We start from the raw sequence: 127,283 nt of genomic DNA on the forward strand, positions 1-127,283 counted from the left end.
ACCTAACCTAACCTAACCTAACCTAACCTAACCTAACCTAACCTAACCTAACCTAACCTAACCTAACCTAACCTAACCTAACCTAACCTAACCTAACCTAACCTAACCTAACCTAACCTAACCTAACCTAACCTAACCTAACCTAACCTAACCTAACCTAACCTAACCTAACCTAACCTAACCTAACCTAACCTAACCTAACCTAACCTAACCTAACCTAACCTAACCTAACCTAACCTAACCTAACCTAACCTAACCTAACCTAACCTAACCTAACCTAACCTAACCTAACCTAACCTAACCTAACCTAACCTAACCTAACCTAACCTAACCTAACCTAACCTAACCTAACCTAACCTAACCTAACCTAACCTAACCTAACCGTCATTTGCCCGAACGCGACCCGTTGACAGCGAAATCGCATCGCTCCTAACATTGATTTTTAGAAAAGTGGTATTTTTACAACTTACACATTAGTGTTATATACCAATGGATGCGCGCTAAAACGCAGAATACGGACGCGAAAACGGATCTTAAATCGGATCAGACAGTGGAAAGTTATAGCCAAAAGAAATTTTCGCGATATTAACAAAAATTACGACATCGCTGGAAAGTCCCGATTTATATCGGGGACTTCGAGAACTGGAACTGCAGTGTTGTGTGTGTTTGTGAGAAGAGTGTTTGTGCAAATTTTCGGATTTTTTGGACCCATAAATCAAGAAAAACAAACAATTTTTGGTAAGTCGGGCAGTGACAATCCCCCTTTACTCAGTGTATGGTGAAAGATAATGGTGTAAATAGACGCGTCTTATCAAAACAAAGCCCTCGGTTTTTGTTCCGGGGAAATCGGAGCTAAATTGGCGAAGTTAGACACAAAAGTGTTTTTAACCTATAAACAGAACTTTCTCCGCCAAAACTGCACTTTCCCCCTTTCGCTTACACCTTGTTTTGTGTTGAACTGTGTGCCCAAATACTTTATACACCCTCCTACACAAAGCTTATAACTTTTTATAACGTATTTTAAGAGAAAAAGCTAAGTAGGTCACGGGTGTTATGAACAAAAACAACAAACACGTGGCGGTGGATGAATGTTTTTAAACCTAAATTATTATCTTTTTAATTTAATTTATATTTTGGATTTTTGTTCTTTTACTAGTAAATTATAAATTGTAAGTGTAAGTAATAGACCAGCTATATCATTTTTGGTGTAGCTGTTAGATTTAGCTGTATATTGAGTGCTTAGGGACCATTAGATACACACAACACAATATTATAATTTTATCATATTATATTATTCATATGTATTATTTATTTGTTTATACATGTATTCATTTTCATTTTAACTATATATTATCTTAAATTATTGACAGGCTACTCCCCTATTGGGAGACCTGATAGTGTTAAGTATTGACTAGCTTACTAGCTAGCTTACTAGGTAGGTATAATAATTGTGTTGATAATTATTATATTAAGTTTCGCTTTGCCGTGGTAACATGAAACCACAGAACATTTTGTATTGACCTAGATATTATAATATATTAATACTATCTATATTAAACAAATTTTGTGATTCATTTTAAAACATTGACATTAATATTGACTTTTAAAGTGACGTACGATAATTATCGTACAAGAACGATAATTACATTTGTACGATAATTATCGTACAAATACGATAATTATTGTACGTATTGATTAATTTGATTTTTCATTCATACTATTTTATCTAGTGTTAAGTATAATAATTATTATTGACTTGACTTCTTACTATTGACTACATTTATTGACCTAGATATTAATATTTTACTGTGATTCATTTTTATTCTCAATTATTGACAGGTGTATCCCCTATTGGGAGGCCTGATAGTTTTAAGTAAAATAATTATTGACTTGAGTTTTTAGTATTGACTATTGACTAGCTTACTAGCTAGCTTACTAGGTCGAGCCGTACGATAATAATTATCGTACAGATAGATTATTTTGTATAATAATTATTGACTTGAGTTCTCAGTATTGACCGGCTTTAGCTTTATCTATTGACCTAGATATTATTAATATCTTACTGTGATATTGTAATTATTGACTGACTATATAAATACAACTTAATAGATATATATAAGTATTGACTTGACTTACTGTTGATTAGTTTTAATTATTATTGACCTAGATATTATTAATATTTTATATCTGTATATTAATATTTTATATTTTATATCTGTATATTAATATTTTATATTTAATATCTTTTATTCATTTTTATTTGACTAGTCTTAAAAATATAACTAGGTATTACTAATATCATATTAGTATTTACTGCAATTCATTTTTATTTTTATTTTATTTTATTCTAAATTATTGACAGGTGTCTCCCCTATTGGGAGGCCTGATAGAGTTAAGTACTATTGAAAGGTTTTTTTTTTTTTTTTTTTTTTTTTTTTTTTTTTTTTTTTTTTTTTTTTTTTTTTTTTTTTTTTTTCCCTAAGTCGTCGCAATGATCCACACTCCCCAGAGGCGTGCCAGTGACACGTTCACAATTTCTGAATCTAAAAAGCCTGCAACCACAGCAGCGCCTAAAACTATGACAAGTCGGACTGCAGAAGGGAAAGCCTGTCTGATGAAAGGAAAAGCCCATCTGCGAGAGTCTCGTAATTTAAAAACTGACATAAAAGATGGGGTTATACTGGCGCTGGAAAGAATGTATGACATAATAAAAGAGATGGAGATTGAACTCACCAATGCCAGGGCTGGTAGTGGAGGGCGTAGTGGGGACCCTATACATCCCCCCCCGCCATCCGATGCTGGCTCCAGTGTGGACCTAACTGAAGGAATGAAAGAAATGATGACTAGAATGAAAGAGATGACAGAAAGCATGAAGGAAAATGAAAGCAAAATGGAGAGACTGAGTTCGCTTCTGGAGGGCAACATGGCTGTCGCCAAAACGGCGACTTATGCGAGCGTTGTCTCGAGGGGAGTCATTGAGAAACTCCCCGAAGCAAGGGCGCTGCATTCAGTCATGGTGTCATCCAAAGACGAACAAGAGACAGGCGATGAGGTGCTAGAGAAGATAAGGAAGACTGTGGATGCAAGGGACGGATGGGTAAAGGTGGAGAGAGTAAGAAAGGTTAAGAATAGAAGGGTAGTCGTCGGCTGTGCGAATGAGGAAGAAAGAGTCAAGGTGAAGGAAAGACTGAGTAAGAATGAGGGACTAGTAGTGGAAGATGTTAGAAATAAGAGCCCCCTTCTGGTCTTCAGGGATGTGATGAAGTGTGACACTGCTGACTTCATCACTGCGCTGAAGAACCAAAACGCAGGCATACTTGAGGGCTTGAAGGGGGAAGAGCGAAATGTTGAGATAGCATATGTGATGAAAGCTAGGAACCCCCTCCAAAACCACGTAGTGGTAAGAGCGGACCCACAGGTATGGAGAAGATGGATGAATGAGGGATACGCCCACATAGGGTTGGGCAGAGTGAGAGTAATGGACCATAGTCCACTGGTGCAGTGCTCCCGTTGCCTTGGTTATGGGCACACTAAGAGGATGTGTAGGGAGGAAAAGGAAAGATGCAGCCACTGTGCCGGTCCTCATATGAGGACTGAATGCGACAAGTGGTTGCGGGGAGAAGCGCCTCAGTGCATTAACTGCACTAAGGCCAAGAAAGGTAGCGCTGAGCACAGCGCCTTTGATCGTGAATGTTTTGAACGAAAGAAGTGGGACGCTCTAGCCAGATCGGCGGTAGCGTATTGCTAGGGTTGCCCAAGGTGAGTCCTTCCAGTACCGAATATTGCAGGCCAATCTCCAGCGGAGCCAAATCGCCACAAGGGAGCTACTGCTCGAAGCCACCAAGCGTAAGGCATGCGTAGCGTTGCTGCAAGAGCCCTACGTTGGGGGGGCGAAAAGTATGAGGACATACAATGGAGTGAGGATCTTCCAGTGCGAAGGGGAAGGGGGTGGCGCAGTAAAGGCGTGTATTGTGGTACTCGAAGACACACTGGATGTCGAACTACATACACGCCTTAGCAGTAACAACATCGTTGTGGCCACCCTCAGAACCAAAGCCTGGGAGATGATTGTAGTGTCCTTCTACTTCGAGCCCGATAAGCCAGTGGGGCTCTACCTGGACCATCTTAGGCGGATAGGGAGAGAGCTGGGTATCCATAGGATCGTCCTGGGAGGCGATGCGAACGCAAAAAGCCCGTGGTGGGGTGGCGAAGTGGAAGACCCGCGAGGAAGAGACGTGTCTGCTGTACTGGAAGAAATGGAAATGCACATACTCAACACCGGGGACATCCCTACGTTCGATACCATCAGAGGTGGGAAAAGGTACTCCAGCTACGTGGATGTGACAGCGTGCTCCGACGATCTGCTGAACCGAGTGGACAACTGGAGGGTTGAGGAGAGTCTCACGAGCTCGGACCACAACGGCATATCCTTTGGCATCAGACAACATAAATCCACAGGCACGAACATAATACGAACTACACGCATATTTAACACACACAAGGCAAACTGGACTCAGTTTCATGAGAAACTGACCCAGCTGATGTCGGACAGACAATTAACTATACAAGACATAGACACAATACACAGCACACAACAAATAGATGACGCAATAGACAGATACACTGAAGCAATCACACAGACATGCAGAGACACAATGCCGACCAAAAAACACACACAGAAATTCACCTTGTCGTGGTGGAATGATGAGCTCGCGCAGATGAAGAAGCAGGTGGCCACGAGGAGACGCAGGATCCGAAACGCAGCACCTGATCGCAGAGACCGCGTGGTTGGATTGTACCTGGAAGAAAGAGAGATGTATGAAAAGGCGGTGAAAGAAGCGCAAGAGAAGAGTTGGAAGGAGTTTTGCCGGAAACAGGATAGGGAGGGGGTCTGGGAGGGCATCTACAGGGTGCTTAGTAGAGCCACAGGGAGAGAGGAGGATCTGCCCCTTTCGAGGGGTGGTGAGACCCTCGATGCCCGGAGCTCGGCAGAACTGTTGGCGGAGACCTTCTACCCCGAGGACCAGGAAAGTGGTGAAAGTGAGGGGCATCGTCGGGTGCGCCGGTGTGCGGAGTCCTTGGACACCGAACCACCGGCGGGCCCGGACGACCCTCCTTTCATCATGGAGGAGTTGAAGAGATCCGTAAGGTCCTTCAACCCCAAGAAGGCCCCCGGGGCGGATGGCCTCACGGCCGACATCTGTCAGCACGCTGTAGATTGTAACCCGGGATGGTTCCTTGCCTTGCTCAACAGATGCCTCTCTGCCGCCTACTTCCCCGCACAGTGGAAGTGGGCGACCGTGGTTATACTGCGAAAGCCGGGCAGGGAATCATACCGGGTACCGAAAGCCTATCGACCGATCGGCCTCTTACCTGTTCTCGGCAAAATCTTCGAAAAGATGCTGGTCGGCCGACTCAGGTTTTACCTGTTGCCCAAAATAAGCCCCCACCAGTATGGCTTTATGCCACAGAGGAGCACCGAGGACGCCCTCTATAGACTAGTGAACCACATCAGAAATATGAGGGAGGAGAAGAAGATTTCTGTTGTGGTATCGCTGGACATAGAGGGAGCCTTCGACAGCGCCTGGTGGCCAGCCATAAAGGTGCGGTTGGCTGAAGTTGGGTGCCCGGGGAACGTGAGGCGGGTGATCAGCAGCTACCTGAGTGAAAGGGGAGTGAAAGTTAGATATGCGGGTGTGCAAGTGAGTAGGGGGACCAGCAAGGGGTGCGTGCAGGGGTCCATAGGCGGACCAATCCTGTGGAACCTATTGCTGGACCCTCTGCTTTGGATGTTAGAGGAGATGAAAGTATTCTGTCAAGCGTTTGCCGACGACATTGTGTTGGTCTTCGAGGGGGACACGGCCCTTGAAATTGAAATAGAAGCGAACCGTGTCCTTAACGCAATAGATAAATGGGGAAAGGAAAACAAATTAAAATTTGCACCACATAAAACTTGTGCCCTCCTTTCCACGAGGAGGTTGAAATACGACGTGCCACGGCTCGCTATGGGGAATGTGGAAATAAAATACTTTTCTCAAATAAAGATATTAGGCCTAACGATTGACAGCGGCCTCACCTTTAACGCCCACGTCGGGACGGTATGCCAAAAGGCAATCGCCCGGTATAAACTCTTGGCTAGGGCAGCCAGAGTTGGTTGGGGACTTAGCCCAGATATTATAAGAACTATTTATGTAGCTGTTATCGAACCGACTATTATGTATGCATCAGCAGCGTGGGCACCCACCGTGGAAAAGATGGGGGTCCAAAAAAGGCTGAACACCGTACAACGGGGGTTCGCCCAAAAGATCTGCCGAGCATATCGGACCGTCTCCTTGAACTCAGCTATGCTGTTGGCTGGGATACTCCCCCTTGACCTCAGAATACTCGAAGTTTCGAGATTATATGGGATCAAGAAGGGGGTGTCGCACCCAGCGTTGGGAGACAGGGAGGTGGAAAGAATGGCTCCGGCGATTGAGGACCCACATCCGGCAGAGCAGGAAGGGCTGGGGTTCGGGCTGGTGGACGAGGACTCGTATTCCGACGTGGCTTATAGCCACGTACATAGGATCTACACGGACGGCAGCAAGATTGAGGGTCGAGTCGGAGCCGCCCTTTCCGTATGGGAGGGGGAGGCCGAGACGAAGGCCGTCAAGCTTGCTTTGCCGCCGTATTGCACCGTCTACCAGGCCGAACTCCTAGCGCTCCAAAGAGCAGTAATTAGAGCCTGCAAGAGTGGAGTGTCGAAGGTCGGCATCTTCAGCGACTCCAGATCGGCCCTCCAGGCCGTCACACTCGGTTCCCCTCACCCCCTTGCTGTGCAAACAAGGGCGGCCCTCCGAAAAGCTGCTTCGCAGAGGCGGGAGGTCGCTCTGTTTTGGATTAAGGCGCACGCAGGGCTAAGGGGGAACGAAAGAGTTGACCAATTAGCCAAGGAGGCCGCTCTGGGGTCGAAGAGGAAACCCGACTACGATCTGTGTCCTGTTTCATTCGTCAAGCGTATCTTGAGACAGGATACGATCGGGGAATGGGACAGGAGATACGATGTGGGGGAGACGGCTGGAGGCACGAAGCTCTTTTTCCCAAGCGCTGCTGCTGCATACAAAATAGTTCGGAAAATAAACATCACTCACCACACCACACAAGCACTGACTGGACACGGTGGATTCGCCTTCTACTTGAACAGATTCAAGCTGAAGGAGAATCCATCGTGTCTGTGTCAGCCCGGAGTCGACGAGACGGTTTCTCACCTGTTGCTCGAGTGTCCGATTTTTGCAAGAGATAGATATGTTATTGAGCAAAAATTGGGCATCGCGATGACGGGTGAGAGTCTGCCCGCGGCCCTGGGGGATAAAATGAGAACTGAATTTTTGGAATTTTGCGAAAGAATTGTGAGGGTGGTGAATAAACGAAATTGTGATAAGCTACTGTGATATTAGGGTTAAGTTTTATAAGTGTTGTGCCGTATTGTTTTATTGTTTTTATAAATTTCATTGTAATGTTTTTAATTTATGTAGGTTTTAAATGCAATATTTAATTTTAGTATTTTATTTGTAAATTTTAAACTGTATTAATTTATTATATTTTATTTTTCCCATTGCAATGTTTAATTAATGTAAGTTTTTAAAAGTAATATTTAATTATGTAATTTTTATGTTTTAGTATTAATTTGGAAAATTGTAAATTATTAACTTGTATTTTTTTACTTAAAATTGTATTATTTAGGCCTAATTGTTAATAAAAAATTCTTGATATTTATTTGATTGAAAGCAAAATAAACATCTCTGGACAATATTCCAGAGGAAAGCATACAACACCCTGAGATGGCGGGTGCTTTTAAAAAAAAAAAAAAAAAAAAAAAAAAAAACCTAACCTAACCTAACCTAACCTAACCTAACCTAACCTAACCTAACCTAACCTAACCTAACCTAACCTAACCTAACCTAACCTAACCTAACCTAACCTAACCTAACCTAACCTAACCTAACCTAACCTAACCTAACCTAACCTAACCTAACCTAACCTAACCTAACCTAACCTAACCTAACCTAACCTAACCTAACCTAACCTAACCTAACCTAACCTAACCTAACCTAACCTAACCTAACCTAACCTAACCTAACCTAACCTAACCTAACCTAACCTAACCTAACCTAACCTAACCTAACCTAACCTAACCTAACCTAACCTAACCTAACCTAACCTAACCTAACCTAACCTAACCTAACCTAACCTAACCTAACCTAACCTAACCTAACCTAACCTAACCTAACCTAACCTAACCTAACCTAACCTAACCTAACCTAACCTAACCTAACCTAACCTAACCTAACCTAACCTAACCTAACCTAACCTAACCTAACCTAACCTAACCTAACCTAACCTAACCTAACCTAACCTACCCCGGGGACCAGGAAAGTGGTGAAAGTGAGGGGCATCGTCGGGTGCGCCGGTGTGCGGAGTCCTTGGACACCGAACCACCGGCGGGCCCGGACGACCCTCCTTTCATCATGGAGGAGTTGAAGAGATCCGTAAGGTCCTTCAACCCCAAGAAGGCCCCCGGGGCGGATGGCCTCACGGCTGACATCTGTCAGCACGCTGTAGATTGTAACCCGGGATGGTTCCTTGCCTTGCTCAACAGATGCCTCTCTGCCGCCTACTTCCCCGCACAGTGGAAGTGGGCGACCGTGGTTATACTGCGAAAGCCGGGCAGGGAATCATACCGGGTACCGAAAGCCTATCGACCGATCGGCCTCTTACCTGTTCTCGGCAAAATCTTCGAAAAGATGCTGGTCGGCCGACTCAGGTTTTACCTGTTGCCCAAAATAAGCCCCCACCAGTATGGCTTTATGCCACAGAGGAGCACCGAGGACGCCCTCTATAGACTAGTGAACCACATCAGAAATATGAGGGAGGAGAAGAAGATTTCTGTTGTGGTATCGCTGGACATAGAGGGAGCCTTCGACAGCGCCTGGTGGCCAGCCATAAAGGTGCGGTTGGCTGAAGTTGGGTGCCCGGGGAACGTGAGGCGGGTGATCAGCAGCTACCTGAGTGAAAGGGGAGTGAAAGTTAGATATGCGGGTGTGCAAGTGAGTAGGGGGACCAGCAAGGGGTGCGTGCAGGGGTCCATAGGCGGACCAATCCTGTGGAACCTATTGCTGGACCCTCTGCTATGGATGTTAGAGGAGATGAAAGTATTCTGTCAAGCGTTTGCCGACGACATTGTGTTGGTCTTCGAGGGGGACACGGCCCTTGAAATTGAAATAGAAGCGAACCGTGTCCTTAACGCAATAGATAAATGGGGAAAGGAAAACAAATTAAAATTTGCACCACATAAAACTTGTGCCCTCCTTTCCACGAGGAGGTTGAAATACGACGTGCCACGGCTCGCTATGGGGAATGTGGAAATAAAATACTTTTCTCAAATAAAGATATTAGGCCTAACGATTGACAGCGGCCTCACCTTTAACGCCCACGTCGGGACGGTATGCCAAAAGGCAATCGCCCGGTATAAACTCTTGGCTAGGGCAGCCAGAGTTGGTTGGGGACTTAGCCCAGATATTATAAGAACTATTTATGTAGCTGTTATCGAACCGACTATTATGTATGCATCAGCAGCGTGGGCACCCACCGTGGAAAAGATGGGGGTCCAAAAAAGGCTGAACACCGTACAACGGGGGTTCGCCCAAAAGATCTGCCGAGCATATCGGACCGTCTCCTTGAACTCAGCTATGCTGTTGGCTGGGATACTCCCCCTTGACCTCAGAATACTCGAAGTTTCGAGATTATATGGGATCAAGAAGGGGGTGTCGCACCCAGCGTTGGGAGACAGGGAGGTGGAAAGAATGGCTCCGGCGATTGAGGACCCACATCCGGCAGAGCAGGAAGGGCTGGGGTTCGGGCTGGTGGACGAGGACTCGTATTCCGACGTGGCTTATAGCCACGTACATAGGATCTACACGGACGGCAGCAAGATTGAGGGTCGAGTCGGAGCCGCCCTTTCCGTATGGGAGGGGGAGGCCGAGACGAAGGCCGTCAAGCTTGCTTTGCCGCCGTATTGCACCGTCTACCAGGCCGAACTCCTAGCGCTCCAAAGAGCAGTAATTAGAGCCTGCAAGAGTGGAGTGTCGAAGGTCGGCATCTTCAGCGACTCCAGATCGGCCCTCCAGGCCGTCACACTCGGTTCCCCTCACCCCCTTGCTGTGCAAACAAGGGCGGCCCTCCGAAAAGCTGCTTCGCAGAGGCGGGAGGTCGCTCTGTTTTGGATTAAGGCGCACGCAGGGCTAAGGGGGAACGAAAGAGTTGACCAATTAGCCAAGGAGGCCGCTCTGGGGTCGAAGAGGAAACCCGACTACGATCTGTGTCCTGTTTCATTCGTCAAGCGTATCTTGAGACAGGATACGATCGGGGAATGGGACAGGAGATACGATGTGGGGGAGACGGCTGGAGGCACGAAGCTCTTTTTCCCAAGCGCTGCTGCTGCATACAAAATAGTTCGGAAAATAAACATCACTCACCACACCACACAAGCACTGACTGGACACGGTGGATTCGCCTTCTACTTGAACAGATTCAAGCTGAAGGAGAATCCATCGTGTCTGTGTCAGCCCGGAGTCGACGAGACGGTTTCTCACCTGTTGCTCGAGTGTCCGATTTTTGCAAGAGATAGATATGTTATTGAGCAAAAATTGGGCATCGCGATGACGGGTGAGAATCTGCCTGCGGCCCTGGGGGATAAAATGAGAACTGAATTTTTGGAATTTTGCGAAAGAATTGTGAGGGTGGTGAATAAACGAAATTGTGATAAGCTACTGTGATATTAGGGTTAAGTTTTATAAGTGTTGTGCCGTATTGTTTTATTGTTTTTATAAATTTCATTGTAATGTTTTTAATTTATGTAGGTTTTAAATGCAATATTTAATTTTAGTATTTTATTTGTAAATTTTAAACTGTATTAATTTATTATATTTTATTTTTCCCATTGCAATGTTTTAATTAATGTAAGTTTTTAAAAGTAATATTTAATTATGTAACTTTTATGTTTTAGTATTAATTTGGAAAATTGTAAATTATTAACTTGTATTTTTTTACTTAAAATTGTATTATTTAGGCCTAATTGTTAATAAAAAATTCTTGGTATTTATTTGATTGAAAGCAAAATAAACATCTCTGGACAATATTCCAGAGGAAAGCATACAACACCCTGAGATGGCGGGTGCTTTTTAAAAAAAAAAAAAAAAAAAAAAAAAAAAAAAAAAAAACCTAACCTAACCTAACCTAACCTAACCTAACCTAACCTAACCTAACCTAACCTAACCTAACCTAACCTAACCTAACCTAACCTAACCTAACCTAACCTAACCTAACCTAACCTAACCTAACCTAACCTAACCTAACCTAACCTAACCTAACCTAACCTAACCTAACCTAACCTAACCTAACCTAACCTAACCTAACCTAACCTAACCTAACCTAACCTAACCTAACCTAACCTAACCTAACCTAACCTAACCTAACCTAACCTAACCTAACCTAACCTAACCTAACCTAACCTAACCTAACCTAACCTAACCTAACCTAACCTAACCTAACCTAACCTAACCTAACCTAACCTAACCTAACCTAACCTAACCTAACCTAACCTAACCTAACCTAACCTAACCTAACCTAACCTAACCTAACCTAACCTAACCTAACCTAACCTAACCTAACCTAACCTAACCTAACCTAACCTAACCTAACCTAACCTAACCTAACCTAACCTAACCTAACCTAACCTAACCTAACCTAACCTAACCGAGCCTTCGACAGCGCCTGGTGGCCAGCCATAAAGGTGCGGTTGGCTGAAGTTGGGTGCCCGGCGAACGTGAGGCGGGCCCGGCGAACGTGAGGCGGGTGATCAGCAGCTACCTGAGTGAAAGGGGAGTGAAAGTTAGATATGCGGGTGTGGAAGTGAGTAGGGGGACCAGCAAGGGGTGCGTGCAGGGGTCGATAGGCGGACCAATCCTGTGGAACCTCTTGCTGGACCCTCTGCTATGGATGTTAGAGGAGATGGGAGTATTTTGTCAGGCGTTTGCCGACGACATTGTGTTGGTAGTTGAGGGGGACACGGCCCTTGAAATCGAAACGAAAGCGAACCGTGTCCTTAATGTAATAAGCGAATGGGGAAAAGAAAATAAATTGAAATTTGCACCTAATAAAACGTGTGCCCTCCTCTCCACGAGGAGGCTGAAATATGACGTGCCGCGGCTCGCTATGGGGAATGTGGAAATTAAATATTATTCTTGTATAAAAATACTGGGCCTTACAATCGACAGCGGCCTCACCTTTAACGCCCACGTCGGGACGGTATGCCAAAAGGCAATCGCCCGGTATAAACTCTTGGCAAGGGCAGCCAGAGTTGGTTGGGGACTTAGCCCGGATATTATTAGGACTATTTATGTAGCAGTTATCGAGCCGACTATTATGTATGCATCGGCAGCGTGGGCACCCACCGTGGAAAAGATGGGGGTCCAAAAAAGGCTGAACACCGTACAACGGGGGTTCGCCCAAAAGATCTGCCGAGCATATCGGACCGTCTCCCTGAACTCAGCTATGCTGTTGGCTGGGATACTCCCCCTTGACCTCAGAATACTCGAAGTTTCGAGATTATATGGGATCAAGAAGGGGGTGTCGCACCCAGCGTTGGGAGACAGGGAGGTGGAAAGAATGGCTCCGGCGATTGAGGACCCACATCCGGCAGAGCAGGAAGGGCTGGGGTTCGGGCTGGTGGACGAGGACTCGTATTCCGACGTGGCTAATTGCCACGTACATAGGATCTACACGGACGGCAGCAAGATTGAGGGTCGAGTCGGAGCCGCCCTTTCCGTATGGGAGGGGGAGGCCGAGACGAAGGCCGTCAAGCTTGCTTTGCCGCCGTATTGCACCGTCTACCAGGCCGAACTCCTAGCGCTCCAAAGAGCAGTAATTAGAGCCTGCAAGAGTGGAGTGTCGAAGGTCGGCATCTTCAGCGACTCCAGATCGGCCCTCCAGGCCGTCACACTCGGTTCCCCCCACCCCCTTGCTGTGCAAACAAGGGCGGCCCTCCGAAAAGCTGCTTCGCAGAGGCGGGAGGTCGCTCTGTTTTGGATTAAGGCGCACGCAGGGCTAAGGGGGAACGAAAGAGTGGACCAATTAGCCAAGGAGGCCGCTCTGGGGTCGAAGAGGAAACCCGACTACGATCTGTGTCCTGTTTCATTCGTCAAGCGTATCCTGAGACAGGATACGATCGGGGAATGGGACAGGAGATACGATGTGGGGGAGACGGCTGGAGGCACGAAGCTCTTTTTCCCAAGCGCTGCTGCTGCATACAAAATAGTTCGGAAAATAAACATCACTCACCACACCACACAAGCACTGACTGGACACGGTGGATTCGCCTTCTACTTGAACAGATTCAAGCTGAAGGAGAATCCATCGTGTCTGTGTCAGCCCGGAGTCGACGAGACGGTTTCTCACCTGTTGCTCGAGTGTCCGATTTTTGCAAGAGATAGATATGTTATTGAGCAAAAATTGGGCATCGCGATGACGGGTGAGAATCTGCCTGCGGCCCTGGGGGACGAGACGAGAAATGAGTTTTTAGAGTTTTGTCAACAAATTGTGAGGGTGGTGAACAAACGAAATTGTGATAAGCTACTGTGATATTAGGGTTAAGTAATTGTTGTGCCGTTTTAATTAATATTGTTTTATTTGATTGTAATGTTTAATTGTAATATTTTGTTTTAAATGTCATCTTTTATTATTGTATTTTAATATTAATTTTAAATAATTTTACCGGACATTGTTAATATTTTGTATTTCATATTTGTATTTATAATCATTGTATTTTTAATTTAGGCCTAATTGTTAATAAAAAATTTGTGGTATTTGATTAAATGAATAAAAAACACCTCTGGACTATATTCCAGAGCAAAGCACACAACACCCTGAGATGGCGGGTGCTTATTAAAAAAAAAAAAAAAAAAAAAAAAAAAAAAACCTAACCTAACCTAACCTAACCTAACCTAACCTAACCTAACCTAACCTAACCTAACCTAACCTAACCTAACCTAACCTAACCTAACCTAACCTAACCTAACCTAACCTAACCTAACCTAACCTAACCTAACCTAACCTAACCTAACCTAACCTAACCTAACCTGACCTAACCTAACCTAACCTAACCTAACCTAACCTAACCTAACCTAACCTAACCTAACCTAACCTAACCTAACCTAACCTAACCTAACCTAACCTAACCTAACCTAACCTAACCTAACCTAACCTAACCTAACCTAACCTAACCTAACCTAACCTAACCTAACCTAACCTAACCTAACCTAACCTAACCTAACCTAACCTAACCTAACCTATCCTAACCTAACCTAACCTAACCTAACCTAACCTAACCTAACCTAACCTAACCTAACCTAACCTAACCTAACCTAACCTAACCTAACCTAACCTAACCTAACCTAACCTAACCTAACCTAACCTAACCTAACCTAACCTAACCTAACCTAACCTAACCTAACCTAACCTAACCTAACCTAACCTAACCTAACCTAACCTAACCTAACCTAACCTAACCTAACCTAACCTAACCTAACCTAACCTAACCTAACCTAACCTAACCTAACCTAACCTAACCTAACCTAACCTAACCTAACCTAACCTAACCTAACCTAACCTAACCTAACCTAACCTAACCGCTGCATACAAAATAGTTCGGAAAATAAACATCACTCACCACACCACACAAGCACTGACTGGACACGGTGGATTCGCCTTCTACTTGAACAGATTCAAGCTGAAGGAGAATCCATCGTGTCTGTGTCAGCCCGGAGTCGACGAGACGGTTTCTCACCTGTTGCTCGAGTGTCCGATTTTTGCAAGAGATAGATATGTTATTGAGCAAAAATTGGGCATCGCGATGACGGGTGAGAATCTGCCTGCGGCCCTGGGGGACGAGACGAGAAATGAGTTTTTAGAGTTTTGTCAACAAATTGTGAGGGTGGTGAACAAACGAAATTGTGATAAGCTACTGTGATATTAGGGTTAAGTTTAATAAGTGTTGTGCCGTATTGTTTTATTATTTTCATTGTAATGTTTTAAATTGATGTAAGTTTTTTAAAATGTAATATTTAATTTTAGTATTTTATTATTATCTTGGAAATTTCATTGTGAATTATTAATTTGTATTTTAAACTTTATTTGTATTCATTTATTTTATCCCGTTTTTTATTATTATCATTGCAATGTATTAATAATGTAAGTTTTTAAATGTAATAATATTTAATTTTAGTATTTTATTATTAATTTGGAAATGTTATAGTAAATTGTTAACTTGTATTTTTTATTTTAAATTGTATTAATTTAGGCCTAATGTGAATAAAAAACTGTTTGGTACTTATTTGATTAAAAGAATAAAAAAACACCTCTGGACTATATTCCAGAGAAAAGCACACAACACCCTGAGATGGCGGGTGCTTTTATATAAAAAAAAAAAAAAAAAAAACCTAACCTAACCTAACCTAACCTAACCTAACCTAACCTAACCTAACCTAACCTAACCTAACCTAACCTAACCTAACCTAACCTAACCTAACCTAACCTAACCTAACCTAACCTAACCTAACCTAACCTAACCTAACCTAACCTAACCTAACCTAACCTAACCTAACCTAACCTAACCTAACCTAACCTAACCTAACCTAACCTAACCTAACCTAACCTAACCTAACCTAACCTAACCTAACCTAACCTAACCTAACCTAACCTAACCTAACCTAACCTAACCTAACCTAACCTAACCTAACCTAACCTAACCTAACCTAACCTAACCTAACCTAACCTAACCTAACCTAACCTAACCTAACCTAACCTAACCTAACCTAACCTGAGAAGGAGGTATTTGCCCGAACGCGACCCGTTGACAGCGAAATCGCATCGCTCCTAACATTGTTTTTTAGAAAAGTGGTATTTTTCCGACTTACACATTAGTGTTATATACCGATAGATGCGCGCAAAAACAACAAATACTGACGCGAAAACGGTTTTAAAATCGAGTCAGGCCAGGGCCGGATCTACCCATGGGCTTTATGGGCTGCAGCCCAGGGCCCCGAGGTAAAAAGGGCCCCCATACCCCGATAAAAACAATGGGCGATAATTTGAAAAAAAAATCTGTAGTCGGTTTTGGAAAAAAAAATTGATGAAAATCGCATACCTACTTCAATAACTTTTGCTAACATGTAAAAGGATGTTTGCATGTTGATTTTCAACTTGTAGAAAATAAATCTCATTTATTGAAACTATTTGGTTATTTTATATGTATAGGTAGATATACATAATAATAACTAGCTGCGCCCCGCGATTTCACCCACGTGCCTCAGATCCTGTTGGTCTTAGCCTGATGATATAATAGCCTTCCTCTATAATAATTTTTTAAATCGGACCAGTAGTTCCTGAGATTAACACGTTCAAACAAACATACAAACTCTTCAGCTTTATTATAATATTATGTATAGATACTAGTATAGATATATATTCATGACTTTATTTCATATATTACAAAAATATAACTTAAAAAGTAGCGGAGATATTAGCATTAGGCTAGGTTGTCATCCAGCTTAGCCTTAGAGCATTTAACCAACGACTACGACAACGACGAGCAGTTTCACTACAAAAATGCACTTTTTACTCTTTTTAGAGGGCTATACAGGGTGTAATCGTTAAGTGTGCACAGGCGATTTTTCCGTAAGTATTACAGATAACAAAAAACTTTAAACTGATATCGAAAGTACTTAACCTAATGAGTAAAATGGCCGTAATAAATTTTTAAAAAATAAATCGAGAAATATCAAAAAAAAATTATCTTTAAACCCTCATACATCCCTCATCATAAGTATGAATTATATGAATATCCCTTATACATTGAATATGAAAGATTTTAGCTTTCTTTTTTTTTTTGTTTTCTGCTTTAATTACTTCGCAAATTTGAAGTAGCTTTTTCCACGCCTTTTCCGGACATTTTCACGCATTTTCCGGATATTTTCCAGACATTTTCCGGGATTTTCACAGGCATTTTCCGGGGAGTTTCCAAGCATTTCCCAGGCATTTTCCGGATAATATCCAGGCATTTCCCAGACATTTTCCGGAAATTTCCCTGACATTTTCCGTGGATTTTCCACGCTGTTCCCGGGCATTTTCACGCATTTTCCGGATATTTTCCAGATATTTTCCAGGCATTTTCCAGGCATTTCCTAGGCATTTTCCGGACATTTCCCTGACATTTTCCACGCGCTCTCTGCCTTCTATGTCGAAAACGATTCACCGTATAAAAAAAAATTTTAAACAAAATTTGTAGAGAATTTTGTATTCTACAATATTGAATAAATACAAATAGCAAAAAACCCATAAGAAATGAGATATTTCCAAAGAAAGCGCATACAACCGATTTTTGTGACCTTTGACCTTGAAATTTAATAGTTGCTTACACCCTACCATATTATGTAGGTTTTGAGAGAACTTTTAGGGTGTCAATATATAAGTATTTACAGACTTACAGCTGGGTATCTCGAATTCCGAGGTGAAAATACTACAATGACTGGATTATTACGCTGTCTCTCTTCTACTGGGACGCAGCGGCCGATGAAGGTTAGTAAAAGACTATCAACTAGTTCTTACGCTAGTAATTATACGTTGATCAGTTTTTTTAAAGACTATGGAACGGAAAGGAGAAAACAAACGACAGGTTGTTTTTGGTCGGTGTATTTTAATTTAGGTACTTATCATAGAAGGGACTTTTCGCCGTGCTGCTTAACGTAACGTCGTCATTATCGAAATTTCAAACTGACTGAGATTACTTAAAAGTTAAACTATAGTTAGAGTAAAAATTTTATTTTATTGAAATTCATAATCAGTATAAGATTTCCTGCTTTATTTGGTAAGTAAAAACAATTATAAGTTCCTTAACCTTTCGATAAATTATCGAATTTGATTTAAAGTAGATACCTAAAAATTATGTATACTGATTACTTGGTACTTTATTTAGTCGTGTAGAATTGTAGAAATAAATTGCGTAAGTGAATACCCGAAAGCTACACGTAGGTATTCCGTTATTCGTATAAATAAAATGATTCTGTTACCTATAAGTTATCTAGTAATTAGTACCTACGATTAGGAGCGTTAACACAATTCGAGATTTTATTAAAATATTAGAGGTATAAAAATTAAAACGTGTATAAAAGTCAAACCAACCTGGGAAAAAGCAGTGAATATTATTGTAATATCTTATAACTTTATGGGTGTTGGACGTGTTCCCTAGCTGCTATACCATTTTAAAGATTTTTTAACTTTGCCAATCACTAGCTGTGAAGCAGAACGCTCCTTCTCCAAGATGTCATATGTAGAAAATAAATATAGGACAACAATGGCGAATGATCGGCTAAATAATTTATCACTTCTTTCCATAAATTGTGATCTAACAAAAGACTTGCAATTTGATGACCAAATAAAAGAATTTGCAGCACAAAAATGCAGAAAGGTTAATTTCTAAATTATTATTTAAATAACATAACTGTCAGATTCTTTTACTAATTTATAATAAACTAGTGGTCCGCCCCGGCTTCGCCCGTGGTACATATTTCGCAATAAAAGGTAGCCTATGTCCTTTCTCGGGTATCAAAATATCTCTATACCAAATTTCATGCAAATTGGTTCAGTAGTTTAGACGTGATTGAGTAACAGACAGACAGACAGAGTTACTTTCGCATTTATAATATTATATAGTATGGATGAATAGCATTATTTTATTATTTTTTTATTATCTTTTTATGTATAAAAAATTACGTGTCACTTTGTTTGTCTGCGATAGACTCCTGAACTAATGAAACGATTTAAAATCACATGTTAAAATAAAAAAATTGCGAAAGTAAGTATTAAGAAATAAATATGAACATTTCCAAAAAAAGGCCCCTGGGTAGTTTCAGCCCAGGGCCCCACAAGTTCACGGTCCGGCCCTGAGTCAGGCAGTAAAAAGTTATCACCAAAAGAAATTTTCACGAATTTAACAAAAAGTACGACGTCGCTGGGAAGTCCCGATTTATATCGGGGACTTCGCGAACCGGAACTGCAGTGTTGTGTGTGTTGGTGATACAAGTGTCTGTGCAAATTTTGGGATTTTTAGGACTCAAAAATCAAGTAAAACAAACAATTTTTGGTAAGCCGGGCGGTGGCAATCCCCCTTTACTCAATGTATAGTGAAAGATAAGAGTGTAATTAGACGCGTCTTTACAAAACAAAGCCCTCGGTTTTTGTTCCGGGGAAATCGGAGCTAAATTGGCGAAGTTAGACACAAAAGTGTTCTTAACCTAAAAACAGAAACTTTCTCCGCCAAATCTGCACTTTCCCCCTTTCGCTTACACCTTGTTTTGTGTTGAACTGTGTGCCCAAATACTTTATACACCCTCCTACACAAAGCTTATAACTTTCTATAAAGTATTTTAAGAGAAAAAGCTAAGTAGGTCACGGGTGTTATGAACAAAAACAACAAACACGTGGCGGTGGATGAATGTTTTTGAACCTAAATTATTATCTTTTTAATTTAATTTATATTTTGGATTTTTGTTCTTTTACTAGTAAATTATAAATTGTAAGTGTAAGTAATAGACCAGCTATATCATTTTTGGTGTAGCTGTTAGATTTAGCTGTATATTGAGTGCTTAGGGACCATTAGATACACACAACACAATATTATAATTTTATCATAATATATTATTCATATGTATTATTTATTTGTTTATACATGTATTCATTTTCATTTTAACTATATATTATCTTAAATTATTGACAGGCGACTCCCCTATTGGGAGACCTGATAGTGTTAAGTATTGACTAGCTTACTAGCTAGCTTACTAGGTATAATAATTGTGTTGATAATTATATTAAGTTTCGCTTTGCCGTGGTAACATGAAACCACAGAACATTTTGTATTGACTTAGATATTATAATATATTATTACTATCTATATTAAACAAATTTTGTGATTCATTTTAAAACACTGACATTAATATTGACTTTTAAAGTGACGTACGATAATTATCGTACAAGAACGATAATTACATTTGTACGATAATTATCGTAGTGTCGTAGTGTTAAGTATAATAATTATTTTTGACTTGACTTCTTACTATTGACTACATTTATTGACCTAGATATTAATATTTTACTGTGATTCATCTCTATTCTCAATTATTGACAGGTGTATCCCCTATTGGGAGGCCTGATAGTTTTAAGTAAAATAATTATTGACTTGAGTTTTTAGTATTGACTATTGACTAGCTTACTAGCTAGCTTACTAGGTCGAGCCGTACGATAATTATCGTACAGATAGATTATTTTGTATAATAATTATTGACTTGAGTTCTCAGTATTGACCGGCTTTGGCTTTACTTATTGACCTAGATATTATTAATATCTTACTGTGATATTGTAATTATTGACTGACTATATAAATACAACTTAATAGATATATATTATAAGTATTGACTTGACTTACTGTTGATTAGTTTTAATTATTATTGACCTAGATATTATTAATATTAATATTTTATAATTCATTTTTATTTTTTTTTTATTTTATTCTAAATTATTGACAGGTGTCTCCCCTATTGGGAGGCCTGATAGAGTTAAGTACTATTGACAGTCGTCACTATGATCCACACTCCCCAGAGGCGTGCCAGTGACACGTTCACAATTTCAGAACCAACAAAAAAGCCTGCAGCGCCTAAAGGTATGACCAGTAGGACTGCAGAAGGGCGAGCCTGTCTGCAAAAAGGTAAAGGCCATCTGCGGGAGTCTCGTAATTTAAAGACCGAGATAAAAGATGGGGTTATTACGGCGCTAGAAAGGATGTATGAAATAATAAAAGAGATGGAGTTGGAACTCACCAATGCCAGGGCTGGTAGTGGAGGGCGTAGTGGGGACCCTTTACATCCCCCCCCGCCATCCGATGCTGGTTCCAGCGTAGTTGACGACGCATTGGTGAGAAATCTGGACCTAAGTGAAGGAATGAAAGAGATGATGAATAGAATGAACGAGATGAGGGAAAGCATGAGGGAAAATGAAAGCAAAATGGAAAGATTGAGTTCGCTTCTGGAGGGCAGCATGACTGCCGCCAAAACGGCGAGCTATGCGAGCGTTGTCTCGAGGGGAGTCACTGAGAAACTCCCTGAGGCAAGGGCTCTGCATTCAGTCATGGTGTCGTCCAAAGATGAACAAGAGACAGGCGATGAGGTGCTAGAGAAGATTAGGAAGACTGTGGATGCAAGGGACGGATGGGTGAAGGTAGAGAGAGTAAGAAAGGTTAAGAATAGGAGGGTAGTCGTCGGTTGTGCGAATGAGGAAGAAAGAATCAAGGTGAAGGAAAGACTGAGAAAGAATGAGGGACTAGTAGTGGAAGATGTGAGAAATAAGAGCCCCCTTCTGGTCTTCAGGGATGTGATGAAATGTGACACTGCTGACTTCATCACTGCGCTGAAGAACCAAAACGCAGGCATACTTGAGGGCTTGAAGGGGGAAGAGCGAAATGTTGAGATAGCGTATGTGATGAAAGCTAGGAACCCCCTCCAAAACCACGTGGTGGTAAGAGCGGACCCACAGGTATGGAGAAGATGGATGAATGAGGGATACGCCCACATAGGGTTGGGCAGAGTGAGAGTAATGGACCATAGTCCACTGGTGCAGTGCTCCCGCTGCCTTGGTTATGGACATACAAAGAGGATGTGTAGGGAGGAAAAGGAAAGATGCAGCCACTGTGCCGGTCCTCATATGAGGACTGAATGCGACAAGTGGTTGCGGGGAGAAGCGCCTCAGTGCATTAACTGCACTAAGGCCAAGAAAGGTAGCGCTGAGCACAGCGCCTTTGATCGTGAATGTTTTGAACGAAAGAAGTGGGACGCTCTAGCCAGATCGGCGGTAGCGTATTGCTAGGGTTGCCCAAGGTGAGTCCTTCCAGTACCGAATATTGCAGGCTAATCTCCAGCGGAGCCAAATCGCCACAAGGGAGCTACTGCTCGAAGCCACCAAGCGTAAGGCATGCGTAGCGTTGCTGCAAGAGCCCTATGTTGGTGGGGCGAAAAGTATGAGGACATACAATGGAGTGAGGATCTTCCAGTGCGAAGGGGAAGGGGGTGGCGCAGTAAAGGCGTGTATTGTGGTACTCGACGACACACTGGATGTCGAACTACATACACGCCTTAGCAGTAACAACATTGTTGTGGCCACCCTCAGAACCAAAGCCTGGGAGATGATTGTAGTGTCCTTCTACTTCGAGCCCGAAAAGCCAGTGGAGCTCTACCTGGACCATCTTAGGCGGATAGGGAGAGAGCTGGGTATCCATAGGATGGTCCTGGGAGGCGATGCGAACGCAAAAAGCCCGTGGTGGGGTGGTGAAGTGGAAGACCCGCGAGGAAGAGACGTGTCTGCTGTACTGGAAGAAATGCGAATGCACATACTCAACACCGGGGACATCCCTACGTTCGATACCATCAGAGGTGGGAAAAGGTACTCCAGCTACGTGGATGTGACAGCGTGCTCCGACGATCTGCTGAACCGAGTGGACAACTGGAGGGTTGAGGAGTGTCTCACGAGCTCGGACCACAACGGCATATCCTTCGGCATCAGACAACATAAATCCACAGGCACGAACATAATACGAACTACACGCATATTTAACACACACAAGGCAAACTGGACTCAGTTTCATGAGAAACTGACCCAGCTGATGTCGAGCAGACAATTAACTGTACAAGACATAGACACAATACACAGCACACAACAAATAGATGACGCAATAGACAGATACACTGAAGCAATCACACAGACATGCAGAGACACAATGCCGACCAAAAAACACACGCAGAAATTCACCTTGTCGTGGTGGAATGATGAGCTCGCGCAGATGAAGAAGCAGGTGGCCACGAGGAGACGCAGGATCCGAAACGCAGCACCTGATCGCAGAGACCGCGTGGTTGGATTGTACCTGGAAGAAAGAGAGATGTATGAAAAGGCGGTGAAAGAAGCGCAAGAGAAGAGTTGGAAGGAGTTTTGCCGGAAACAGGATAGGGAGGGGGTCTGGGAGGGCATCTACAGGGTGCTTAGTAGAGCCACAGGGAGAGAGGAGGATCTGCCCCTTTCGAGGGGTGGTGAGACCCTCGATGCCCGGAGCTCGGCAGAACTGTTGGCGGAGACCTTCTACCCCGAGGACCAGGAAAGTGGTGAAAGTGAGGGGCATCGTCGGGTGCGCCGGTGTGCGGAGTCCTTGGACACCGAACCACCGGCGGGCCCGGACGACCCTCCTTTCATCATGGAGGAGTTGAAGAGATCCGTAAGGTCCTTCAACCCCAAGAAGGCCCCCGGGGCGGATGGCCTCACGGCTGACATCTGTCAGCACGCTGTAGATTGTAACCCGGGATGGTTCCTTGCCTTGCTCAACAGATGCCTCTCTGCCGCCTACTTCCCCGCACAGTGGAAGTGGGCGACCGTGGTTATACTGCGAAAGCCGGGCAGGGAATCATACCGGGTACCGAAAGCCTATCGACCGATCGGCCTCTTACCTGTTCTCGGCAAAATCTTCGAAAAGATGCTGGTCGGCCGACTCAGGTTTTACCTGTTGCCCAAAATAAGCCCCCACCAGTATGGCTTTATGCCACAGAGGAGCACCGAGGACGCCCTCTATAGACTAGTGAACCACATCAGAAATATGAGGGAGGAGAAGAAGATTTCTGTTGTGGTATCGCTGGACATAGAGGGAGCCTTCGACAGCGCCTGGTGGCCAGCCATAAAGGTGCGGTTGGCTGAAGTTGGGTGCCCGGGGAACGTGAGGCGGGTGATCAGCAGCTACCTGAGTGAAAGGGGAGTGAAAGTTAGATATGCGGGTGTGCAAGTGAGTAGGGGACCAGCAAGGGGTGCGTGCAGGGGTCCATAGGCGGACCAATCCTGTGGAACCTATTGCTGGACCCTCTGCTATGGATGTTAGAGGAGATGAAAGTATTCTGTCAAGCGTTTGCCGACGACATTGTGTTGGTCTTCGAGGGGGACACGGCCCTTGAAATTGAAATAGAAGCGAACCGTGTCCTTAACGCAATAGATAAATGGGGAAAGGAAAACAAATTAAAATTTGCACCACATAAAACTTGTGCCCTCCTTTCCACGAGGAGGTTGAAATACGACGTGCCACGGCTCGCTATGGGGAATGTGGAAATAAAATATTTTTCTCAGATTAAGATATTAGGCCTTACAATTGACAGCGGCCTCACCTTTAACGCCCACGTCGGGACGGTATGCCAAAAGGCAATCGCCCGGTATAAACTCTTGGCTAGGGCAGCCAGAGTTGGTTGGGGACTTAGCCCAGATATCATTAGAACTATTTATGTAGCTGTTATCGAACCGACTATTATGTATGCATCGGCAGCGTGGGCACCCACCGTGGAAAAGATGGGGGTCCAAAAAAGGCTGAACACCGTACAACGGGGGTTCGCCCAAAAGATCTGCCGAGCATATCGGACCGTCTCCCTGAACTCAGCTATGCTGTTGGCTGGGTTACTCCCCCTTGACCTCAGAATACTCGAAGTTTCGAGATTATATGGGATCAAGAAGGGGGTGTCGCACCCAGCGTTGGGAGACAGGGAGGTGGAAAGAATGGCTCCGGCGATTGAGGACCCACATCCGGCAGAGCAGGAAGGGCTGGGGTTCGGGCTGGTGGACGAGGACTCGTATTCCGACGTGGCTAATAGCCACGTACATAGGATCTACACGGACGGTAGCAAGATTGAGGGTCGAGTCGGAGCCGCCCTTTCCGTATGGGAGGGGGAGGCCGAGACGAAGGCCGTCAAGCTTGCTTTGCCGCCGTATTGCACCGTCTACCAGGCCGAACTCCTAGCGCTCCAAAGAGCAGTAATTAGAGCCTGCAAGAGTGGAGTGGCGAAGGTCGGCATCTTCAGCGACTCCAGATCGGCCCTCCAGGCCGTCACACTCGGTTCCCCCCACCCCCTTGCTGTGCAAACAAGGGCGGCCCTCCGAAAAGCTGCTTCGCAGAGGCGGGAGGTCGCTCTGTTTTGGATTAAGGCGCACGCAGGGCTAAGGGGGAACGAAAGAGTGGACCAATTAGCCAAGGAGGCCGCTCTGGGGTCGAAGAGGAAACCCGACTACGATCTGTGTCCTGTTTCATTCGTCAAGCGTATCTTGAGACAGGATACGATCGGGGAATGGGACAGGAGATACGATGTGGGGGAGACGGCTGGAGGCACGAAGCTCTTTTTCCCAAGCGCTGCTGCTGCATACAAAATAGTTCGGAAAATAAACATCACTCACCACACCACACAAGCACTGACTGGACACGGTGGATTCGCCTTCTACTTGAACAGATTCAAGCTGAAGGAGAATCCATCGTGTCTGTGTCAGCCCGGAGTCGACGAGACGGTTTCTCACCTGTTGCTCGAGTGTCCGATTTTTGCAAGAGATAGATATGTTATTGAGCAAAAATTGGGCATCGCGATGACGGGTGAGAATCTGCCTGCGGCCCTGGGGGACGAGACGAGAAACGAGTTCTTAGAATTTTGTCAACAAATTGTGAGGGTGGTGAACAAACGAAATTGTGATAAGCTACTGTGATATTAGGGTTAAGTTTTATAAGTGTTGTGCCGTATTGTTTTATTTCTTCTCATTGTAATGTTTTAAATTGATGTAAGTTTTTTTTTTTTAAAATGTAATATTTAATTTTAGTATTTTGTTGTTGTCTTGGAAATTTCATTGTGAATTATTAATTTGTGTTTTGAACTTTATTTGTATTCATTTATTTTATCCCGTTTTTTATTATTATCATTGCAATGTATTGGTAATGTAAGTTTTTAAATGTAATTTATTATTAATTTGGAAATGTTATAGTAAATTGTTGACTTGTATTTTTTATTTTAAATTGTATTAATTTAGGCCTAATGTGAATAAAAAACTGTTTGGTACTTATTTGATTAAAAGAATAAAAAACACCTCTGGACTATATTCCAGAGAAAAGCACACAACACCCTGAGATGGCGGGTGCTTTTATAAAAAAAAAAAAAAAAAAAAAAACCTAACCTAACCTAACCTAACCTAACCTAACCTAACCTAACCTAACCTAACCTAACCTAACCTAACCTAACCTAACCTAACCTAACCTAACCTAACCTAACCTAACCTAACCTAACCTAACCTAACCTAACCTAACCTAACCTAACCTAACCTAACCTAACCTAACCTAACCTAACCTAACCTAACCTAACCTAACCTAACCTAACCTAACCTAACCTAACCTAACCTAATAGTACTTTTGAGTGCTAGATAATGTTTTGGAACCGAAGCCGTACTTAGTCAAATGACCCCCTGGAGTGGGGAATGAGAGGGGATTACAACTCTCGATTTTTTCCCCTTGTCCCCATGATTTTTGTACGGCGTTGCGGAATAATGGATTAAAAGCAGTATAGGCATAGTATGACACAGATGCCGTACATGGTCAAATGACCAAATTTACCCCCGGTAACTCTCGGAAATTAAATAAAAATTCCGACTTTGTGGACCACCATTTTTGTACGGCACTGAGCGGTTTCTTATTATTTTTAATGGATCTATCGATGGTTAAGAATGCAGTACAAAAATATATGACCAAAATTCACCGAGTCTACCTGTACTTTTCAATTCTCATCTGCACTCAGTTGGACAGCTTACAAGTGACGGCATAGTGATGAATCTTATTATTTTATGCTCTTCTATCGTTCTAGATATGTCCCCTGGTGGTTCATTTGACCCATATTTTTTCCTATGCGGGCTTGTAGTCTATAACCTAACTTAGGTTAGGTTAGCCTAACCTAACCTAACCTAACCTAACCTAACCTAACCTAACCTAAAAATTATTTTAAAAAAAATCTAAAGGGGACCTAACGAAAAAATTGACTGAATTGATAACCTTAAAGGACCTAACCGAGACCTATCGATCAAGGTCATTTTCGACCCTAAATTCCAAGGATGGGGTGCTAAGTTTGCGTTGGTACTAAGTACACGCACACATTTTTTTAGTACCCAGTTATACAGTGCGACACAAAAGAGATGACAAAAAATGAGGACGCCACCGTCGCTCATATAGCAACACTGATACTGCGACGCAAGCAATCTTGATACTATAGAATAAAAATCAAAAAAATAAAAAGTAATAAATACCGCGATTTAAAGTTGTTTCATTCATCATCGTGTAAATTTAAGACAAAAATACGTTAGTATTTTAAATGACCTACCTAGGTCAAATTTTACTTAAATGTATTTGGAATTAGTTTATAGAAATCGGTCAAGCCATTTAGACTGCAGAGGCGCACATAGAATCAAACATACGAACAAACAAACATACATACATACAGCTCAAACCTAAGGCTCAAACACATTACGCTCCTTCTGGGTCCGTCAGGTAAAAAAAAAACAAGGTGATTTCAAAACTACATATTTTTATTTATTTTTTGTAGATATTCTCCTTCATTTTTACTCCCTTGCTCCACTATCCTGCGTACTGTGCTTTCAGAAACCCCTATAACAAACGAATTAAGATGAATAAAATCAAATAGTACATTTAACATATTTATTTATTTAGTAGCTTAAAACTATTTTTTTTTATGTCGGAGGCCAAGACTCACTTTGGGTCCCTGCGTCCACTCTAGTAAGTAGCAAGTAAGGATTCATAGATAGCTGTATGAAAATAGTTATCACTATACTATTTAAGGCTGGTTGGGTTGGATATAACTTCTTGACTCAAATTGTGCTGGTCGCACTATAAAAACTAGTTTTTGTTTACATACAAATAACCTCAAATTAAATTTCAAAAACGTAATAATCGCCATAGATACGTACATTAAACACTCGTCACCACAGAGTACCTTTTTATATCTCGTCACTAATGGAATATTTTATTTTACGTAGTACTGAGCAAAAATAAATGGAATCTCACTGGTATAATCTGCATTCTGCTGTAAGTTTGTAAACGTTTTCCAAATATTTTTTAACCGACTTCAAAAAAAAGGAGGAGGTTATCAATTCGGCCGGTATATTTTTTTTTTTTTTTTTTTTTTATGTATGTACACCGATTACTCCGAGGTTTCTGAACCGATTTACGTGATTCTTTTTTTGTTCGATGCGGGATGGTGTCGAATTGGTCCCATAAAAATTTTATTCGGATAGGCCCAGTAGTTTTTATTTTATGAGCATTTTTGTCTGTAGGTATTTGTAAATTTTGCAAGTGCAAGTTTGAAGTCGGTTGTTTTTAACGCAGTTATCTCGTTTTTCAGCTTGAAATTATGAGAAACACCGAATGAAAACTTTATATATGGCATCACGGACACCGCTACGTTTAACCTTTTTCATGATTTCTCCTTTTTTGAGTAAATTTCTTGTTCAAAATTACAATTTTATCTTATGAATAATTCTCAACTTCACCAAAAAAACAACAAATTTTTATTCAACTTGACAGCAGACAGCTGCATTGAAAATTCAGGGTTGCCAGATAATGAAAAAAAAATTAGTTCCAAATTAATTAATTTCATCTCTTAAAATCGCAATATATACCTACCTATACTCACTGCCAAAATTTGAAGTACCTATTTGACATAATATTTTATTGACATTTGACAGTGACAACAAATTTCAATTTTCATTAAAGCGAATCCCATCATCGCAATCCATCGCAATCCGAATTCCGAAAAACGAAACGAACCACGACCGAGTACCGACGTGTGTTTAAAACATTCTAAAATATTAAATAGGTATTAGGTAGTGAGACATCAGACACTTGTTATAATATTATGTTGATTTCACGATAGAGCCTAGCAGCTGTGTTCTGCGATTGTAGAATTCAGTACCTAGTAGTAGAAAAATTATCACAGTAGACTTCCATGCCAGCATAGGTATACATAAATGCTGGCGGCATTAATTGGAATACTTCGTAGCCTACCTGTTGTTTATAAGAAGGAAGATATGGACGATATTGATATGAAGTGTATGTGTTTTCTTATTCGCTCATAATAATTTACCGCAAAATATGTGTACAGTGATTACTTGAGACGTGGCGAAATGTTGTGATTTTACGGAATAACAAAGTATGGTGAAGAAACTCTAATTTGACAGCATTTGTGTGGGCTTTATCGATGTGGTGTCAAAATGTCGGTGATAGAGTCCGAGGTAGTGACCCAGTACCCAGTGCACTGGCTGGTGTGGCACAACAAGCATGAGGAGTTGAAGCAGGCTTTACAAAATAATGAGGTTTGTACCAATACCTACCTACTAAATTCACAAATCACATCACTTTTTCACAATAATATTAAGAAGCTGCAGAAAAGCAGTGGTGGCTCAGCTTTTATGAGGATTTCGGACTTATATTGAAGTTTCAGGGTTCGAGACCTGGAGAGTGTGCAAGAAGTGAATTTATTTTTTAACTGATCTGTGCATTATACCTTTTACCAGTGCTTGAATTTGTGAGGAAACTGGCATGTCATTTTTTAAGAATAATATATTATATACTATATAGTAGGGATGTAACGATACATATGATTTTACGATACGATACCGATGTTTGTAGTAATGTATCGGCGATACCGATACCGATATTGATGGGTTGGTAGAAAAATAAATAGTGAATTATGCATAAAAAGTTACCAACATTTAACAGAGACTCAACTGTTAATCGTATCCCAAATCAAAAAACAACAAAACCACTTATTTTAGTATTATTATTTAATAAGTCAGTTAAACTTTAAGTAATACACATACAATCCATACCTAATAAAAGTTTACTTTTTTAATTTGAATAATATAATTATTTTCACAAAGCAAACAACTAATGACCTATTGAACCCCATAATTTGATGAGGCTAGTTTTACATACTGTTTATATTTTGTGAGGTTCTAACAAATAACCCAGAAATTCATAGTAGCAAAAGAAACCATCAAAAATGGTAAAAGGACATTCAGACATTTAAAAGATAACTTTTTACGGTGATGTCGCACTTGCACAGAGCAACAGCGGGGTCATTTTATAAATTTCTGGTAATGAAACACCTTGTTATTGGTTTTAATTTGTTTTTATTAATCATCATGTAAATTTAATTTTTGCACTTACCACATTCAGATTTCAATTTTTCGATTGAAGTCTTCTGAATAATAAAATGAAATTTTCAGGGTAGCTACCTGATAGATAGAGCAAGTTTTTAAAAGACAAAAGGAAAACTCTTTTATGTGATTTTATTTTTTTACGGGACCTTGAAGTGGTGAACATACTGGGTAATTTTATCTTTCTTGGCATTTAATTATTTTTATTATTCCATTCAAAGATCTAACGATAGTAAATGTTGCTATACTGAATTGGCCTATCATTCAGCTTAGCACACAAAAAAAAATCAAGCATCTAGCGCAATAATTCACGTCACCATAAATAAAAATCTCATTGTACTCAGCGATACATGAAAAATTGCAAAAAACGTCATAACTCCGAAAATACGAAAAATCGCATAACATACATGGGGGTGATTCGGATAGCCCTCTAGGTCCTCTACCTCCCAGCTTCCGTTCATCACTACTTTTTGGGACACCCTGTATATCTATGTCAGTAAGTCTTAAAAATTGCGATTTTTGGATATTAATATCTACGCAACTGTTTAATCTGTATTTATGAAATTTAAAGTTCTTGTTTATTTTGAGGTCCTCTTGATATGTACCAAATTTGGTTTATTTAACTTAAATAGTTTTCGAGTTATAAGGGGGTGAAAAGTGGCTCGAAATGGTTCGTGTAAATATACACACGGCTGCTGCTCGCCAGTTCTCTTCGCTTGAACTCGGCTTGACACGCTGCCGCGTGTCTAGATTGTATTAACTTCCATTACATGAGATTATTTACTAGTTAACTTCCTACTGTCCTTAAAATATGTATAAAACATAACCAAGGAGCGCAACTCAGGGTCCCATGACACATGTATTTCACTTAGTTTGGGACCCACTGTCATACAATAATTATAAAACATAAATGGACAAATAAATTTATTTCATTTCATTTCAATATTTGGACATTTTGATTTCGAAGCTATATCACTATAATTTGCTTGATCAATCAAATATAAAAAATGCTAGATATTATAAGAATTAATTACTTAATCAGAAAACTTACAAAAATAAAATATAGCAATAACTTGACAATTTTAAAATTCTATGAGAAATAATAATTTTGAGTCCAAAACATTTAGCCATAATACATATTATAATAAATAATAAGTGAGTAGAAACTAATGCTGATTCAGTATTTGACAATTGGAGAAAATATAATCTCATTAAGATATTTGTGAGGAAGCCATAGAAGGGGGTTGTGGGTCAGGATTAGTGGGCTGCTTGGAGCTGCACGAGGAGTTGCAAATCTCATTACACTCTGTGGAATCAATCACAATTACTTATGTTATTGCTTATTCACATCTACGTGTGTATAATACAATATTTTGTCTTAGGTAGTGAAATAACTTACACAATAACACATAATGTTTGTTATTTATTTTTATTTTTATTTTAATATTGAAAATGATATTCCAACTTACAACGCCAAATAAACACAAATAATTACAAAGTACATCCACCATGATAAATATAGTTATCTTTGTAAACTCCATAAAAAACTTGACTTGGTATTCAGAAAAACTTAATAACTAACTTTCCCATAAAAAATAAATAAAAATGATAGTTAATTGACATTACCATAGTTTTATGCGATATTTGAAGCCTACGTAGCCTAATACATCTATACAATTTTTTTTTGTAATTTTTCTCCTGTAATCCACTATATCACTTATAAGATATTACAATAATATTCACTGCTTTTTCCCAGAACATATTCATACTAGAAAATAAAAATAGTATTATGATCATTGAGATATACATATGGAGACGACACCGCCTACATCACTTATGTTCCGCTCAACATACGCCATGGCGTAACTGCACGCTCATTTTTTATTTGTTTTAAAGTGAAACGCATCAAATAAGTCTTCGTGTGTGTTACGATATTGCACAAATAATACAAATAATACGGAAAAAATATGCAAAGGAATAACTTTCATCGGTAAGTACCTAACTCTAGAATCTAGATAATAATTTTTAAAACTCAGTTAGAGCAAAAAAATGGCGCACAGATTTTGTTCGTGGTGTCTCCTCCATACGTAGTATTATTATCTCAATGATTATGATAGTGAAAATGGTTCTTTACTCTGTATGTGATAATAACTATTACAATAATATTCTCAGAAAAACGAATCGGCAAAAGAATGACGAACACCTATTATCATTTTATTCTCGTAAAAATATGTTTCGGCGCCATTCCTATGACATTATGATCACGATGATAATCAGGAAGACTGATTTTCATTACTTTTTATTGTGTTTATTTTTAAAATAATAATAGTTGATTAGTGACTCTAATATTGTCTTATTAAAAACCCGAGAATAAAAGTTCATTGGATATTAATATATTATCCATTAATGCATATGTCCAATATGAACCAGAATAAAATGATCTCTTCATAAACACGCTTTCGTGCATAAAGAAATGTTAGTTCAGCATAATATAGCGGGACAACGTTGCGCCATCGCAGGTGTCGGGCGAGGAGATGGAGCGCAAGGACCCGCGCGGGCGCACGCCGCTGCTGCTCGCCATCACGCTCGGGCACACGGAGTGCGTGCGCGCGCTGCTCGACGCCGACGCGGACGTCAACTGCGAGAAGGACGGCTGGACCGGTGAGCGCCGCGCTCGCGTATGACAGAGAAATGTTCCGGGTGATGTAGACTAAGCCGAGTGTGTGTGCGCAGCGGTGCAGGAGGCGACGGCGCGCGGCGACGCGGCGCTGCTGGCGCTGGTGCTGGCGCGGCGCGACCACCGCCGGCACGAGGCGCGCGCCGCCGGCGTGCCCGCGCTGCTCGACCGCCTCAGCCTCGCGCCCGACTTCTACGTCGAGATGAAGTGGGAGTTCACCTCCTGGGGTGCGTGTAGTGGAAAATTAATACTTATATTTTTATAGATGTTTATATAACTAATGTATTAGTTCAGAGAGCCTATTATAGCATTAACGAATAGGTACTTGAAAGATGAAAATCTCCATAGATACTGCTTTCCGAATCGGTGGTAAAAGACTGTGTCGATTCAAAAGTGCTTCTAGAAGAAGTATAAGAAGTATAGAAGTATAATTGTATAAAAATTTCAAGGCAAATCCAAAAAGTGCACGCCTCACACGTTTTATACTACAAACCGTTTATCTCACGGAGATAAAAAAAGGGTAGAAGAAATGTAAATTCAATTATTAAGCGGGAAATTAAAAATATCGTAAGAAAAAATTGAAAAATGAAAATAGAATGGGGAACGATTAAAAGTTGAAATTCTGTCATAAAATGTTAATTAATATGTATTTTAAACCATTCAGAGTTTTATAACACCAATCAATAGGTCTCATCCTTAGGATAAATTAAAAGATTCAACTCATTAGATTGCCTAATTTTATTTTTATCGTTGGAACAAACAGACGTACAGATCAACGGACAGAACGTATTTCGAATATGTGAACAATTTTATGTCATGAACGACACAACGTCGTCTTTTGAGAATAGACAACACTCACACGCTTCTCGTTGTGTGGCGTACGATAAATGTTTGACTTTGAGTTTGAAAAAATTTAATATAATTTTTCGTGTCACACGTCGTCCACGTCGACCACCTATCTACAATGACATTCGTCGGTATCGTTCCAGTGCCGCTGGTGTCCCGGCTGTGCCCGTCGGACACGTACCGCGTGTACAAGCGCGGCGCCAACGTGCGCGTCGACACCACGCTGCTCGGTTTCAGCGACAACCGCTGGCAGCGCGGCGACCGCTCCTACATCTTCACTGGGCACGGTGAGTGCGCGGGCGCGGGGGGCGGGGCGGGGCGGGTGCACTAGCGGGGACCGCGCTACAGCACGCGTGTGTGTCGCAGGCAAGTCGGCGAAGCTGGTGGAGCTGGACCACGGCGCGGGCACGGTGTGGACGGAGTGGCTGGAGGGGCCGGCGGAGGGCGGTGCGGGGGGCGCGGGGGCGGGGCGCGCCTGGCCCGAGCCGCCCGCCGCGCACGTGGCGCAACGCCTGCGCACGCCGCTGCACCTCAACTACCTCGACACCGACAAGATCTGCTTCGAGAGGTGAGCCAAACCGATACATATTGTTAGATTGCGTTTTCGCCCGCGTAGTCAAAGAAAAACACGCATAGTCCCCGTTTCCGTGGGATTTCCGGGATAAAACCTATCGTATGTCCTCTCTCAGGTCTCGAGCTATAATATCTGTACTAAATTTTAATCAAATTCATGTAGTACTTTTTGATTTTAGCCCGCACGTACAGATTATACTTTCCTACGATTTTATTATATAGATTCCTTAGAATACATAATACATATAAACTGAGGCAGAAGCGGCATACGCGTAAAAACACATTCCGTTTGAAATCGGCTAATTAACTGGGTTGCGTTTATCGGTTACGTTGCTAAGTGTTTTCGGCTAATGGTTTAAACATAATATTATATTATATCTTTGTCTCACTACATACTCCGTGTATGTGAATGTGTTAGTTACTATGTTTTTGTGTATGTGTAGAATGTTTATGTAGATAACGCGAAACGGCTTTAACCCCCCCAGCGGCCCGATCGGTCCACGACACAATAGATTTTCTATTGTGTCTGTGATTCCGGGGGGGGGGGGGGAATTATTACCTACTAGTTGGTTCGCATAGACCGCTTCTACGTCAATTTATAAACATGTTATGTATTCTAAGGCCAAAAGGGTAAAATAAAACAAGTCCGTGCTTCGTATTAAATAATTGATGTTCTTCACGAACGTCGACACGAGCGCGAGATTACAAACGGCACTGCCGTCGCTCGCGGTCACACGTGTAATATCGCAACGAGGAACGCAGGAACAAGAGCGGCATCTGGGGCTGGCGGCAGGACAAGTGCGAGGCGGTGAACGGGTTCGAGTGCAAGGTGTTCAGCGCCAACAACGTGGAGCTCGTGTCCAAGACGCGCTGGGAGCACGTGCCGCGCGGCGAGCGGCGGGCCCCGCGCGCGCCGCTGGCGGGCCTGCTAGCGGCGGCGGACGAGGAGCCGGAGCCCGCCGGCCCGCCGGACGCCGGCCCGCCGGACGCCGCGCCCGTGCCGTGGCAGGAGTACTTCGACGGCGCGTTGCCGGAGCGCGCGGTGGGCCGGCCGCGCGAGCTCACGGCCAAGGTGCAGAAGTTCCGCGCCACGCTCTGGCTCTGCGAGGACTACCCGCTTGAGGTGAGTCCATTGGAACATTGGAACAGAAATTAAGAATCTACTTTATTATTACCAAGGGAAACGAGCGCCGAGTATCTTAAAGTTTCGAGTGTATTACACCAATAACCCTGTATAAGGATGCTTTTCCACTAATAGTGTGCGCACCCCTCGCTACACATCCTCGCACATTATCTGTGGAAAAGCACCTTAAGACTCGAAAGCCAAACCACCGATGACACCGTAGGAGCTGGATGTAATGTGCATGCACTCTAAAAATATGAAATACAGCATAGCTACATAAAGGTGTCGATCGGTTCCAGCTGCAAGAGCAGATAATGCCGATCCTGGACCTGATGGCGTCGATCTCTTCGCCGCACTTCGCCAAGCTCAAGGACTTCATCCAGATGCAGCTGCCGTCCGGCTTCCCCGTCAAAATCGGTAACTACCGCCCATTTACATATTCATAAAACATTGTCATTTATTTAAATAACCTGTCATTAATTTACTTCAAAAGCCTTCTCGGTAAACAGTTTCAGTTATAATAAATTCAGGGGTTTTTAATTTTAAATTACTCTATAATGACGGAAACTTAAATAAAAAAAATGTGTGCATGTACTAGTATAACGTGAAAAACTTGAAACCCACGTAAGGCATCTGGAGGAACAAGTAAAACTTCTTCAACAAAAATTGAACTCTTTGACTCCAGTGGAAACGGAAATTCCAGAGAAAAAAGAAATTGAAAAGAAGTCCTCTTCCCATGTAGAATACAGCACTGATGAAGAAGAACTTCCCAAGGAAACGGAGTGGATTAGAACCAAGAGCAGGAAAAAACGCAAACTGAACACTTCACCCACTCATATCTCCGATAAAGAAGAGCGAAATGAGGAAAGTAAGGAGAAAGTAAAACCCAAAAAGGTGCCACTTCCTCCACCTATAATAGTAGATGACATCAGGAACTACCAATCGTTCTTTGATCTCCTCTTAGAAAAGTCGCCTGGGGGCGGCTTTACAATTAAAATTATGCACGGAGAAACCGTAAAAATTAATACTGAAAATGAAACAGTATATCGGACCATCACAGAGTTTTTGACTGCCGATGGCTTTCATTGGCACTCCTATGAAAACAAACAATTAAGACCAATACGAGTTATAGCTAAGAAATTGCACCATACATGCAACCCAGATAGAATTGTAGAAGACCTGAAAAGAAAAGGCTTCAAAGTCGAGGAGGCAGTAAACAAGCTGAGGTGGAAAGACAAGACACCTCTCAATATGTTCATGCTTACCTTTAATAACGGAGAGGAAATAAACAAAATCTATGAGATAACGTCTATATTAGGATGCAGGGTGGAAATCCATCCCTTGAAAACCTCTAAATTAGTTCCTCAGTGTAAAAGATGTCAAGCCTACGGGCACACCCAAAAATATTGCTCCAAGGATCCAAGATGTGTAAAATGCACTGGTAGACATCTAACTAAAGATTGTAAAAAGCCAGCAGAAGAAAAGCCAAAGTGTGTGCATTGTGGCGCTCCACATCCTGCAAACTATAGAGGATGCATGGTAGCAAAAGAAATGCAGACGCTTAAAAATAAAGCGACGAAAAAACTAAATATCCCAAATCAGCGGAAAACAGCAGATACAAAAGTGGTTCCAGCTGTGAAAGAAAGCAGGCAAGTAAGTAAGCACATCACCTTTGCACAAATCGCGAGTGGTAACCAGACGAAAGAAAGCAACCCAATGAAAGACAGCGTTGAAGGAAAACTCAACCAAATTTTAAACCTCATGTCCACATTTGACGATAGACTAAGGAAACTGGAAAGTAGCAATAGAAATGCTACATCTACTGCTAGAAAATGACTCAAATACTTAGCATAATGGAATGGAATGCCAATGGGCTTCTTAAACACCACAATGAATTACAAATTGTCCTTGAAATAGAAAATATTGACGTGTGCTTAGTATCGGAAACACACTTCACCAAACAATCATACATTAAATTTAAAGGTTACAAAGTATATCTTGCACTTCACCCAAATAACACAGCTAGAGGTGGAAGTGCAGTGATAATAAAAGAAAAGTTGAAGCACTATGAAATAAGTAAAATCGAAGAACAAGAAGTACAGGCCGTAACAGTATGCGTTGAAACCAAACGTGGTCCTGTATCTATATCAGCCTTGTATTTCCCACCGAGAGAATCTTTTAATAAAGAGAAATACGTTACCCTTCTCAAGAGTTTTGGCGACAGATTTATTGTTGGTGGTGACTTTAACGCCAAACATACCCATTGGGGCTCCAGGTTGATTACACCTAAAGGCAAAGAACTTCTAAGCGCCATGAAATATATGAACTGTAACTTTGCATCTACGGGCAAACCAACCTATTGGCCTACAGATCCAAACAAAATACCCGACCTATTGGATTTCTTTATATATAAAAATATATCATCTAACTATTTAGATATAAAGAGTATGAACGATATGAGTTCAGACCACTCGCCCATAATTCTTAAATTATGTATAAATATTATAAATAAGAATAATATCCTAAGATTAGTAAATAAGAAAACAGACTGGAACAGTTTTAGAAGCGACTTGGACACACATATAAAACTTAATATACCATTAAAAAATTCAGAACAACTTGATATAGAAGTTGAAAAATTTATGGTAGACATACAACAAGCAGCATGGAGAAACACACCAGATAGTCACTCTTGTCACAGGGGAGCAGTCTACCCAAAGAATATTATCGAACTTTTACGTGAAAAGAGAAAACAGAGAAACCGGTGGCACCAAACTCGTTTTCCTGGTGATAAAAAGCTACTAAATAATCTCACAAAACAGCTACAAAGAGAGATAAAAAAACTAAATGACGCTAATATGACGTCATATCTCAAAAAACTGACTAACGATCGCAGCACAGACTACTCTCTCTGGAAAGCTACGAAACATATGAATAGACCCGTTCTGCATATTCCACCAATTAAGGAAGAAAATGGAAAATGGGCAATCCACAATGAACAAAAAGCTAAAAGATTTGCGCAACATCTGGAAAATATCTTTAAGCCATATGATGATGACGCAAATGAACTACCTGAAGATCAAAACCTTAATGAAGAATTACAAATAAAGTCTGTAACACCCAAAGAGATTTCCAACGAAATTAAGTTAAGTATTAGCCCAAAAAAATCTCCGGGGTTTGACTTAATCACAGGCGAAATAATGCATAATTTGCCACGCAAAGCTATAATTAAATTAACAACACTCTTCAACGCTGCATTTAGGTTAAAATATGTGCCTAATTTGTGGAAAGTTGCTGAAGTTATTATGATATTAAAGCCAGGAAAACCACCAAATGATGTAACATCATATCGACCGATCTCGTTGCTACCAATAGTATCAAAACTTTTTGAAAAACTGTTACTTAAACGGATCATGCCAATACTTGATGAGAAGAAAATAATTCCAGAACACCAATTTGGATTTAGAAAGAAACACTCCACAATAGATCAAGTTCACAGATTAACAAATGTCATCGAAAAAGCGTTTGAAGAAAAGAAAGTCTGTTCAGCAGTGTTTTTAGATGTCGCTCAGGCTTTTGATAAGGTTTGGCACAAAGGTCTCATTCATAAAATAAGAACAATGCTACCAAAACAAATTTCAGATATCTTAGAATCGTATATAACCAATCGAGTATTTAGAGTTCGACAAGACGATGCCTACTCGGACCTCAAGGAAATACGAGCTGGTGTACCACAAGGAAGTGTTTTGGGTCCCATCTTTTGTATACGTGTGACATCCCAGTATTAGAAAAAAACATTACTGCAACATTTGCCGACGACACTGCTATCATGGCCACAGGCATCACTTACCAGGAAGCAGGAGATAAAGTTCAAGAAGCTGTGAACCAGGTCTACGAATGGACTCGGAAATGGCGGATAAGATTGAACGAATCCAAATCCGTTCACATAAATTTTACAAACAAAAGAACACAGATTGTCCCGATACTCCTTAATGGCCAACAAATACCTTATGCTAACACGGCGAAATACCTCGGTATGACGCTTGACGCTAAGCTACGCTGGAAGGCTCACGTCAAGAAGAAGCGAGAAGAATTAGGCTTGCGCTATAAGAAATTGTATTGGCTTCTTGGAAGATACTCCCAGTTGTCGATACATAATAAGCTACTCATATACAAACAAGTCCTAATGCCAGTATGGACGTATAGTATTCAGCTGTGGGGCTGTACCAAAAAAAGCAACATTGACATTATACAACGTTTCCAAAATAAAGTACTGAGAGACATTGTAAATGCTCCATGGTACATCCGTAATGGTGACCTCCACCGTGACCTAAAAGTGGACACCGTGGACAAAATTGTTCAAAAACATGCAGAAGCTCATCAACATCGACTTCATCATCACGTGAATGTTGAGGCTATCCAGCTCCTTGACACCACGGACCTAGTGCGAAGACTAAAAAGGACTAAACCTTTTGAGTTAGTGTAGTGATAAGTGAAAAGTGAACAGTGACAATTATCTGTATACCAAAGCACACGAGCAAAGTGACTTACTTCCCCTTAACAGACACTAAGCAAGTGACAATGGACACTCTCTTAGAATAAGTTATTTAGAAATTTAGGTTAACATAAAATTACTTATTAGTCTTGTAGGCTAGATTGTAATTTGTATAAGGTGCTATTTTAATTAGCAACCTTATTTAATTAAAAAAAAAAATGTACTAGTATACACACGTAAGAAGTGAAACTTCTTTATGACCTTATTTTTCAAAAAAATAATTTACTATATGCAACTTTACAAAAATACGTTGAATCACGCGTGGTAGGGATAAGAAAAAGATGGCGCGTAACGGAAAAATGTCACGCGTAACGAAAAAATGTTACACTAAATTTTTTTCCAACCCCGATAAAGAAGTTTCACTTTAAAAAACCATGTCTTTAAATTGTAATACAATGAATAAAAAAAGTAATTTTAATTCATAAAGTAGAGAAAAAAAATGTAACGCGTAATGCGGATACAACTTCGGGACACAGCTAGTATAACGGTTACTTATCTTAATCTCGAATTTTAATATTCCGAATATCATAATCCCGAAAACGTTTGGACATTTTTTCATAACCACGTTTTCTAAAATTCCGAAGTTTTGTTTGCCATATTATCGCAATTCTGAATTTTATTTGCCCATTTCTTAATTTGTACGACATTTTATATTCCTGATGAATGAGTTCCAGACACACGAAATCTAAATGCAGAAAATCCAGATGACTCAACAACTTTATGAACACATTTAAAGATCTCAGAACCTCATACCGCAATAAGACATTCGTATTCAATTTTTAGTAAGAACAACTGACATTGTTACTGTGACATTGTTGTAAAATAATGCTGATAACACTGATTATTTAAAATTAGATTTTTGGAAAAAATGGCCAATTTTGGTCAAAATTTATAGTTTTCTGACAATAAATGAAGATGCTGTTTATCCAAATTTCCACCTTGGAGAGAAAAACTAACATTTTTAATGATAATTAAAAAAAAGACGTGTGGCACTCGGGGACTGCCGCGGTAAAGCTATTTATTTATTTATTTAAACAATTAGATTACAGAGATCCATTTATGTTGGTAAGTGACTTATTAACTAATGTTAGTAAATATTAAAATATACTAATTATTGTCAGTTGATGAGGGACCCTATGCGTAGACCTGTCGCTTTGAATGGACAAGTTCACGCACAAAGTGTCTATTGCATAGCACGCCTTCAAGCCACACCTCCGTGCCCGTCGGAGTGGGAAGCGTGAGGTTTTTTTCGTTACGGAATTTCTCGATTCGGTCCCCGCGCTCAAGGCCCGCGATAGAAGTTATGCAATAGCTTAAAAATCATGAAATGTTTTTATTTTTTATTAAAGACCTTAAAATGAGCTATAATTCTGCCATTTACAATATCTCAAAATTCTCCATAGATTTTGAGATATTTGATGGAAATATCCCTAGACTTTTTTAATGTGTGTATATCTGGGTTATGAGAATACGGGAAACAAAATCGGCATCTCCCTATCCGCTACCCAACTGACTTACTTTATAAGGAGACTGGATTGTTGAGCGTCAGAAAATTATTTATTCTTAATGCAGCATTACTAACCCATAAAAATATTCTCTCTTCAAGTGATCACGCTAAATTACTCAACAATAGAATTTATAAAATTCCTTTACCTCATGTTACTACCTCCTTTGCCAAACGGTTTAGTCAATTCCTACACCCGCTTATATATAACCGCGTCAACCAGGCATTGCATTCTATTAGGCAGAGTGGTGTCGCAAAGGCCAAGAAAATCATTAAAAAATGGTTACTCTCTTTGTCTTTTCAACAAACGGAAAATTTGATTAGGTCTTTAATCTAACGCTCTTACATTGCATTTCTTATTCAGCACACACATACCTATATTAAAAGTACCTATCTATTTATTTATGTAATGAAAAATATATTTTTCATTAATTTGAATTCCCGCGCAATCTGACCGAAACATCAAAACAGTTTATAATTCTATGTTTGAGAATTGTTGACGAAGTGAACAGTGCTCTTTTACACATATCTGAATGGTTTACTGCCAATAATTTATTATTAAATGCCAAAAAAACCACTTGTGTTGAATTTTTACTTCCTAATGTAAAAAAGTTGAACAGAGATATTACCTTGAACGGGGAGGTATTGCATCCTACTGAGTCTACTGTATTTCTAGGGTTAACATTGGATGAGAAACTACAGTGGGGAGCCCATGTCAACACCGCTGCAGGTAAGCTCAGTTCAGCTGCATATGCAGTCCGAAAAATAAGGCATCTCACCGATGAAGATACGGCTAGATTGGTTTATTTCAGCTACTTTCATAGCATTATGTCCTATGGAATTCTACTGTGGGGCAAGGCTGCAGATATAGAAACTATATTTATCTTACAGAAAAGAGCCATTCGCTCTATATATAATTTACGTGCTCGGGACTCACTAAGAGATCATTTTAAGAATACTGGTATCCTTACTGTACCATCACAGTATATATTTAATAATATTTTGCATGTTCACAAAAACGCCGACTTACACACAAGAGTAGGAGATAGACACGATTATGGCACATGGAACAGGAATAGAATTGAAATGCCATTTTTCCGATTAGCTAAAGTTAAAAATTCATTTATGGGTCAAGGTATACGCTTATACAATAGAATTCCTCTCAATATTAAAGAGTTTAGTAGTTCTAAATTTAAAACTTATATAAAAAATGTACTAGTTCAGAGAGCGTACTATTACGTATTCAGGAATATATGGACGATAAAGACCCATGGAGGGTTGTCGCGTAAAAACCACAGGACAGTTCTTTGGCATATTATGATATATTATGTATAAGTTAGATATAAGTTACATATTATGTACCTAATATTGACATGATTTTAAAAGAGCAACTATGGAGTTTCTTGCCGATTCTTCTCCATAGATACTGCTTTCCGAATCGGTGGTAAATGTTAAAAATACTTATGTAATGACGATTCGAAAGTGCTACTAAATAGTAGTCTAATTGAATAAATAAATGTTTGAGTTTGAGTTTGAGTTTGAGTTTGAGTTTGAGTCTAATCTGTGGTAAAGAAAACTTGAAGGTAATCTATGGATCTCACAAAAAGCGCTCGTCATTGTGGATAAAATTACTATTGATCCTTTATTGTGATTTAATTAAGAAACGACACAATTATAAACATTAAATGTTGTTTCTTTATTTACAGGTACGATCTTGTGTTAATACTAAATGTGAAATTGAACTAATGAATACTAAATGTGAACTATGTAAACTAATTACAATAAAAAACTTTATTTACAGAGAAACTCAATTGTGTTTTGTGTCGCCCAAAACTTGGGAAAATACCTTATAAAACAACATTTATTGTAAGAAGATGGAAAAATTAAAATTTATGTTCCAAGTAAAACCAACAACAGATGGAAAGTCAAACTTTATTGCCATAACCTCAATTGCCACGCAAGATGACAGAGTCTACTTAATCCCTGAAGAATATCAAACAATATCGTTTCATAAACATATCTTAGCCTCGAAAAGCTTCACCACTGTGAAAAATACATTAAAAAAACGATATCAAACCAGAAATGTTTGGATAAAAACTACAGAGGATATTTTGAAAACATATGTTGATGAGGACGGCAACATGATTTTCCAGGACCAATTTCTAGAGGAAAGTACCCAAGAACAATTATCTTTTGAGAGTAAAAAGTATTCTGAAGATCCTGTAATAAAAATTTTAGAAAAATTAGTTGAAGATCAACAAAACAAAGAAAAACAAAGTGCAAAAAAGTTAGCCGAGAGATTTGTTATTGAAAAGTTTGACGGAAGAAACTCAAGTGCATATGAGTGGATGAATGTATTTGAAAAAGAATGTACAAGGTTTGATATAATAAAAGATGAAGAAAAAATTGAAATCTTCCGACTATTTTTAGAAAAATCATGCATTGATTGGTATTCTTCCATGATGATAAAGTTAAGTATACACTCCGAATGGTCAAAATGGAAATCAAGTTTCTTGCAAACCTATGCCAATAAAGGTTGGACATCTAGCAAGTATGCTTTATCGTTCAAGTATCAATCAGGATCTTTACTAGACTATGCAGTGAAAAAGGAAAAACTTTTACTCGAGATAAGGAAAACAATGGATTCAGGTACCCTAATAGACCTTATTGCGGCTGGTTTGCCAGAACATGTACTTAACAGGATTGATAGGGAAACATTGAAAGATACAATAGATCTTTTCAATGAACTGAGAAAGTTTGAACATTTGGAAAACAAAAAGAATTATTCTAACTATTCTAACTATAGAAAATATGGAAACTTAAAAGGCAACTATAAAAACGAAGATAAAACCCCATGTAAAATTTGTGAAATGTTAAAAAAGGGAATTCGCTATCACCCCGAATCTGCCTGTTGGTTTAAAACAAGAGAAGATGATAAAACAAAAGAGAAAAACATAAAACATATAAATAACTCAGTGATAGAAGCAGAATTACATGAAACGGAACAAAAAAACTAATAGTGACACCGTTAATAAATGTCAAACTGTTAATAAATGATACATTAGCAATTGATGGAATATATGATTCGGGTTCAAATGTTTCTCTAATTAATTCAAAATTATTAAAACTAAAAGGCAAAGGAAACAGTTTGAACAAAGCAAATTTAGTAACAATTAATGGTGTCAAAAAGGCAAGTGGTTTGACAAACTTAAAAATTAAAATATTTAGAAAAGAAGAAAATAAAAAATCAAGGCTATGTATAGACTTCAGAGATTTAAACAAGATTGTAGTACAAGAAGCCCAACCATTTCCGCTAATAGAAGATTTAATAACTAAGACAAGAAATTGCAATTTTTATTCAACACTTGACATAAACTCTGCATTCTGGTCTATCCCTTTGAGAATAGAAGACAGGAAGAAGACAGGATTTGTAACACAAGAAGGACACTTCCAGTGGACTTGTCTCCCGTTTGGTCTAAAAACTGCACCAGCAATTTTCCAAAGGATATTAAGTAACATACTAAGAAAATACAGACTCACAGATTTTGCTGTAAATTACATAGATGACATTTTGATATTTTCAAAATCTTTTGACGAACATATCCATCACCTAACACAGCTGTTTGAAGCCATAAAAACAGAAGGATTCAGATTAAAATTTAAAAAGTGTACATTTGCATCAAACTCTGTAAAATACCTAGGTCATATAATTCAAAATAATTCTATTAAACCAGTGAAAGATAATCTGATTTCGATAAGGAATTTCCCTACTCCTAAAACTCAGAAAAATGTAAGACAGTTTCTAGGAAAAATCAATTTTTATAATGAATATATACCAGGAAGTGCGATAATATTAGATCCGTTGCATAATTTACTTAGAAAAAATCAACCATTTATTTGGTCTGATGAATGTCAGAAAGCATTTGAGAAAATAAAAAGTCTCCTATGCTCTCAACCAGTGCTAGAAATTTTTGATAAAGATTTACCGATTAATATTTACACAGATGCTTCTATTCAGGGTGTTGGAGCTATTTTGAAACAGACGCAGTTAGATGGAAAAGAAAAACCAGTAGCTTATTTTTCTAAGAAACTTAATGGAGCCCAAAAGAAAAAAAAAGCGATATATTTAGAGTGCTTGGCTATCAAAGAAGCAGTGCGATACTGGCAGTACTGGCTGATAGGAAAATCATTTACAGTTTATTCAGACCATAAACCACTAGAACATATGAATTTGAAAGCGAGAACAGATGAAGAATTAGGCGACTTGACATACTACCTATCACAGTATGATTTTAATATAAAATATGCTCCAGGAAAAGATAATTTGGAAGCGGACTGCCTCAGTAGGAATCCTGTGTTGGAAGCAAATGAAAACCAAGATGAACAGTTAAAAATAGTTAACACAATAACACTAGAAGACATCTTAAAAGATCAAATAAAAAATAAATATATACAGTGCAGAAAAGATAAGTTACAAATAAGGAACAATGTTTACTACAAGAAAGTAAACAAAAAAGAGAAAATAATTATATCGGAGAAATTCAGCTTAGAATTTATGAAAAATGTCCATACAGATCTTGGTCACATAGGAATTAAACAGATGCAAAGAATGATTAGCTCAGTGTATACAGCAGAAAACATGTCAAAAAATATAAAAAGTATCTGTGAAAATTGTATAGTATGTTTAAAAAATAAATCAAGAGGACAAAATAAATATGGATTGATGTCCCACTTGGGTCCTGCTACAAAACCTTTTCAGATATGCTCTATTGATACCATTGGGGGTTTTGGAGGTTCTAGATCAACAAAGAGATACTTACACCTGCTATCAGACCACTTTACTAGGTATGCATATATTTTAACATCAAGCACTCAAAATGCAAATGATTTCATCAAACTGATAAGCAACTGTGCAGAAACAGATGAGATTGAATTGATACTCTCAGACCAGTACCCAGGTATCAATTCAAAGGAGTTCAAAAATTTTTTGGATGAAAAGAATATTTCATTAATTTTTACTGCAGTGAACTCTCCTTTCTCAAATGGCATAAATGAAAGACTAAACCAAACGCTAGTCAATAGAATCAGGTGCCGGATAAATGAATGTGAAACAAAAATAGCTTGGTCAACTATAGCCCACAACTGTGTAAAAAATTACAACGAAACAGAACACACTGTTACAGGGTATGCTCCAAAATACCTACTCTATGGCACAGATGTGACAATTTTACCAAATGAGCTGAAGCAAAAGAAGACAGAATACAATTTGTTCCAGGCTAGGGAAAAAGCTCTTGAAAATACAATCAGATCACATGATTACAACAAGACAATTTATGATAAAAATCGCAGACATATAGACTTCAAAATTGGTGATACCGTTTTTGTGGAGAATGGAAACAGACTTAATAGGAAGAAGCTTGATGTATTAAAACTTGGGCCCTACAAAATTTTAGAAAAAATATCAAAGTCAATTTACAGGATAAACACGGATCATAGGAAGTCAGAGTCAAATTTTTTCCACATCTCGAAACTAACGCCAGCCCCTGACTGCACTTGAAGAGTGTTGAGCTCATTATTTTCTCTTTGGGAGGGAGATGTAATGAAAAATATATTTTTCATTAATTTGAATTCCCGCGCAATCTGACCGAAACATCAAAACAGTTTATAATTCTATGTTTGAGTCTAATCTGTGGTAAAGAAAACTTGAAGGTAATCTATGGATCTCACAAAAAGCGCTCGTCATTGTGGATAAAATTACTATTGATCCTTTATTGTGATTTAATTAAGAAACGACACAATTATAAACATTAAATGTTGTTTCTTTATTTACAGGTACGATCTTGTGTTAATACTAAATGTGAAATTGAACTAATGAATACTAAATGTGAACTATGTAAACTAATTACAATAAAAAACTTTATTTACAGAGAAACTCAATTGTGTTTTGTGTCGCCCAAAACTTGGGAAAATACCTTATATTTATAATATTTTTATTTTGATATTTATTTATTTTTTGTTCATTTTAGCTTTATCTAATAAAATAAAGCATGAAGAATAATATAGGAATTGCAATTTATTCCTAAAACATTAATAAATCGACATTTCATTTACATCCATGTCTAGTTTTGTTTGTTTCTTTATATTTTGTATTGATGCTCACAATACAGGCTACGAGCCTAGTGTGGGCATCTTAGTTCAAATGATTTATAGAGTATACTACATATTTACTGTTTTAACAGCCTTATTGTAATTAAGTTCATCGAGATTGTATGCTTGGTTTTGAATAAATATTTTTTACTTTACTTAAAAAGGATTCGTTTTATTGCATCTGGAAATGATTCATGTGGGAAATTAAAAAAGGAATTTTAAAAAGTTGTCATTCACTACAGTCTTTTAAAAGTTCTACCAACTGTTTTCGGGGTTTTAAGATTCGGGTACAGGAAATTCGAGAAATTTCAATAGTTTACCATTTCTCTCATCTAAACAAAGATGGTTTTATCAAACATTTAATTTATTTCTCGAAAAAATTAAATGACTAAATGTACAACAAGCAGAGCATTTTGTTTAAGAAAGGTTAAAAATACTTTATAAACTTAAAAACAACACATCAGTACGAGTGCGAATCGGAATCGTGCACCGAGGGATCCGAACTTAGGCCCGTATTAATAAACCGATCTCATACTCGCGTTTAAGTACCAAATCAGTTAATACACTCCCAAGTTCAGTTCAGCGCTTTGAGGTCGTTGCTGATTAATAAACACATATCAACAGCGTCTCAAATGAGACGGCTCAAGTTTTGTTTAAGGTATACCTTAGCAGCTAAAATTTTTACGTAAGAGCATACTCAATTCTGAGATCGGTTTATTAATACGGGCCTTAGACTTTAGTATTCAATATAAATTTGAACTCCATTGAGAAAAAGGGTCTAAACCAGCAAGTAATATACTAATGGCCTTACTAATAAAAAGTTAAACAATGGATAAATTTCAACCATTTTCTACCATAGCTATGTCCTGCTCTTGCTCACATGAAACGTCAATCATAAAAACAAGACAGGTTATTGCAATAACTAATCCATTGAATAGCGAATGGGTAACATTTTATTAGTAAGACCATTAGAGACGGCACTCGGTCTGTAGTCAGTACTTCGATTCCGAAGTCCGAACTCACTCACACATGTATATGTGGCCATTATTAAAAATGCCCAAGAACGAAGGGCAATGTGATTAATTTATCACTTCGACCGGCCATTAACAATAATTCCCGGCAGCCCGTGGTCCGTGTAATAAGTAAGTCTTTGAGATAGCTTGAGTTTATCCTTTGGACCGGGCAGTATGAATAATTCTCTATTTGTAGCCGGACAATGTGATAAATTAGATCGCGGCCATGTTTTGCAACATGCGATGGGCACGTACGTGTCCTTCAGTGTTTAAGATGTCGCCATCCTCTAGTTGAATCTACTATTTGATTAAATGACTAGCGCGTTCATTGAATGACGACAGAATTTACTTTTTCTAAATTTTAGACTTTATTGCTTAGTGATATTTCATCCTTATAATTGACGCTAAAGATTGATGAAATAGAAGTACAGGGTACAGTCAGTTCGATTGCCGGGTGCGGCAAGTAAACTAACCACCACGGGGTCTCGGAATCCATTATCCCACACTACTTTAAATACAAGGAGAATGACCACGGGTGGTATCGGTAAAATTATATTTGTGTCACGTGTTCGTGATATTGTTAATTCCTATCTGTATTTATATGATCATATTTATCACAAGTAAAGTGTTATAAATATGATCATATTGATACAGATAGTAAGTTTAAGTCTGAATTATACCGAATAAATAGAAATAAAAGTAAAAGTTTTTGTAAATTGAAACATATATCTATCTCTCTTGCAATATTTCTTGCAGTGTTGCTGCACTCGTTTATCTATATCTATACTAATATTATAAAGAGGAAATGTTTGTAATTATGGTTTTCACGCATAAACTACTGGACCGATTTTGATGAAATTTGGCACAGACAATCTTTAGACCCTGAGAAAGAACATAGGCTACCTTTTATTGCGAAATATGTACCACGGGTGAAGCCGGGGCGGACCGCTAGTTGTAAATACAATAATAATTACGACGCAAGTATTTTCAATTTAATTCGGTAAAATTATGCGGGTTTAAAAAAATGTTTAATGCAAAAAGTAACAGTATCTCAAGATAACAAATCGACATAATCTAGTAACACTGACACTGAAGCGTCCATAAAGGTCATAGAGTTTCTATTTAAAAAAATGTATTCAACGTTATTTATTTTGTAATAAGGTTTTTTAGGGTTTACTTTTCACATTTGTCTTGTTAATTAAAATATTACCTATGTAATAAACGTAAAACTTAACGTTACTTAGTTTATACTCGATTGTGTATTTTTTAAGTGTAAAATAATATTATTGTTTTATTTTTTAGTCGTGAACTGCGCCTTATTTACATGAAAAACTTTAATCATATGTAAAAGTACTAACATCAACCTTTAAATTGAGCTATATTTTATCTCGACACAATAATTTCGATCGCGATACCGAGTGCCATAGTCACTCGGGCGATCTCCTTTAAGAGGGAAAAGAAAAGATAAAGCGCGATATCGCGATATCGTATCGTCTGTTAAAGTTTGCGTGTGCGGGTGTGTCGCAGAGATCCCGCTGTTCCACGTGGTGAGCGCGCGCATCACGTTCGGCAACCTGTTCGGCGGCGACGCTGTGGTGCGGCACGTGGCGCGGCTGGCGGCGGGCGGCGCGCGCGGGCCCGCCTGCGTGCTGGACGACGCGGCCTTCGCGCTCGGCCGCGGCTACCGCGCCGCCGGCTCGCCCGACGAGCGCGTGGACGACGACGAGCTGCTGCACTTCGCCATCCAGCAGAGCCTCATGGAGGCGGGCACGCAGCGCGACCGCGTCGACGTGTGGGAGGCGCTGCGCGGCGCGCGCCCGGCCCGCGCCGAGCCCGAGCCCGAGCCCGCGCCCGACGACCTGCTCGCGCACGAGCAGACCATGCTGCAGAGGTACGTTCCGTCCGTTCGCGTCCCCCTGTGACAGCTCGCGATTCGATCGCACTAACAAATGACAAATCTCCCCGTGTCACGTACGCTAGGCGCCCCGTCCGCTCTCGCTCGGCCACGAAGCGGGCGGGCGGCCCGCAGTAGCGCTAGTGTGTGTGTGTGTAGAGCCATAGAGGAGTCGCTGGCGAGCGCGCGGTCGGCGGGGCTGGAGCCGGCGGCGCTGGTGCTGCCGGCGGAGGGCGAGGGGGCGGGCGAGGCGGGGGGCGAGCTGCGCGCGGCGCTGGCGCTGTCGGCGGCCGAGCAGGCGGAGCGGGACCGCGCGGCGCGGGACGAGCAGCGCGCGCTGGACGAGGTGCTGCGCCTGTCGCTGCTCGACAAGTAGCAGGTACGCGCCGCTAGTGTAGAGTCCTGCGAAATAGGCGTCTCACGATTTACTTTTATTCCCGCGTTTATTATAAAAAAAAATTCATAAAAATATGATTCTGAAAGAAAAAAAAATTAAACACGTGTGTTTCTTTGACGACGTATGATTGATTAGTTATGAACGCCGTAATCGAAAAAGAATCATCCCTGATGTCTTCGAAATGTACCCCAAAATTTAAGAGTAATCTAAAACCTCAATTTAGTTATAAAATATCCACCTAACGATGTCCCATACGTAAAAATACCGCAAAAATAATGTGACATCGTTCGTAAGTTTTTAGCGCTCTCCTATATGGGTAACTCACCAACAATGATGCTTAAAAATACATGAACAGACTGGTAAACTTACGCTAACGCTCACTGTTAAGTTATAGCATCATTTAACATTTATATGATATAAAATCTTGTTGAAAGATTTACTAGTGTCGACAAACAAGTAAAATCTTGATAGGATTAATTTTATCTACCTAAATACGAGCATGGACTGGATTAAATACATGATGTTTTATTATTGTGATAGCTGACCTCTATGAACCTGAAAATTAATTCACCATCATCCGAAAATAGATGTCACTATTATCAATTCCAAGTAAAAACTTTCACGTTTTTATATTTGATTTATTTTCATGTTAATATTTTTTCTTGCTTTTTAGTAAAAATTCTAAAGATTCCGTGAATATTTCAAGTGTGTACGTGTTGCCGTTATAAATATCGAGCATAAATAAAGTTTTCGTTTCGATTTTTTGTTGCGAGCCTGTTTATATGTTAATTTTATTCTTATTTTAGTATTTGTTTGATATAGTGGCAACATAACTACATATACAGGGTGTCCCAAAAAGTAGTGATGAACGGAAGCTGGGAGGTAGAGGACCTAGAGGGCTATCCGAATCACCCCCATGTATGTTATGCGATGCACTTGCACTTACCACATTTAGATTTCAATTTTTCGATTGAAGCCTTCTGAATAATAAAATGAAATTTTCAGGGTAGCTACCTGATAGATAGAGCAAGTTTTTAAAAGACAAAAGGAAAACTCTTTTATGTGATTTTATTTTTTACGGGCCCTTGAAGTGGTGAACGTACCTACTGGGTAATTTTATCTTTCTTGGCATTTAATTCTTTTTTTATTCCATTCAAAGATCTAACGATAGTAAATGTTGCTATACTGAATTGGCCTATCATTCAGCTTAGCACACAAAAAAAATCAAGCATCTAGCGCAATAATTCACGTCACCATAAATAAAAATCTCATCGTACTCAGCGATACATGAAAAATTGCAAAAAACGTCATAACTCCGAAAATACGAAAAATCGCATAACATACATGGGAGTGATTCGGATAGCCCTCTAGGTCCTCTACCTCCCAGCTTCCGTTCATCACTACCTTTTGGAACACCCTGTATATATTTTAATCTTAAATTTTCAAAAGTCTAACTATCACGTTTCATGAGATAAGAATCTGGTGACAGACGGACAGACAGACTAAGAAATGTCAGTAATAGGATCCCGTTTTGCCATATCGGTTAAATTTAATGTCGACCCGTATTAATAATTATAACGTGACAGTCTGTTCCAAATCATTTTGAGAAGAAAATAAGAAAACATCTTTATCTCAATCCTGCATAATTACTGAACAAAACCTCTGAAGTTATGTTTGTTTGTTTATCTGATGTTGTGTGTCGAGTAATGCGAGTGTCGCTTCTCAGAGCGGTCGGGGACAGACTGTTGTTTGCAGATGTCGCACGCCGCTCCACCCCGCTGCGCGCCGCTGCACGCCGCTCCACCCCGCTGCGCGCCGCTCGGCCGCTCGGCTCGCGGCAGCTGCAGCGCCGCGGTATGTGGCAGTTGCGGTGTTCCAGTTATTTATTCGTCACTCGTTTCTCGTGCGTAACGTTTGCCCTCCGTTGGAATTGTTTGTTGGGATGATCACGGAAGATGCTAGGTAATACGATACGCAGTCGACGAGCTGAGTGTACGATTTGTGAGGTACTTATAACTGTTAACGTTAAATGCCGCTCGATCGATGGATCGTTCGGACGATTTTCCTTTTTCAATGTGCTATTTTATTTTATTTTTTGAACCTAGCACATTGTACGTGTCTACTCTAGCGTGAGTTTGGATAGATCTACTTTCATCGAGTGCTTTTTCCAGGGCGCGATATTGTCTTTCTTTCGGTCGAGCTTCATTTGTATCTGTGTGACCAAATTGTTGATATACTACTAGAAAAATGTTAATTTGAAAGGAGGATTTAAAACTAACATTTTTCTAATAATTTTAGCCGTATAATCAGTTTAATTATGGCTCTAGAGCTAACACTGCAGCAACGATGTATTTATGTTCTGCGACACTTGACTCGAATACATTTTGTGTGCTTTTGTCCAACAACATTATATTTAACGCTGATTAGAATAAAATAATAATGAGGGTGTATATTGATATAATATCTTAGTATTTCAACCGGCCAAAGTATATAAAATATGTATTAATTAATTTATTCTGTTGGTCTTTTTAAACAAAATTTGATCTCTTTTTATAAACCATTACAATATTGATCGGTACCTAGTTTATTTTAAGACAGAAAATTACAGAAGAGTGAATTTATTTAACAAAGTATTTAAGTGGGTGAAATGGATCACATTATATCGTTAGATAATAAATTACTATAATTAATCAAGTTGAAATATAATGTATTGTAATATGTTTGCATATGATTGGTATATACGTCCAAATATTGATAACCGATTTGTGAATTTAAACTCCTATCTACTTTGCTACTTTGTTTCTACTGCTTCGCTCAGATCACGTAACACAAAAGACAAAATACAGATAAAATTAATAATTGACAAACTTATTTTTTTATAATTATGCCTAAATATCAGAATTGCATTAATGTGTTGTGTTACACAGGGTGTCCCGTAAGTAGTAGACCAACGGGTTACGGGGAGTAGAGAGACTTATTATCCAACAAAAATACTAAAATTATTGTCCTAGAGTCTAGACCATAAAGTTTTTGATTTATGCTTTATTTTCAAAATTTGGTAAAAATATCATCCGCATAAGCTAAACATGAACTTTTATCATTTCTGTTTTTATTTTATTGTTCAAGGTAGTTAAGGATACAAAATTCTTTCTAATTTAAATGATATTTAAGCATAATTAACAACAACAAGAAAATTAGACCAAAAAATAGATAAAAAATTTTACGTTTTAAAGTTTACGGACTGAAGTTCAAACAAAGCTGGTGTAAAAAAAATGTTAGGTCCAGGACAATAAATTTTAGTATTTTTGTTAGATAATAAGTCTCTACTCTCCATAACCTATTGGTCCACTACTTACGGGACACCCTGTATAAACAAATGGTTTGGTCGTGTATAATCGCAACGCTACAACTTAATTTGTAAACATGATTACAAAGTATTTTGTACAAAAATCGTATAACCAGTGCTATTCTTTTGGTGAAAACTGTAATTTAACTATGTATGTGTATGTTATAAATAAATGCGAACTGTAAAACTTTTCTATTATGTTGCATAAGTACAATGACTGCTACTAGATTTCCATCGAACATTGTTTTACGCTCACGACTATATTATGTACAATGAATCCTCGGTCTTTATTGGTGTTAGCGCCATCTCGTGAGCAGTATTATGTGTTGTAGGTATGTAAGGCCGCGCCGCGCCGGAGCTCGGAGCTCAGCCCGCGACGGTGATTTACCATTCTCCTTCCACTATGTATTAAATCTTAATGTGTATAACTGTATTATATGAAATATATTTCTGTATATTAACATCTAAAAATTGTTTCATTCGAGGCCTTCTCGCGTATCGCACAGGGTAGAAGCGTGGGGGGAAAAGACATTGAAATGAGCGGCACGCACTGTGTTATCTATGTATTTAAAATTTAATTTCATTACTTATATACAAATTACAACATTCACTATTATAATAGATATATTAGTCATCCTATATTTACATATGTAATAGTACACTTTAGAAGCGTAATTTCATTTATTCAAGTCAATAAATTACACGAGGAAACTTGGAATAGTGAGTAGCGACAGGCCCGGCGGCGGCGGCTCTGCGCACAGCACACAGCACACAGCACGCAGCACGCAGCTCACAGCGCGACCGGGCCTGTCTGCGCCGAGCGGCTCGCCTCCGCTCACTTGATATAATATTTTCTTACTTAATCTAAATAATACATAAAAATTCCCAAGGAAATTAACATGAACAATAAAAATTGTCAAAAACTTAAAACAATGAAATAAATATTTATTTATAATCTTATTAGAATACGCCCGGGCCAGCGCTCGACGCTCGTGATATTTCACGAGAGTTGCTCAAAACGTCGTGTTCACGAAGCGGCGCAAAACGTTACGCGCTCATATTAAGAGGACGTAAAGGGCAATATTTTGTCACGAATGTAAATGCAACTTATGTACAGCGAGCGAGCGTCGAGCGCGGCCGAGCGCGGTGACGTCACGGAGCGGGCTCGCACCGGAGGGCGGAGATCGGAGCGACGATCGTTTGATAACTTCGGTTGCACATCGACCTAATGTCTACTGAATAAGATACGAAACATTTATCCACGTAATCTAAACATTCAGATATTGACGAATATGTACAATTGAAGGGTTGAACTATTAAAAATTATTTCATTTTAGTACACGTGACCGCTTAATTGTAGACGTAATTCATTAACCTCCAGTGTGATCTATCACCTTGTACTGGCTCAAAAAATCTTTATTAAAAATATGAGTTTCTTCCACGATAGATGAATTGGCCGACGTCATCACACTCGTCGGCAATAATAAATACGGACAGAAACATTTACGTGACGCACAAGGCATAATGAGTTACTGAGGTCTCAATTACGCGGGACGTGTAGCGGTGCGCCGCTCCGTGACGCGTCTCCGGCTTCGACCGCGATAACTCGTCAGCAGCCGGGAACGTCACCGCTCTGCTCGGTTGGCGCCGGTGCAGATTCGCTTCGAGATCAAAATATATCGTATACATTGAAATACTCCGTTGTGACACAAACTTATTTACAATAATGCTGACACACGTGACAGCTAAACGGATAACAAACATTAATTGCGCCAACAAAACTATTGCACGTGGAGACAAATTTAACAAAACGTAGTCAGCTTACACAATTTTGTAAAACGTTTACAACAGATAGGGTGACGAGTATAGTCCGTCGCCGAGCCAACGTTAACGGCGAATCTGGCCGGCTCCGAGCATAACATAAATGCACCTTCACTTAACTTGTCTAACTACGATATACACATACAGTTCTGATTGCACTCAGTGGCGACCGGACGCCCGACGCCGCGCTATACATTTAATATAAATATCACAACTAAACAATAACATTATGCGTAAAGCATTTTCCGTCACTAAACCCGACCTGAGGCGTCGTCTCGTAACTCGAAGGATATGATAGGGAGCGCCCACGCACCCGCCCGAATGTCGCCTTTGAGAGCTACGCAACAAGAGCGAAGGTCGCTCGAACGCGAGGGGTGCTTGCGGACGAGGGTGTTGCGCTCAGCAATGTCGCGCGCCGTGCGAACCCGGCCGTCAGCCCCGGCGGCTGCCGTAGGTGCATATAGTGACGGCTTTACCAGGTGTGGATTGATATAAAACCAGATATAGTATGTAACCGTTGAAATATTTTGAGGTATAAGTACGTTTAAAAACATTCTACTTAAACCCTTTAAGTATTTCCAAAAAAAGATACATATAATTCGAAGCGAGTTCGCCCGGCGCGCGGCGTGCCGGCGTCTGCGGCGAGCGAGGCGAGGCGGGATTGGGACCAGGTGACACGGGACCTAGCGACGTCGGACGGATCAATTCGTTCAGCGGACATCGACATCGGTACTACGGTTTACATAAACAACACAATAGTTCACTAAAGAACATAGAAAAATAACATTTTAGCCTCCAAACTTAACGCTACCCAGTCTCTGCGAATTATTCACTTTGTGTTTTCACTTCCCGCAGAGTTTTAATATTAAAAAATTTAGGAAAGTCGATTATGCGATAGTGGAACTAAACGTGCGATCACTGGACGTAGCTCCCGTGTGTCCTGTGTGCTGGCGGGCGCGGGGCGCGAGGGCGCAGGGCGCGAGGGCGCAGGGCGCGGGGGCGCGGTCAGGGCGCGGGCGGCGGCGGCCCGCGCGGGGCGCGCGGTCAGTCGCCCGTCGCAGTCACCGTCGTCCAACTCCACGGACTGTTGTAGCTTTTTTGGCTGAAAACAAAATACACGCACATTTAGCAATAGTTTTGATAATTCATCAAATGAATATTCAACAAGGAAATTCAACCGTGGCAAAACAGGGCATCATTCGAACGTGCATCATGAGCGACTGCACTTTTAGAAATTGGAACATAATAGGTATATATAAATATTTACAATATAATGGGGTCTCTGGTTTTTATACATAGGAAACTCTCGGAAACGAAAATGCTCATTGGGCGAATAACGTTGTGGTCAGAGTAAGAAGTCCACATCGAAAACGTATGACTACGTAACACGAGCTTAGCGGCCGCAGTCGCTCGAGTGACTCGTCTGCCGGCGACACGTCACTACTCACTCGAGGCAGGCGCTAATCATTAGCAGCTCGCCACTCGCCGACATTTCCAAACTCCCGCTAACACGCAACCTACACCTACTCTCGAGTCTCGACACTTCGCCCTGCCGTGTCACGTCACGAGGGTAATGAAGATGTGTTTGTCGCCTAATATTTACTAATTGTAAAGTCAAAACTACGATTGATGGGAATCTTCTGCCTTCTCTGTAAGTCTGTAGATATTATGCTTAGAGTATAATACTTACATACTCTAAGGTATTATGGTTTATGATAAAGGGCATTGAAACTTTCTGGCATATCAAACCCTCCGCCATTTTGATTTTTTTTCAAAATCGCGGCGCACGATTAAAGTGGTATGTATGGATAGAGGACACATAGACAAACAAAAAATGTCTAATAACATAGTACCCTAAAGCGTCACATTACCGAGATATTTGGGTCGATATGCCAGCGTCCATACAAAAAGTTTCAAACCCCTTTAATATGAAACGAAGTTGGAAGACTTTTAACCCAAAATCTACTGAATAGACTTGTGTCGTTACACACGTAAGGTTAAGTTTATACTTTATTTGAACTCTGATTTAATTGTTACCAAAGATACATAATAATTTAGGTTACGGTTAAACTACTGTAACTGTAATTTTGCAGACTTTTTCTATAAAACTAATATATCTACTGTATATATTAAAAATTAAAATGTAGGTAACTCTAGATTAGAAATTTCCCAATGAAATAATATTGCCGAGATGTTTATCGCTTCGGAAGGGAAAGCACAGGGCGAGGGAAAGTATCCGTGCCTGTCCACAACAGAGCAATTTGCTCGCACTAAATATTAGCAGAGAAAGTGGAGCCGCGCCGTGAGGGCGTGCTGAGCTGCGGCCTCGGGTTAGATGCACTGGCCACTGACGGCTTGCATCTCGCGCGATCACACGTGCGCGCACACGCCCGGGTCACTTGGACACAGTGCGGGTCACGGGTCACGGCCTGTCACGGCCCGCGGGTCAGCAGGCTGCGACTGCCGAAGTGCTCTGCTGCGCTTTACATTTTCGGTATTACCATGTGCATATACATGCATATACCACTCATCTATAGTAGAAGCCAAAGGTTGTAGATGCCAAAGAATAGATTCTTAAAAATACGGACCAATCTGCAATTATTTGAAAGCTAGTCTATAAGTTTATTTACAGGATTACTTTTTATACTTTTATAAGATAATATAATTTCAGCATTCTCATCATCAGCAGATTGTCGACGCAGGCGGGCATCGTAAGATATTCCTAAATCAGCTCAAGAATAGAATATTGGTAAATAAGTAGTAAATACTAAATACTTTGTCATTTGTATACCTACATATTTTAGACGGCTGTGATTATATTCTGTAGGTATATTATGTTCCTGTCAACAGGATACACACATATACATAATATATAAAGGAGTCAAGTGTTGACTCGGCTCCACTTGTCTGTATGATGCCTCGAAAGTTTGATTACGAGCAATCGTGTGTAGAAAATAGAAATATCCACCCTTGATAATAAAATCGTATCACGATGTCTTAGTAAATATTTTCTGAATTACAATATTATAGGTATTAAAATACGGTTAAACGATTGAATACGCCATCGCAGTGAATTAAAAACAAAGGTTTTGATAACATAACAGCGTTTGTTTGTCAGCGTCTGGATTAGCGAGCGATAACAAAACGATAGAACCGATAGGTATTCGTTAGCGAGTTATAAAACCAATTAGACTTGTTATTGTTAACGAGATAAAAGGATAGAATAACACCGGGGCTAGCCTGGGCGGGGATGTCTAATTTTATTCTTCCAACTAAACGAGTAGGTAAGTACCTACCCACTTCTTCTTTTTGTTTAGGTACTTCATCCCACGAGACAACCTTTGCTTATACTAAACAACTTAATTTTTATGCTATTTTTTTAAATTCATAGTATTAGCATTTATTACAAAGGTTTCTTAGTTTTAATACGAGATTACAGGTTGTCTGGTAGAAATCACTTGTTAGTGATAAGACCGCCTATTGTACAATAATCCTATTTGCTGTTATTCTTTTGTATTGTTTTATTTGGTGTACAATAAAGAGTTAATTATTATTATTAATTATTATTATCCCGTGAAGGACAAGAGCTTATAACTTAACATAGTACGTATAAAACAAAGTCGCTTTCTCGTCTTGTAGGTATGCTTAATTTTTTTTTAAATAGATACCTAGAGTGATTAAAGAGGAAAGTTTTAGTATATAATTTATTAGATTTAAGACAAAGCGGGCGAAGCCGCGGGCGGAAAGCTAGTCAATATAATAAAAAGTTCGCTAATAAAATCTGGTAATTATGTATTTATGACTCGGTCCCACGGTTCATTTGTTTAACATTATAAGTGCAAATTGTTACATAATGTTACAAACAGCATGTATTTGTAACATTAGCGGTGGGAGAACGCACGGGGTGGCGCAGGGGTGTGTCTCCCGGCCTCCCCTGCTCCCCCTCCCGTCCCCCCGTATCCGCCGAGCACCTCACCCCACAGCACCCTCCCTTCCCGCCCCGCGCCTTACGTCCCCGCGCTCGCGACCTGCTCCACACATTCACGTAGGTACCTAGGGTCATTGCGCCTGTTCGCGTCCACCTGCCTATTCGCGTCCATTTTGCGGACATCTTTTAGAAAATTCACGAAAATAAGTATACTTTAAGTAAAATTGTAATAAGAAAAATTTCAGATAATACCTCAATGTATAAGAGACATGCACACATATTCAAAATATGCCTGCGGACCGCCTATCCTATTAAAAAAAAATATTTAATTTTGGCTATTAAACGAGAGAGCTAAAACGCGCGGGATTTTGAAAAAAAAATAGTGCGCAGCGTCGCATTTGACGGTAAGTATCTTATTGTTAAATGTGAATTTTTGAATATGTGACTGTTTCTTTACTTTGCTAACAAAACATGGAATAGTATGGATTATAAATCAGCTTATTTCTTTTACAATTAATAGCTAAAATAAGGTGGACGCGAATTACTACACCGAATTTGTACAACTTCCATTTTGCGTCCACGGTGGGCGCAAACTATACCTATAGTGCATAACAATAGAACATATTGCGTCCACATTGTTTTTCATTACGTAGCAATGAATTGTTTGTTAAAATATGTAATTTAAAATAGATTGTAAATTTTTGACTAAGACCACAAGTTGATAATTTAAATTTTCATTCAAATTAGCAAATTTTGATGCTATTTTTTCATTTTATAAGGGGTATTCTGTGAATGAGACTTGATCATCAATTCGATATCCGTCCGTCTGTATGTCCGTCTGCCGGTCTTTCTTTCTGTCAAGTCCCTTTTTCTCAGTAACGCGTGGAGGTATAAAGCTGAATACTCAAATCTACAGTCCCTTGAAGCAGTGAAAAAATCAAACTTATAAGCAAAAGATACAGCCGTTTATGCTGCAAATTTTCGCTGAATTGCAACTGAAATCAGCAGATTGAATTGATGCTGAAAATTGGTACGAAGCAACGTCTTATAGCACAAATAAGGGAAACATTGAAAAAAATAATCATTTACAGTTAAAACATACGAAAAAAACAGGTTAATACGGAAGCCTCGATGTGCAAGTCCCACTCGCATTTGGCCGGTTTTTATTATATAGCTATATTCGTAAATAAATAATTCATTAAAATCTAATTATTATTTGCATTTATCTGATAAAATATTACCCAATACATTCTTAATTCCTTTTCTAAGCTGGTGGACGCGAACTGGTCCACAGGTGGACGCAAACTGGAATTTTTGGACGCGAACTGGGTAAAACGCCTAATTCTGCTATTTATCTAGATAAATAAAAACCACATGATATTTCCAACACAATCGAAAGTAAATCTTAAAATAGACTATGTAATGAACACGTCACATAAATTTTGCGTTGAAATTTGTTCTGGAACATTTTTATTTTCTCCTTCAAACTTTCCAACTGCACTAAGTGGACGCGAACTGGCGCAATTACCCTATTTGTATTTATTATTTTTAACGTACCTACGCAGTTTATTCATTAAAAAAAAAAGTAATTGAATCTCTTTCGCTCTTGTAATACAAGAGCGTCGGTTTATACAATTATTATTAAAACGTAGTGGTCTAAGATCCGAATATAAGTCGAAATGCAACGGCGTGATAATAGAATGAGACCAATTTTATAATAAATTTAGTGTATTAAAAATGGGTTGACTGGGAAAATCCTGGACAGGATATTTTTTATTAAGTACCTACTTAATTATTAAAAAATCTTTTATTTTCATTTTTTATTAATTGCAGTTGCGAGATAATTAAACAATTTTGTAATAAAACAGAGTTGACTTATTTTTTTTTTCATCATCCTATCAAGTGAAAGTAGGTAACTGGTACCTACCGACATACCTACCTGTTTATACCTGCCAACCTAGCCGTTTGTCCCGGTAAATATTAGAAAATTACTATGACTGCACATTCTGTAGGTTTCATACTTTATTCTAAGTCTAGTATAATTTTTTTTTATTATGTTGATACTGCAATTAATTTAAAAAAAAATGTTTTTTTTTTAATTCATTATAAATGTCCTGTCCAGGATTTTCCCAGTCAACCCATTTTTAATACATTTTTTAATACAATAAATTTATTATAAAATGGGAACTATATTTTCTATCACCAAAATTTATATTTGTCATCAAGTTGTATCACCTAATAAATAGATCTATCACCACGAAATATTTTCGTTCTCAGAATTCAGATAAACAAAAATTGTTCCCAGGTAGGTATGAATTATCAAATTAATGTTAATATAATATGTGTAAAATAAGAGATCGATAACCAATAAAATTATATTGCATTACATGAATACCTATAAACTTCGTTCTTATAATAACAGTTTTGTTACTTAAATAATAGCTCTGTGCTCAGAATGGTAGATCTGTCACCAAATAAATCGATTATCGATCCCTGACTGCGACTCTTTTTTATTTGATATTTTGTCACCAATACAGTAGTAACATTTTATTTCCTTCAGATATTAAATTAATAGTATTCGTTACCAATTTAATACATCAATTTATAAATTTAATGAAAAAATGATCAAAGGGGCGGAGACAAATTCGCGCGCTTTAAAAATTGACATGTGCAAACATATTAACGGATTAGCCATACCACAGAACAGTAAGAACATTCTTACTGTTCTGTGAGCCATACGCTTAAAGCTGGCCAACCCCCCACCAGAAGCAAAAAATGTGCTTATCGGCCAGAAAAGAAAAAGGGGGCGCCCGCGCCCTTCGAAATCCAAACCAGCGCTGATTATTCAGTGATTATTGTTTTTTAACAAAAAATATTGATTATTTTAACTTTAATTAAGTGTTTTATCTACAATAATTATGCTAGCCATAAGCCAGCTATTAAACCAGAGCTGATTATTCAGTGGTTATTATTTTTAAGAATAAATATTGATTATTTTAACTTTAATTGTTTTCTAGTAACATAATATTATGATTTATTGGTGATCTCTTTAAATTAGTTTGCATAAATACTTATTAGGACACACCTAAGTATTATAATACTTACATACAAAAACATTTATTTGGTACTAGACCTTATATCTCAGGATTTTAGGTGATTTATTGTGGAACTGATTTTGCATTGTTTGGTGACTACATTTTGGTGACAGATCTACTATTTTGAGGACAAACCCTATTATTTAAGAAACACAAAACTAATTAAATTGGTGATAGCTTATAAATGATACCCTTATAAAATTGGTCTCATTCTATTATCACGCCGTTGCATTTCGACTTAAGTATATTAGACCATAGGGAAACTCTGAAATAAATTGAAATACTTACATAATATTTACTTTCCTGGGACGGGACTTTGAAAATATTGTGAAGAGTCAAACACATATAATGAACTAGCTTACCGCCCGCGGCTTCGCCCGCTTTGTCTAAAACCTAATAAATTAATTATATACTAAACCTTCCTCTTGAATCACTCTATCTATTAAAAAAAGACGTGTGGCACTCAGGGACTGGCGCGGTGAAGCTATTGCATAGCATGCCTTCAAGCCACACCTCCGAGCCCGTCGGAGTGGGGAGCGTGAGGTTTTTTCGTTACGGGATTTCTCGATTCGATCCCCGCGCTCAAGGCCCGCGATAGAAGCTGTGCAATAGCTTAAAAAACCGCATCAAAATCCGTTGCGTACGTACCTAGTTTTAAAGATTCAAGCATACAAAGGGACATAGGGACAGAGAAAGCGACTTTGTTTTCATTGAGAACAAAGTCGGAGACGACACCGTACAATACATAATATGGAGACGACACCGCCTACATCACTTATGTTCCGCTCAACATACGCCATATGGCTTAATTGCACGCTCATTTTTTATTTGTTTTAAAGTGAAACGCATCAAATATGCCTTCGTGTGTGTTACGATATTGCACAAATAATACAAATAATACGGAAAAGTGCAAAGGAATAACTTTAATCGGTAAGTAGGTACCTACCTAACTAACTAGATAATAATTTTTAAAACTTAGAGCAAAAAAATGGCGCAGAGATTTTGTTCGTGGTGTCTCCTCCATACGTAGTAATATTATCTCAATGCTTTGTTTTATAGTATGTAGTGATGATAGTGATAAGATATTTTTTAACAGAAACCTAGTTTTAGTAGCCACAATCAAGTGCGCATAATTGCTAAATTGCATCGCTGGCTCGACACCAGGCGCGCTAATCCTGTTAGCTGGTGAGCCGTCAATGTAGCGTGATGTATCCCTTACTATCCCCCCTTCTGTCCTCCGCCCCCCACACCTCCACCCCGCACTCTACTTGCTCTATGTAACGAGGTTTGTCACATAGGTAATTGGATAAAAGCATTTTATTAAAATAATTACAATAGTACTGAATCGGGTGTCCTTGAATCTATGAATGTAGGAAGTGATTTAAAATTTAATTAAAAACTAAAGATGAATTTTTAATTTATGGCTGATAGGTACTAATGTCTAATAGGTAGATACCTTTATAAATCTCAAATTATCTTACAACAGGTAATTTCAGGTTATGTACATTATGATTCTTATGTTAACTTATCATCATCATGAATACCTACAATGCCTACATATAATAAAATTGTAGAAAAGTGTTGTCTGTACAATGAAAATATGTAAAAAAAAATTAGCAGGTGTTATTAGAAAATCGATCCCGAACCCAAAACTGTAGTTAAAAAAATTTTTGTTTGTTTGTCTGTTTGTCTGTATGTTCGTGCACGCTAATCTCAGAAACGGCTTATCCGATTTAGATGCGGTTTTCACAAATATATTGTGGTAAGCTTCATTTAACATTTAGTGTTTATTTCATGTTAATCGGTTAATAAATAAAAAAGTTATGACCATTTAAGTAATCACGGCGAACATTTGCTAAGGCATTCTATTGATACACTGTACAGTGTACGATAATAAATTGATTACGTAAGTTATACGCTACAGTTATTCCTTGACAAGTCCAGATTGTCATATCGAAAGTCCCCAAGGGGGGGCGGGGTAAGCTGAATAATATAATTATTTTCACAAAGCAAACAACTTATGACATATCGAACCCCATAATTTGATGAGGCTAGTTTTTATTCAAATTAAAAAAAGTTATATTTTGGAATAAACATTGTTCTCTAAGGGAAAATAAAACAATTGAGTTTTCAGTCAACCTAAGAACTTAATACATCTTTGTAAATAAATTTCTGGACTGTCTGCAGAACATGGCACACATTTAGATCTCATATCTTTTTTGCCAAATTAAGTCAACGATTGAACTCGGCTCCAAATTTTACATTTATGTTTTTGGTGGGATATCATTACTTTTTGTACACAAAATTACTCTGCAAATTTGATTTACTTTATGAATATAATATTTTTTATATACAATTGCACGCCTCATAAGCGAAGCGTTGAGGTGGGTAGGTACCTACTACTGTCACTTCGCGCAAAACATCTGATTTTTAAAACTTAAAATGTCTTTATGTATCATAACATTGCACTTGTAAGATAATACATACACACACATATTAAGAAAAAACACTATTTTTAACATTCATGATATTTTTGATGTCATTTTTGTTATTTAAACTAGTTAAAAAACAGTTTAAAAAAGTTCTGTCTTGGACGTCCGTGTGTCTGTATGTGCGGAGGATTTTCTTGTTAACACGATAGCGACCGAAATACTTTACTAATCGAGTCTTTTTTTTTTCTCTTACGCTTGAGTATGCTCAGGAATAGAACCCTTTCATTTTTCAGGGTCTGATTCGATGTGGTTTAATTGTTATTAAATAAAAAAAAAATATCGACTGTTCTCCATAATTTTAGTAGCTTTTTATAGCTCAATTATTACGGTACCGCTTTCTTTACCTACTTTTCCAACTGTTTTATTTTATTTCTTTTTTATATTTATAGTGTACTCTTTATAAATAATCAATTTTATTGTAAAGGATGAGATTATGAGGCGTGCACTTTTGGATTTTCCAAACTATTTTTTTTATGTTTTCTTGTGGTTTCTCTGTATGGTTTGTTTAGTATTATTTTCTATATTTTCTTATACCTATGTTATGAATGTCAGCGCACATTGCCCCGTCATTATCTGCAATTTTTTAAACTCGTTTTCTGTTTAAAAGATTACATGATTTTCTAAACATCCAGCGTGAATTTGTACACACACTATTACCAAGATGCAAAGATCGTTGTAGAAGAATCGTCGCCTTACTCCATGACGTTACGGTATTGCCATGACGCGATCTTGAAATTTTACTCTAAACGCGCCTAAAGATCTTTCACTTAAATTAATATTACGCAAATTAAATCATTTCAACCTTCGACGAAGCCTTCTTCCATTACACTGAAATTAAAACTAAACTAAACACTCATACTTAAATAAAGAATAAATAAATGTGAATATGTAAAATTATATATTATTTCTGACTGTATGAGCAATATTTTTATTAAAATTTTCTTTTATTTTACGTTTAATAACAGTTTTGAATAATGAAATCATGCAATCGAAGCAAAATCTAAGTAATCCGCCCTAGCGATACTAGCGCGAGTGAGTGTGATGTCAGAGGCGCATCGAATCTACAGATGTTTCGTGCTAAAATATGTAAACTTCAATAATCTATATATCTCAGTCAATTATTGACGGATTTCAAAATTTTTGGATATTAATATCTACGCAACTGTTTAATCTATATTTATGAAATTTACGGTTCTTGTTTATCTTGAGGTCCTCTTGATATGTACCAAATTTGGTTAATTTAACTTAAATAGTTTTCGAGTTATAAGGGGGTGAAAAGTGGCTCGAAATGGTTCGTGTAAATATACACACGGCTGCTGCTCGCCAGTTCTCTTCGCTTGAACTCGGCTTGACACGCTGCCGCGTGTCTAGATGTTGTAATTTATACCCAAGTGACAAATCAAATGAAAGTACACGACCTGTCAGAACAATTAGTCAAATTTATCAAAATCGTTTCATCCATTTATTTGATATAGGGGTAAAAATGAGAATTAAAAAATGAATTTTATCAAATTTACCCAAGTGACATATCTAATGAAAGGCATGACGTGTAAAGTACAATTAGGTGTATTTTATCAAAATTGGTTCATCCATTTATTGGATATAGGTATAAAAGTGTGAATAAAAAAATGCATTTCATGTCAAATATCATTCAGTTATCAGTTTTTTGCATGCATGTCAAATATACATAAGTGACATATCAAATGAAAGGGCATGACGTGTGAAGTATAATCAGGCATATTTAATCAAAATCGGTTCATCCATTTATTATATATAGGGTTAGACGTAACTTTTGATTTAATATTTTTGTGGATGAATAGTTGTCAATGTAGTTGTCATTATTTCATGTCTGAACATGCTTAGCTGTCGAATACTATAAAAAGCCGCTTTCCTTTGACTCGTGGTGCATTCGTACGAATCGTGCCTAGGGGCTCGGACGTTGATTATACGACGTTCGACCCAACTACCCTCACTTTGCTAATAGTGGTTGACTTGCTGCGATTTGTTATCACTACCTACATCAATTAGGTAGCTAAGTAGAATCGCAGTACATTCTTATTACATTCAAACTAATATTTAACCCAGCCTCGCGTGTAATTTCTCACAATAGGGTTAAAAGTGGGAATTTAAAAAACGAATGTTGTCAAATATACCCAAGTGACATATCAAATGAAAGTGCATAACGTGTGAAAGTACAATTAGTCATATTTTTATCCAATTCGGTTGATCCATTTATTGGATTATTGCAGTAAACGTGGGAATGAATAATCGAATGTGGTCAAATAATACACTCAAGCGGCATATCAAATGAAAGGGCATGACGTGTGAATTACAATTAGTCTGGTTTTATCAAAATCGGTTCATCCGTTTATTACATATAGTGCACCTAAGGGGTGATAGTTCAAATAAATAATCCAAATGAAGCATCAAAGGATATGACGTGTACATATAGGTACAATTAGACATGGTTTACATCAAAATCGGTTCTGCCATTTACTAGGGGTGAAAGCGAAAAGTTGAAAGTCTGTGAAAGTAGAAGGATATGGGAGCGGGAGGATAGCCATACCCCGGAAATTTTGAACTCTTTTGTAGGTACCTAAGTTTTTAGCTCAGTTTAGTAATAAATTTTACTAACAGTTCTTTTGTGTTGTTATTTATTTAATTTATTTTATTTCTTAACTGTAAAATAATCTGCAAGTGCTTATTATTTAATTGTTTATGGTAGTACGTGTTTACTCAATAATTGTGTGTTAAGTAGTTTACTATGCAGTCACTATTCCACGCGGACGAAGTCGCGGGCACAGCTAGTAAATGAAATATAATCTTTGAAATAAATATCTCTCTAAACCTAAAAAGTAAAAAGGTAATCATCTGCCATGCAATCTGCTCTTCTATCGACATACCTACTTATAAGTAGATGCACAATTCTTATTTCGAAAGCCCGTTAAATTCTTGGCGTTTTACCGTAATTTAAATTTCCTCGACAACTCCTTAATTAATTAGACGCCTCATTAACAATAAGTACGCTAGAGTAAGAATTTTATTGCGGGGGTCCTCTCCTGGCCCCTGCACTTGTCCAACTATAAGTTAAGGGAGAGGGTCGTTACAGGCAATTAGAAATTATAATGGGTTATTTTTATGTTTTTAAATTGAAAACGGCAGTTATGACGTATAGAATGATATTTATGCGTGTACTAGCTATTATTCTGTGGTGTAGGTGTAAGGTGAAACAATCTTCGACTTACCTATATCTAATGTTTTAAATTGTTTTGCCATAATAAAAGATTGGCATCTGTATTGTTATTTATATATTGTGCTTATAAAATGTGTCATTCGTAAGCCATAATATAGGTAATTGGTAAAGCCTACATAATATAAATAGAGACATGGATTCATTTATACCTATATAATATAGGTACAGAATGAACTAATTGCTCATTAAATCGTTATATGGAAAATTAAATATACTGTTGACTGTTGACCTGTAGGTAAATTTAATTTGACGTGTAGGTAGGTAAATATATCGAAACTAATAAATATCGAATCAAATTGACTGTGTAGATACAATATTTTATAAGACCAAAGAAAATTCCTATGACATTTAACAAATATAACAAGCAGCGCAGGCTGGTAATGAAAGCTGTCAAGTTTTCAGTTTGCAGTAAGTTATGGTTTGAGCTAATCGAGATAGATGACGTCACGTGATGTGCGCTGCGGCCTGCGGGCGCGGGCGAGGCGGGCGCTCGCCGTGTGGCGTGTTGTTCTAACTGCTAACGGAACGCTTTACCACGGACGGCAGCGGCGGACCAAATAGCTGTTGCTTCGCCATTTTTACAGAATGCGCAAATAAAATAACAGAGTTAAATAACTGTGTCTACAAATTGAAGACGTTTTTAGCCTGCACGTTTTCTATTTAATAAAACTTAGGAATACCTTAGGAACACAGAACACTTATGGCTTATAACACTCGTAAATTTATATTCTACGAGGAGGTACGAAATCTCGCATATTATATGAATGCCAGAAAAAAAAATAAACTGTTAAACTTAACAACATTTAAAAAAGTAAAATAGAATAATATTTAAAAATAAGTCTAGTAGCGGAACCAAGGGAACTATTGCTTACGATTAAACATTTTATAGAAAAGTAAATAATTTAAAAAAGTTCCCATAGGCTCTACCTGACCTTTTTTTTTTTAATATGAAAGAAGGCAAACGAGCATGTGGATCGCCTGATGGTAAGCAATTCCACAGCCCATAGGCATCTACAGACGTGTCCGAAGATGTGTTGCCGACTTTTTGAGGTGGAGGTATATTCTCTTTTAAATGCCTCGATGTCATAGGCGTTCGGGAATATCGCCGAAGGCAGGCTGTTCCACAATTTGGTTGTGCGCGGAATGAAGTGGCGGGTAAATCGCACCGATCGTACTAGAGCGCCAGAGGTCCAAATGGTGAGCGTGAAACTTGGTCTTATGCCGTGCGGTACGGTAGTGGAATTCCGCGGCAGGTATCAGCTCAAACAACTCCTCAGAGCACTCCCCATTATACAAACGGTAAAAAACGCATAAAGATGCAACGTCTCGTCGTAAACCCAGAGGATCAAGCCGATCGGTAAGTGCTTGTTTGCCAATAATTCTGACGGCTCTTCGTTGCACGCTATCAAGTGGCAGGAGCTGATATTGTGGTGCCCCGGCCCAGAGATGGGAGCAGTATTCCATATGAGGCCGTATTTGCGCTTTGTAAAGTAGTAATAGATGTTCAGGCCTGAAATACTGCTTCGCTCTATTTAGGACACCCAATTTTTTGCCTTCCAAATGATAGCGGAACTGAACGTCATCAGAAATACTGACACCAAGAATTCCGATACTAGACTTGATACTAAGGGGAGTGTTCTCAAATAAATGTGAGAAATGGTGCTTTTTTAGCTGAAAAAAGACATACTTGTGTCTTGTCAGGGTTAAATCGGACAAGATTTTGTCGACCCCACTCTGAGACTTCTCCAAGGAGAGTCTCAAAAGGCCATAAGTTGGAAGTCCATAGGCTGTAACTTTCAAGAGGAGCGCCTGATGCCACACCCGATCGAAGGCTTTTGCAACGTCCAGACCAACTACTAAAGCTTCCCCCTTGCTCTCAACAGCGCTTGCCCATAGGTGAGTTAAGAAGATTAGAAGATCACCAGCCGACCGTCCATGACGAAAACCATACTGTTGGTCACTGATCAGCTGGTTCTCCTCCAGATAACCCAATAGCTGGTTGATAATGATGTTTTCCATCACTTTGGAGAGCAAGGAGGTAATAGCAATTGGTATGTAGTTGGGTAGATCCGATTGATCGCCTTTTTTAGGGATCGGGTGCACTGAGGCAGTCTTCCATGAGGCAGGTACAATGCCGGTGTTATAAGAGTACCGAAACAGCTCTGTAAGAACCGGTGCCAGTTCAGGAGCACATCTTTTCAGCACAATGGCGGGGATACCGTCGGGCCCACCCGACTTACGTGTATCAAGAGAGAAGAGAGCTTTTCGCACAGCACTCTGTCTAAAATGCACATTCGGCATGGAGCTCTTGCACCGCAAGATAGTAGGCGGTACATTTCCTCTGTCATCTAAAGTTGAGTTGGATGCAAAGAGAGCACCCAGAAGATCGGCTTTCTCTTTGGAGGAGTGGGTGGCTTTCTCTTTGGACCTGTATTCGGAAAGTACCTATGTTCGGAAAGTAAATATTACAAATTTTTTCTGAATTTCTCTGTCACTTATTTTATTAGTGGAGCCTTTTTACTCATATAACTAATATGATTTCTTTTTGTTTTCATACAAGTTTCTGGTGACATGTAATGAACAATTGAACACGACAGGTGGCTCCAGATCCCTGATGTGGTACAAAGAGGAGATGACAGGGCGAGATGCTCACGAGCTCCAAACTTGACTCATTTGAATATATGTAGATTAGTTTGGAATGTTAGTGTGAAGGTCTTCCGCAGACTAGTGGCGTGCAGCGGCGCGCCTCGCTAGCATCTTTTTTAGTATCCAAACACCTCGGCAAACTTAGTTGACCACCTGCCTCCGTATAAATTATCGTTATTTGACATTTAACAATATTGAGTATGTATTAGTACCTAAGCATAGTTATTGGTGTAGGTCATAATCATAACAGATAATGTGCGAAAATTTATGCTATTTAAAAAAATCAGTTCATCGATTTTCTCGGTGGTAGTAAGTGCAGTTTATATAATTAAAGTGTAGGTATGTACCTACCTCGAATAGCGTACGAGTAGCGTAGCGTACCTACGAGTGAGCGTACTAGCGTATTGAAATAATAATTATAAAAGGAATGTATTTAGTTTCAAATTATTGACCCAAAAGGTAATCGTAAGACATTCCAACTTTTAACATTATCTGCAGCCTCCAGAACGGAACTAGCATTTTGAGAAAAGCCCGTAAACATATTATGTTAATTCAAATTAATTCCAAATATATTCCATTTTAAGTGATATGACGTTAATGTTGAATTATTAAACATTCCACAAGTAAGTAGAGCGGACCAGCGAACTGAACAGAAATTATGAATTAATTTTATTAATTATGTTAATTCATTTCACCCGTGCTCACCGCGGGATTTACATTTAATCAATGTAACATTCGAATACATTAAAACAGGTATTCGGTGTAAAGTCGATACGAAATAACATAATATTTTTGACAGGCGTATTCCTGCAACGTCTAAAGTAGGGTTGTCATCGCGTCCTGTCGGCGCAGATGCGGTCGCTACGAAGCTCCCACGGCCCACGACGCAGGCTGCAATTTTTGCAGAAAACAAAACCCCCGAGGGACCGCGAACAGGAAGTTATAATTAACGAGTTTTTCCCGGACGCCGTTCATCCCGCGCTGCGTGTCAGTGACGGCTCGATGTGGGTCAGGGTGCGGCGGGCGCGGGGCACGGGGGCGCTGGGCGCGAGGCCCGGGGCACAGGGCGCGGGGCGCGGCCGCGCTGCACTCCAGCGATCAAGAGTAGCGACCTCCGCGTGTCAAGTGTCAAGCAATGTCTTATCGATGAATATGAAATTGACAAGTTACTGTAAATACAAGTAAACTGATGACAAAACTATTTTCATTAGTAGTTATAATAATATGACGTGCTCCAGATGATTATTGTGATCATCTGGCAACTGGCAAGCAAATTGAATAGGTACGTATCGTTTTAATATTCGCAACAAATCTTGAATTGACCGGTTTTCTAATGCTGAAAGTTCGACTGAAATATGCATTGACAGAAACATTCCAGAAGAAATAATTTATTACTTGGAAAATAATTTATGAAATTATGAGTAGCGGTGATAAGAGCACGAGATATGAATACATAACTTTGACACATGGAACATTTACAACAGTCCCTTTTGTAAATTGTAACACACAGTTCGGCGCGAGGCTGGCCAGGGCTCGTCCGGCAGAGCGCTGTACAGTACGCCTAAAGCTGAAGGCACATAAAAAGAGAGTTATCGCTGCGAGGGCGCGCGTTCCCTCCGCGCCGCTGAACATTAACGTGTTATGGCCTATAAAAGACGGAGAAATGCTTGCTAATGTATAAAACTAGCTCAAATCGCTCCACGCCGCAGTTAGGTAGTTACAAAATAACATATTTCTGCCATAATGGTCGGTCAAACTACCATAAATCTATACATTCCCGGAATAACGTTACATTTTACGAGATGTAATCTTAGCCACAACGACACAAGTTTCCTAAGAGAAGTACCAAAGCCACAAACAAAACTCTTGTAATAAATGAATTAGTTACCTACTTAAAAAATAAAAATACGTAAAATCGACTTGGACACGAATGTGAATTATTACAATGAATTATAACTATCGAAGTCGTGCCACATTTTACAAAGAATATCGACCAAAAAAACACAAATTGTTTTTTTTTTCACTACTTAGGTACCTAATTACCGAATAAACGGTATCGTACGTGGGTAGAGCGCTAAGTAATTGGTGCAAATTCAATGTCAGTGGCATAAATATTGCAAGAAATAACTGGAAATAACTTTAATTGTAGACTATTATAGAGATTTTATGTATTTATTTATACTTATTCTATAAAATGTTTGGTACTGCTTATGTTTCCCGTTCACGCGTCAAGGAAGTATTTGTCTTCAATTTGGAGATGTACCTAGATCAAAGTTTGAAATAACGACTAACGTAGGGACTATAGGGACTATCATTTATCTGGACATCTCACGAGAGAGAGCGTAAAGGTAAACTGAAGGGAGATAAAATAAAACATATTTTATTGCAAGTAAGTAGGTATTATACACAAGTTTTATGGGCGCTTTCCCGCGAGTCGGGCTCGTTGGCCGACATCCAGGACAGGGTACAGAGCGTGTGTCGGCTTGTCGATGCGAGTCTTATTGTAAAAGAAAGATAAGTGTAGTGCGAGCGGAAACCGATGTCGTTTGTAATGCAAGATATCTGCGCGGAGCCGGCGCCAGCGCCCCGGGACCCTTCCTCGTGCCCTGCTACCCGGGCCCCTTCCCCGCGCCCTGCGCCCCGGGCCTCACAACGCACGCACTAGCGCCCACAGAACTAGCCAGTGGAAGGATTGCGATAGCTATCGAGGCTGTTTCATTAGAATGGCTCAATGATCTACAGCTTGACTTTTATAAATGTAAATAAAGCAAAGCCTCCTTTAGCCACATATTCCGTTTATTCATATCGACGATAAGTGGAACAGAGCTAGCGGGAGCAGTTTAGTAGACTTTGTTACATATTATGTGGTTATATATGTACTTTGAGTTTGATTACAAAAACAAAAAAAAAAATATATAAGACTCTTAGGTCCGCGTCGTCGTTTAAGGAATGTGTTTGTAAATAACCAATAGTATCGCTTCAAACGCTAAACGCTTCAAACTTCAAACTAAATGAAGTTATATGATTGGTTTTTATAAACACATTCCTCGTTCCACATCGTAGCACATTATTGGTGGAAAAGCACCCTAATGGTAGAGCCACGTAGAGCTGCCATGCTTAACAAAATCATTCACTTATTGAATCATAATCCTATTATTCGAAATATTTCAAGGAATTAGTGCAATATTCAGGCTTCGATTTTAGATTTTTAGTAACTTTCACACTGTTCTTTCATAAAACAGCATAATATATAAATAAATATGTGATTGCTATTGACAGCGTTGAGGTATAATTCATCAACAAATAATTACTATACTTACTAACGACAGAACATGAAAAGTAAAACTCCGCGTAGTCACCTGGGTTTGGAACTATTATAGATTAGGTGTTACGGATTCAGAAGCAATTGTGATACCTACTCACGGTGGAAGATGGTCATCAAAATTCACAATATTATGAAATGAAATGAAAAAAATATTTATTTGGACCCACATTATAAAAGTTTACATAAATGAGACACGACAATCGACTAAACCAGGTACAAGACTTTTTTTTACGTTGGGAAATGCATTTACGCATCCCCCTCTGCAGTTTTTCTGTGTGAGGGGGTATGTGGGACTCGCGAGAAGCCATACCCACTAAAACCCAACGGTGGCCATTGTTCACCTTCGGCGGCAGGGGTTAACAGCCAGGCCTTATACCCCCGCCGCCTACATGGTGATTGCCGCAACTTGGCGACTCGTTCAGGCCCATACATGACAATAGGCAACGGTATCGTTTAACGATAACGTCGCCCTATTATCGGGCTATCCGCCTTCTGTCGCAGGGGGGGGGGGGGGGGGCGGTTTACTTGTAGCGAGCATAACTATAGTATGCTCGTCTCTACGTAAACCTACTAGGTACTAGACCTGTGCTATAGGCGATCGACGCTTTCCACTCCATAAGACACAGTGCCATTATAACGTGAGTAAAAGCGTGTGTGTGTGTGTGTGTGGGTGTGTGTGTGAGTGTGTATTTGAGTGTGAGTGTGTTTGTGTGTGTGTACGAGGTTGCGTGCATAACTAAAATATTAATACAGGTATAATACACAGATATAGTTTTAGATATAGTTTTTATAATGCATATTGCAATTTGCAGAATGATATACATTGATAATTATTAGTAGATCATCATGAAGACTTGAAATGTCAAAGTTAGTTTAGAACGAATATATGAGACTAAAGACATCTTGTACTTTCCAACGGAACCCCAAAACTGAATAGAGTTCACACGGAGCTGGAGGCGCGGAAGGAAATTGGATCGAAAGTTCGTGACTTAATGGAGGAAACATTCGTCACTTATTTCCAAACTACTATATATGAGAGCTGTGTTGAGAGCCTATTTACATATTGTTGTTTATAAGATTTGTTTACAACTACATGTGTTGTACGACGTTGAAATTAGCTTCTTATAATACCTAAACTGAGTTTAACGTTATGTATGCTTAATTCTCTTCTAATATATTTTATTTCATGGCAACTAAGTATGTGGGAAAAACACTTTAATCAGTTTTTTATTAGAAAAACTCTTTGAGCCGTTTGTCTTTTTTTTAATGTAAAATGTTCTTTTGTAATGAACTAAACGTATAATTAATATAATACGGCAATAAAGAACTGAATATGGAACATAGGATGTAAAAAAAAAACACAGCAATTAATCAGGTTATGAACGATGTTATATTGCAAAGACATTTACACAAAGCAAGAAGGAATTTTAAGTACCTATTTCCATGCATTTATAATATTAGTATGGATGCATTTAATATACTCATTAATTAAGGTGGAATTCAACCCTGTAGGTTACCGGTTCACAGCTGATGTGGATATTTCAAAAATTGCGATCAATTAGTATTCTATTCGCGCAAACCTCATATTCATTATTAGGGACAGTTCATCGTGACTCTACCTAGTACCTACCCTATAATATAGAGTATAGAGTGTAGACCGTTGTACCTATAAGTTAAGTTTTACGCGCCAAGAAAGGGGAATGATTTCTGAATCTGATGTCCAATTTCAAACGAAAATTTTAGAAAGTAAATAAAATAGCATAGAGTTTATAGTTTATTCGAAGACCAAACCGCCAAGCGTCACATAACCGAGGAAGTATGATCTCTGTGTCTAATGTTTTAAAGCAATTACGTTAAAACATAGAATTTAGGAGCAGACGCCGCATTTATTTTAATAAAGCCTTAATTAAGAAGAATGCAATCCCTCCTTCTCCCTCGCCCCCTCCCCCTCCCGCACCCCTGCGCGGCCGCATGTGTATTGTGTGCGTATTATGAGATATGCGTCCATTTAACACGATAAGGGAGGCCCAGCCTTTGTGGCTCTATTATGAGAACAACTCAATGGTCTGCTCACTTTTATTTCAATTTAATAGTGAACAATTAATGTGCTTTGAAAAATAAATTATTATTTTTTAATTTTACGCACGAGATTTTATCTCTACCAAGCCCCAGGTGCATTAGCATAAGTGTTTTTATGATTTGCGGTTTATTTCCTGAATGCAGGCACCATACGATTTAATACATATATTATACTCAAATACATGTAAAATATTCTACGGAATAGATAGATTATAGAGGAGATGAGCTTGCTTTATGCAGCTTCCGCTTTCTTCATTGTATGTTCAGAAAGGCTATTGATGCAGTATGGTTGCAGCGGCGCGGGCGAGGCGGGCGAGGCCGGGCGGCGGCGCGAGTGCAGGTTCAATGGAACCGTCAAGGCTGTGAGCTGTTGCTAGGAGCCCGCACCACGACCACCGCCTTATATGGATCTCTACTGATTTGCCCGAATTCTATAAAAATAGCACATTGTTCTTTATAGTCATGTCTGTGGTAATGTCAGCTTGTCCACTTACAAAATTTTTGTTTTTACGTTTATAATACAATAATAAAATGTTGCGACGTTTAATATATTGCCTAAGTTAATGTTGTTTATTTAGAAGCACTTATTGTTCCTTGATAACTAGCCTGTGTATCAATTGAATCCATTAAAATTGTTCAAGTGGAAAGGTTACTGTAGGAACTACAATTTGCCATATTGTTAAAAAAATACATAACTATATCAGATATATCTGTTTGTATTAATCTTAAGGACGCTGTCACAAATCTGCGTTACTCAAATTTAGGTATAAGACCGGACTCTCATTGGAGTTTCGTTTGCAAAAATAGCGGACCTAAATCTGACTTCTGATATATATTGTATAGATCCCAGACATCCTATAGACAGATGTTGCCAACCAGTTTTGTGGTCTTCCTCTCCCCACCCCGGGAATTAAATATGGCATACAAAGAAAAAAATAAAAATTTCCAAAAAATGCCGTGTGGGGTATCAAATGAAAGAGCTTATTGAGTAGATCAAGAATATATAGCATACTATAACATTTCTTACACTTTCTCTAAGATTTTTTAGAAAATTTACGAAAATGCTCCATTTTTGAGTTAACTTTAAACCACTATAGATTGAAAACTCATGAATATATTTTCTTAATTATTATTTTAAATAATTAACAATAGTCTATTGTTTACGATTCAATAGTTCGTAATATAATATTAATAAGTGAGCTATATGTATGAGCCATGAGGTGGATTTGATGACCCCACAAAATGTTTTAAATTGCAAGGCGCGACTTTCACTGAAGTTACCGATTTGAAATCTAATCACACAGAGGCTGATTCAAGAATGTTCTGCCATATTTTTCTTTCTGTCAAACACAACGACAGTGCAGAGATAATTATTCTAAGCCCTGACACCGATATTTTAATATTAGGCCTTTATTTCTGGCATAAACTTGAAAATATACTCGCCATCTTTGAATGCTCCCCCCACTCCCCCATGCTACTATTTCACTGTACGAACTATTGAATCGTAAACAATGGACTATTGTTAATTATTTAAAATAATAATTTAAAAAATATATTCATGAGTTTTCAATCTATAGTGGTTTAAAGTTAACTCAAAAATGGAGCATTTTCGTAAATTTTCTAAAAAATCTTAGAGAAAGTGTAAGAAATGTTATAGTATGCTATATATTCGTGATCTACTCAATAAGCTCTTTCATTTGTTACCCCACACGGCATGTTTTGGAAATTTTTATTTTTTTCTTTGTATGCCATATTTAATTTCCAGGGCGGGGAGAGGGGGACCACAAAACTGGTTGGCAACATCTGTCTATAGGATGTCTGTGATCTATACAATATATATCAGAAGTCAGATTTAGGTCCGCTATTTTTGCAAACGAAACTCCACTGAGAGTCCGGTCTATTCATAATAATGTACCTACTCTGTGAGCGCTTCTGAGCGCGGTCTGACGACCCGCGAGAGCAAAATGTATGAAGAAATCGACAAGTATTTTTAATTTAGCTAATAATTGAAATAAAATTTTGATTTAGTTAGATACAAAAAAAACATTATAATCTATAAAGGACTATATATCCCTCAATAATTTATAGGTAAGAAGATAGATTAGACTTTTAATTTTCTTAAAATGGTACCGTTTTAGACACCATTTTTTTGCATTTTATGCGATTATTGTGCTGGGAAAATCGTATTTTAGCGACAATTTTGTATGACGTCGTACAATTTTTATAAGATGATCGTAGAACTGAATATATTATCTTTAAATTAAGATATTACCTACTTTGTTCTCACGTGTAATTGCTTTAAGTTAAAATGGTACCGTAAAATAGCGTTTTTTTGTAAAAATTTGTAATAGCACCCTTAAATGCATCTACTGTAACTGTTCGACTTGTTGTATTAAAAGTACATACCTACTTAATAAGTCGAACAGTTACAATAAATGCATAACTAATAAACTACAACAAAATGAAGTATCTTCAACGAATGACTGGCGAAAACGGTAAAGTGTTCTCGACGGACTCGCAAGTGTTGTCCGTAAGTTGCTGACGTCACGAATGTCCCGGGTGAGGGACCGATCCAAATAATCCCCCGGGCGTTCGCACGAATTATGTAAAATGTGAAATTGTTACAGAAATAGAGATTACGGTGGCGTGACTTGCTCCGTTCGGTGCTTGCAAATGTAAGGTTAAGGGCAGACGCGAATCGGCGACACGTCGGTATTGGCGGTGATCATAATCTTCTGCGATATATGCCACTACTCGACTGAACACTTCACTGAACACTCGAGTCAAAGGTGTGTTCGCTTATGAAAGCAGTTATCACGTTACTACGTTATAATTACAACTGTCTGTTATCAGTTAAAGTATCGAGAGCTATCTGCAAACAAAAACAAGGCTATGCTAACGCCCACGCTCATGCTCACGTCACTTTTTTATCAACTGCAGATAAGCGGCAGAAAGTGTGCTGCCCAGTGCTGCCCGTATCCCTTACTGGGGAACGGGGCCGACCGCGACGGTCTTTGTAGCGCTGATCGATTTTACTTTACAATTTTATGATCGGTGTATGCGCTTGGCTAGGTTTTATGGTCTCCGTCGGTAACAAAGCGATAATATTTTTTGAAAAAGATTTTAGCACGCACAGTTCGACGCTAAATAATAACTCAGTTAAGCGAGCTTCTGATACTCAGTCGTCCATACGTAATCGCCCTTACAAGCGGTGAACCCGTCGACCCAAATAAACGTTCAAAATACTGCATATTTCATACCGCGGGTGACCGACCTCGCCGCACACGGCAACCCGCCGCATGACGTGACGTGCTGTCTCACACGGCACACGCCAATCTACCCGGTAATGTCGGTGTGTATGGTCGGGAGTGGCGAGCTCCCAAAAAGCCTTGTTGCCATAACTTGCATGCACTGTTTGCTAATGGTGGCAGTTGGCACTCGGACCTCGGTAAAGTATCGTAATATGACCTTTTTTCTGAACTTATACATCAAATAGATGAACCATTAATTATTCATTCAGTCCTTACATTTCACTGTCGTGAATTATGTAATGACAGTACATGGTATGGACTATGGACTATTTTGTTACAAACATTCATTTTGTTAAATACGACGCTACGTACCTAATATTATGTAAGTATATTTTAGATAATATTCAATAAGTATGGTCGTTACCTGGTCATCGTACTCCCTGGTAAACTTTTATCTGACAAAATATCTTTAATGTTCTTTTAAGTTGAACATTATTTAACACAAGATCTCATGTATGATTATGGTATTGATTATGGTATTATTATTCATATTGTAAAATGTAACGTAAGAGTTCGTTTATGCACACAAAAACAATATGTATTGCCTTGCGGCTAGTGTTTAGTCATGACATTTCTTAGCGTAAGATAGATAAATAAATTTCATTCAAACAAAACATCACTGTTAATCATTAATAAATTCAAATAAATACTGAGAGAAGCCAAAACTCCGAAGAAGGCAATTGATTTCATTACGCTCGATTAGCGGGCCGCGCCGGACCGAGCGCTCTGCAGCGATAGAGTTAATATTTTCAATTTAATATTTGAGCGGAATGTCGGGCGCGCAATAAAACATCCTTAGAGCTGACTTAAACATATTTATGCCAATAGCGGAGACGTATGGGCCATTCCGCCTCTTGTCGAATATAAATTCAACGACAATGTGTCACTTTTTATTGCGACGCAGGCTTCGTCGCATTGTTTACGTCGCATACCTACAATACTAAAGCTTAGCTAATAGACAATTTATAAAGCAATAGCTTTATAAATTGTCTATTAAAGGACCGAATGAAGGTACGGAAAAAATATTACTGTTAAAAATAGTTCCGTACATAGTATAAACGTCCATTTCCACAAGTAACCTAAGATACATACAATATCTTGCGATAGAAAGGGTGTAAAATGTTATGATAAAAAGTAAAAACCATGCCTGTAACCAACCAATAACCATATCAACGACTATCCGATAAATATTAAAATTATTATCAATTCATTGGAACAAAGTTCCTTACTGATTAGTAATTCCACATCATACCTATCATGCCTACAATCTTTCAACTTCAGTATCTACACTAATATTATAAAGAGGAAAACTTTGTTTGTTTGTTTGATTGTAATGAATAGGCTCATAAACTACTGGACCGATTTTAAAAATTCTTTCACCATTCGAAAGCTACATTATCCACGAATAATATAGGCTACGGCTAGGTTTTATCCCGGAAATCCCACGGGAACGGGAACTATGCGGGTTTTTCTTTGAAAACGCGGGCGAAGCCGCAGGCGGAAAGCTAGTAGGTATTATATACAGTGAATGAAAGGCTGCGCTCGGCTGTGCGTAGACGTGCGGCGTGCGGTTGGCGCAGCCCGTTACGACTTTCCTGTTCAATGTAGCGGCGTAAATCTGCGGGATAAAAGTGTTGTGACGGCCGGATGTGATACGCTACAGCCACCTACAGGCTACAGCCGGGACAGCCGCCTTTGTTCGCACGGATGTTCGCACAAAGCCTCGAATGCCATATAAGTGATGTATGAGACATTTTCTGTTAGTTATGATTTAGGTTTCAAAAACTGTGAAACGCATCGTCTTTTCCCAATAAAAACTGTATGAAAGTCCCCAAATATATTGTAGATACCTACTAGGTATACATTTGTTTTACAAAGAGACTGAATATTGAATTTAGGTTATTATAATGATTATCAAGTGTAGAAGTAGGTAGTGAACGAAATAGCTATTTTCATAAAACGGTCGCAATCATAAATTTTATTAGTTCAAATAAAAAGTCATAGAATCGTTAAACATATCGAAACGTAATCAACTTAACAGTACCTAATTAAAATAATCGTGCTTATTGACTTCAGGTGCAAAGGAAGACAATGTATAATTAAGAATGAACTATAAAAAACTTTCAAATAAAAATTGTAAACGAAAGGTTTACTACGCGTTACATTGTAGCTTATCAATTAACAGAGGCGTAACACTCATTTGATAATGAATGGCAGATGCGAGTCGTGCGTCTGGTCGCAGTGGTGTCGCAGTCGCGTCGCGCCGGGGTCAACGTCCGCCGCCGCGAGCAGCTCTCGCCGGGAAATCTACAAGACGGCTCAGTATGTCTCGAGTGCGGCCAATACGCTAAAGTTTGCGAGTTGACAGATGTTATAATTTAATGCATTTCTAAGAGGGATGATGCTTAAAATATTCAAAAAGTATAACAGGGGCCTAATAAAAACTAAAAAAAAAAGCCACAGTAAAACATAAACAAATTCTCAAGAAAATATATCTACAATATCTTAAAGTTCTACCGTTAATTTTGTTTTGGTTTATAAATCAAAAACAGTAGTACAAAATTATTAGTTATATATGACATAGCCCATCGATTCCACGATGCAGAAGCTGACCACAAATGAGTGACCAGCAATTATTGGCTACTACATACAAATAATAAGCAGCATTTCGCAATGTTGCAGTGTTGGCACTTGGCCGTCAGCGGTCAGCGGGCACTTGGTACTTGGCACAAAGCAAGCAGTACAAATAAGACACGCTGGTCGACTGCACACTGCAAAGTGTTGCTGTACCACGGTTTACTCAACTGTTACATGCCGTGGGTGTGGCTGACAGACGACCATAAAAATGAAAAGCTTCCGTATTTGGTAGGTATATCTATTAGTTATTACGTACTTTACTTGTTCATTGTAATATTAGAAGTTTATGCTTAAGATACAAATATCACGACCAGTTCTGTAGCAACGTGATTGAAGTGAAGCTTTTTGTTTAAATTTAAATTTATGGTAGGTACAATTATTTACAAGAAAAAACTTAGTGAGTATTTTAGTTTTTATGTTTTTCGTTTTGATTTTCTGATCTATTTACGTGTCGCATGATATAGAGCCTCCTGAATACAGCCAGATCCTATTGATGAAAACCAAATATTTCCTATTCCATAAAACTTTGCAGGGTCTTATCGTGGATCTGGTATGTTGTCTATCATTTGAGCGATTGCCGCTGGTTCTCAATCCGATGCTGGCAAGATAAAGCACAGTTAGCGCAGATGCTAACTGTACCCCCCCCGCTCCTCCCCACACCGCGCCCCACGCCCCGCGCCCCGCACCCCGCGCCGACGTCGTACCACGGTTGTACACACTACAGAGTACGAGTAGATGGTAACTGTACCGCGGCTGCAAGCACGACCAAACAAGTTTGCATCTACAAATCACTATCCACACTGCGGCAATGTATGCTCTACATAGAAATGTATTTTCCCAAAGGAAAATACAACGATAGGTAAACTTATTTTCTTGTAATTGGTGTCAGATATAGTCCATAACCACAACTGTCGAGGCTGTCAAGCTTAATTGAAAATGCAGAGATGTGATCGGTTTACGGGTAATAGGGAATGGCTGATGTGAGCCAGTTATGTACATAATGTGCTGTACAGATTGGCGAACAGTTTACGATATAAAAGTTACTCTTAGCACCGGAAACAGCTTACTGCAGCTTACAGCTTACTGTAACATACTGCGAGAAGAATGGTTAGATAAGAAGATAAGAATGGTCACATAAGACGGAGAAGTGTGAATTAGAATCGTACGATTCTAATCGTGAATTGAATGTAGAGTCTATTTATATGAATATATTATGATACAAGGTATACCGAGTAATAAATATTGACTGAGAAGTCTGAAGTTTCCCACAACATCTCTAAGAGTCTTAAGAGCTTTTGAATTTCAAGAAAATCCTATTACGTCGAACAATATAAGCTGGCTTTTCTATCAACTGTACATTTATGATATTTACGTGCACCACTCGAGCATGAAGAAAAACTCTACTTAGAGATAATAACAATGAGAGGTGTAGCAAACTTTCTGCAGGACCCGCTTTATAATCTGTGGTAAATGTTAAATTATTTTGACGATACGAAAACGTTTCAAAAGTTGAGGGCAAGTTTTCTTTTATTATGTTATAACTTTTTTTAACAGCTTTTGATTTTAATAGTAGGTAGTAGGTACCTAGGAAGCGACTTCATTAAAACAGAAATAAATTACATTATAATTGAAATAAATGTATGAAGGTGAGATGCAAAAATGATCGTGTTTAATGTCTGTTACTGGTGGGTTATTAATGTTATTATTTGCTTCAAGATTTGCTTTAATAACTGGCACAATCATGAAAAAAAATAAAACAAAACGCCCCCTTGTTTCGAATCTAAAAAGCTGTCATTTGTATTAACGAATGAGCACAATAATTGTGTTTATTTCCCGCCATTCCCCCGCGTCACTTTAGATTTGCAATCGTAATGTGCAGCTCAATTAGCTCTTAACGCGTGGGGTTAGGGTGTAAAGTCCGGTGAGCGGCTGCACGGCGGGTGTCGCGGCGAGCGTGCTGCGTGGAGTTAGGGTCGAAAGCCGCGTGTCAAGGTCACGGGGCGCATTCCTGCATGCATGCATTCTTCACGGCCCACAGATAGCACAGGGCTGCTTGCCGGGAATATTTTCTTATAGATTATCGGTTACTAATGTAGTTGCAATTGTTAAATATCACGTTGGAACAATAGAGGGTGATTACTGATTATGATGTTGCAATATTTTTATTATTGCGATTAAATACTTTAATATTATGTATTCTTTAAAGTATTTAATGTGCGATCAAGACTTCTCTAAAAATGTTACATATTCCATACATCACGACGATCTTTCAAACATGCGTCAGGAAAAGGTATTGAAAATCTAAGAATAAACTTAACATAACTTAGTACCTAGCTAGTTATTATCCAGATGAAATAAAGTAAAATTATGAAATTGTTGTTGATCGTATAATATACTTTTAAATTGATAGTTTAAAAAATTAAAATTCTACAGCCAAGCTGCAGCCTATAATCCATCAAATAATATGATATAACTAGCGGTCCGCCCCGGCTTCGCCCGTGGTACATATTAACGTTTTCTCTACATAAGAACCATCCTCGTACTTCAAGGAATATAATAAAAAAAGAATTATCGAAATCGGTTCAGCCGTTCTCGAGTTATGGAATTACAACGAAAAGTGGCATTGATTTTTATATATTAGATTTAAAACCGCTTTTTTAAATTATATCATATTATTTGATGGAGTAGCGATCACAGATGATTCCGATCACTTCATGAACGCAGAATCATCACAACGAATTGCGAAGGTTTTGCGCCGTCTCCGGTCGCACATTGATACGTGCTACAATTTGACGCAGATACTAAATCAAATGTTGCACATTCTTTTCTTTGGTAATACACGTATGAGAACAACTTTATGACGACTATTCTTACCAACATTTAGGAATCACAATATAAAAGATTGTATAGCAACTAGCGTAGGCCGTAGGTATAAACTTAGAGCTAAAAACAAAAGATGTTTCCATGCACAGAGCAGTGAGCACTTAGCGCGGGCGGAGTGCTTTGAGGCTCGTGCAGTCAGGAGACGGCTGAGGAGAGCGCGTGTTTTGGCGCGAACGGCGTATTCCGCGAGTATGTGCCATTGAAACAAGAAATGCTCGTCTGGCGCATAATTGCCGACAGGTTTTTGCAAGTTTGTCGGGAGATGCGTACGACCGCTGCAACTAACATACTGTTTGTAATCACGTAACGTTCTGCGCTCTGCGGAGCTTGAAGTGGAAATTAGGGACAGGTTTTATGTTTGACTTGAACTTGCTTGTTGAAACTTGAAATGTTATCAATTACACAATTCCGTAAGAAACTGTTTAAAAAAATCTGTTGTTATGACTGAAATCACGAGTAACAAATTACTCTATTGGAATAATGATAAATATTGTCTGTATAATTAATAAAAATGTATGATAAATTTGTTGAAGAATGTCTCTTATTCAAAACGATCGTAGTCTAGAAAATCTGGACACATAATATTATGTATCTATAAAATAACTCCTACTAAGTATATTATAAACGCGAACGTTTGTGAGGATGGAGGGATGTTTGTTATTCTATAATAAAAGCTACCCACTGAATTGATTACAATGAAATTTGGTATGCAGGTGCTAGCTGAAGACCCAGAATAAGATATAGGCTACATATTTTTTATCCCGAAATCCCACACGTTAACTATGTGGGTTATAATTTGAAAAAGCGGGCGAAGTCGCGGGCCATCTAGTCCATCATATTAGGTATAGGTTACATCCTCGGGAACTGAAGATTTTATTTCATCAATTTAATTATAAATGGGATGACAAACTTGGCTAATGACAATGCACCACGTCAACTGATTCTATCGAGTTTCATGAAACAAGAGAATGTTTTAGTTTAAAAAATAAAGTGAGCGTAGTTGAGTGACGCGCGTCGCTTCTGGGGTTTTGTTCAGCGAACTGACGGAGCGCACCTAAATATATTTTTTGTATAATTTCAGGCGCTGATCTAGACATTTTTACTTTTTTTATAAAAAGAAAAATAAAATAATAAAGCTCGCGTGTTGTAAATGGAATTTCAGGAAGCTTTAGCCTAGCTTTTATTTTTTTTGCAAATTTTATAGAGTGCATTATAGGTATCTCCCTGTTATTCCATGCTTTATATTATGAAAATGTTGGAAATATATTAATGAACAATAATTTTACTTTAAGTATTTTACAATAAAAGATTCCATAGGAACCTACCACAAGAGGAATATACGCGTAAAATATGGCAATGATGATACTATTATTCATCTGTGTTGTACAAAAAAGCGCGGTTGGTTACGATAAAAAATAAAGGCCTGTTAGTTCTGCCTACAATTAGGTAGGAATTGTTAAAGGCGGACGGAGCTGAGTCAGCAGTTTTGACGTGCGGTGTCCGTGTCACTGAACAGCTCAAGCTTCATCATACGGCATCGTGCACATGGTTCATCGATGTGCTAAATAACGTTACTAGGAATCGTAAATTGAGTTTAAATTTTCACAGCTAGAAGAAGATACCTCAATTTAGTCAGTTTCGCTGATTATGGTTTTGAAATGTTTGTTGTGTAAGTATAAAACGGTGAGAAATATGGATACAACTTTATGGAAACATGATAACATAGAACATGAGAAACGGGAGAAATCAAGTTCACCTGGACATAAATCTTATCATCTCTTTTAATCTTAATTAGTTTAGGTATAATAATTTTGTCTCTTGTTACTTACAAAGCTACAGACTATAACTTGTGATAACTGCGTGGAAACTACAAAAATGTATAGTTGCATGGAGCTTGGAGCGGCGGCGGATGCTCCTCAGTTTTTGTGTGCGCAGTAACCGCTCGGCTCATAGCCACTTATGTGTTATTAAATACAATTATTGCGTCTAGTTCACACGATCCCGCGGGCGATGCATTCACCAGACTTGCTCGCCTTTTCTCTTACTTTTTGGTATACGATGAGACTGTAAGTGTACTAGAGAATAGAATTCAAACGTTGAATATGATATTCGCGCCAAAGAGCATTTCATGAAGAAGCAATATTGAAGATAATTTTGTGACTTTTATTTTCATATTCACAAATGAAATTCACAAAGGCAGAATAATTTCAAATTGAGTGGATATTTTGTAAGTGCACTGTTTTCGCGTCTAATACAGATTTAACAATCGAGTGGTGAAGCGAGGTGAAAAACCAATGTCGCGGCGAGCGTGTAAATAATTCAACAAGCGCATTACTAACCGACTTCATGCGCACTTCCGTTCGATATGCACTCTCGACTCTCGTCTGCAACTTTACACTTTTTGTCCCAAGCCGCACTCTGTAATAGACTGTAAGACCCTGTAAGACCTGTAATGGACCACAGCTATTTCTTATACCTGCGACTCCTAATTAGGTTTCACTGATCGCTTCTACGATGTGAAGTAACGTGGTGTATATATTCTTGAGTCTGACTCTAAATTGGGTCTATGGGTAAAGCACGAAGTTTATCGAGCAACGAGCCTGCAATAATAGAAAGTGGTTCGTCACGAAGCGTCCTAATTAAAGTTTCGATGATGTTTATGATGTTTTCCGTGCGCCTACTGAAATGATGTTTTTGTAGGTTGAGGTAAAATGAAACGTCGTCGTAAAATATTAATGTTTTCATCCAAAGTCGTTAAATATAACAACGCATTTATTAGTTGTCAAGTTACCATGTTAGGTACATTTAATTTTTATTAAACAGCATATAGATTACAAAGGGTAAAAATTATTTATTTATTTTATAATGTCACGTGAAATACATAAATGCAGTTATGCATTATGTATTTTGTCAATGTAAGTATATTTTTTGTGCTCTTGTAATGTGAAATGAATTCATTTTATTTATCACACAAGGAAAATAAAATGTTTGTCTGTTCTATTCCTAGGTTATGGTGCGTTGTGTTGTGGTTGTGTTCTCAGGAAATAAGCTGGAGTCTGAACTGGTGACCTCTCCAGTCGTCACTCGTCTAATTAATGAACTTAATCTAACTTAATAGTTTAATCTCTAGTTGACAGTTGAAACATGTGTCGCCATTATCGAGATATTAAATTTTACTGAAAGTTTTATCTTCACACAAAAAATATGTAAATAGCCTACTTACTGTGCATCTGATTTTAATAAAAGTTACTTGATTATTGCAATGAAAATAACATGTTTAGGTGGATTTCTCTTTACAAGATATCATCCAGATCGTTTTAACTGTTGTATTCATTCAAAAGAGTCAAGTATTTCAGTGGAATCGAGCTTAAAAGATATAAAAACGGCATGTAATTACGTAGGTACAATGAATATGTCAGTCACTGCCGTAATGTAATAAGTATAAAACTGGTCTATATATATCTTCTGTAACACTGATGTGCATTCTCTGATCATTTAAAATGTATTTAAATTAATACTATTAAAATTCTTCAAATAGAATCGGAGATTGTTAACAATTTTTAAAGATCTTTTCTTAAAAGCTCTACATTTTAGAATTGTACATCAATATTATTTGCGGGATACATCGCGTCAACATTCTCGTTTCGTTAAGTCGGTTAAACGTTAAGTATGAACATAATAGATGTCGCGAGGTGTCAGCCACAGTCACACAGACGAAACGACATCGAGTCTCGGCCAAATAAGGCGTGGTTCGTATTTATAGACAACATGTTTTATTTATGTATCACTGGGTAACACAACATTTTCTCAGCTCGTAGTACAGAGCCGTTCGCTTCGTTGCTGTTTATGGAAACTTACTTGTATGATTTGAACGACAATTAATGTAATAGCCAATAGGAGAATAATAACTTTCTACTCTATTCATCGTAAACGTTTAATAGTTTAAAAGCACGGACGTGAGAAAGCCTAAGTGCGTATAGAAAATATGACTATAAAATAAATAATCAAATGGTGTTTTTGTCTAACTGTTCATTAACCGTCCTAATTTATAAATTTTTCATCCAAAAATGTACAATATTTCGGTTAGTACTATTCTATGATAAATGAATAATTAACAGAATTAATATTATGAATAAAAAAGTACAAATAAGAAATAACCGTGCTAGTTAATGAAAATACGTAAAACTTCGTCCAAGCGAACCAGGGATGCATCGCTACACCAACAGACACATTCAAATGAGGCTTTCTCTTATCGTGTACGTGAATACAACAAAAAATAATGTATACAATAAGTGTAAGTGATAACCGTGAAATGGAGAAAAATGATAATAGATAAGAAAGCGGCTTTCCTCTGCGCGCGCGCACGTGAGCCGCGCCCGGCGCTGTGCAGTGCTAGGCGAGGTGTAGTAGAGGGAAAATATGCTAATAACTACATAATAACATACAATATTTCTTTATACCCGATAGCTCATGTAAATCATGTATCTACTCACTAATATATACATTGTAATAAAAATGTCGTTTTTCTGTTTCAATAGATATGTTTATTCATGGAATATGTTAAAAATAACAGTGTCTGTAGCGACTACTTGAAGTGGAAAATGATTCAGCATTATTATTTAATTTTAATATGAAGCAAAGTTATGTCTTGTAAGTTAATTTGCTTAAGTAAATTCTATTAAGTTCGTTAATTTCAAATACCACGCCTAATTGGTGAAGGGGTTTTGAATTGCTTGATTAGTGATTGGCAATATTGAGATTTGAGAGTACAAACTACAAGTTTTTTAAATATTGAATGAGTTACTTAGAGAATGGCCTCTGTTACGTTGACAATAATTATAAAAGACAATTCACTGGTAATATTCTCGACTACAATTTCTTTTTGTCTTTATTTAACTCAGCTCTGCGATGATTGTTGATTTATAGAGTCATAGTCAGTTGTTGCTCTACGTGTTCATAGAGTCACTGGGCACAATAACTTTTAAAATTGTAGCTCTATATTTTGATAGAATCAGTCACAGTCAGCTTTATATGTTCATAGAGTAACAGACTACAGTCGGTTGTTGCACTATTTGTAAATAAGAGTCACTAAAACAAGTAAGTATCACGAGTGAATATGCGTGGTTTGCATCATCAGATCTACTAAGTATACATGGCTACAATACGGCGATAGAAGTCCTATCATTGTGCACTAACTGATCAACTTCATGATCGTTATACACTACCCCTAACACTCGTAGTGTGATAAACAGTCAATAAAATTCTATACAATATAATGCATCTGATATTATTAAATTGCTAAAAGAAACAGTGAACATTCGTTAGTCAAACAATGTGCATTCAAAGTAAAATAAACGTAACATAATATACATTTTCCATTAATAGATAGCATCGGCTGATATTAAAGTTGGATAGAGCGGCGCAGATATATTTTATGAAGGCAATTAGCTCCGTAATTAGCCCGATATCTATTAATCTAGATTATTTAATTGCCAGTTATTGCTTCACTGGTGAATAATACTTTATGTTTATTTAGGCTACGAGTTATATTCAGTTAAAGTAACGCAATTATTGGATCTGTCCCAAGTTGCCAATAATCACTACTTTCTATGCTTAATTACCCGCCGCTGTCGGTGACTCAGAAAATCAGCGAGTCGTTTGTTACAAACGATTAATAAATTTTGTCTTTGAAAGATATTTCCAATAGGAATATTTGAATAATAGGTATTCTACGGCTGAATAAATAAGGAGGTCGATGATACTTCAGATCTTTGGAACGAATGTAATAAAAAGTATGTTAAGTAAATTCGTTAACTCCATTGTGTTTACACGAGCGTTTGAATGCGACATAGTGTGTACAAATGGCGAGTTCTGGCCGAGGTATCGAATACTGCGATAATCCTTATCGAAAGCAAAGTTCCACGGCGAGTTCAGTTTGCAAATTACCCTCATAACATTGAACCAGTGTGGAACCGAAGGAATTTGGGAAATGGTGGCATCGTGCGGCAACCGGCGAACGGCATGAATGACTCGCGTGCGGCAGTGACCTTGCCCACTACTCCGCACCCTGCTGGGCTGTTGCACCGCTCGAGCTGCGCCGCTCCCCGCGCCCCTCGCCTCACACCCCGCACCCCGCATACCGCGCCCCGCGCCCTGCAACCGACCGCCTCGCGGGAATCGACCTAGGGCTACCGTACTAGGAGAGAAAACGTGGCTATGTTTCAGCAAAATTCTATTTCAGGTACAAGGAAAATTGTGAACAAAATTCTGAATATGAGCTGTTTAAATTCAACAAAAGGTAAGTTAAATTTATCGTCAAAAATTGTTGACGTAACTTGAACATAAAATTAATACATATAACGCTCGTAGTCTATTTTGGGAATCGTTTGTCACTTACATGTTAATTTGGTTAACTAAATTGAAAACAGATGTATATTTTTAGATTATACCTATTCTTATTTGTTGTAGAAAAAAATGTGTGTGAGTTTGTGTTATCCTTAATATAATATGTGTCTTAAATATTTTTTTGAAAATAAATGCATTGAATTCAACGGGGCAGCCCTGATGGGGCAGGTCGCAAGCCGAGCTCGGCTTCCTTCCTTTCCGGCGCAGCTCGTTACGAGCGGAGGTTTTGTGCCGTAATATCGTTGTGTTTCTCCATTTGTGATGATATCACACCACGTCACACACAGTATTATACTCATTCGTCAGGGTTCAGAGTTATGTATCGTCGAGTTTCGAGTTTATTTTTATATGAAATAATTAAAGTCTTCTTCATACCGTGATTTTAACAAGTAAATACATAAATCAAACTGAATTTTGAATGATATTTCAGATGTTAAAATACCAAATAACAATACTCTTGTATTTATCTCAAAAGACACATTTTTTTATTACCGTGCAAATATTGCCAATTTCGCTCAAGATAACTGAATAGATAGAAGTCCTATGACCTAAATCACGAAATCGCAGAGCAGCGTGTGACGTGTCTTATATAATTTTCTTGATTGTATTTGATGAAGTTAGTTAATTAATTACATGCAAAAGCACAGAAAGCACGTCGACACGCGGTAACAAGCGGAATTCGCACGGGCCGCGCTCCGCTGGGCTCAGGAAGTTCTTACAATGAAGATCTAGCAGATAGCCGGCAATCTTTGTAACTGATGTGGCCTTACTTTGATTTGATGCACAATCTATGAAGCAATTTACAGAGAAAGTAATTACTTGGAAATATTTCCTTTGTAAGAAGTTCATTGGAATTAACACTTAATTATAATACGTCTACATGTATTGAAACAAAACAATTTTGTTACATATTACCTATACTTAACATATTGCGATTAAGTAGAATTTATTTCTACACAAAAGCGTGTGGATATAATAAAATATGATAAAATAATGCACATTATTGAAGAATTCCAACAATGAATGGTACAATAGGGTTCTATTAAATTCTACGCTCACGTCGATACAGTCTTGGCATGCGCGGTTTTTCAATTAGGTTTTATTTGCATTAAATGTTATAAAAATAATTTATTTAGGTATTAAAAATACTAAGGTCAAATCAGATTCTTATTTCCAACATTAATTTCCAGACAACTTTGCATTTCAATTGTCTAGTTCAAGTCATTAATACTTAGCATTTGTGTAGTTTTAGAAGTCATTGACAAGATTTTCAACTTTATATTAGTACAAAGATATACTATGTATAAAGTATAATCAGTATTGCCTCTTATGTTCCAACTCCTAACACAAGCGAAGCCACGTGCGCAGACACGTGTTATATAAAACTCTGAACACGACCATAACTCACACGACTCACAAAGAGACGGGAAACTTAAGTTATATTTTACCGACTTTAAAGCCAGACCTGTCTGCTAACTACCTAGTACCTACTCGGTTATATATTCGACTTATTTACTAGGAATTGTTTTTGAGATTTATTTTTAGACTTAAAGTAAAGATTTTTTAGAGACGGTAGAGACGTGTCGACTGTCGATAGATTTTCATTTATCATGAACGAAAGATGTATGAAAGGTATAAAAAAATATTATTTATCTTTAAGAAAGTGGAATTCTGCTATAAAGACATATTGCGCTGCAGTAATAATTATTATTTTTGAGTCTTTAAAGTTTAACGTAAACCATCACTGCTCTACATTTAAGACATTTTGTTTAAAATCTTTCGCAAATAACTTTTCAATGGTCCAGAACGCTCGTGGTTTTGGCCACAGACCACTTCTTTTCTTTTTAAAGAATTCAGCCAAATGAAATAAATAATACTTAGTTTGTTTCAACTATAAATATCGTGAAAATAATTGATTACATTGAAATACTGTTTCTGTTCGAAATTAACCTCATTTTGATTCGAGTGTTTTACGGAGAGAGATATTATTATAAGTAACGGTCTGCTCTAAAAATATAAGTAAAATTATTCGATAACTATTAAGTAGATTTAAATTTAAATCAAACATACTTTGGTTCCTGCCCGCATTTCCTGGCAATACATTGACAATAAGGATGATAAACAGCAGACCCACATAAACTAACAAGTCACCAATTGTGTGAATAAAAACATCTGTCTCATAAACACGCCTCATTTAGAATATTTAAAATGATCACGATTTCAAAGTTTCAGTCAGTTTGGGGAAACAATTAAAGATTACAGCACAGACTTTGACCTTGAGCAAAGTTGAGAGTGACTTAATAATAAGGACAAGGGTTATCTGATTACTTCAGAGATTTGTTTATTTTCCTTACAATCTTTTATTAAAATATGAATTGTAAAGTTTCAAAATATGATGTAAAAGAAAGAATTTAAAAATACTATGCAATGTTACAAACGTTAAATTTTATTCTAGAAAAGTTAGCTTTTCCCCAGCCTCTGTTGCGCAATATTTTGCTGACATAACCAAATTGGTGAGAACAATGGATGCGGGCACCTGGTGTTCGGGAACATACATACATACAGGCTACATAGCACACACACATACACACATGATGGAGCGCTGTCTGTAGATGTTAGATAAGCCTAGGGCTACCAAAGGAGAAATAAAATTGAAAAAGTCTGATGGAAAATCTCGATTTGGTAAACGTAGAATACGAAGGGGAAAATGTATTTGAAATTATTGAAACGGTTGAAATTATTCGTTCTACAAAAAATAACAATATAACGCTCGTCGGTTATGATAAGTGACATGAAATTAAAGTCACTACAGTACACCGACAGACGAAGGTAGGTAGTCGTCCGTGACCTTGCTTGGCTGCTTCGAGACGTCGTTATGAATGAAAAGCGTTAAATCTGTTATGTAATTGCAACTTAAATAACATGCAAATAACAAGGAAAAAGAAATAAACATTACGCTTTCGAATATCTCGCAAAATGTTTTCAAATATCTCGTTTTATTTAACAGTGTAGTCAAACATTTTATCCCGAAATCCTGTCAGAATTTCTGAAGTTCAGTAACGTGGAAATAACGCGTGACACGTGAGAGCCCTGGCCCTGGCTGTGCCCGGGCTGCGAACACAGACTCTATCGGCACATCACTGCGATTGTATCGATTGCCATAAAACAATACTATTCTAGCTATTTATATCTATTGACAATCAAACTCAAACTCAAACTCAAACTCAAACATTTATTTATTCAATTAGACTTCTTTTAGAAGCACTTTTGAAACGTCATTACATATTTTAACATTTACCACCGATTCGGAAAGCAGTATCTACGGAGAAGAATCGGCAAGAAACTCCATAGTTGCTCTTTTTAATCATGTCAGTTTTACAATTTAATTGAATCATTTTTTGAATCATTTAATGAAATCAGATGAAAATGGAACTTACATTTGTATAAATTTTCCAGTTCTGTAAACAATGTTTTTATTCTATACGCCTTTGAGTGTAGAAAATTGTGTGAAGTGTATTTACCTCGAAATCGTTTCTCTACATAATTTCAAACAATGTTTGAAGTTCATAATATAATGTTCATATAATGAAATCATTTCTGCATAAAATCTATGAAAAACTGTAGTAACTGCGGGTTCGAATTAATAAGGTTTTTTGTGTTGGATAGTGCACTTATCGAGAAAGCTCTATATCACCATGCGACTAATTTTAAAAATTTTCCTTTTAGAGCAGACAAAGCTGCGTGGGTCAGCTCGTTAGATATACAAAGAGAAGAAAGGGCGGTAAACGTATAACGGTATATTGCTACGATAACAAAAGCGAATAGCGTATTAGGAGCAATAACTGTTAACTGCGCGCATTATTCAGATGTCATAATTAATGGCAGATATCGGAGTCTGACAAAGAGCCTTTAGGTCTCTTTAGGTTCTGTACAGTAACAATGTACATACATATTTGTACATTTTTATATGATTGGAACACGTTGTCTTATGAAACTATGAAAATTTAGTTATTCAAGTGCGAAATCAAATATTAAAACGAGTAATTTAGTTTTAATAGCAATTACAAAATTTTTGTAATTAACTTTATATCTTAACATAGTCATACGTTTTTCTTCAAGTATTTATTATCTATTACTTAACACATAAAACCTCCAAGGCAATAGCGAATTCTTCTTATTCGTAGGTATTTAAGCTCTTCGCGACAAAAATGTAGAGCATGTTTATTTCATATCTCGTAGGTATTTGAAGTTAAATGTTATGTCGATTATTTTAAAAGAGAATTTACTCACATTTATCTTCTTTTAAAATAATCGACTGCCTATGTAATTACTGTTACTATTGTACTGAAAGTGTAATAAGTTACCAAGTGATTACAATTAACTGTAAATTACAATTGTTATTTTTAAGTTCCTTGCACTGGAATTAATTCGAGTAGCAAAAAGCATGAGTACCGCAACACGTCTAAGTAGCCCGGCGTGACCTCACGGAGGTTGAGTCTAATTTCCTCCGGTCGCGGGCCAGAGGTTCCTCTCTAATTAGGCCAAATGGTGCATGACGTCACACTCCGCTGGTGGCGCTCGAGAATGTAGGAATTATTACTATATATCTATGTCTAGGTAGACATAGATTCAATGTTCAATCATCCTTGAACGATGCGTTCCTAAACAGTACTGATAGAGCTTAACGATGTTTACGAGCTCTACCTAAATGCTATTCATAAAACTTTCGAGCGACCCTTTTTAAAAAGAAATACGCGCCTGAATCTGAATACAAAACGACGAATTCGTAAAATAACTTGTTACGTAAACCGAAACGAAGGGTTCGTAATTGCGTAGTGTGGAGTCGGAAAGGCACTCACTTCCTCGCGCGTCTGCGAATGTGGAGCGACACACGAGGTCGTCGCGCCATCGATCCGCCGAGGAACTTATTACTTTCCTCCCGAAATCAATGCTCCTCGTCCCATATTCCGCTGCAGGGACCACCGCCTGTTTTGAATTTATAAGCGTGCAACAGCTGATCGCGGCGTTGTCGCTCTTACCGCCCCCGCGTTGCCGCGCCGTCGCCGGCGAGCCTCAGAGGCGATCGACCGAGCCCCGCGCCGCCCGCGCCCCCACACCCCGCTAGGTACATTCTACATTACTCAACGCTCAACTCTGAAATAGTTGGCCCTTTTATAGCGAAAAGCTTCGCTTCGGAACTATTTTCGCGGTTGTCGTTTTACTTACGTACGTACTCTACGTTATTTTTTACTTTTAAATTTAACGTAGACAACTTTCGTAGTACACAAAATAAGTTCGCTAAAACGCAAAAAATATATTATATTACATATAAAAAATTCGCAATGATAAAGTATTGTGTAACCTCAATGTTTTCATTTCTACGAAAATTCATGCACAATAATTGAGGAAAACCTAATTTATACTTATAAGAAATAGTCACATGAAACAACCCACATTCGAGCATTCAAAATATGTAACCGTTACATAATACCTTCGTGTAGTGATGTTGAACATGTTTCCCATCATCCCATGTTATCGGGAAAACGCGACGTGACACGTTCCATTCTCCCAGGAAAATGTTATATGAAAACTGGTCTATTTACAACATGACTGCCTCGAGCTTATAATATTCCTGACACACATTTGAGATAATAATCTTAATTATTGTGTTTAATTTACATTTCGCTTTTATCTAGTACTAGCGGTCCGCCTCGGCTTCGCCCGTGCTACATATTTCGCAATAAAAGGTAGCCTATGTTCTTTCTCAGGGTCTAAAGATTGTCTGTGCCAAATTTCATCAAAATCGGTCCAGTAGTTTATGAGCCTATTCATTACAATCAAACAAAAAAATAAACAGTACAAACAAACAAACAAATAAACAATAAGTTTTCCTCTTTATAATATTAGTGTAGACAAACGTAAATAGCAAAATTAAAGGACCCAGTTTTATAAATAAAAAGCAATTGTAGGTATAATAAGCACGAATTATTCATAACATTAATCTTATCAACAACAAACATAATTACGAATCAAAATTACGTGTTATGATGAATATTACAGTCACACTATGTTCATGTAGAGTTGTTAAGCCACGAATTTATTTGGAACTCTTTTGTTTCCTAATTTTAGTTTAGGTTTTGTTTATGTTAATTTGTGAGTTAATTGAATGTCAAAAAAATATATTTTAGATTTAATTAATAAGGCATGTGTTTTATTTATCTACTAGCTTCCGCCCGCGACTCCGTCCGCGCTGATGTCGGTCTTCGCGTGGATGGTTATTTCTCCATTTTGAGTACCTCTGTCAATAACATCTTATAAATATCTATTGGACCCAATTCCCAAATACGGCTAGGCCTATAATAATACGCAACGTGTGTTCGCGGTTCTACGGAACAACGTCTATTGATAAAACTGAAAAATTAAGATTAATTTTTTTCTACGTATTTTTCCAGGATAAAAAGTATCCTATTTTACGCCCAGGATAATAAGGTATAATTATACCAAGTTTCATCGAAATCGAACCGCTAGTTTTCACGTGATGCCTTCACATACAGACAGACAGACAGACAGACAGACAGACAGACAAAAATTTTTTTAATCACATATTTGGGTTTGGTATCGATCCAGTAACACCCCCTGCTATTTATTTTTTCAATATTTTCAATGTACAGAATTGACCCTTCTACAGATTTATTATATGTATAGATGCTTATAAGTTAAATGTAAGGCTTTATAGGAATAGAAAGCGTTTTATTTGCCACCATATAGAGTTGCTTATTGTGTATGTTTGTGAGCGTATTATTGTTTGTTTGTTATAGTTTCAGAAGTGTTTATTCGATCACGAAAATTATTTCACGAACAGAAAGCTACACTATTCAGGAAGAACATTTATTTTACCCGGGCAGAGCAGGGATATGCAGCTAGTTCTAAATATAAGCTTATAAAAATAATATAATAAGTTTCGATCCGCGAAAAAGCTTGTTGTTTTCGTTTGATTAGAAGCTTATAACAAAAGTTTTTCACTATCTGGCCTATTCCCTGCAGAAAGTATTTCGAAAATGTAACTATACACGACATAAATTGATAAAATACAATGCGAAGATGTCAAAGCGACATGCAATTATTTTCCGTGTGTCGTGAAGCGTCACACAATGATATACTAGAGGCTGGAGCATCCCATGTACTGCCGCATGTGGCTGAGGTGGCTGAGGGCACGTATCGATCGCCTCTCTGCTTTCACTCTGTGCTGCCATTGAAACATTACTATTTTGTACGACTCGCCATTTTGACAATTTTAGCTTTTTTCGAAAACTCTAATAGAATTGTAACACGATTGTTCTGTTAGATGCGAAATTCTGAATTGCAAAAAAGCAATAATTGACGTTCTAAAACAATAATTGATGCTTTTATCTAATCCAAACTTAATTTGTTGGTAAATTGATATCTTCTGCTTGAATTTAGTAATAACTCCTTTCATCGATTAGTACGTAATTCATACGAAAACCATAAATAATACGATAGTTATTTTCACTTACAAAAGATAATCCCTAAAGAAGTCATTCAATCTTCATAATTTAAAATAGTCGAGTTAAATGTACAGTGAGGTGTCAGACCACGCCAGACTCCGGGCGTGTGTCCCTCGTCTCGTAATCCGATTAGACGCCAGCGACTAGCGAGAACTAATGTCTTCTATTCCTGGCTAGCCCTGCTCCCTGCCACCTGAAGGTGCTGATTCATTTATATTTAGTGGTACGTGTTTTTAATTATACGTGAATATGAATGGGTAAGTTGAAGCAATTTAATGATGGTTAATAGTAGCTTAAAGCTCTAAAAATGTCAATTGAATCGATTTCGATATACTTATTCAGGCTACTAAAATTAGAGTTGAATAAATAAATTTAGGTTCACACATAATTTGTTTACGTCCTATTACAGAAAATATGAATTCCTTTTGGACACACGTGTAGGTATACCTAGATAATTATCAATAGATTTTGCTACAATCTACACCGCCAATTTAGTTCAATATAAAACGAACTCAGTTGTATCTACTTTTTCTAGCTAACAAAATATAACAACCGAAAACATCCTCGCAAACTAAAATAAAATGTTCTGAACAGCAATTTGTTCTCATTATTACGTCGTAGTCCAAAACATTAGTATAATGGAACCGTCCTCAATGTATGATGTCGAATAATAATGTATTTAAAACAATACGAGGTTTAGCCAACAATGGAGGCTCCGTACACAAAGACAGACAGACACACTCGTTAGTGTTGTTATGCTAATCCGCGGTGGGAATGTGACATCGGCTTACCGATAATACTATTATACAACGCGTCGGGAATTGTGTCGAAAGGATGAGAGGCTCTGGGGTTATCAGGGACGTTATTTTGTGTATTTGCAAGTAGGTAACGTGGATGTAGGTATGCCTAGACGTGTGAAGGGGACCGGCCCGTTCGTAGGCGCTAGAAGCTCCTTTACTGGCCGTATGTTATGAAAATTGTAGGTGGCACCAGAAACAACAAAATTCGTACAAAATTAAAAATGATTTGCAATAAATAATATAAGAATTGTGTTTCTTACAGGATTACAGAATTAATGAACTTTAGGATGATATTCCAACATATTAGCTATCTTTGACAGATTTTCAAGATCCAGTTTTTTGTTATCAATCACAAAATTAACGAATTTAAATAACTGTGCCATCAGAAGGTAAGGTAAACATTATATATAATGGGTACGTAACATAATATAAACGACATAAAGAATCTAATCTTATGCTTCTGTTGAGTGGTGATTATTACCTAAAAACTACATGCATGAGTCAGATGTCACACATAACTGAGTGCTTGAGTCGTTAATTTGCCGTGATGTTTCGCCATGACATATTTTTCATGTTTAACGGTATAGAAAACTTATTATTTATTGCAAAAGGTGACTATATATACTTCTTCTACCGAATCTTTAACTCGTGTTTGTCAATAATTGAGAAAATTGAAAAAAAAATGCATTACAATACGATTTTCATTCCCTCAAATAAAATACATTGATTTAAACCAAATCATATCACAGAAAACATACTTCGTCGTCTGTATTCACCATACTCTGTATCTATTATTTGGGATCAGCTGCAATTACCACATAGTTGATATAATTGCATCCCACTAGTAGCTAGATACCCGCGGCATGAATATTCAGACAAACCGTAAGGTCAGTCGGTTGTTTACTTGCCAAGTTTGTTGAACTTAGGCCGTTTTGTCATGAACGTGAATTAGAGTTAGATTCGGTCGTGGCATTAGAATCCTATTATCACTTTTTACATAGCTTATACTTCCAGCATTGGACAAATTACAAGTACACGTATAATTCTTACTAACACTTTTTGTTATGCTTTCACTCCCGAACTGCTTAAAGGTTTTGGATTTATAGATATATCAAATCTCGAAAAGGACATGAGATTCATTTGTCTTTAAAAATTGTCAATAAAAAATAATAGAAAGGGTAAGGACAATAGAAATTTGCATAAAATGATTTGTTTGATTTTCCTTCGAATACATATAGGAACTATGAGAAATCGCAATACCTATTCGGAAAGAACAGATGAAAGTTTTACTTAAACTTCGTGGCTAATAGTTAATACCTACGATCGTATATTATTTACTTTAATTCATTTTCAAATTCACATTCAGATTAACATAAAAGAAAATAATATAACTGAAACCTTCATTACTAATTGAAAAACAAGAGCCATAAAGAATCGTGTTGTTTTACGCACTACCGATAACCGAGCGACCTACTTCCAAACGCATGCTACAGTGTAAAAACGCGTGAGAGCCGGCGGCCTTAGCGCGTAGTTTTCGCCTGCGCGGCCGCAGCGTGACGAATAGCCGAACAATCAATTCGGTGGCCCGGCGTCACGCTGCTTGAGCCATTGTACTGCAATTAAATTCGATTCACTTCATTGTAAAAGTCCTAAACGCTTCCGCGTCTCCGTTTTAATGACATCATAGAACATCTTTATTCTTTATGCTGGTGATTACGATTTTCGTGAAATGCTCAAAATATAGAACTTGCTAGGTACCTATTAAAGCTGCTATAAAAGGTGAAAAAAGAAAATCACTATTTCACGTTTTCCATTTTTTTTAAATCTTGGAAACTCAATTGAAGCTGTAATCTCTACATACGAACATAATATAGATATTTAGTTACTTTTATTACTACATACATGGTTTACACGAAGAAAGAACTATACATACCATATAAAGCAGTAAACTTATTTTATTTCTTAAAAATAATTTGAACTTCATATAGAGCACATAAGACAGTTCTGTCTCTACTATGTAGAGCTTATTTCGATAAAAATACAAAATTATTATTTAGTAGCTGTATTTATTTATAACTTTTAGGTTCAGTAATCAGAAAAGACGATGCTAATTTTAGTATTGTTCTTATGCGTGCTGGCATATAAGATGCTGACCTACGTTAAGTAACGTAACAATAATTTTCATGAAATATTCATACAGGTATTCGCATAAAATCGAGAATTTACTAAAAAGGTTAAGCACTAATCATGTCTTAAAGATCAAATATGGCTGTTAGTTTATTAACGTAAAGGTTATTCGTACTATAAATAGCTAATAGTGTCCCGTAACAGATACGTCTATCAGATACCATTGACAGAAAGACGTATTACTTCACAAAACGCCTTTAATTCAAGTGCCCGTAGACCCACTGTCATATCATTTTATAGCAGTGGGTCGACGGGGAAAAATATTACCCGTAGACCCCCAGTGGGTCATAGCGGGGAGACCACGCCATTTTAAATCCATTGCAAAAAATTATATTACTTCTTTATGTGAGAGTGTTTACTTAATATAAGAAATTAAATGTCTTGTCATTTTGCGTAAAAATATAGTGTTTTTTGCTCAATGTTCGTGTTTTATATAAAATATGTTTTATTACAATGACAATTCGCTTTAACGAAGCGTGTCATGAAACGAATTCAATTATTCTATTTTTATCACCAAAATATATAATTCTTTGCCTTGAATCTTGACACAGGAAATGTTATTATTTAAATAATATTTTAAATCGTTACCAAATCTAGATCGTAGAACATAATATTAGACTTGACGTGTAATACTAGTTATTTTTAATCATAACGATAGGTACCTAATAAAAATAAACGATTCCTTAACACCGACAGTGCAAGCGAGCCTATAAACAGTTGTAACATGAAGCTAAACTATCTAACTACCTTTCGCTAATTACTAGATACTGAGATAGTGCGTTATCCTGTACATAAAGCCTCCTTCGTTACAGTCGGGTAAGCGGAACTTCATGTCCTTTTAGGCGTAAGAATTTTGTTAATTCGAGATAATGTCTTTCTGTGTGCCAGGAAACCGGAACCAGAGGAAGATTCAGGAACTTATTTTGGTAAATTTAAGCCTAAGATCACTATTTTATTCCAGGTTTTATTCACATTGTATCTATTATACTTTCTCGTCCCAATGAAGCAAGGCAGGCGGCACAAAAACGCGTCGGCCGATATGAAATCTATGTTTTATTGCCCCGGACAAAAAGTGACTGATTCGTGTATAAATCACATGGAGTATGCAATTTATGTCGCGATCAAATGGGGACGTTACAAAATATCCCGACTGTCCGCTTTGTTTTTACATTTTTTACAAGAGTTATCACTAAACTGTTAGTTTTAGAACTTATAATATTGGACAGAAATAGATTGTAGTTGGTGTCATTCTTAGTTAATAGCTTTATCGTATTCATACAATAGCAATTGGAAGAAAAGTGATATTTAATGAGTACTTGTAGGTAACGGTTTAATAACTAAAATATCCTCAGAATATAATATATCCTCACAATATATCTAAGTACTTCTACAGTTTACAAATAAAATAATATAAATAACAAACAGAATAACAAAAATCAAAGTTTCACATGTACAGTGAGTACATTTCAGTGAAAGCCCTTATCACTTATCAGTACTTTCAGAAGTTTCTCTGTGTGCGTGAACGTGTAACATACGGGCGTGTGTGCGTTATCTACGACAAATTAATTGCCTCGCTTAATTGCTCTAATGAAAACGAACCGATCGTTATTTTAAACCGTTGCTCGGAACATGGATAAGGGGGCTGTCGAAAGGTACTAACAATCAACCGCGACTTCGTCCGACTGTTTTTTACGCAATGGGTGATGGAGCTTGGCTGGGATGAAAAAAACTTATATGAAATATGGATTCTAGCTTCATACTCAATAATTTACTCATAATGTTCTTCGTACGTTTCCTAGATATAAAGTAGCATTTATATCATCTTTATTGTCTTCTTACTTACATAATTCAGCCCTAAGTCTGATTGAAAAATAAAGGATCATTTTATTCAAGTAAATTTAAATTAAAATTATTTAAAATATTAAGCATTTGATATTGGTAAGTAAGGCTCACAAGATTTTTTTACGTTTTCTCAAAATCGATGAAGGGGTAGGTAAGAAGGGGTGGAGATTTGTATAAAGCCAAAGAGTAGATGAAAGAACTTACCATTTTAATTAATATTGAGGAAAAAATATTACTAGATATTATATTAAGAGGAAAATATAAGATGAATTCCAAGAATGTATTACCTAATTTTAATAATCCGAGTAAGTATCAGTAATCTTTCCCGCGGGTAAACTTCACAGAAATATAATATTTTATCTCGTATCTAAGGCGTCGAATTTCGCAAAATAAAATCCGTCTATTTTACACCTTTCCTGGAAAATTATTCTCACGCCTTCAAGATATTTCGGTACATTTTGCCAAGATTTCACGGATAATACTCGCCAGAATATCTCTTTAGCACTTTTTTTTCATATAGAGACTGTCATTCGTAATGAAACCGTTGATAATATTCAGGACGAAATTAAATTAAAGCAAGATTGTGTGTGATACCTTCCTATGATATCTCAGATCTTCACGACTAGGTACGCCCAATTTTCCACTGTCCTTATTTTCAATACAGAAAAGTCTTAAGCACATAACTTAATTTGTGACTTTCATGTTATCGAAATGTATTGAACTCAAAATACATTTTATTTTTCCTTATACTGTGTAATATATTGGTTTTAATACAAAAACGAAAAGAAAGTCAGTAGGCGTAGTGGATAATTTTTCATCAGTCTAAATTATTTTTGGAAATCTTATTGGAAAAATTAATAACAAAAAGATTTTTTATGGTCATTAGAAAATAGAAATATACTAACTATACCTAAAACATTATGAAATACAACACTTTATAAGCAATTAAAAAGAAAAAAAAAACTTTATTTTTGTGAAATTACGTATTATTGAAAATTTAATTTGTACTTTCAAAAAATTTTTGCACGCCATTTACAATGGCAGTAGTGATATAAATATTGTATATTAATACCTTTGTATGACCATATACGAGCAAATAAACAGATTTGATTTGATTTAAGTAATTTGAAGCTTTTATATCGTGTACAACATCTACGACTTATTTACTTATCAGAATATTTAAATTAAAAAGAAAAAGATTAAAGAAAAAAGCTTTCAAACTTTACGAAATTTACTAAATCAATAATTTTCACTACCCGTATTGTATTATATTGGTACCAAATTTATACTACTAATATACATAATACTTATTATGTATTTCGTTGTTTGCGGTGACGTCCCAAGACCGATGTCAATAGCAGCGAATGCAATCCCGTCTCAGCGCGCGCTGGGCTAATTTCCTTTACGGTTTATGCGAAAATCTACTATTCCTGCTCCCGTCTTAATCCTTCAAGGATATCGTCGTCTGTGTATACGTTTATATAGATATACTAAGTCTATGTACTCTGCTTAATGCTTTACGTATCCTTGTTTGTGAAACCAATGCATCATAGGATTAGTTAGATGGTTTGTAGAATGATTATGTCTGTTACTATATAACATTATTGCTGTTGTTGATGCCATTGATTCATGTTTTGACAATCTATTGCGTTAATAATGTAAATTGCGATGCTACTTAATGTTCACTAACGTTCAGTTGTTACGGTTAACTTACGGTTTTTAAATATAAGACTAATACAACTTTTGTACATTAAGAATTCTCCATCTCTATCAAAATTACAGCTGAAGAGATTTAAGAGTGCTTTTTTAGAACGAGCTTGTTTTAGGAACAACTAACAACTTAAATTTGAAAAATTGTGCTCTACATACATAATATTACATAGTTCTTTTCTCGAGGTAGGCTATAGACTAGATATTGTCACATTACATAACGTCCTTTAAGGGCTGAGCATCTAATCAATAATGGTATGAAATAATAAATCAGTGATGTAAAAATCGGAAAAAGTATTGCTATTGGGAGCAGCCCAAGATGCGTGGGTAGGTAATGCGTGGGTCAGCTATCAATCAATATTCGTGTCTTTCAACGATGTCTCGTCCTAAGATGACGATAATGTCCTTGGATTCTCAAATCACTGAGTAGATAATATTATCCATTCTGTACCGTGTTATTTAATTTTTTTTAGTTAATTTTAATTTTTTTAAGTCATGTGTATCGGTACAAATAAATGTATTTTCTTTCTTTCTTTCTAAGCCCGCGACAACCAAGTGCAGGTGCAAAATAGTTATAATGGTAATTTAGTAAAACTATAAAGAATAAAGAGCCGGTACAGGGCGGCCACAGACTCGTTAAAAGGTACAAAATGAAGGAAGCAATTTGCGCCGTTAGTGCCGCCCGCGGTTGCTGCGGTTGGCGCGGTCGCTTGCGATGTTCAACATTTCATACAAAACTATACAAAAGGAATAGGTATTGTGTAATGTAGGTAAAGATGTGGTCATTGCGATTAGAGGTTACGTTATTTAGGGTTTTACACTATCCATACTAATATTATAAATGCGAAAGTAACTCTGTCTGTCTGTCTGTTACTCAATCACACCTAAACTACTGAACCAATTTGAATGAAATTTTGTATGGAGATATTTTGATACCCGAGAAAGGATATAGGCTACTTTTTATTGCGAAATATGTACCACGGGCGAAGCCGGGCCGCTAGTTTCAGTATAAACGTGCGTAACCGTGCCATTTTGATGAGCTCAAATTTGGATTAAACGAGCTATATTTTAATTGTGTTCTTAGATTGTGTTATACAAAATTTTATTATATATCCTACTAAACTTGACATGTGCTGCCTTCGATGGGCGTCAAATATTTCTTCGATTTGGCTACATTGCTGACGACATCATACATAAATATAATATACTCCTCCACAATAGAGACATGAATTTTCAAAAATCGTTATGTAGAGCCTACTTACAATGAAAAAGGAAGCATGGTGAAAAAAGTTTCTAATTCAACATTATAGCTTAGCATTAAAATTCAATCAGTTATTTAGTAATAACGTTTTTTTCATTTTCATTTTTCAAAAAAAAGATGTTGCAATATACTCAAAAGTGTCCGCGTCCATATTATGTAGAGTTAAATTTTAAAATAGATTATGACCTTAATGTTTGCATTGTAAATATGTCTTAACGACCCCCTGATATGCATATGCCAAAATTGCCAGACTGTAAATAATTTAGATTCGGTTTGGCTACAGTTAATGATTCCGGCGAATCTGCAAGCTAAATTACAATGTAGCATAATTAGCACATACAGTACACACGGACATGTAAGGTCGCGTCGAAGGCTGCACAAATCAATCAGACCCGGGAGCAGCTCCCGGGCAATCAATGGAGCTTAGAGCGTGTGACGTGTGTGCGAGCGGGACGGAGAATGTAACCCCCCGCGGGAGGGAGGGAGACGCCCGAGCGTCGATTTTATTGGCGCGACGCAATACTGCAACAGGGTTTAATTAAATTCGCACAGTATGTTATTATTCAACGTTGCGTCAAAATCTGAGATGAAATTGTGTAAAGCTTGTAAATATTCATGTGTGGCGTCGAGGGAACAGGGTTATGCGATAACAAGGTTGTAGAGCCGCTTGTATGATGCTACGATAGCCAGTGACAGGGCTACCTCGTTTGCGAAGAATAGACCTATTTTCAGGATATATCAAAAACATAATATTGCTTTCAAAATCTAATTTGAACAGGTACTAATTTTAAATCATGAGAGACAGATGATAAGAGAGTATAAAGGATCGAACATGATCGATCACAACGTCAGATATTACATATTATTATGTACATATTTGAAACGATGTTGTAACATAATTTAAATAATGAATCTGAAAGAAATCTACCTTTACTAGATGCTACTTGTACTGTAAGAGAAGAGTCTAAAGGCTTGTAATTTTACACACAGCTTCTTGAAACTTTTTTCATTTTCATAAGAGTAAGCGCGAGTATTCACTCTCTAGGTATAGAGTATAAACTACCAACAAAACCAATATAATAAATTGCATACAAATTGGTGATTGTCATAAAATCTTTTCCTCCTCTTTTAATTGAAGAACATTTCTAGAAGTAATTTTATAAGAATCTTTAAAAGAATTACATTTTGAACTCTACCATCGAAATTCCTATATCATATTCGGTGATGTTTAAGTACAAATACCATTCCACGTTGGTATTTAGCCGGCAAATGAAACACGGCGTAGTACAGCTAATGTATTGTTTAGCTTCAGTGACATTCTTCGACATTTGTGACTCAGCATTCAGCAGTCAGCGGGTCACGGCGGAATTAGTTAAGGTCGGAATGGTTGACACGAATTCTTACTTCGTTTGCGTCCTGTCTTCACTTGCTGGGATAATTCAGTAGCCGTTTAAAATTAAAACACATGAATAGGCAGTTTTAAAGTATAGTAGCGGTACTTATTACCAACCGTAAATCTTCTAAATTCAAATCCTTGAGTCGATTGTTTTTTTAGAATCAGTGTTATAATTTTTAATTAAAATAATTTACTGCGATGCTAATGCAGAAGTAGACTTTGTCGTAATTTTAATTACTATCGGGATTTACTGCAAAAATAATTCTACAAACCTACAACAAGCAAATTATTCTTTTTTAAACCTAACCTACCACAAATTCAGAAATTGCTTGAAAACATAAAAATCAGACACTGGAAACTGGAAACTCATATTCGACACAGAACTTTTTTTACCTATGTGTTTCTAATGTAGAGTTGAATTAACTATGTAACTGTTTACCAAATTTTTAAGTCTTAAAAGATATTTTTTTAATTTAGTCGTAAGTATAACATGTGTTTTAAATATAGAGTGGAAGGCCGACACATAGGTACATATTATCATACGAGTAATATACATAACGTTGAATAAGCGTGTAAATTGAACAAATGTTGTAGCAATTTAAAATAAAAGTCCAGCAAGCGGTCTCCTTCCCACGACTGGCCAGCGCCGGAATACATTACTCCTTTATTAGTGCTCTATCGGGCCTTGGAGCTGAATATAAAATAACTAAATTGCTTCTCCATAATAAAACTAGAACACCACTCATTAAAGTTACAGCGCGATCGATTTCTAGGAAAATGGACATAAGCTTTCCAAAGTATTTGTTACAAGAAGTAGGTACTTACACTAAAGTTTTAGACGTTTCTCCTTACTTGCCCGACTCGCTCCTTACTCGCTCTCAAAATACACAATACACTTAATGTTTATGTGGAAATAGACATAGATAGTATGGAGTAAGTACGGCGAGAATTCCGTAAGGTTTTGTATGAAATGTTTCAGAGAAAATGTGCACATACACCATAAGCGACGAGACTAAGTTCCTAGCCCAGTGTTTATGGACACGCCTTGTGAAATTCGTGATATGTCAAATGTGGTAAATTGATATCCTAGCGCACGAAACTAATTATAAGATTGGCAATTTATAATTTATATACTTGTGTCAGGCTATGTACCTAGTAACCATCTAGTAACTATGTGTAGGTAAAAAGTTAAAAAGTATAAGTGATCTATATAGTTAAATGTATGCAGTATGCTATTTGTATGTATGAAGAACCAGACGTTCAATTATTTGTAAATAGGTGGACAATGACTAACATTGGACGATCATTTCAGTTCGCTTGGAAACTCTGACGTAAAGAGTTTAGTAGTGCCAAATTTAAAAATTATGTAAAAATCGTATTAGTTCAGAGAGCCTATTACAGCATTAAGGAATATATTATGGAAGATAAAAACCCATGGAGGGTTGTCGCGTAAAAACCACAGGACAATTCTCTGGCATATTATGATAATATATACGTACAGTTACTTACATATTTTGTAAAATTAAATTGTAATACTGAAATGATTTAAAAGAGCAACTATGGAGTTTCTTGCCGATTCTTCTCCGATACTGCTTTCCGAATCGGTGGTAAATGTTAAAAATATGTATTGACGTTTCAAAAGTGCTTCTCGAAGAAGTCTAATTGAATAAATAAATGTTTGAGTTTTGAGTTCAAAATCAAATAGATTATGGAAAATCTTTTAAACTTAATGCATATTGCATAACTCTATTATATTATATTTCGTATGCAAGTAAGCAAAGTGAAAATGGGAAATTATGAAATTGTCCATTAACCTAAATAAATTTCTAGTAAATCAATAAATATTATTTATAAGTTGGCGAGTGTTCGTGTTCCCACGCCCCAGTGCCACTTAGAGCAAGTTGACGTCGAGCCACATGTCACGTGGCGCCTCTGCCCTCTTTATGTATTCTTTTTGTTTATTTAAGTGCATTTTCAATATAAACTTTCTTTGAAAGTGCTATTATATAATTACTGTCAGTCGCAACTGGAAAATGGAGTAGACATTATCATAATTACGACGTTTATAGATTTACATAATTTACAGTCCCCGTTTCAAAGTACAGACGTTTTAAAAATAATTTCCCTCTTACCTACTTCGTTTCTGTTACATCAGTTATTGTTCAGAAGTATCTGATGTAATGGCCAAAATAACAAATTTTTCCTGAATGATTTAACTTACTTAATCATTTCAGATTACGAACTTTTTTAATGAATGTATTTGTTCGCATTTCACTCAATAACTTAGACACTGAATAAAATGCTCATTGATTTAAATGCGGATTGATTAAAAGGCTTTTAATCAATTCGCATTTAAATCAATGAGCATTTTAAAAGCGTTGCGCTTTACCTAGATCGAGAAGAAAAATAAATATCTAAATGGTCGGGTGTCATAAGGCGGCTTAGTGACCACGATGCATTTAAAAATAAACAATCGATGTGGATCGACTTGAATATATAAAGCGTTAGTGGCTAGTGGGTCAGACTTACCAATCGATAAGGCATTTCAAACTTACTTCGGACGGTTTGATGTACACTTGTGATGAGACTTTTGACGAAGATTTCGAACACCAGATAATATAATACGTTGATAATACGTAATGTTCGTAGATAGTTCCATCCATTAATGTTTTTGATCAAATCGAATTAGTTACCTATACCTGAAGTATTTCTTGGGTATTCATTTCGGGCATTTTCTATCAGAAGAGCTTATTTTTCTTTGATTAAAGCATTTTGTTTTGTTGTTCCTATGTAACAACAAAACAAAATGTATGTAATATTTCATATATTAGTTACATATTTTTAATATTGTATAGATTCATCATCAAACATTGAATATCTTCACGATCAAATTTTAAATTAAATGCTTCTAAAAACAGCCAATTTTCCTATAAGACTAAATAATTTCATGTTATTAGAACTAGTTTTAATAATAATTAGTATAAGATGTTAATTTGCATGCATTCATATGATTTTTTGAAGAAATTATAAAGCTTTTTTCTTCCTAAATGTTTGGTACTTACATTTAAGTTGAGCGGACCGAAATAAAAGTTAGAGATTGGGTCAGATTGTCTAAGTTAGGCGTTGATTATATTTTAGGACTAAACCAAAAGGTTTGTCTAATCGTATCGGGGTCGGGTCAATTAGTCTGGAGATAGTTAAATCTAAATATTGAAAGTTAGATTTTAGCAACAATAAAATAAAATATTATATTATGCTTAGATTCGTTGCTTAGATATTTTAGGAATGTTAAAAGAAACGTTACCCATGAATGTTTTTCGTGTTTCTACTAGTAATTATTATTATTAAAATATATGTAATAAATATACTAACGTATAAGTGGAATTTAAAAGTAATTATATCTAACAATACATTTGCAAGTGTATTAATATTTATATCAATTCCGTGCAACACATGGATGGAACAACTTTGTAGCGAGTCGCGATGCGTGGAGGAAACGAAGAAATATCGAATAGTTAATCATAATCTTGATTTTCTTAAAAGCCGATATGTAAATGCGTCGAGTTGACGTGATATATCGCGGCTTTGTTATCGCGGAATGTGTTATGAAAGCAGAATAGGATGTGAAAAAAACAATCGGGAGCGCTCCACACGAGGGTGACACGAGCCGCGAAAAGAGCAAAGCTATTTATGGGGAATTTTCAACAATAGTTCACGTTCGCTCCCCGCCGTGACGTAATTGTTTACCCACTTGGCTATAATTGTACTTCCGATTTCCATTTGCTCTTAATTTACTTACAATGCGAGCTCTTTGTTTGTAGCGATACTGTTCTGTACGACGTTCGTATGATATTTTTATGGTTGAATTTCCTTTCATAAATTAATATGTACATGTTTAATATTCATTTCTGTGTAGATATTGAAAACTATTAATTGGCTATTAATATTGCTCTACATGTGAATAAAGGATAAAAATAGGTGTGAGCACTCACTTGCCGAAGAGCGGATGCCAGAGGTGGAAGGAGGCAGGGTCGTGCGGGTGCGGCGGCAGGTGGTGCGGCGGCGGCTCGCCCGGCGTGGTGCTGCCCACCTCGGGCTCGTCGCGCCGCCGGCCCAGCGCCGCGCTCGGCGTGGCGGAGCTGCGCCGCGCCGCCACCGCGGACGCCGCCGCGGCCGACGGCTCCAGCAGGTTCTGCAGCGACTTCACGCTGATGCGCGGCCGCGGCGACTCCTGCGAACTCGTGCTGTTGCTCCGCTGGTGCCCGTGCTCCGATTGTTTCACAGACTGGAGGTAATTATTGTTCGGATAGTAGGGAGACGTCGGACTCTTCTGCTGTCCCGTTCGCGGCGAACGCTGGCTCATCATTTGCTGGTTGAAGTACGGTATTTGCAAACCAGGTAGCTGCATATTTGGCCTCATATTCGGGTTCATACCGGGGTACATGCCTTGCATGAATGGGTTGTGCGGCATCGCGCGCTGATTGTTGTAGTTGTGCGCGATCGGACTCGTTCGAGCAGCGGAGTGGGTTTTACTTTGACTCTTAGTGGAATGTACATACGGGTTCTGTACGTCACCAGACTTCGACAACTCCTTCAACTGTTCCGCGACGGAGGGCGGTTTCGTTCGGTGCGTTGCCGCGGGGTTGCCGTGCGACATGGCCTCCTGCCACATCGCGAACTGCATACGATTGTCGTAGTCCATCGACGGCATCACTGGGAATCCACCCGCGCCCATAAAACGAGCGGACGGATTGAACATTTGAGATAATTCTGGATAATTTGACCCGTTATATCCCGAGGAGTTTAAAGCTTTTATGAAGTCCATATTTTGAGAGCAAGCCGCCATCGCCTCCAGTTGACTAAGATATGGTAACCACAGCATTTGGTTGAGCGCCGCCGAGGTGGCAGCATCGATATCGCCCGCCAGTGCGTCCATTGAAGGGATCGGTTTCGGCTGTCCCGCTTGATCGAGTGCTCCTTTTTCGTTCCCTTTAGACGAATGTAGTTTGCCGTCCTTTGATTTTGGTGATGTTAACGGTCTAGTTTCTCTTTCTATTAGAACATGTTCTAATTGTGTCAAGGATACAACGAGTATATCTGGGTCCTGCAGTATAGCTGGGAAAGCAAACGTTGCAGGTAATCTTAATTCTGGTCTCTGAATGAGTAAGGCAGGAATCTCGCGGGCGGGTGCCACCAAAATAGCTTCTAGTTTATCTTTAGGAATCAGCAACGGATCGGGCAGAGTGTAGTCAGAGCGTGACTTCAAAAGATTGAATTGCTGCAAAGGAGTATTCACATCGGTGGGTTTGCTAGTAGGCCGGTCTGGTTTCTTCGGTACAGGATCTTCACTACACTTATTAAACACTTTACTTATTTTCGCTAAATCATCAATGGATTCTCGTCGCTTCTTTTCTAGCGGCTCTCCAAATTCCTTGCTCAATTTTTTTATTTCGTCGGAGCAACTAGACACCGTGGGGCTCGCTGACTTTCTATGCTTTCCTAAGTTCAATGGTTCACATTGCTGTTTTGTGATCGTTACCTCTGACGTATACATCTTTGGCGACGGCGAAGATAAAAGTGTTTCCAGGAACAGCGTTTGTTTACTTTTGGTAAGTGGCATAGTGAATATCTCTGGCGAAGAGGGCACGGCGGGAATGCCGCTGGGCTGCGGCGACTGCATCGCATCGGACTCGCGGGACGGCGCACGTGGCAAATCTGTGCGCCGCGGTGAAGCTACTGGTGTTGGTAATCTTTTATGTACACTTAGATCTCTTGGTAGTTCTGATATTATGTTGTTTTCTGATGTATTTGTTACTTCATTGTTATTTAACAAAGGTGGACTTGGAACCGCATCTACGTTTACGATGCTTAAATCTGTTGGTACACTATCATCAATTATTGGTGGTTCTTCCTGCTTAATAACAATTGGCGAATCGTCTTGTTCTGGTTCAGCAACTTCTTCAGTGTGTTGAACACTGGGATCACCATCACTTTTTTCACAATTAGGTAACACGGGCTCACAGATTTGTTCTTCCAATACTTTTTCCTGCGGCTCAATTGGTAACATAACTTCACTTTGATCCGGTAACGCCGGTGGCGCCTGTGGCTCTTCAAACTGCTTATCGATAAAGTTCTCGTTTGAATCAGGTACTGGGTCAGTAAACATCGACTCAACTTCGTCGGTTACACCGATTTCATTTTCTAGATTCTTATCAATTTTGTTGTCAATATCGTCAATTTTATAATCAATATCCTTTATTTCATTAGTAAGATTAGGCTCTTGCATCTCTGTTGCCGCTGTGAGACTCTCGAGAGCACATTGCGCAGCTTCTTCAGGAACGAATACATCATCCGATATGTATGTGTGGTTATCGATCTGCCCTTGGTCTGGCTGTTGTAGATGGTCTCCTATGTGGTGAAGGTGCAAGAGCCCCTGAGCGGCAGTCATACTGCTACGGCTGGGAGATTCGAGAGACTGTTCTAACCTATCTATGATATCTGATACTGGAGCGTTTCCAAGTAACATATCCTCCTCTTCTTCTGGGTACTCACCGGATGCCTGCACAAGATGTGCGAGTTTGTCGAGCGCTTGTCCTAAAATCTGATTATCTTCACAGCCTTTTTCAACGAGCGACTCAAGCAAGGCCTCGTCATGCGGCCCAGCGAGTTCAGGGAGATAATGGGCTTCACTAATGGTTTCAAACAAATCCTTATGTTCAGACATATCTCCTGGGAATTCTTCACTTCTTTCTAAAGGCGCTTTGCGTTCGTAGAACATTTCATCCGCTGCCTTCGGTTGACCTATTTCGTAAGACATAGTTTCACGCACAGTTTCTTCAGGTGGCAAAAACCCGAACGATGATGGGCTGGTAGGTTCGAGAGAGCCCTCGTTTTGTTGCTGATTGAATTCTAGTTCAGCGACCGCCAGCAAGTTGTCGAGCGGCGTCGCTTCCGGCGGTAATTGCCGCGGCACCGCAATGGTGTGGGATGGTATATGTGACTCCAGATCTGGGGCAAGCCACTGATGGTCAGCCGAAGGCGAAGTCACAGGTGGTGCAGGCGATGGAACTTCCACAAGCGGGGCGTTCGAACGAGGTCTTCGACGCGAGTTGCCTCGGCGCTTGCGCCGGCGTCTTTCCCGCGGATTTCGCCGGCGGGGAGGCGCAGGGGGAGGCGGGGGCACTCTGATAGAGTTGTAGATTTCCGTACGCGGGATGACGCGCCAACCGTCCGGGGTCCGAGCTATACGGATACGGTTCCTCGAGTCGTAGTCTTCACAGTGGACCTCCTGCACGGTGCCGTCGAGCTGGCGGGCCCAGAGGAACACGGGGCGCAGGCGCGGGGCAGGCGAACACTCAGCTGTCACGGGCGCGGCGCTGCGTGCGCGTCGCGAGGGGCTCGCGGGTGGGCAGCGGGTTGCGCGGGGCGGGGGCGCACTGCGGCCGCGCGCGGCATCGAGGCGGGCGGCGCGAGGCTCGCCGCCGCCGCCGGGCGCCCGCGGAGACACTCCGTCCGCCGCAAGACACTCTCAGGCGACGACCGCGCGGACGCGGCCCCGAGGCGGACTGGCGGCCGAGCTCGCCCCGCCCGGCCCCGCGCCCCGCCCAGCATCGATCCGGCCCCCTGCCGCCGCGCCCCGCCCGCACGTAAACACGGCCCCCCGCCCGCCTGCCCCGCGCCGCCCCACCCCGCCGCCTGGCCTCGTTAATCTTAAATCCATATCTGTGCGATCCGCCCCCTGCCTGACCCTGCTCTCTAGAAATCAACAAATTTCTACATTTCCAACAACATATCACTCGATGTGTACGGACGAATGCGCGCAAGTGCTTCGTTCTAAGTTATAAACATTCAGATGCAGCGAATGCGCTGTAGTACGTAGCGCGTAATTGTTCCCGTCGTGGTCGGAGGGCGACGGCCCGCTCCCACATCAATTGAACACAAAACATTGGCGACAGACACTTGGCGTGCTATAATTCTATCCCTGTACATGTAGAGGGGCGATCTAGAGCAATTTTATAATTTCGTAATTCGTTTCAACTCTACTTTATATTCGATCAAAAAAAGTCTATCTTACACTTTTAATCAACTTTTTATTTAAAAAAAAATCAAAACGAAATTACAATTTAAACAATGCATAAGTTTTCATGACCTTTTCTCTACATTGTTGTGAATATTCAATAATGTAGAGATGATATGAATTTTCTTTATTTCATTGCACTTCTAAGATGTAGAGCGTATTTCCAAGGAAATCAAATAGGTGGCTCTACAATAATTAATACGAGTTACATAAGTACATCTCAATTCCACTAGATGGCGTTAATAAAGATATTATATCAAGATTTTACACTTGTCCTGCTGATAAAATAACTAAGTAAAATATACTTTTAAAAACAAGTAAAATGATTATACACGTAAAACTGTTGTAAAACACACTTTTGTCGTAACATCATATATTGTTTCTTTATCTTTAATAAATCACGTATGTAAAACTCAAACTCAACTATTTAAATAGAGAAACTTAAAGCTTAAGTAGCAACTTTTTTCCCTATTTTTATGCTAGATTTAGGCATCTATATTAACAGACATAAATTAACAAATAGAAATTAAGTTCGTACACGCAAAAAAGAGAACAACAATGCTTCATCAGTATACTCAAAAACAAATAATCAAATGACTCTTTGTCTTTGTAATAATTATAATTTATAAAGGATCTATAAAATATGTTTATATGTTAAACTTTAAATAAAAAACGTACAAATAAATAATATTATATTTGTCTGATACTTTGGTTTGTACTTAAGTCTTACAAAATATATTTTGATGATTATAAATTAAACATGGAATGTGTACATACGGCCAAGATACGGCCTTACTAAAAAAAGTTAAACAATGGATAATTTTCTACCATTTTATACAATTATTTTATACAATACTTTATACCTGCTCTTGCTCACATGAAACATCAATCATAAAAACAAGACAAGTTATTGCAATGACTAATCCATTGCATAGCGAATGGGTAACATTTTATTAGTAAGGCCGTTAATAAGTAAACAATATAAACTGAATTGTGAATCACTGGACTCAATAACATTATACCAACATAAAAAATTGTTTTTAAAGGTACCATCATATTTTTTGATAATTTTTATTTTAGACAAAATATTTCAAATCACTGGTGTTCGAAAAAATTCATAAGCACTATTAAGAAAATACATTTTATTTTTACAATTACTTTAAATTAGTTTAAATACACTTTTCTTTTTATCTTCTCTTTTCCTTTTGTTGCAGCTTGTAGCAATGTATTTCTCGTAAAAGATAGATGGAGCCCAACACAACGGCTACTACAGTTCCAAACATCACAATATTGTAGTGGTTCGTGTTTCCAACTGGTATATTCCACACCAACGGTTTGGAAACCTGCAAATATCAATAAATGATGTATCATTAATATTGTAAACATTGTTTAATATGTATCATAATACATTCAGAATATTAATTAATGGTTCATATGGCACACATTTGATAAATCAGATAACTTTTGTATACTTTTAATTTTTTGTCTTGGCATTGCTGTATCGTCGTTGGCTGTATGAAACAATGTAGAGATAAAATAATTTTTTTTTCGACAAGGCTAGTTCAACATAATTTAATAAGTTTAGAATTCTTAAAGATTCAACAAGACACAAAGAGGTTTGTTACTCTTTCAAACATGAGAATATTTATGCACTGTTTTTTTACCCATTTCGATACACTGCCTAATTTGTACTACTAAATTGTATAATATAATATTAAAGTCCATCTACAATATAATAAAACAAGTGTAATATTATATCCCACCTGTACTGGAACTTCCTTCCAAAGGCATTGTTTATCACTTTGTGGGCAGAATGCATTGCTTTTGCTGGGGACAATTCCACATTGATCCAACTTATTAGACCCACAGTTCAAATACAGCTGAGGTAGAGGAATGTCTACCCTCGCCAAACTGTAAGGTGTAATGTTAAATTAATAGGTGACTGATATAGTGATCTATCAACGCACAGCCCAAACCACCGGGAACGGGGAAAAACGGGGATGCACGTACAAAGTCGTGGGCGGAAGCTAGTTTTAACTATAAGGTACAGAAAAACAGAAAACACATGGAGTGAAAGTATTTAGTTTGATTCAAGTAACAAATATTAGAGATTTATCAATGTGCATTGTATGTTTGTGCTATGTTAATTTACAATATTTTCTCTCTGTCACAACAGTATTAATAGTTAATGTTATGACAGTAATTTTTTTTTTAACTCCATTATACATATTGCATGTAAAAATGATACTCTTTAATCATTTGATTAACGTAAGGATAGTACTAATGATCTTACCCACCACCTTCCACAGGCCTGTGGTAGCGAGCGTGCACCGGCAGGTACAGGAACACCGAGTCGTCTCTCACTGAGCCCAGCAGGTGCACTGTGATGGGGCTGGACTCATGCGCTGGCGCTTCTATGTTCACTTTGTTTTTGAATACTGTTATCGTCTAAAAAAGATGTATGTTTAAATTTTTATAGAACAGAAAATAATCGATCTGAAATGATCCTCATGATTATATTTAAAACGCATTTGAATGCTATAAAAACTAAAAACTTTATAAATGAATAGAGCATTAAGGAAGGAAAGCACTGTCTTCTAAGATACATGTGATTACCCAGAAAACAGCAATATTGTAAACTAAATATTTGAACTTGCTACTACTTTTTTTATCAAATCTCAATATTCAACTGAATTTCCGTTTAATAGTCAATCTCTAGTTCTGACCATGTGATACTAGGTATATAGTTACTAAATTATAATATGATATACCTTATATCTAGCATCCTCTATTTCATCAGGGCTGGAGTATACACCGGCAGGAAGAACTTGCTCCAAACCAACTGAGCATCCCTCATATAACATACTTTCGCCATCATTGCAATTTGTTCCAAATGTTATTTCATATGTAATGTTCCTGAAATGTGACAATTTAATGTGATTAATAATCACAATTTGATAGCTTTATTATGGGTATAATATGACTGAAAAATATGTATTGTATTAATTATAAGTATGTATTTTATACTATAATGTCTTGCTCTAATATTTTATTGAAATTACAATAAACATAATATTTACCTATGAAAACCTTCATTGTGTAATGTTTGTTTCAATCTTACGTTAAATTTGCAAATGTTACTCTCGGTTCCTTGCAAGAAAAATAAAATAAACAGTAAACTACATGAAATAGAATATATTGGAACAATCCTAGACATTGTGGAACTGTATTCAAATTACACGACACATTAGACACTGTATTTCGCTTAAAGTATGTATTAACAAAATAAATAAAATAGTAACTTAAATATTTAAATTTCTAATTTTCATATCAACAATAAAAGCAAACAACAGCTGACTGCATTAAAATGACATGTGTGATAAACTGACAGTTAACAAACTTACAGATTATACAGACAAGACACAGACATAATATGAAAAATGACAGATACATATCAAAAATAATATTTTGCATGTTCACAAAAACGCCGACTTACACACAAGAGTAGGAGATAGACACGATTATGGCACAAGGAACAGGAATAGAACTGAAATGCCATTTTTCCGATTAGCTAAAGTTAAAAATTCGTTTATGGGTCAAGGTATACGCTTATACAATAGAATTCCTCTCAATATTAAAGAGTTTAGTAGTTCTAAATTTAAAACTTATATAAAAAAATGTACTAGTTCAGAGAGCGTACTACAGTATTCAGGAATATATGGACGATAAAGACCCATGGAGGGTTGTCGCGTAAAAACCACAGGACAGTTCTTTGGCATATTATGATATATTATGTATAAGTTAGATATAAGTTACATATTATGTAATATTGACATGATTTTAAAAGAGCAACTATGGAGTTTCTTGCCGATTCTTCTCCATAGATACTGCTTTCCGAATCGGTGGTAAATGTTAAAATTACTTATGTAATGACGATTCGAAAGTGCTACTAAATAGTAGTCTAATTGAATAAATGTTTGAGTTTGAGTTTGAGTTTGAATGTTTGAGTTTGAAAATTATTAGCGTTTGCTGTTAGCAATGAAAATAATATAATAAAAACACAATAAAAAGCAATTTCTTCCAACAAAAAACTCTTTTTCGTACATAAAAAACCAGAAATCTATATTCAATTAATAGTCAAAAAAATATATTAAATATAGAATAGGCACAGATATATAAACATTACTTGAATAGGTTAGGTATAGGCATAGAAATCTAAATAACAAGACAGTTATTATAGGTCTACGTTTCTACGGATTCGGCGCCGCGCCATGCCATAGCAAGTTTGAGAAAGCTTTTGATTAATAATTACTATTTTATTTAATCACGTAAAGTATTTTAGGTATTCCTTAATGTCAGAGCGTAGCTGACCAATGCAAACTTAGCACCCCATCAATGGAATTTTGGGTCGAAAATGACCTTGATTGATAGGTCTCCGTTAGGTCCTTTAAGGTCCCACAATTTTTTCGTTAGGTCCCCTGTAGTTGTTTTTTTAAATATTTTTTTTAAATTTTGGGTATAAAATAATACACTTTAGCACCCCATCCATAGAATTTTGGGTCGAAAATGACCTTAATCGATAGGTCTTCGTTAGGTCCTTTAAGGTCCCACAATTTTTTCGTTAGGTCCTCTTTAGTTTTTTTATAAATATTTTTTTTTTATTTTGGGTATAAAAAATTACACTTTAGCACCTCATCCATAGCAAAATTGGCGAATTTTATCAAAATCGTATTCTTTACCGTTAGATCCGTATAGGTCCATCATTGAAATTGTTATATAATTTATTTTATTTAAATTATAAAATAATTAAAACCTGCGCATGCGCCTTAGAACATTAAGGCATGCGCACATCATACATAAACAGCGCGAAATTTAAATTGGTATCGTTTCATTTATAAAATAAATCAATTGTTCTGAGAGTGCTTATTTATTAAAAACCTACTTTTCAACCTTAGATCATTAAGTAATGGATGGAGTACGCTGGCAAAATAATGTTCTAACTAAACTTTCTGCCGATTTTGGTGCGGGGAGGGTAACTCACACTATGAAACACAATCACACATTCACAAAAATAATTTGTGTCTTTGAAAACTCAAACTATTACAAAATTGACACACTAGCATATTTTTGCACATAAATCACACAGAAAAATCTCTGTACATATACGTAATAATACAATCGCTCGAAAGGGATGTAACCATATCGATATTATAAAAATAATAATGTTATAAATTTATATTTATATAATAATATTGTTGAAATAAGAAATAACATTAATATTATATTCATAAAAACTACTACACAGGTCATTTGTAACGTTTTCATCATTATTATATGCATACGAAAAAACAATAAAAAATACGTGTGGCACTCGGGGACTGCCGCGGTAAAGCTATTGCATAGCATGCCCTCAAGCCACACCTCCATGCCTGTCTTATAGAATTTTTTGCGGCAAAGAGAAATTTTCCTCACGCATAGAAATTTTCCTGGCTTATAGAATTTTTCCTGACGTAAAGAAATGTTCCTGGCGTATAGAAATTTTCCTGGCTTATACAATTTTTCCTGACGGATAAAAATTTTCCTGGCTTATAGAAATTTTCCTCACGTATAGAAATTTTCCTCACGTATAGAAATTTTCCTTACGTATAGAAATTTTCCTGGCTAATAGAATTTTTCCTGTCATATAGAAATTTTCCTGACGTATAGAAATTTTCCGGACTTAGAAATTTTGCTGGCTAATAGAAATTTTCCTGACTTATAGAAATTTTTCTGGCTTATAGAAATTTTCCTGGCTTATAGAAATTTTCCTGGCTTATAGAAATTTTCCTTACGTATAGAAATTTTCCTTGTTTATAGAAATTTTCCCAACTTATGGATATTTCCTGACTGACTTATACAAATTTTTCCTGACTTATCGTAATTTTCCCGACTTATGGATTTTTCTAGGCGTATAGAAATTTTCCTGACGTATAGAAATTTTCCTGACGTATAGAAATTTTCCTCACGTATAGAAATTTTCCTTACGTATAGAAATTTTCCTGGCTAATAGAATTTTTCCTGTCATATAGAAATTTTCCTGACGTATAGAAATTTTCCGGACTTAGAAATTTTGCTGGCTTATAGAAATTTTCCTGACTTATAGAAATTTTTCTGGCTTATAGAAATTTTTCTGGCTTATAGAAATTTTCCTGGCTTATAGAAATTTTCCTGGCTTATAGAAATTTTCCTGGCGTATAGAAATTTTCCTGTCATATAGAAATTTTCCTGACGTATAGAAATTTTCCGGACTTAGAAATTTTGCTGGCTTATAGAAATTTTTCTGGCTTATAGAAATTTTTCTGGCTTATAGAAATTTTCCTGGCTTATAGAAATTTTCCTGGCTTATAGAAATTTTCCTGGCTTATAGAAATTTTCCTTACGTATAGAAATTTTCCTTGTTTATAGAAATTTTCCCAACTTATGGATATTTCCTGACTGACTTATACAAATTTTTCCTGACTTATCGTAATTTTCCCGACTTATGGATTTTTCTAGGCGTATAGAAATTTTCCTGACGTATAGAAATTTTCCTGACGTATAGAAATTTTCCTCACGTATAGAAATTTTCCTTACGTATAGAAATTTTCCTGGCTAATAGAATTTTTCCTGTCATATAGAAATTTTCCTGACGTATAGAAATTTTCCGGACTTAGAAATTTTGCTGGCTTATAGAAATTTTCCTGACTTATAGAAATTTTTCTGGCTTATAGAAATTTTTCTGGCTTATAGAAATTTTCCTGGCTTATAGAAATTTTCCTGGCTTATAGAAATTTTCCTGGCGTATAGAAATTTTCCTGTCATATAGAAATTTTCCTGACGTATAGAAATTTTCCGGACTTAGAAATTTTGCTGGCTTATAGAAATTTTTCTGGCTTATAGAAATTTTTCTGGCTTATAGAAATTTTCCTGGCTTATAGAAATTTTCCTGGCTTATAGAAATTTTCCTGGCTTATAGAAATTTTCCTTACGTATAGAAATTTTCCTTGTTTATAGAAATTTTCCCAACTTATGGATATTTCCTGACTGACTTATACAAATTTTTCCTGACTTATCGTAATTTTCCCGACTTATGGATTTTTCTAGGCGTATAGAAATTTTCCTGACGTATAGAAATTTTCCTGACGTATAGAAATTTTCCTCACGTATAGAAATTTTCCTTACGTATAGAAATTTTCCTGGCTAATAGAATTTTTCCTGTCATATAGAAATTTTCCTGACGTATAGAAATTTTCCGGACTTAGAAATTTTGCTGGCTTATAGAAATTTTCCTGACTTATAGAAATTTTTCTGGCTTATAGAAATTTTTCTGGCTTATAGAAATTTTCCTGGCTTATAGAAATTTTCCTGGCTTATAGAAATTTTCCTGGCGTATAGAAATTTTCCTGGCTTATACAATTTTTCCTGACGGATAAAAATTTTCCTGGCTTATAGAAATTTTCCTCACGTATAGAAATTTTCCTCACGTATAGAAATTTTCCTTACGTATAGAAATTTTCCTGGCTAATAGAATTTTTCCTGTCATATAGAAATTTTCCTGACGTATAGAAATTTTCCGGACTTAGAAATTTTGCTGGCTAATAGAAATTTTCCTGACTTATAGAAATTTTTCTGGCTTATAGAAATTTTCCTGGCTTATAGAAATTTTCCTGGCTTATAGAAATTTTCCTTACGTATAGAAATTTTCCTTGTTTATAGAAATTTTCCCAACTTATGGATATTTCCTGACTGACTTATACAAATTTTTCCTGACTTATCGTAATTTTCCCGACTTATGGATTTTTCTAGGCGTATAGAAATTTTCCTGACGTATAGAAATTTTCCTGACGTATAGAAATTTTCCTCACGTATAGAAATTTTCCTTACGTATAGAAATTTTCCTGGCTAATAGAATTTTTCCTGTCATATAGAAATTTTCCTGACGTATAGAAATTTTCCGGACTTAGAAATTTTGCTGGCTTATAGAAATTTTCCTGACTTATAGAAATTTTTCTGGCTTATAGAAATTTTTCTGGCTTATAGAAATTTTCCTGGCTTATAGAAATTTTCCTGGCTTATAGAAATTTTCCTGACGTATAGAAATTTTCCCTGTTTATAGAAATTTTCCCAACTTATGGATATTTCCTGGCTGACTTATACAAATTTTTCCTGACTTATCGTAATTTTCCCGACTTATGGATTTTTCTAGGCGTATAGAAATTTTCCTGACGTATAGAAATTTTCTTGACGCATAGAAATTTTCCTGTCCTATCGAAATTTTCCTGGCGTATAGAAATTTTCCTGACGTATAGAAATTTTCCTGGCGTATAGAAATTTTCCAGCTTATAGAAATTTTCCCGACTTATCGTAATTATTCTGTCAATCGAAATTTCCCTAACTATTGTTAAAATAATTTTTCTAATCTTCTGAAAATTCGACATTTTTACGACTGATTAAAGTACCTACTACCAACCTATTCCCACCCACATCCCGTACGCTATGCTCTCTATCCACAGGCCGCGCGTGCGCAGAATGGCTCAGTATCTGCATAGCTAGCGAACATATATATATATATATATATCAAAATATCTCCATACCAAATTTCATGCAAATTGGTTCAGTAGTTTAAAGGCGTCATTGAGTAACAGACAGACAGACAGAGTTAGTTTCGCATTTATAATATTAGTATGGATTTATAATGTGGTGCTCATTTTTTTGTAATAAATTATCCTGCTAACGCTATTGTATTTTCGTTTCGTTTCGTTTTATTTCAAGTGAACACCCATACAATTTTGTCACGAGCCGCCTCTGCCCTCTGCTGAAACATACGCTATATTAATACATACATATAAAAAAATTACAGTATAGAAAGGTTACAAGATTAACATTACAAAAAAACGGCTAAATGCGAGTCGGACTCGCGCACGAAGGGTTCCGTACCATTAAAATGTTCTGCCAGTTAAAAGTAACCGAGCGTAAATTTTAATAAATATATACAACATTATACTCCTTTTTGTGCAGTCGTGTAAAATTTTAATATAATAAAGATTATTTCTCATCTCATTTTAAATTATACTTATAAAATTATTTTTTTATCGACAACGATAGCTAGAAGTAATCCGTCACTAGGAAAATCGTAAAAATTTACGACCTTTTAAGCGACGAGTTTTTAAATTCAACTCTATCACTAAGTTCATAAAGATTAAATTTGTATTTCTTTCCAAGATAGTCTCGTGGGGAGTGCCGTTCAATATCGCGTTTTAAATTCAACTTTATCGCTTAGTTCATAAAGATTAAATTAGAGTATATTTTCTTTCCATGATAGTCTCGTGAGGCCACATCAATGATCGAGTAAACATGACTCGATTATTTGTCTTGATCATATCGCTAAACGATACATCGACGATTTGCGATATGCGCAGGTTTTAATTATTTTATAATTTTAATAAAATAAATAATTTAACAATTTCAATGATGGACCTATACGGTCCTAACGGTAAAGAATACGATTTTGATAAAATTCGCCAATTTTGCTATGGATGAGGTGCTAAAGTGTAATTTTTTTATACCCAAAATTTAAAAAATTATTTAAAAAAAAAACTAAAGGGGACCTAACGAAAAAATTGTGGGACCTTAAAGGACCTAACGGAGACCTATCAATCAAGGTCATTTTTGACTCAAAATTCCATTGATGGGGTGCTAAGTTTGCATTGGTAGCTGTAGCGTAGCTGTTTGCAGACCAGTCACCAGAGCAATATTCGCATATTGCACAGAGATGAAGATGTCTAGATCAAGTGATATAACACGTATCTTATTATTATTATGCATGTAAATTATGTTATTATTATTAGTACATAAGTTAGTACTATTAGCTATTACTTCGACTCTACTGACTAACGACACCGTAATGTTTGCTTACAAATTACTTAATACTAAATATTTAAATAAATGAGCTGATAAATAGTAATTGAACAAATATATCTTTCACCCATTTATCTCTATTTTACATAATTATTGCAGTTTTAATTTCATAATAATATACATTTATTAGTGAATGTATTTCCGCATCAAGCATTTGATCGCCATTCGCCAATAATTACGACCTAAGATTACGACTAGCGTGAAATTATGTAATGTCGCCAGTCGTCACCTGCGTCACCTCGTCGTCACCTGATAATCCGTAAACTAAATAAGTGCGTCTCGTACGAGCAGCTACTTCTGATTGCCGGTTTCTATCATTGGCGTTAACTTGCTAAGTTCCCAACAGTGTGCCTAGTGCGAGCAGCTCAATGTTAATACGACCATCGTTTTATTTGTATATAAACTC

At 37.8% G+C, this 127,283-nt stretch overlaps 4 protein-coding genes and 1 long non-coding RNA gene across 6 annotated transcripts; 2 read left to right on the forward strand and 3 right to left on the reverse strand.

Moving 5' to 3' along the window:
- Positions 1–24,057: 24,057 nt before the first annotated feature.
- LOC123696183 lies at positions 24,058–27,222 on the forward strand. Its single transcript, XM_045642241.1, has 2 exons — positions 24,058–25,299; positions 27,124–27,222. Exons 1-2 carry the CDS (start codon positions 24,058–24,060, stop codon positions 27,220–27,222), a joined length of 1,341 nt encoding a protein of 446 aa, XP_045498197.1.
- Positions 27,223–27,529: 307 nt separating this feature from the next.
- LOC123695989 lies at positions 27,530–28,074 on the reverse strand. Its single transcript, XR_006752028.1, has 2 exons — positions 27,943–28,074; positions 27,530–27,622 (listed from the first exon to the last, which is right to left on the reverse strand). It is a non-coding gene; the product is annotated as an uncharacterized LOC123695989 (long non-coding RNA).
- A 687-nt stretch (positions 28,075–28,761) lies between these two features.
- LOC123695988 (ankyrin repeat domain-containing protein 13D) lies at positions 28,762–52,716 on the forward strand. Of its 2 annotated transcripts, XM_045641959.1 has the most exons (10): positions 28,762–29,346; positions 32,712–32,853; positions 32,926–33,096; positions 33,859–34,002; positions 34,082–34,283; positions 35,051–35,411; positions 35,711–35,828; positions 50,158–50,521; positions 50,684–50,903; positions 52,508–52,716. In XM_045641959.1, exons 1-9 carry the CDS (start codon positions 29,245–29,247, stop codon positions 50,898–50,900), a joined length of 1,821 nt encoding a protein of 606 aa, XP_045497915.1. In that variant the 5' UTR covers positions 28,762–29,244; the 3' UTR covers positions 50,901–50,903; positions 52,508–52,716. The 2 variants fall into 2 exon arrangements, with proteins under 2 accessions (XP_045497915.1, XP_045497916.1); XM_045641960.1 differs by lacking the exon at positions 50,684–50,903.
- Positions 52,717–54,815: 2,099 nt separating this feature from the next.
- LOC123696113 lies at positions 54,816–116,347 on the reverse strand. The gene is made up of 2 exons (XM_045642135.1): positions 112,857–116,347; positions 54,816–57,190 (listed from the first exon to the last, which is right to left on the reverse strand). Exons 1-2 carry the CDS (start codon positions 115,679–115,681, stop codon positions 57,133–57,135), a joined length of 2,883 nt encoding a protein of 960 aa, XP_045498091.1. The 5' UTR covers positions 115,682–116,347; the 3' UTR covers positions 54,816–57,132.
- Positions 116,348–117,620: 1,273 nt separating this feature from the next.
- Positions 117,621–120,318, reverse strand: LOC123696138 (phosphatidylinositol-glycan biosynthesis class X protein). Its single transcript, XM_045642173.1, has 5 exons — positions 120,022–120,318; positions 119,713–119,857; positions 119,235–119,389; positions 118,705–118,852; positions 117,621–118,284 (listed from the first exon to the last, which is right to left on the reverse strand). The coding sequence occupies exons 1-5, from the start codon at positions 120,156–120,158 to the stop codon at positions 118,129–118,131; spliced, it is 741 nt and encodes a 246-aa protein (XP_045498129.1). The 5' UTR covers positions 120,159–120,318; the 3' UTR covers positions 117,621–118,128.
- Positions 120,319–127,283: the final 6,965 nt, after the last annotated feature.

The sequence above is a fragment of the Colias croceus genome, chromosome 12 (assembly GCF_905220415.1).
Source record: "Colias croceus chromosome 12, ilColCroc2.1".
Taxonomy (NCBI): domain Eukaryota; kingdom Metazoa; phylum Arthropoda; class Insecta; order Lepidoptera; family Pieridae; genus Colias; species Colias croceus.

Excerpts from the sequence above, each read along its gene's own strand:
- LOC123696183 (XM_045642241.1), top strand. The coding sequence starts at position 24,058 with ATGAAAGTATTCTGTCAAGCGTTTGCCGACGACATTGTGTTGGTCTTC. Across the intron at positions 25,300-27,123 it reads AATGGGACAGGAGATACGAT|TACCCAGTTATACAGTGCGA; the intron begins GTGGGGGAGACG and ends ACATTTTTTTAG.
- LOC123695988 (XM_045641959.1), top strand. The coding sequence starts at position 29,245 with ATGTCGGTGATAGAGTCCGAGGTAGTGACCCAGTACCCAGTGCACTGG. Across the intron at positions 35,412-35,710 it reads GCGAGGACTACCCGCTTGAG|CTGCAAGAGCAGATAATGCC; the intron begins GTGAGTCCATTG and ends GATCGGTTCCAG. Across the intron at positions 35,829-50,157 it reads CGGCTTCCCCGTCAAAATCG|AGATCCCGCTGTTCCACGTG; the intron begins GTAACTACCGCC and ends GGTGTGTCGCAG.
- LOC123696113 (XM_045642135.1), bottom strand. The coding sequence starts at position 115,681 with ATGTCTTACGAAATAGGTCAACCGAAGGCAGCGGATGAAATGTTCTAC. Across the intron at positions 57,191-112,856 it reads TGGCATCCGCTCTTCGGCAA|CCAAAAAAGCTACAACAGTC; the intron begins GTGAGTGCTCAC and ends TTTTGTTTTCAG.
- LOC123696138 (XM_045642173.1), bottom strand. The coding sequence starts at position 120,158 with ATGTCTAGGATTGTTCCAATATATTCTATTTCATGTAGTTTACTGTTT. Across the intron at positions 119,858-120,021 it reads CACAATGAAGGTTTTCATAG|GAACATTACATATGAAATAA; the intron begins GTAAATATTATG and ends GTCACATTTCAG. Across the intron at positions 119,390-119,712 it reads TAGAGGATGCTAGATATAAG|ACGATAACAGTATTCAAAAA; the intron begins GTATATCATATT and ends CATCTTTTTTAG.